This window comes from Adiantum capillus-veneris, chromosome 2 (assembly GCF_014529385.1).
Source record: "Adiantum capillus-veneris isolate H3 chromosome 2, ASM1452938v2, whole genome shotgun sequence".
Lineage (NCBI taxonomy): Eukaryota > Viridiplantae > Streptophyta > Polypodiopsida > Polypodiales > Pteridaceae > Adiantum > Adiantum capillus-veneris.
Window position 1 is genome coordinate 63,124,836 of NC_140932.1, and position 144,179 is coordinate 63,269,014.

General features: G+C 43.7%; 5 protein-coding genes and 2 pseudogenes across 6 annotated transcripts; 3 read left to right on the forward strand and 4 right to left on the reverse strand.

Moving 5' to 3' along the window:
• Positions 1–18,897: 18,897 nt before the first annotated feature.
• On the reverse strand, positions 18,898–19,518 carry LOC147462875 (uncharacterized). Its single transcript, XM_086527669.1, has 3 exons — positions 19,461–19,518; positions 19,295–19,367; positions 18,898–19,216 (listed from the first exon to the last, which is right to left on the reverse strand). Exons 1-3 carry the CDS (start codon positions 19,516–19,518, stop codon positions 18,898–18,900), a joined length of 450 nt encoding a protein of 149 aa, XP_086383795.1.
• Positions 19,519–19,614: 96 nt separating this feature from the next.
• LOC147462876 (uncharacterized) lies at positions 19,615–21,599 on the reverse strand. Its single transcript, XM_086494988.1, has 3 exons — positions 21,398–21,599; positions 20,960–21,331; positions 19,615–20,900 (listed from the first exon to the last, which is right to left on the reverse strand). Exons 1-3 carry the CDS (start codon positions 21,597–21,599, stop codon positions 19,615–19,617), a joined length of 1,860 nt encoding a protein of 619 aa, XP_086351114.1.
• Positions 21,600–21,689: 90 nt separating this feature from the next.
• On the reverse strand, positions 21,690–22,372 carry LOC147462877 (uncharacterized). The gene is made up of 2 exons (XM_086494995.1): positions 21,827–22,372; positions 21,690–21,746 (listed from the first exon to the last, which is right to left on the reverse strand). Exons 1-2 carry the CDS (start codon positions 22,370–22,372, stop codon positions 21,690–21,692), a joined length of 603 nt encoding a protein of 200 aa, XP_086351121.1.
• Positions 22,373–22,440: 68 nt separating this feature from the next.
• LOC147462878 (uncharacterized) lies at positions 22,441–22,851 on the reverse strand. Its single transcript, XM_086494999.1, has one exon. It carries the CDS (start codon positions 22,849–22,851, stop codon positions 22,441–22,443), a length of 411 nt encoding a protein of 136 aa, XP_086351125.1.
• A 3,871-nt stretch (positions 22,852–26,722) lies between these two features.
• Positions 26,723–84,454, forward strand: MED31 (SOH1 family protein). Of its 2 annotated transcripts, XM_086485862.1 has the most exons (5): positions 26,723–26,899; positions 27,041–27,138; positions 70,653–70,749; positions 70,873–70,951; positions 84,016–84,454. In XM_086485862.1, exons 1-5 carry the CDS (start codon positions 26,865–26,867, stop codon positions 84,244–84,246), a joined length of 540 nt encoding a protein of 179 aa, XP_086341988.1. In that variant the 5' UTR covers positions 26,723–26,864; the 3' UTR covers positions 84,247–84,454. The 2 variants fall into 2 exon arrangements, with proteins under 2 accessions (XP_086341988.1, XP_086341983.1); XM_086485857.1 differs by lacking the exons at positions 26,723–26,899; positions 27,041–27,138 and adding an exon at positions 68,208–68,403.
• Positions 84,455–106,871: 22,417 nt separating this feature from the next.
• Positions 106,872–108,843, forward strand: LOC147462880 (uncharacterized; annotated as a pseudogene).
• Positions 108,844–140,920: 32,077 nt separating this feature from the next.
• LOC147462881 (2-C-methyl-D-erythritol 2,4-cyclodiphosphate synthase, chloroplastic pseudogene) lies at positions 140,921–142,581 on the forward strand (annotated as a pseudogene).
• Positions 142,582–144,179: the final 1,598 nt, after the last annotated feature.

A 144,179-nucleotide genomic window follows, 5' to 3' on the forward strand; every position in this document is an offset into this window, starting at 1 on the left:
CAAACTTTCTCCAAGTTAAGACACAAACACCATATATGCTCCTACTTCTTGAGTCGGGATCTCTTCCAATTGAGGTTATGGGCATGGAAAGGGTTGTGGAGTACATGATAAAGATGCGTCAAAACCCCTCACATCGACTTCCTACAATTGCATGGGAAGCAAGCAAAAAAGTTCAAAAGACGCATAAAAGCAAGATCTTGAGCACGGGATGGATGCAAGACATAAAGAAGTGGTTTGGGAGATGGGATGCATTACACTTGCTACATGATGCTTCAATTGACTCTCAAGTGAATGAAGCTTTTCTACAACGCCAATGTATTATGGCTTGGGAGAAATCCGGTGGGTCACGCTTCATACATTACACCACCTATATTGCCCCCAACTACAAAACCATGTTCTTCGCTGAGAGAGGAAACCGTACTCACACTTACATGCTTGAGCCTATTCCCTTGTCCGCGATACGCACTATCGCAGCAATTCGGCTTAGCTCCCATTTCCTTCGATGCGAGATAGGGCGTTGGGGCAATGGAGAAGAGTCAAATCGATTGTGCACATTATGCTCACTGCAAGTTCGAGAGTCTGAGTACCACACACTACTAGAGTGCTCAGCTTTTGATCACATCCGAACTTGCTTCTCTCACATTTTCAGCCATAACTTAGACCTACACACTTTCCTCTCCCAGCCAAAGTGTGGGCTCTCCATTGCGACTCTCATCACTACAATTTTGGAGCATCGAGAGTCACTCATCAGCCATACACATACTACATCACATGTAACTTTGGTCCCATAGGTCATATTTGACCTCCGAGGACGATAATAAAATCTATCTATCTATCTATCTATCTCTCTCGTTCGTGCACCTTAGCTTGTTGCCACTGATTTGTTGGCCTACCCTGGTTCACCACGCCATAGCTGGCGCCCCCACAACCTACTACCACGCTGCAACGATTGACCCCACGAGCCCGAGCCTGAGGCCGTGCCATTGTCATGACCCGTACATCTCTCTCTCTCTCTCTCTCTCTCTCTCTCTCTCTCTCTCTCTCTCTCTCTCTCTCTCTCTCTCTCTCTCTCTCTCTCTCTCTCTCTCTCTCTGGGTGAATTCGAGAATTTTTTTTTCCCAAACGTACAAATTTCTTTGCTCGAATTTGCCAAGAGGAGATTTCAAAAAGTTTAGTTTTCTTTATTTTGGGACGGAATTTTTTCTTTTCCCCTTGTCCTCGATCCGCATTTTTGAAATTGAAAATGGCAAGATATTAAGTTGAGACACATTTTTCCCGAACACGATGCGGCAATGTTTTTTTTTCTTCTTCTTCTTCTTCTTCTTCTTCTGTGTGTGTGTGTGTGTGTGTGTGTGTGTGTGTGTGTGTGTGTGTGTGTGTGTCTCAGTTCGGGAAAAATCATTTTCCGAAACATACAAAATTCCTTTGCTTGAATTTGCAAAGAGGAGATTTCAAAAAGTTGGGTTACTTTCTTTATTTTGGGACGGAATTTTTCCTTTTCCCGACGCCATATTTGAAATTGAAAACGACGTGATATTAAGCTGAGACACATTTTTTCCGAGCACAGCCAATGTGTGTTCTTCTTCTCTCTCTCTCTCTCTCTCTCTCTCTCTCTCTCTCTCTCTCTCTCTCTCTCTCTCTCTCTCTCTCTGGTTTGTGCACCTTGTCTCGTTTCCGTAGATTCGTTGGCCTACCCTGGTTCACCACGCCATAACTGGCGCCCCCACAACCTACTACGATGCTGCGACGATTGATCCCAAGAGCCCGGGCGTGAGGCCGTGAGATTGCCCCGGCCCATACATCTCTCTCTCTGTGCGTCAATTCGAGAAAAATCATTTTCCCAATCTTACAAAAATCCTTTGCTTGAATTTGCGAAGAGGATATTCAAAAAGTTTACTTTTCTTTATTTTGGGATGGAATTTTTTCTTTTACCCTTATCCTCAAACGGTATTTTTGAATTTAAAAACGTTTTAGACACGATATTAAGCTCAAACACATTTTTTTCGAACACGGCGTAGCAATGTGTGTTCTTCTCTCTCTCTCTCTCTCTCTCTCTCTCTCTCTCTCTCTCTCTCTCTCTCTCTCTCTCTCTCTCTCTCTCTCTCTCTCTCGTGCACCTTGGCTTGTTGCCACTGATTCGTTGGCCTACCCTGGTTCACCACACCATAGATGGCGCCCCAACAACCTGATACGACGCTGCAACGATTGACCCCAGGAGCTCGAGCCTGAGGCCGTGCCATTGTCCCGACCCGTACATCTCTCTCTCTCTCTCTCTCTCTCTCTCTCTCTCTCTCTCTCTCTCTCTCTCTCTCTCTCTCTCTCTCTCTCTCTCTCTCTTTGTGGGTGAATTCGGGAATTTTTTTCTCCAAACGTACAAAATTAGGACGGGATTTTTTCTTTTCCCCTTGTCCTCGTCGATTGCAGGCCCTGAGCCTCTCTCTCTCTCTCTCTCTCTCTCTCTCTCTCTCTCTCTCTCTCTCTCTCTCTCTCTTTGCGAAATGCCCCCTACACCATCGATCGTTCATGCCTCCATTCCTATGAAACCCCCAGCTTGAAAGCTAATGAACCCAAAGTATCGATGATCCTTCTGGCAACTGAAACGGGCACGGTATATATTAGGCTGAGACACATTTTTCACGAAACCCAAGGAGTCAAGGACTCCAACAGTGTTAGAAAAAAACCGGGGTCTAGTGTATTTTAACCGGTTGAAATCCTAAAATCCCGATTAGATTTTGAGCTTGCCTTGAAGAAAACCGAGCAATTTTCAGAAGTTTTAGTGTAATTACCGGCAAAAGCATTAAATTTCGACAGAAAAACCGGGAGTATTTCAAGTTGGCCCTTATTTTCTTCGGGTAGGAAAACGGGCACGGTATTAGGCTAAGACGCATTTTTCACGAAACCCAAGGAGTCAAGGACTCGTCACTCCAGGAAATTGAAAACGGCACCGTATTAAGCTGCTGCCCCTACTACACGTATGCAACGCGCATCTGTGACGCGACAGAGAGGGAGGCTCTCTCTCTCTCTCCTACTGCACGTGCGCGCAGGCCAGTGCTCGAAAAAAGTTTTTTCTAAAACTTGGCAACCCTACATATTTGAAACAACAGAGGTAAATTGACAAAATTTGAAGGTTTTTACACCAAATTACACTAATTTTTTCATTATTTTGTAGGTTTTGTCACCTTCAAATATAAAATTTAGAGGTAAATTTTAAAATTTGTAGGTGGGATTACACTGAACCTAGGTTTTTTTCGAGCACTGGCACAGGCGCTCTCTCTCTCTCTCAGACTCTCTCTTTTTCTCTCTCTCTCTCAGACTCTCTCTCTTTCTCTCTCTATCACGCAGTCGACGGCCAGTGCAGGCTCTCTCTCTCTCTTAGACTCTCTCTCTTTCTCTCTCTATCATGCAGCCGGTGGTCGGGGGCAGACTCACTCTCTCTCTCTCTCTCTCTCTCTCTCTCTCAGCCGTTTTTTGACCTAGTAGGCAGCAGTTCACTCTTTTGACCATAACTTGCTCATCCGAACTCCGATTTAGGTGATCTATAGCCTCAATCGAAGAGCACGAAGCCCTCTACGCATTGATGTAAAAACAGAATTTTTCTGTGTAATGGAAGGCTTTGCTGTAACAGCATCTCAGAACTGAAAAAACTGTCAAAACTTTGCGTTTTTGTTGCCGACTTGAAGGCAATGTCAGACAAAACTCGCAAGGGTGGAAAAGCCACACTCGCCATGGAGAATGATGCAAAATCTCCAAGGAATTTGGATGCTAATCCAACCACATCGTCTACAACAACGGAAGCAATGATCATGGCTTACTTGATCTCGTTACAAGAAACCGTCAACAAGCAAGGTGAAGAGTTGCGCGCACTTGCAATGGAGAATGGTACTTTAAGAGTTCTCGTTGTGGAGAATGAGCACCTCAAGAAGGTTCTTGAAATGCAAACAACACGCTTGATGCATCTTGAGAATGAAGTTCAAGAATGTAAACGCTCTCTTGTGGACATGAATGTAGTGAAAGAGCGCTTGAGCAAAGTTGAGAGTGATCATGTATTGAAAGAGGAAACGATAGATACAATACGACATGATGTATGTGAGATGAGAAATGCATCCAAATCATGGGTTGATATATGTAAGGATAATGTGGTTTCTACATCTCCTATCACGCAAGCCGTTGTCCAAGCAAAGAATGTAGAGAATGTGGACACTCAAGAATTGCAAGAACGACAAAAACGCTCAAAGAACATCGTCATTCGTGGAATCAAGGAGGAAAGCATGGAAACACCCCAATCTCTTGCGGTTGCTATTGAAGAGTTTTTTGCTACACACTTTGGCATGTCAGGAATCATGGCTTATGGTGCACATCGAGTTGGAAAACAAGGAGTCCCTCGCTCGGGAGAAAGACCTATTGTATGTACCATGGCTGATGAGGTAAAGAGAAAGATCATCCTTGACAATGGTTGGATCTACCTCAAAGGAACGGGTTGTAATGTATATGAGGATCGCACTCTTATGCAACAAAATGTACGTCGCAAAGCATACGAGGAAAGAAGCAAGAAGGTTAAGGTATCATCTCAAGAAGAAAAGTCACTTGAGGAGGATGCAAGTCCACCCAACAAATAGGGACACATGATCTATGAGACCAACTCACGCTTGCGAATAAGCTTTTGGAATTGTAACGGGTATCCATGGAATGCGGGAATTGGCATTGATGAGCTTACCAATGACTCCGATGTGATACTTCTTGTCGAAACATGGGAGCATGATGCGCAACGAATTCTTGGATTTGACAAATACGATGTACATTCTTTGGTGTGGGCCAAAAATGCAAAGCAACGAAGAGGCCAAGGAGGCGTAGCATGTATGACCAAAAAGGGTTTGAAAGATGTTTCCATTGTCAAAGAAGATAAGTATAAACGCTACTTATGGCTGAAAATCAACCCACCAAATGGTCAAGTCATGTTTGTGGCCGGCTGCTACATTCCTCACTATGACTCCAACTTTTATGCTGGCTTGAATATGGATAGAGATCAGCCCTTTGTTGAACTAGAGGAAGACATTGCTCATTACAAGGATCAAGGTGAAGTCATTGTTTTTGGAGACATGAATGCTCGCACAAATATGTTACAACACGACACACAACAAGTCGACATGCCGCATGTATCAAGAAGAGTGGATGACTCATACATGTATAATCGAAGTTCTAATGATGCAAAAGAAGTGGATCACTATGGAAAGTCACTTCTACATATGTGCAATAGTACCGGAATGCTCATTGCAAATGGTGTATCTCTATGGCAAGGCACCAATGACTTTACATGTAGAAAGCACAATGGTGCTACCGTGATTGACTATATGTTGTTCTCAGAAGCCACTCTAGAATGCATACAAAGCTTTACACTTGGTGAATGGAATCCGGAATCGGATCATAGGATGTTATGTATTGACCTCAAGTGTGGTAAACGGCCCGAGCATGTAGCCTCCAATCATGATGTAAATCATTTGTACCTACGTCTAGACTTCAAACGAGCACTTATATATGCTGATATGGTGGACCAAATGTTAAGCATGATAGAGCATCAAGGGAGCCCAACATTAGAATGCAAGTGGAAAGTTTTCAAAGAAGTAATTTTCTCTTGTGCGAAGGAATGCTTTTCGGTGAAACACATGTCTTGCAAAAGGTCTAAGAAGGGTAGCACCAAGAAGAAATGGTTTGACATGGAATGTAGTCAAGCCCGAAAACACTTGCTAAGATTGGATGCAATCAAAGACAAGGAAGTTTACTTGGAATGTTCACACACATACAAAGCACTTGTTCAAAAGAAGAGGAGAAGGTGGGAAGTCGAAAAACAACTTCTTTTAGCACAAGAGAAAGCACATGCATGTGGCAAGTTTTGGCAAAATCTAAAAGGCAAGCGCGTTGAGAGCTTTGGTGACTTGACTCTTGAGGATATGTATATGCATTGTAAGAACCTCTATGAGCAACCCAATGTTGATAAGATGGAGGGTTGTAGCTCCCTTCCATTTATGTCTCCCTTCTTTACCATTGAAGATGTATGCCGCGCGCTTGAGAAACTTGCTACTCGCAAGGCAGGTGACCTTCAAGGTGTTAAGGCTGAAATGATTAAATGGACAAGCAAGAAAACACGATATTGGATATGCGATATGTTTAACCTTGCACTTCAGTATGGCATGCCTCATGATTGGAGTGCAAATTGGATCAAACCTTTGCACAAAGGAGGAGATGTAAACAATGTGAACAACTATCGCACTATAATGGTTGGTTCTTTGATGGCAAAGTTATTTGGATGTATCATGGAGATGAAGATAAGTGAATGGGCTGAAAAGAATGGCAAACGTGCGCTTGGCCAAGCAGGTTTTCGAAAGCATCATAGCACTATTGATCACCTTGTCACTCTTCGAGTTCTTATGGAAGCGTCTCGATTGAAAGGAAAAAAGTTGTATTGTTGCTTTGTGGATTTCAAGAAAGCTTTTGACATGGTACCGCGAGGAAATCTTTGGAGACGTATGCAAAGCCTTCAAGTGCCGAGAGAATTTATGCATGCAGTCTTTCGCATCTACCAAAAAGTGATATGTCGATTACGTATGGGAGATGGAATTTCAGAATTTTTTGCAAGCACTATTGGTGTCAAACAAGGATGCCCACTTTCCCCAACCCTCTTTGGGCTACTCATTGATGAATTGGAATACATGGTTCTTGATTTTATGCAGCAAGAAGGCATAGAAGAGGTTAAGATTGGAAATGTGGTGATCATGCTTTTGCTTTATGCCGATGATGTAGTGCTCTTGGCACATACCTTAGAAGATGCACAAAAGCTTATGAGTGTCTTGGAACGCTTTTGCCTACATAGCGGGCTGATCGTGAATGGATCCAAAACCAAGGTTATGCTTGTAAAGACCCTCAATGACGAAAATCCATGCATTGTATACAACAATGAGAAACTTGAAGTGGTAGATCACTTCAAGTACCTTGGCCTTGAGGTTCCATCCAATCATAAATGGAAGGATTGTGCAATGCGTCGCTTGGAAGCCGGAAAGAGGGCTTATTATGCATTTGAGAACATGTGCAATGCAGGAGAGATCAAGTGTTGGGCTCTCAAAAAGTACCTCTTTGACACATTGGTGACACCGGTGCTTCTTTATGGAGTGGAGGTGTGGGGTGGAAGCATCGGGAAGTCTACTTGGAAAGAGTTTGAGAATGTCCAAAAGCGCTTTCTCACCAACTTTCTCCAAGTCAAGACACAAACACCCTACATGCTCTTACTTCTTGAGTCCGGATCGCTTCCCATTGAGGTCTTGGGCATGGAAAGGGTTGTGGAGTACATGCGTAAGACACAACGTAGCCCTTTGCATCGACTTCCTAGAATCGCATATGAAGCAAGTCAAAAGGTTCAAAAGACATGCAAGAGCAAAATACTAAGTTCGGGGTGGATGCTTGATATCAAGAAATGGTTTGGAAGATGGGATGCATGTCACTTGGTCAAGGATGCGTCGATCGACTCCCAAGTTAATGAGGCCTTCTTACAACGCCAATGTATCATGGCTTGGGAGAAATCCGGAGGTTCTCGCTTCAGCCATTACACCACACACGTTGCCCCAAACTACAAATCTCTCTTCTTCTCGGAACGAGGTAACCGAACCCATTCCTACATCCTTGAGCCCATCCCGTTGAGTGCGATCCGCACCATTGCCTCCATTCGTCTTAGCTCCCATTCTCTACGCTGCGAGACAGGACGTTGGGGCACTGGCGAGGAGTGTCATCGACTTTGCACCTTATGCCCTCGTCAAGTGCGAGAGAGTGAGTACCACACACTACTTGAGTGCTCAGCTTTTGACCACATTAGGTCCTCTTTTCCCCATATATTCAGCCATGAGCTCTCCCTACATACCTTCCTCTCCCAACCACGATGTGGACTCTCTATTGCGACGCTCATTTCAGCCATTTTTGAGCATCGAGAGTCACTTATGAACTCCACTCACACCACGTGACATGTTCATTTGGTCCCATAGGTCATATTTGACCTCCCAGGACGATAATAGAACTATCTATCTATCTCTCTCTCTCTCTCTCTCTCTCTCTCTCTCTCTCTCTCTCTCTCTCTCTCTCTCTCTCTCTCTCTCTCTCTCTCTCTCTCTCTCTCTCTCTCTCTGTGTGACTCACTCTGACTCACGCGCGAGGGGCAGCGTCTGTGTGTGTGTGTGTGTGTGTGTGTGTGTGTGTGTGTGTGCGTGTGTGTGTGTGTGTGTGACTCACGCAGGGCACACGCCACAGAGCTCCATCTCTCTCTCTCTCTCTCTCTCTCTCTCTCTCTCTCTCTCTCTCTCTCTCTCTCTCTCTCTCTCTCTCTCTCTCTCTCTCTCTCTCTCTCTCTCTCTCTCTCTCTCTCTCTCTCTCTCTCTCTGTGTGTGACTCACTCTGACTCACGCGCGAGGGGCAGCGTCTGTGTGTGTGTGTGTGTGACTCACGCAAGGCACACGCCACAGAGCTCCGTCTCTCTCTCTCTCTCTCTCTCTCTCTCTCTCTCTCTCTCTCTCTCTCTCTCTCTCTCTCTCTCTCTCTCTCTCTCTCTCTTTCTCTCTCTTCGTGCAGTGTCTGTCCGCTGGCGCGCACCAGGGAACACCCGCCGAATCATCCTGCTTCTGCCACGTGTCAGGGGGGGAGCCGGAATCCCCTCCCCTATTATCTGAGTAAAACGGTGGCCCCTATTACCCTCAAACCCCTTGCCTTCACTGCCTATTCAGAGAGGGTTTGGGATCACTGGCCAAAGTTATGAGATACCAAGATCAGAGATGCCTTGGGCTATTTTTTATTGTATCTGCACAGACATAGGGAGAGCCTCTTGAGGAGACCAGACAATAGGAGACGCTCACAGAGGGAGATCAGTGATTTCTTTAGACTTCCCCTCTTATTTGTGGAAATTCCCAAAATACCCTTTGTATCTATTTTTGTTGGATTGTTCAAGATTTTCTAATCTTCTCCTTTTTGACAATTGAGATCCTTTTTTGAGTGCTTAGCATGTGATTTGTCACAAAATACCTAGCAAAAGAAGGCAATTTAAGCATTTTGGGAATTTATGATTGAATATTGGGGGTATTTTGAGCAAACTTCGATGCTCTGCACATGCCTTGACTTGACAGAGACGGCACTATCCTAAAATCTTGATAGTCTCCTACTCGAGCTCTGAGCCTCTGACTGTACTGCTTGATAGCCTCTCTCAAGTTTTGCCTTTATTTTCTTCGGTTAGGGAAAATCTATTTTTCTAGCCCTGCCCGTGCTCGACGGCTTAATATCGTGTCGTTTTCAATTTCAAAAATGCCGGTTGAGGTCAAGCGGAAAGGAGAAATTCCGCCCCAAAATAAGCAAAAATTAGTGTAAAAACCTTTTTAAAAAAACCCAATCATGTTTTCAAATTTCCTCTTGACAAAATTAAGGAAAGAAATTTTAACGATTTTTCCCAAACACTCTGGCCAGTCAGTAGGGAAACTCTCTCTCTCTCTCTCTCTTCCCCTCAATAGTTGGGACCACTGGCCAAAGTTATGAGATACCAAGATCAGAGATGCCTTGGGCTATTCTCATTAAAGCTGCACAGACATAGGGAGAGCCCCTTGAGGAGACCAGACAGTAGGAGACACTCACAAAGGGAGGTCACTGATTTCTTTAGACTACCCCTCTAATTTGTGGAAATTCCCAAAATACCCCTCAAATTTCAAAACTTCCCAAAATACCCTTGCATCTATTTTTGTTGGATTGTTCAAGATTTTCTAATATTCTCCTTTTTGACAATTGAGATCCTTTTTTGAGTGCTTAGCATGTGATTTGTCACTTGTGACAAAATACCCCGCAAAAGTAGGCAATTTACGCATTTTGGAAATTTATGACTAAATATTGGGGATATTTTTAGCAAACTTCGATGCTCTGCACATGCCTTGCCTTGACAAAGATGGCACCTATCCCAAAAGCTCAACAGTCTCCTACTCGAGCTCTAAGCCTCTGACTACTACTGCTGGATGGTCTCTCTCAAGCTTGCCTTTTATTTTCTTCGGCTAGGGAAAATCTATTTCTCTATCCCTCAATGGCTGTCTCTCTCTAGTGTTCGGTAAAAGCTTAAAAAAATCACCCAAGTTTTTGAAATTTCCCCTTGACAAAATTAAGGAAAGGAAGCTTTTATGCTTGAAAAAATGATCTTTCCCGAACACGCTTCTAGCCGGTGAGTAGGGAATCTCTCTCTCTCTCTCTCTCTCTCTCTCTCTCTCTCTCTCTCTCTCTCTCTCTCTCTCTCTCTCTCTCTCTCTCTCTCTCTCTCTCTCTCTCTCTCTCTCTCCCCCCCAATAGCGGGTTGCGTGCGTCGAGATGCCCCCTGTGCTGTCGGCGCTGCAATGACCACCACATTTTGGGCAAAATCTCGCAAGAAATTTCTATGGTTTCAAGAGAAGGCCACAAATTGCCACAGCCACATCAAGATAAGCAACTCATAAAAGAGCTCAGAGCTGCGAGCATCCCCTTCGGCATACGTGTTGACTGAAGCACCCCTGGGCCCAGACCAGTGTTCGGGAAAAATGTGTCTCAGCTTAATATCGTGCCGTTTTCAATTTCAAAAAGAGACAAAAATAGTGTAAAAACTTAAAAAAATCACCCAATTTTTAAAAATTTCCCCTTGACAAAATTAAGGAAAGGATTTTTGTATGTTTGAAAAAATGATTTTTCTCGAACACTCTTCTAGCGGGTGAGTAGGGAATCTCTCTCTCTCTCTCTCTCTCTCTCTCTCTCTCTCTCTCTCTCTCTCTCTCCAATACCGGGTTGCGTGCGTCGTGGGCTATCCCCTTGTGCTGCCATTTTCAATTTCAAAAATGCCGGTTGAGTACAAGGGGAAAGGAGAAATTCCGCCCCAAAATAGACACAAATAGTGTAAAAGCTTTAAAAAATCACCCAATTTTTTGAAATTTCCCCTTGACAAAATTAAGGAAAGGAATTTTTTATGTTTGAAAAAATGATTTTTCCTGAACACTCTTCTAGCCGGTGAGTAGGGAATCTCTCTCTCTCTCTCTCTCTCTCTCTCTCTCTCTCTCTCTCTCTCTCTCTCTCTCTCTCTCTCTCTCTCTCTCTCTCTCTCTCTCTCTCTCTTCCCTCCCCCCCCCCCACTAGCGGGTTGCGTGCGTCGAGATGCCCCTTGTGCTGCCGGCGCTGTAGTGACCACCACATTTCGGGCAAAAGCTCCCAAGAACTTTCTATGGTTTCAAGAGAAGGGCACAAATTGCCACAGCCACATCAAGATAAGCAACTCATAAAAGAGCTGAGAGCTGCGAGCATCCCCTTTGGCATACGTGTTGACTAAAGCACCCCTGGGCCCAGACCAGTGTTCGGGAAAAATGTGTCTCAACGTAATATCGTGTCGTTTTCAATTTCAAAAAGAGACAAAAATAGTGTAAAAATTAAAAAAAACCACCCAATTTTTTAAAATTTCCCCTTGACAAAATTAAGGAAATGATTTTTCTCGAACACTCTTCTAGCCGGTGAGTAGGGAATCTCTCTCTCTCTCTCTCCAATACCGGGTTGCGTGCGTCGTGGGCTATCCCCTTGTGTTGCCGTTTTCAATTTCAAAAATGCCGGTTGAGGGCAAGGGGAAAGGATAAATTCTGCCCCAAAATAGACAAAAATAGTGTAAAAGCTTTAAAAGATCACCCAATTTTTTGAAATTTCCCCTTGACAAAATTAAGGAAAGGAAGCTTTTATGTTTGAAAAAATGATTTTTCCCGAACTCTCTCTCTCTCTCTCTCTCTCTCTCTCTCTCTCTCTCTCTCTTCCCCCCCCCCCCCCCAAATAGCGGGTTGTGTGCGTCGAGATGCCCCCTGTGCTGCCGACGCTGTAGTGACCACCACATTTCGGGCAAAAGCTCGCAAGAACTTTCTATGGTTTCAAGAGAAGGCCACAAATTGCCATAGCCACATCAAGATAAGCAACTCATAAAAGAGCTGAGAGCTGCAAGCATCCCCTTCGGCATACGTGTTGACTAAAGCACCCCTGGGCCCACACTAGTGTTTGAGAAAAATGTGTCTCAGCTTAATATCGTGCCGTTTTCAATTTCGAAAATGCCCGTTCAAGGCAAGGGGAAAAGGAGAAATTCCGCCCCAAAATAAAGAAAAATAGTGTTAAAAACCCTAGAAAAACGCAATGCCAAAAGGAAAAGTTGGCAATAGTGAAAGGGCTAGGTAGCTATGGGGAGGAGCTCTAAGATTGGATAGAAGCCATTTATCATTGTCATCATCATACATACACATGTAGGTATGCAATGCATAGGCGCAAATCCATCCAGAGAAAAGGATGGCAGTTGAGAAAGGGAGCTGACCTCACACGAATAGCAAAGGAACTCTGGATCGCCTTCTGCTGCCTTTGCTCTCCTCCTGAAAAAATCAAGGAAAGGAGTTTTGAAGTTTGGAAAAATGATTTTTCCCGAACGCTGGCCCAAACTGAGCCGCCGCCGTCCGAGGTCACGTGCGCTGGAGCAGCAAAGGGTCGCCGCGTGCAGTCTCTCTCTCTCTCTCTCTCTCTCTCTCTCTCTCTCTTGTTGTCCGCCTGTGCGCGCCTGTGACTGCAGAGGGCACTCCCGGAGTAAGGTGCTTTTGACGTGTGGCAGGGGGGGGGGGGGGGGGGGGGGGGGGGAGCCGGAATTCCCTCCCCCATTATCTATTAGTATAGATATATGTCAAACTCATTTAGAAACTAGAAACTTGTCAATTTTTTGATGACCTGCTATTGCTTGGCGTGAACCAAGAGGGTGGGAGACAAAATAGACGAGCAAAGCCAATCCTCCAAGGGTCCACTGCAGGTGAAAGCTATGACTTAAAGTGCTTTGGGTAAGGCAGAAGAAGAAGAAAATTGTTTTAACGTCGTAGCAAACTATCCCAAGAGAAAAATTTGCATCTTTAAAAAGGGCTTTCTCACAATGCAAAATGCACGCTTACCTTAGTGTCAACTATACCACTTTAGCAAAATGCAACCCTTGGGAGCCAACTCCACCATTTTTGGTCGAGTTGAATGAAGCTTCGTTAAGTACAATATCACGAAGTGGAGGAAGCAAAAACAATTGTTTGCCCATGCCCTTGACGTATGCAAAACTCAGTGATCTTAAAGTTCACCGCAATAAGCTAGGCTTGCCTGCTATATGAGTCGTGAATTCCAAAGTAAGAGCCCCATCCTCCCTGGTGCTTGTGGGGCCTGATTGTCATGTGCTCTAGGCGTTTGAAGTAGTCCCACTAACTTCTGCATTTTCTTTCCTCGGATAACTTTATTAGTTACGTGGCTACATGCTACTAGTGTACAGTTTTGAAATTTCCATTTTTGATAGTGCTACATACGATGCTCAAAAAGAATTTCGGTATTGAACTAGAATGATCTTTGTAGGGCTCTGTAAAATTTTTGTTTTGAACCAATCTTTGCAGGGGTTATAAGGGAAGCATTGACTCCTGTAGGCATTGAAAAACATCAGCAGGACCACACAATGGTGAGCTTAGAGAGCATCAAGTCCCTGCATCATGTGCTAGATGGAATAGGGCTTTCACACTAGTTTGGTAACCCAATAGGACACAAAAGCGTCCTTTCAGGGCTTTGGAAAAAAATCAAATACTCCCATCACATGTGTTTGCAGAAGTTCTTACTTCATCTCCAAGCAAACATCACACTTCATGTGGAAAAAATAAGAAACACTCACAACTCTTGACTGTCATGAAGAGCTCTGAAAACCAAAGGAGTGCTCAACTTAACCCAAAACATCATATTTGCTATGTGAAGCTAACTTTACACAAGGTACAAAAATATCGAGACAACAAGCCTATTTGTCCCTGTTACCATATATATCTGGTTGTGATGTGTGTGAACACACTTAGGACCGTTGTGGCATTTTTTTCTCACTAGGAGGTTTTCCCCCCCGTGCATTGCATATACATCCATCACTCTAGGGCTAACTTATCTTTCCATTGCACACTAAGTTATACTACTCTCTATTGTGTGCCTTGAACTTCTTCATCTTCTCCAAGATGTGTGTGCTTTCTTGCAATCCTACCTGAGAATGAGCAGGCTAGAGGTATGCCTTGCGTGACAATAAATTGGATGCACCTTTGTCTAGTCGTACCCGTTAGGTTCTTGCCATGCATCTTATGCATCAGATTATCATGCTTTGGCTATTTTTGGTTTATGTGATGTAGAGAAACCTCTGTCTTTTGATGAAGCACAAAATTCAAAAAATTGGACGGCTACCATGTAATTAGGATATGATGCACTTATAGAAAATGACACATGGACTTTATGTGATTTGCCTCATGACAAAAAGGCCATTGGTACGAAGTGGGTTTACAAGTTGAAACGCAAGCGGATGGTGAGATTGATCTCTATAAGGCTTGACTTGTTGCAAAAGGTTATGCACAACAGAAAGGAATAGATTATGAAGAGACTTTTGCTCCCACTTGTCATATGACTATTGTGCATTTTCTATGTGCATTGGCAACTCATTTTGGATGGGATGTACATCGAACAAATATTGTTACTGCTTTCTTGAATGGTGATATATTTGAGGAAGTTTATGTAACATAGCCTCGCGGTTTTGTCATTAAAGGGTAGGAAGATAAAGTATGCAAATGTAAGAAAGCTTTGTATGGGTTAAAGCAATCTTCTCGTGCTTTTGGTATGAGAAATCTGACACTCATTTGGTTAAACGAGGCTTTCATAACAGTTCAACAAAAAGCGCTTTGTATGTAAAGCGTGAGGTGATGTATTTCTCATCGTCGTTCTTTATGTTGAGATGATTTGTTGATCAATAGATCCAATGAGACACATATTGCTGAATTTAAGGCTTACCATTTCAGGATGAAATATTTGGAAGTGTTGCATCAACACTTGGACATACAGTTTAAGTAGTGTCATAATGGTATTGCTTTGTGTCAAACAAGTTATATTAAGACATTGCTATGTAAGTTTAGACTTGAGGACTGCAAACATATTGCTACTCCCATGGAAACAGGTTTGAAATTGAGTCTTCATAATGCTGGTGATCTTACCGATGTCACTCTTTACCAAAATGCTGTTGGATTCCTTATTTATGTATGCAACATGATGCCTAATTTTTAGTTTGCAGTCTCACAACTCATCAGATTTATGCATAGCTTAAGGTCTAAGCATTGGTAGATTGTCAAAAGGATTTTTCGCTACTTGAGTGGTACTTTGCATCTTGGCTTGTTGTATCCCAAGTGGGGATCATTGCTGCCATATTTACTTGCCTTTTCGGACTCAAATTGGGCTAGTTGTTATGACAAGAGAGTGTCCACAAGTTGTTTCTGTTTTATACTCGATAGTTTATGTATATCATGGTTGAGCAAGAAGCAACCTATTGTGGCCACTTCTAGTTGTGAGGATAAGTACATGGCAGTCTTCACAACTACGGTTGAGTGTGTATGACTTAGACACCTTATGGGTGACTTGGGTGTTGGACATGACAGTGCCAACATTATCTACACTAACAAGTCAGAGTGCATTGGCAGTTGTGAGGTTTTTCATGTTCGCACAAAGCACATTGAGGTGCATTACCACTATGTCAGAGAGAGACTCTTAGTAGGAGAGATCAACTTGGCTTATGTGCAGACACAAGACAACCTTGCATATATTTTTACAAAGGGATTGTCTTGTGAGAAGTTCAAAGCTTTTTGCAAAGCTTTGGGCTTACTCCCCTTTGTGGACCGATCATGTCCTCAAGGAATGTCACTTCCCTACACTCTATGTGGCAAGCTCTTGTCACCGCATCACTCTCAGGGGAGATTTGTTGACATACATATGTGGTAGTGATGTGTGTGAACACACTTAGGACCACCGTGGTATTTTTTCCCTCACTAGGAGGTTTCCCCCCTTGTGCATTGTATATATGCTCATCACTCTAGGGCTAACTTATCTTTCCATTGCACACTAAGGTATACTACTCTTTGTTGTATGCCTTGAGCTTCTTCATCTTCTCCGAGTTGTGTGTGTTTTCTTGCAACCCTATTTCCAATAGTCCCATAAATGTCAATGAGTTTTGAATGCCAAAGGAGTGCTCAATTTAACCCAAAACATTAAATATTTGCTATGTGAACTGACCAAAGTCTATGGTTTCTATAGGCCCAAATATTTTCGTTTGAATATAGCATTAAGTACAAAAAAGTGTATTTTTACAATATGTTGAGTTTCTATGTATACACTTATCATCACCTTTATGGCCTTTATACATGCTTCCACTTTCCACCCTTCCATCCTTTACTTTCACGTTCAAGCACAATTGGTGTCAAAAGCATCAAAATATGTCTTCCTAAGGTAATTTGGAATATACCTATGAATTACAAGAACTAGGCGGATGAAAAAACTAACTTCAACAATGTGGCATTCTGTATGACATATAAACCTATCAAGTTGGCACCGAATTGAAATTGTATGCTTACATTTGGACCTTAGCTTGAAATGTACCATATTTGGTGTGTGAGATTTAGCAATTTGAAGACAACATAGTAATAAGTCAAAATGAGTGTCATTCTGGTAAAATGACAAATCACTCCCGTCCTTGTGTTGTTTGCTATCTAGGGCATTAGGTGTCCCAAAACTCAAGGAAGAAAAATCACGTAGTGACAACTCCATAAATACACTCAAAATTACATTTTGATTACACAACACTTCCAAAATATTCATCAAAATGTGAATTTTACCACCAAATCAGCACATAGAAATTTTGGCCTAAGAAGGCCACATAGAGGAGTTGGTAGAGAAAACATGCAAATCTCTCACCATCAGAAGTTTCACTATCACATTAAATGTATGTACCTTTGTTTGCACTTTAGTGTTTTCATCACCATTTTATTACATACAATATTATTTTTTCTTCATTTTAGTGTTTTTAAAAGGTGTCTCTATATTGGTGTTGATGTGAAGCATTAAAAATGTATAAAGAAGCTCTCTCTAATTGGTGAAAATAAGGGTAAACTTGAAATTCTTTTGATTTTTAGGTCAAAATTTGAAGCTTTTGCCGGTAAAAACACAAACTTGTGTAAATTTCTTGATTTTTATAAAAGCAAGCTTAAAATATAACTGAGATTTTACAATTTTAGCCGATTAAAATACATTGGACCCCGATTTTTTCCAATACTACCTCCCTCCCTCTCTCTCTCTCACTCACTCACTCTCTCTCTCTCTCTCTCTCTCTCTCTCACATGCACGCATGCACACACACCAATGTTCGATTTTTTAATATAAAAATAGAGTAAAATTACAAAAAATACCGATTATTTTGTAAAATTTCTTCTTTGAATCTACCCAAAGGAAATTTTGTATGTTTTTCAAAATGATTTTTCTCGAAGTCACATGTTTGCACTTTAGTCTGTTCATCACCATTTGATTACATACAGTATGATTTTTTCTTCATTTTAGTGTTTTTAAAAGGTGTCTATATTGGTGTTGATGTGAGGCATTAAAAATGTATAAAGAAGATCCTCTCCCTCTCTCTAACTAATGAAAATAAGGGTAAACTTGAAATTCTTATGATTTTTAGGTCAAAATTTGAAGCTTTTGCCGGTAATAACATTAAAACTTGTGTAAATTTCTTGATTTTTTAAAAAGCAAGTTCAAAATATAACTGAGATTTTACAATTTTAGTCGATTAAAATACATTGGACCCCGATTTTTTTCCAATACTACCTCCCTCCCTCTCTCTCTCTCTCACACACACTCTCTCTCTCTCTCTCTCTCTCTCTCTCATACTCACACACACACACACATGCACACACACCAATGTTCGAATTTTTTATAAAAATAGAGTAAATTACAAAAAATACCGATTTTTTTTTTTTGAATCTACCCAAAGGAAATTTTGTATGTTTTACAAAGTGATTTTTCTCGAACTTTGATATCACATGTTTGCACTTTAGTCTTTTCATCACCATGTGATTACATACCGTATGATTTTTTCTTCATTTTAGTGTTTTTAAAAGGTGTCTATATTGGTGTTGATGTGAGGTATTAAAAATGTATAAAGAAGATCCGCTCCCTCTCTCTAACTGATGAAAATAAGGGTAAACTTGAAATTCTTATGATTTTTAGGTCAAAATTTGAAGCTTTTGCCAATAATAACACTAAAACTTGTGTAAATTTCTCGATTTTTTATAAACAAGCTCAAAATATAACTGAGATTTTACAATTATAGCCGATTAAAATGCATTGGACCCCGATTTTTTTCCAATACTACCTCCCTCCCTCTCTCTCTCGCTCTCACACACACACACACACACACACGTACGCATGCACACACACCAATGTTCAAAATTTTTAAATAAAAATAGAGTAAAATTACAAAAAATACCGATTATTTTATAAAATTTCTTCTTTGAATCTACCCAAAGAAAATTTTGTATGTTTTTCAAAATGATTTTTCTTGAACTTTGATGTCACACACACACACACACAATTTATTGAAACTAAAATATTGCCTTCTTGAGCCACCGTCAAAACTCTACCTTGTTTTTAAATGAATGGGCCTTAGCTTATACATAGGCTTTCCATCTTTGAGAAGCACTAGCTAGCGCGACCCGCCTACCGGTGGGTCTTGCTCACTCTTATCATGACACACATGGTATTCATAAGGTGTTAAAAAAAAAAATTTAAGTTGTGCTTGTATGATCATAATAAATTGCTTTCATGGTACACACACACACACACACACACACACACACGCACGTGCGCGCACACAGACAGACATGGTTTTCATTCCAAATAGGAGCCAACATTTCCGTTACAAAAAATTAAAGGCTTCTTGATAAAAGAGTAATCATCAAAAACATGATGGATAAAACATAAGGGATGGATATCCATTGTAGAAAGGCATCATTTAGGTTTAAAGTGAAGCTTGCGATAGACACGGGTTCGCACCCGTAACACCCAAGGCCCAATGTATCGCACACTTCGTCCAAGCCGCCTAGGAGTATCATCGACAACATACATTCTCACTTTCCAATTCTCTGCTTCAAATCCAAAGGAAGGTAGTGCATTTATGGGCCGTTGATACCCTATCTCTCTAAGAGAGACATGACCCCGTCCTGCTGCCTCGTCCAACTCTAATGCAACATGATAGTATCCTATGAGTCCTAAATAGCACGTGGACTCATATAGACCCACCAAGAGATGGGTTGGATAATAGTTTTTTCTACAAAGAAGAAAGAGTATGTTAAGAAAAATCCAAACCTATTGCAAGACATTACAAATATTGATTCAAAAGCCATACCTTATGACATCAAAGTCTTCTAAGATATGGACAACATCATTTGCAGTTATAGGTCCCCTCCAAAAAAGTGGATCTATGCTTTATACAACATGGTTAGTATGCTTTACTCATTCAAACATTGAAAATATGTGAAACTCAATTTTTTTGTAAAGTTTCAACAAATTACCTCGAATATATTCTGATACCCTATCCATTGTGTATTTGACTGTAGATCGGCTGGCCATCTATAAACAATAACAAAAAGTAGGATTAATATAAATCTTCACTTAACAAAAAGTTAATACAAAGAGGAATGCATGGATGAAAGATAATATGATACCTTAAACATTTCTGACCTCTAGCACTTCTTTGTAGACAATGTTTGGGCTGCAAGCCATTGGATTTGCATTTGAATTTGCTATCGATGTTTGACTACTATCTATTAAAATCTTTATGGCAGTAGAAGAACGCACGCGGGACATTGCTACATAGAGCTGACCATGAGTAAAAACAGGTGTAGCAAGGTATAAACCCACGAATCCAAGTGTTTGTCCTTGTGCCTTGTTGATGGTCATTCCGAATGCAAGTCTCACAGGAAATTGTATGCGCTTCATTTCAAAAGGTAATCCTTGAGAACCTCCTATGATAAAGTCGATCCTTGGTATGAACACATTGTCTCCAACATGAGAACCTGTGATTACTTCCGCCTCAATGACCCTGTGATAAAAATGCTTGCATATCAATCTTGTCCCATTGCATAAACCACGCTTTGGATCCAGGTTGCGAAGGAGTATGATTGGAGCATTCTCTTTCAGGTGCAAGCAGTGTGGTGGGAAGCCACCACCAAGATCCAATGAGTTTAAAAACTCTATCGGATATAATCCACCATCACAATCTGATGTACAAAGAGAATCTGCACTCAAGTATTTTTTGTCAAGTCCTCTCATTTTACACATAGCCAAGTCATTGATTATAGCAACATCCTTATTGCGTGGTGCAAGAATACCTCTGTTCCTAAAGAAGCTTGCATGTCTTTGGACATTTTGTAAGTCACCATATATACTATGAATTAGGCCTTGAACGTTGTTATCTTCGAGTATCATACTACTTGGAAATGCTACAGTATTAAGTAAATCCCCATGACATACATTCCCATTGCCAATGTCTAGTACCCATTTTGCAAAGTCTCTCTCAACCAAGTCATTGGAACAATGAAGTACACACATATTCTCTATTAGCTTCAGAGTCTTCACACGTTTCCATACATAAGATCGGCACAGGGAGGCATCCACAATATCTGCTCGACTTCCTTTAGGCACAACTGGTAAAATTTGTCTAAAATCACCCCCAAGGAGAAACACCTTTCCCCCAAACAATGCATCACTTTGCATAACATCTCTCAATGTCCTGTCCAAGGCCTCAAAAGCATAACGATGGACCATGGGGGCCTCATCCCAGATGATCAATGATGCTAATCTCAAAATCTCTGCAAGTTGACTATTTACTTTGATGTTGCATGCTGATTCGGAATGCACTTCTATTGGTATCTTAAATCTCGAATGTGTTGTACGTCCATTGCTAAGAAGTAAAGCTGCAATTCCTAAGATGCACATGCCAAAGACACATTCTGTTGACCACGTACACGACAAAGTAGTGCATTATAGAGATAAGTCTTCCCAGCCCCACCGGGTCCATCCAAGAAAAAAACTGTCCCATTTGATGAGTCAACTGCTTGCATGATTTCATTATAAGCAGCTCTTTGTCCACAATTCAAAGATGCTTCCATACGAATGGCTAAATTCATTTGCTCATTTGCATTGAACATCCTCTCTTCTGCTATCAAACCACTCACACATCCAGATAATACAGAACGGTCTACTTCGGGCATCCCAGAGTAGTCAAAAATTCGTTTTCCATATGATTGAAGCAAAGACTCCAAGTTACATAATGCTTGATTCTTAGCTATCTCATGACATACACCCTCATCACTTGTACATTCATGCATAGCATAAACATAATCCTCAGAAAGCTCCATGGAGAATCGGTGCCACAATGTACCTGGACATAATGGCTCACAAAATACCAAGATCACAACAAATAGTTGTCGTAATTGCAAGTCAGTACTTGTACATGATGCCTCTTGCAAACAGATAAACCATTCATCATCATTTTGTAGCAAACCCCTGGCACTGCAAGCTTCCTTGAAAGTGGCATAGGTTTGTCCATTGAAAGTCCGAAGCTCCTCAAATGATTTACAACCCTTGCATATGGTAAGCAGCATACGCAAATAATAAACATCGCCAGCACTGGGAACAACATTGTACATTCTCCCGATAGTATCACCTCTTTGCCTATGTGACCACACTTTATTAGTGGGGTTCCAAACCCATTCAGAGGGAAATCTATATATAATAAATCATTTGCTTCTGAATATTGTTGATTCACCACAAACCACTTGGTAAGTGTTGTCTTCCTATTATCATCATTATTCACCAGATTAGATATGTTAGTAGAGTCTCCAAAAGAAACCATATTCTGTTGCGGGAGATGCACTTGCAAATGCAATATATCAGGCTTTTCCTCATGCAATGAGAATCCAAATATTCTCCAAATTGCCTCCGATGCGGATACATAACGTGTATCTAAATAACTCTTGATTTCATCAAGAACACCTTCTCCATCTTGGAGCACAATTGTTGCCCTATCATGTCCTTTGTACACATATTTATAGAGATACTTCACTATCGATATGGTCGAGCATATCTCTACATTGATGTGAGCTTTATACCTTAGAGACAAAAATGGATTATAGGGAACAATCCATCTATTATCAAGTCTCTCTTGCTTTTGAACCACATATTGGCCATCATCTCGCCGCATATACCTTGGATATCCATCACCATCAACAGAAGTAGATTCACAAAACTCGCGTGGGTATTTGAATCTACATCTTCGATCTACCATGCATGGAGCATTTGGATCCAATGCACCACACGGACCATGAACATTGCAACGACTCACAACATCATACAAATCAGGAAATAAATTTTTATCTGGAAGCTCAGCACAAACCATTCTATCATAATGCCACATCTCCATCGGCTTATATTCGAATGCAAGAATCAATAAGATATGAGCATGGGGAAGACCTCTCTTCTGAAATTCTATCACACAAACATGTCCAACAACCTTTCAAAGATAGCCCTTTTAAGAAGCAAGTCCATCAAATCTTTGAATTTATGATAAAAAACACGTGTAGTCAAGTCAGGACGATCAGAAGCAGTCTGTCCTGACAATAACGCATCTTCTATTTTCCACCTTGGGTTGCATGTGAAAGTTATGAATAGATCAGGCTTTCCTCTCTTACGTACAATTGCCATGGAATCTTGATAGAGTTGATGCATGTATCGAGGTCCCCCCACAAAAGATGAAGGCAATACAATTCTTCTTCCAACATTAACACCCATGACCCCTTGCGCACTATCATTGGAAGCAACCATGTCTGCAAGGCCTTGATACACTTCTGCACGAATTGATCTCTGATTGTTTCTAAACCATAATAACCTTGACTCCTCCATAGTATTGTAGGCATCACCACAATGTACTGCTGCAACAATCGTCCTCCATGTAAAAGGCAGTCTGTGGTGTCACTCCTAATCTGTAACCTAAAAGTGTAGTATTGTTTTTGTGTAACAAATTGCTGCTCATTGTGAGTTTGCGGTATATATGGATGCCACCCATCGTCTCCATTAGGAAACAATAGAACATATAGTAAAGGCATATATGATCGATGTAGGTTGGAGATCCTTTTAAGCCCCCCATCACGATACTGCAATACAATATCACGATGGCCAATGTTGCTCTCGTCTCCTTGCCCTGGCATAATTGCTGCAATCTCAGATCCACGGGGGCTAAATATTGCCAACCGTTTGTACGCTTTTCAGTAATGACCATCTTCATGTTTGGGATTCCTTCATTCCCCACTGTTGTAGCAGCAGACCGAAAGGCATTTCCATATGGGTTAACACGATGCATCATACTTTGCAAACTTTGCAAGGCATCTCTATCTAAATCTTGGACATGATGCAATCTATTGTTACGTTCATTCTCTGTATCAAAAAAGTACAATTGTGCAAAGCGAGGGATCTGATCCACTCTTTCGTTAGGTGTCATGGGCCCAATATTATGGTAGATGGCACCATGAACTTTAAATGTGTATACACCTCTTCCTCGCGTAAGTTGCTCATCAACATGAGCACCCAAAGAAGCAAAAGCCAATACATTATTATATGATCTGATGTGTTTAAGAATTTTTTTGCTCTTGGTAGTAGCACCTTGCATCAATTCTTTGAGCTCCATTGGCGGATCACTCAAAGGAAGCAATTTGACTTTTCCTGATAAGCAACAATACTTACCTATAAATGTGCGTATAGACTTACCTTCAACCTTCCAAGCACATGCACCACAAAAGGAGCACATAAAATTTAAGCCACCCAAGTTGTGGACCAAGAATTTTCCATGATAGAGGGCAAGTGTAGAGTCATGCTTCAAGATTGTTGCATTTGGATAAATGCAACGAATAGATAGACAATAATGCTCAATTTTAGAGAATCCTCCTTCGTCAAAAACAATGCAAGAATGTTGTTGACCCTCCCAATTGTTGACACTTCCAATAATGGAAGGTACTTCTAAAGGTCTAGTACTTTGAGCATTTGTAGTACAATTTTCAATATGCATAGCCATTGCATCCATTTGTTGACCGTCATGGCTTAAATGCATGATATTCACACAATCTCCTAATATACCCAATGGGGTCCATTGCAAAGATCGTTGAGTCCTAGCCCATGCTGTTTCTCGCCTAGCTTTTCGAGTGACATTGCACAGTCTAGCTCGATGTGCGTGTCCTGGGGAAAAAACCTGTGGTCCGGACACCATCTGTGTGGAATACAAAATGTTAAAGACTAATCACTTAGGGAGGCTGATTTAACAACATCCAAAAGGTTGTCAATACGAAGATCACTTGCATCTATCTCCCTTTCCTCCCTCCTCTCGCTACCTCTCTCTTTGTCTTTCTATGACGTATATCTCTTACCCCTATTACCTTCTTCCTCACATCCTCTCTCTCTCTTTCTCTCTCTCTCTCTCTCTCTCTCTCTCTCTCTCTCATATTGTGCTTTTCATGCATGTGTTCATGGGGGGGGGGGGAGAGAGAGAGAGAGAGAGAGAGAGAGAGAGAGAGAGAGAGAGAGAGAAGGAATTGCTACAATGACAAATTGAAGTTTTGCTACATCTCATTAGTCCAACAAACATTACATTTTAGGATAAGATGCCGTAACATCCCCCTGTGCATTAGGCATGACAATACGACTAAGTCTCTTATCGATGGCATTCAAGCGATTAATTGTAATTTTTAAGGTCTTCATCTCAAACCCTAAATCTATTACATGTGCTTTTAGAGCTTCAACTTGCTCCTTGAGTTCTTTAACACTGGGTTGGTAATGGGACACTTTCATGTCCTGGGACACTTTTATGTCCTGTTAAGTGACCATTTTCCTTGAATTATGTCAAGAGTTTCAAAATGGATTTTGAGGTGCTATCTATCTAGAAAGTTGTCTCGTGAGCTGAAAAAAACTCGACATTTTTTTGGAATACCAATTCCATCTTTAACCTTGTCCTTGCACAACATTTCACAACCTAAACTCTGTGAAAAAACGGGTCCTGTTTTTGGCTTTTTTCAACTTTTTGCAACTATACCACTCTAGAATTCATTTTTATGAGGTCTATAATGCTAGAGAACTATCTTTAGTAGTCCTCAACATGTCCTGATGTTTCTAGGGAGAAATAAATAATAAAGTTGTAAGTTATGACCAAATTACAAAAATTGTCAAATCCTATTTTTTAGCCAATTTTAACTCTTCTATGATTTTTTTGGTGGATTTCATGATATCCAAATGCATTTTTTATATTCTATGTCGCATATTGTAACATAAATCTAATATTCCTTGAGTTTTGGGGCACCTAATACCCTATTTTGCATAGTACACAACGATGCTTGATGTTTTCAATTATAGAAGAAAACGAAACATTCTAGTATATCAAGTATAGCTTTTTCAATATTGTTAGCTTCTTGTGAGAACTACATGAATTTTGTAGGTAGTAACCATATCTAATCATAAGGATCAAATTTGGCTAGATATTGAATAGTTTCTATGGGATTCTACAACTCATAATGTTGAACCCAGTTTTTTCATGTTTGCTGTTTTTAGCACTCCATCTTTGTCTCCAAGATTCCCCTTGGTAAGAGATGTATTATTCTTTTGACATGGTCCATGGCTCTTTATGAACATAAAAGACAATAGGGAACTAAGAAAACATGCGTATATTATTTGTATTGAGCGTGGCTATAGAAAATTTGATGATAGGTTTGCAGAATGGTAAAAATTCAACTTTTTTGTACCTAATTATTTTGGCAAAACAAAAAATAGTGAGTGAGAAGCAATCATATGTTCTGATTACCAACCCATTGAAGTTAACTAGGGAATTTATCTCAAGTCCTACAAAAATCCCTAATCTTATTTTTATGCAACAAAACGTAAGAAATGATTGTTTTGATGAAAATGCACTGGTCCATCAACTTTGGAGGCTTGGTGTGACCAAAAGATGAGAAATTTTACAAGTTTCTTATTTTTTCCATGTGTAGTAGGCCTTGAACTATAACCTCATGAAAGGATTTTACAAAATGAGTGGATCTACTATGGTTTTGGAGTTTTTTTTCAAAACCCTGAAAGGACACTTTTATGTCCTGTTAGGTTACCAACCTAGTGTTAAAGGTTCTGATCTCAAACCCCAAACCTACTACATGTGCTTTCAAGGCTTCAACTTGGTCCTTGTGCTCTTTGAAGCACAAAGACAATTGTTGCACAACCTCATTCTAGAAATTTTCCATGAATGTATAGAGCTCATGTTGGTTGATTTCCAAATGTGCAGTTTCATCCTTGATACCCTGCAATACTAAAATCACCTCCTCTCGAAAGGTGATGTGGTCTTCTTCACCTTGAACTTGTCTACAAACCTTTTGTAAGAAGTTTCTGCTCTCTTGTTGGATAGCTTCGTTGCGTTCACAAAATCCTTGAATGATTTGTAAACGCTTTGAAGGTCCCTCGCAATTCAATTGCCCCCCTGATCTGGCCAATTGTTTTGCAGCTCGCACGCTATTGCGCTCTTGAGGTGTAGGCATGATGACTTCTTTTACGTCATGATTGGTTGCTGTGAGACGTCATGACTCGGCACAAGCATGACTAGAACTTGTAATTTTTTGGTTATGCTAATATAATTCACTCACAATTGTGAGTTTTGTAAAAACAAAACAGAAGATTTTTGCATTTTCAATTTACACTCTACTCCGCGGCACAACAAGAATTTTCTACTTGTCTAGTGGGAGAGATTCGAACGCTGGCACGGCACAGAGAGAGAGAGAGAGAGAGAGAGAGAGAGAGAGGAGATTTTGGGCACGGGTGTCTACGTACTGGACTAGCAGATCATGAAGTCTAAGGTCAAGCGGATGGCATTGGGTTAAGCACCTGCTTCAGCCATGGCGGCCGCGGAAGGATCATCAAGTTACACACCGTAAGAAGCGTTCCTTTTTTTGCAGTTAGGATTCTTGTGTAAGAGCTTCTTGGAGAGTCCTTGAAAGAGCGTTTTTGCCATATGAACTTAAGCGTAGGCATTTCATAGGATTTAAGGAAAACATGTTTTTTCCTTTCACAGCTTGAAAGATCGCTTCAAGGAGACCGATGGTGGTCGACAACGGTTTTTGTTGGAGCTAGAGTTTGTCCATTGTCTTGCAAATCCTGCCTATATTAACTGTAAGCTTCTTTTTATTTGGCATTTGAGCCATGATGGTTATTGATCTTTTGATTATTACAAAGCCGAGTCACTTTACCACTAGCTAGTTTGCAAAATGTCTTTGACAGTAAGAGTGCAGTGGAAGACGAGTCAAATCCAACAAATAACTGCAAACTTCTTTTAAACCTGAACACAAATAGAAGGGTATGGCATTTTGAGCTAGAGTGCTCACCAAAAGAATGTAGCCTTGAGCGGCCATTGTTAGAGAGAGGTGGTAACATAAGCGGCCAATGATGGTGTACAACTTTGAGTGCAACAAATAAGCCTTTGAAACATGTGGCTCTGTTTGTTGGCAGAAGTGGAGTGGTTGGGAGGATTGCTTGGCTGGGTTTTACCCTTAGCAAAAGAGTGTATATTGTGGTCAGGGTTGTTCTCGTCCGTCGTACGGCTCGTCCCGTCCTGTCCTGTCCGGTGTCGTCTCGTCCGTTTCGTCCGGCCTTTAAAAAAAAAGTCCGTTTGACCGGCTTAAAAAACATTGATCTCGGACGGACTTTTCATGGTGGTCTCGTAAACAGGGTGGAAGAGGATCGTGAAAGCTATTGCGGCTGTCGGTCCATGAGGGGTGGGCGGGTCCATCCTATGCGGTCATGCGCACCAAGAAGCTCGACAAAGAGCGGACTTGCAAGTTGCCTTCTTGTCCAATGTGATAATCAATTCTCTAATTGTCCCAAGTGTAAAATCTAGGGTTAAGAATTGCATGTTTTTATTTTTGAACGTACGTAACCATGTCGTACGACATAAAATTTTCTAGTTCGATGAGTACCGTACGTCTTCGTACGTGACAAAACGCACGTGACCGTACGAGACCACCCTGATTGTGGTTGCCGCCTTGGACAACCTCATGTTATGTCCCTAGTCTTGAGGATGGGTGCTTGAACAGTGTTCGACTCTGGCTTGTGTGAACCGGCTGTGTGTGTGAACAAACCCTTAATTGAAGGGAGGTAAAGCAGGGTGGTTAAGGAATCTTGTGAATAGGACCCTCGGCTCTTTTGAGAGCTATTTGGTGTGATTTGCACACTTGCACTGCAGGCCCTCGGTAGTGCTTGGTGAGACACCCAAGCTAGAGTATGGGCTGGTGGTATGGGAGGCCAGTCCTTGAGGTGGTGCACTAGGCTTGAGTAGGTGTTGAAGGTTGGGACTACGCACACGGAGAGCGAGGGTGAGAGGAGTACACGGTGTGAGTGGGGTGGACCTCTTGCACCAAGGGCATAATGTGCAACTCCTTATTCATTCATAGTATATATAAGAGTAAGTGAGGTAGTAAAGGGTTAGTGGGCGGTTGGCCACAGTGGCCAATGTGTCTTTAAGCAAGCTATGGATATATGTACAAGGTAGGTAGACTCTAAATCTGTACCAACACGACAATGTGCAAACTTCTTAGCGTGTAGACCTTTGGTTGATAGATCAATAGGGTTATCATCTGTGTGAATCTTGACAAGCTCTATGTCCTTGTCCTCAAGCACCTTACGAACGAAGTGATACCTCACATCAATATGCTTTGTTTTTGCATGGAATGGTGTAGCTTGTTTGCTGGCATTTGACGTGGCAATATGCCAACATTTGACATGGCAACATATTGTGCTTTCGTGGTGGATTGAGACGTAAAAACTTGCAGACAAGATCGCCATGAAATTGCACCATCGATAAATGTGTAAAGACATAACTTGTAGTAGACCTTGTGTTGTCCACATTCCCTGCCTAATCTGCATTTGTATAACCAACTACACATGCGTCTTTGCCTCCAAAGCAAATGCACAACTTTTTTGTACCATTCAAGTATCTCATCATACCCTTCATTGCCTCCCACTATTTCTTCCTAGGATTCGCCATAAATCTGCTCACTACTCCCATTGCAAATGCAATGTGTGGACGAGTCCCAATCATGGCACATATCAAAGAACCAACGGCAGATGCATAAGGATAGCCATCTTAGCCTTTTCCTTAGAGGTTTGGGACAATCCTCTTGGCTCAATTTCATATATGGAAGCAATGGAGTAGATAACGGCTTCCCTCTCTCCATATTGGAAAGCTTTAGTACATGGCAAAGTGTACTCTTGCTCTGACAACTAGAGGATTCTTTTTAACTTGCTCACTTAATGCGCATGCCAAGAATATGGTTTGCTTCATCCAAATCTTTCATCACGTCAAAGTCCTCATGCAATGTCGACTCTAATGCATCTATGTCAGAACTATTCTTCCTTGCAATGAGCATATCATCCACATAAAATATCAAAATTAGAAGGCCGCCATCTGTAGCTTTCTTCGTGTAGAGGCAACGATCAATTTCGCTCCACCTTTATCCTTGAAACTTCATTAAAGCATCAAAATCATGACACCATTCCCGTTTTGCTTGCTTCAAACCATAATGGCTTCTCCTTAAGCTTCTCTTAAGCTTACACACCACCTTATCTTTCCCATTCTCAACAAAATCCTGTGGCTGTTGCATGTAAATGTCCTCATGAAGATCACCTGCCTTTGCGTAATTGGAGATCCCTCCCCTTTTCTGCCTTCTCATGCCCCAAGCAACTCTCCAATAGTGCATACCTTGCAGATGTAGGAGATCACCGCGATCTCGGAGGTTACACACTAGGAGGTTGCTGTTGTCCGCCATGAGGGGTCTTGCACCTATTGCCGCTGTTTTCAGCCACATCTGTCCATCTTCCGGTGCCTCTCCCCACATGTATTGTCCGCCATGAGGGGTCTTGCACCTATTGCCACTGTTTTAAGCCACATCTGTCCATCTTCCGGTGCCACTCCCCACATGGTATCAGGGCTCCGGTGTTGAGATCCGACCTTGAAGCATTTTTGCGTTCCGGTGCTTTTTTGGAGTTTTCAAAGAGGAGCTAGCTTGCTGTTTTTTCAGATTCAAATCTGGTATTATCACATCTGGTGAGAGTTTTCGAGGATTTGGTATGAGTTTTACAAGTACAAAGAGGTTGCCTATTGGCTGCAGTAGATTTCAGATTTGGAGCAGTCATTTTGATGGAGTGTAGACCTGCATTTGGAGGTAAAGAAGTGGTATGAAGGAGATACAGTTGTCTGGCCGTCCATTTTGTCAAAGGTGTAGCGGAAAAGAGTGAATTTGGTGATGGACTTGTCTGCACCCGCGAGCAAACCTCCTCTCCGGAGTGGGTGATAGATCTCTTCGTACTCAAGCTCCAACTTTAACCGCCCACCGTACGGGCACAGGAACAATCTGCAAGCAGTAGTGACACACCGAGGAGGGTGTGTACACGGCGAGGGAAGGGAGCGCTAGCAAGGGGGAGAGGGATTGCAAGGGAAAAATGCTGCAGAGAGAGATTGATGGTGAGAGAAAACGCTACAAAGAGGGTGTATGTCACAAAGTGATGACGTGGCGGACAACAGAAACCCTAATTTTCGGAAATCGCGGAGGCTGATTTTTTTTTTTTTGGAAAAATGATGAGGGACGCAAATTTTGAGAGAGAACTGATGCTTTTTATTTTAAAAGCTTTTGGGGCTCTGCTTTTGGGCATCCCTTGTATCTTTAAATAAGTGGTGAGGGCTTCACTTCTCAGAGCATCTGGACGCAGAGTCTGAGAGTGAAACCCTAACTGCTCTCTTGTACTTTGATGATTGATTAATACAAAAAGAAATACCGAAAGGGGCGTTAGTCTTTGGGGCCAATATCTCTAGGCACGGAACTCCGCCGGGCAAGTGCAAATCTATTGTGATCTGTGAATTGTTTTCAAGTGGTTATTTGGTGCTGTCGCGGTTGATTCTTGACTTGGAGTGTCCAAGGCTGTTACAGTGGTATCAGAGCACGGACGATTTCTCTTCTACGGGAAATCCGATCCCTGAATTTTTTTTCCGCGGCACCTATGGCTTCAGGCAATGATCAGTCGACTCCCTCTGCATCTGGAGATGCGGGCAGGGATCACAACGAAGATTCCGGCACGGAGTATGGCCCGCCTAGGCCTACTCTAGCGGAGCAGTAAGAGATGGAGCGTCGAAAATTGATTGATGATGCAACAAAGATGATGCTCAATTTTGCCAAGGACTCTAAGATGGAAAAATTATATGAACCAGACCTCTTTGGAAGAGGTACAGACGGAGTGGCAGAGAACCACAACAACACTCCCGAAACCCGCTCTCAAGAAACCTTCTGCCTCCAAGAAATATACGGAGAAGGAACTGGAGAACGTGGTTGATGCACGGATTGCTCAGCTTTTCGACGTGCAAAAGAAAGACAAAAAGCACGGCAAAAAGCAGAAGAAAGGCACTGACTTCCCGGGATATTTGGGTCGTCGGTCAACATTCGACAAGGCAAAGAAACTGAAGAAGCGCGTCAAGTTTGAAGGCCTACCCAGTTCTTCTTCTTCTTCTTCTTCTGACAGTTCTTCTAGCTCTTCACACTCGAGCAAAGAAGACAGGAAAAGCAAAAAGCGAAGCAAGAAACAACGCTTCGGAAAGGGCAAGAAAAAGGCAAGGAAGTCTAAGTCTCGCCCAGTGAGTGACACTTCTACAGAGGACTCGTCTACGGACAGTTCAGACTTTGACAACGGAAACTTTTATGCGAACAAGAAGAATTTTTACAAAGCTAACCAGTATGACTTTCTCAAAGATAAAAGCAAGAAAGTCCGAGAGTTTAAGGAAGGTGGCCACTCGATCAAGTTTGATACTTTTTTAGGATACTCAGATGCTTCGAAGGCTTTGTCTTTTATACAACAGTTTGACATCGCTTTCGCGGGAGGACGCCATTCAGAGCACTCCAAGATTCGGAGAGCTGCCTCTTACTTTAAGAGGAATGCTCGTACTTGGTGGTCCACGCTTCTTTTAAACAAGACTGCGCCAGTTAAATGACTGAAATTTAAGAAGCTTTTTATTTCTTCTTAGTTGACGCAAGAATATGAACGAGATATACGAGCTGCTTGGAACCATCTTCGGATGACCAAGAAAGATACAATCAATGTTTATTGTGAAAGATTCTGGAGCTCTTTTCTACCCGCCTCTTCATTCAAGAAGATCTCGTTCAAAGAACAGATTAAGCGGTTTACCTTGGGTCTACCTACAGAGATCCGAGATCGCTGCTTGGAACAGAAGTCAGCTTCTATTCAAGAGTTGATGAGTCATGCGAAGCGGAGCTTTGCCATTCACTCTGGCAGTCTGACCTACCCCACAGATGAGGCCATGACACAACGAGCTGAACAGACTTCTGGGAATGAAAGTAGAAAGAAAAAGAGCAACCCAGAGAAAAAGGATGCACGACCCAAGCTTACTTCTGAGGAGAGAGCTCGCTTCATCAGAGAGGGGAAGTGCTTTGGATGCGGGGAACAGGGACATATCTCCGCGAAGTGCCCTAAAAAGGCACAGATTGAACAGAATGATAAAGACGACGACAGGCCTGAGAGTTCGAGAGCAGCTAAGGAACGTGGCAGAAAAGGTAGATAGAAAAGCAGAACTGGTACCACATGGCGTGGGACCTGTACCGAATCTAATGAATGAAAGTACAAACTTTGCCGCTTTTGGGGCAAAGTGAAGGATCGGGAAGCTCTTTTGAAGGAGCCAAGGCCAACTTCTTTTCACTTGGAATTGGCAGCTCGATTTGGAATTACGCTCGATATATTGGCGCCACAGGCGGAGGTAGTTCGACTGGCACCCGGATGGGATGTTGCCATTACACCGAGCATTGGCAAACTTCGTTTGCAATGACAGGGGTGTTCAGGGCACGCAAGTGACGTTCTACTCAGGATCCCTTGGTACCACAAGAACTACGCCGTGGTTGACTACCGGGCCGAGAAAGCGACTTTGATAAATGAAGGGCTTAGAGATTGTACTTGATGAACTTCAGTTTCTTACTCATTCTTTTGGGAGAGAACTGAATGATGGATAAAGGTTAAATATGTTTTGACCTGATCAAAAGAACGCCAAGATTTTTCTCCACACTCATGTCGATTGCTTTTTAGAGGGCCTGAAGATCATACCATTGATCTGATACCTGGAAGCACGTCACCGAATCGGCCACCTTACCATGTGAGCCGAGTACAGAATGAAAAGATTATGAACCCAGTGAAAGACCTCTTGGAAAAGGGTCTTGTCCAGCCTAGTACTTCACCGTATTGCTCTCCAGTGTTGTTGGTTTTGAAGAAAGACGGATCTTGGAGAATGTGCATCGATTATAGCACTCTCAACGAAATCACCATCAAGAACAGATTTCAGATTCCTAGGATCGATGATATACTCGACAGGTTACAGGGATCCTCGTGCTTTAGCAGGATTGACTTGAAGAGTGGATATCATCAGATTAGGATAGCGCCAGGAGATGTCTACAAGACAGCTTTTCGGACGACTTTTGGGTTATTTGAGTTTTTGGTGATGCCTTTTGGCTTAACCAATGCTCCTGCGATATTTAACCGGATGATGGACAGGATTTTTTGAGAGTACAGGCTATTTGTTGGCACTTTTCTTTGACGACATCATTGTTTTCCCCAAGAATGAGGCAGAACACAGAGATCATCTGCTTCAAGTCTTTCAGGCATTACGAGATCACACGTTAGTGATTAATGCAAAGAAAAGTGAATTTTTCCTACCAGAAATACACTTTTTGGGACACATTGTGTCAGCAAGCAGCAGGAGTGCAAATGGAACCGGCCAAGATAGAGACTATCTATGATTGGCCCGATTTGAGGAATGTCCATGAAGTTAGAAGCTTCTTGGGACTGTGTTCGTACTACAGGCGGTTCATACGAAAGTTTGCAGAGGTTGCTTCCCCTTTGCATATCTTGACACAGAAAGCATACCTTTCTCGTGGGGACCCACAGAGGTGACTGCCTTTCAAACATTGAAAGAGAAATTGACTACAGGACCAGATTTGACTTTGCCGGACTTGCAGAAGTCATTTGAAGTATTTTGTGATGCTTGTGGTCGTAGTCTGGGTGCGGTCTTGATGCAAGAAGGCCATGTCATTGCTTACGAGAGCCGATTGTTCTCTAGGCCGAAGATGACAGCACAGATATATGAGAAAGAGCTTTTGGCAGTGATCCATGCTCTTACTCAGTGGCGGCACAACCTACTCGGAGCGGATTTTACCATCAGAGTTTGCGCTAATTCTTGTCACAGAAGCAGCTTTCGGAAAAGCAGATGCGGTGGGCAAACATCTTGTCACAGTTTCACTTCCAGATTGTCCATGATCAGGGACAGAAGAATGTGGTGGCAGATGCTTTGTCTCGGAAGCCGTTGGATCTGGCTATTTCCGCGATACATCATAGGAGCTTCGAGGATATGGTCGATCAATATGCCACAAATACAGATTTTGGAGATATTTTCACACGGATACAGGATGGGGAGACAGTAGCTGGATACTCCCTTCGGGAAGGCTACTTGATGAAAAAGACTATGTTGTGCGTTACACAACCGTTGAGGGAAAAGGTTATGACTGAATGCCACTGTCCACCTTTTATGAGTCACCGCGGCATTGCTACCACCATGAAGGGGGTAGAGATATACTTCTTTGGGCCGAGACTCAAAAAGGATGTGGAAGAGTTTGTGCGCAGTTGCTTAGTATGCCAGAAGGTCAATTTTGACAGGCACAAGGCACAGGGATTGTTAAAGCCTTTACCCATACCCACCCGCCCCTCGAAAAGTATTGAAATGGATTTCATTTTTGATCTCCCAAGAACACAGAATGATCACGATGATTTTCCGATTACATGGCGCGTGTGAGACGATTGTCTCCGACAGAGACCCCAGATTTATGAGTTTGTTTTGGAAGGCAATTTGGGAGAACCTTGGCACGGAGTTGCAGTTCTCGTCATCGTTCCACTTGCAGACTGACGGGCAATTTGAGATTGCCAATTCAGTGATTTTAGATTTATTGAAGTCTTGTATCTCGGATCAGAAGACTCAATGGAAAAAGAACTTACCTTTGGTGGAATTTGCCTACAATAACACGATACACTCTTCGACGGGGAAGACGCCATGTGAGATTGTTGAAAGTGCTGCAAAGGTTCCATCCTTCCTGAGCACGAAGATTAGATATTTGAAGCGGATGAATATTCGCGAGATTTGGGATTTGGATACTGCTTTTGCCAAGGTTCGCAAGACTTTGCAGAAGTCTCAAGAACGACAGAAAAAGGCAGCGGATCGCCATCGTCGCGACTTGAAATTGAAGGAGGATGATTGGGTGCTCTTACGTTTTGAGAAGGCACGCCTACGAAAGAAAAAGGGAAAGGAGAGGCTTTTTCCAAAGCTTAGTATGCGATACTACGGACCTTTCCAGATCACTGACAAGATAAATGATGTCTCCTTCCGATTGAAACTGCCAGATACTTGGAGGATTCACAATGCATTGCATGTGAGTCTCTTGAAACTTGTTAAGAGTGATGTGCCTGATGATGGGGAGTCTGATGAGCAACTCGAAGAGGAAGAAAACGAGGAGATCCTTGTTCCTGAACAGATTTTGGCACATAAGGATACGAAGAAAGGTAAAGTCCGAAGGCGGTTCTTGGTTAAGTTCAAGAACTTTCCTGCATTTGATGCGAAGTGGATGGAGGAGAAGGACCTAGCAGATACTCCTCGGATTGTGAAACTTTACCTCGATGTTTTGGTTTAGCATAGTCTACTCCAAACGGAACCCAGAATTCAGCTTGGTCGGAGATCTGGTGCAGTGGGATGCACAAGAGGGGAGTCACTCCGCTCCCTTGTCAACAGATGCCTCGATTTTGATACTAAAGTCACTGATGTCTCTTTGAGCTTCAGGGATACTGATAGCTGACAGTATTCTGTTGGATGACTTTATGAAATGGAATTCCTTATAATGATACTGATTTGTTCTTGACTTCTTGTGAGTGCAGGAACTGATAGACGAAATGATTGTAGCATTTTGGTCTGATTGATCTCGAATAGACATGGTTGCAATAGGGGTTAGTCAATCGGACATCGTTGAGGTCCCGATTGGACCTAGATGTGATTGCTAGCTACATTGCCGATAAATCATGGTCTAAGATCCGAATGAATGTTGAATGTCATGTGATGTCCTGTGATGTTGTGTGATGTGACTGTCGATTTTGTACATGTGCTAGATGTGTGTTCCTAGTACGTAGGTACTAGTAGTCAGTGTCTGCTAAGACGGTTTATGGCTTTTGTCGGTTTTGCAGGCGTAATCGCGGTCGATTACAATGCTTTCAAGAGGGGGGTATGTCACAAAGTGATGACATGGCGGACATCAGAAACCCTAATTTTTGCCAGAAACCCTAAAATTCCTGCAAACCCTAATTTCAGAAAATCGCGGAGGAAGATTTTTTTTTTTTTGTAAAAATGATGAGGGACGCAAATTTTGAGAGAGAACTGATGCTTTTTATTTTACAAGCTTTTGGGGCTTTGCTTTTGGGCATCCCTTGTATCTTTAAATAAGTGGTGAGGGCTTCACTTCTCAGAGCATTTGGACGCAGAGTCTGAGAGTGAAACCCTAACCGCTCTCTTGTACTTTGATGATTGATTAATACAAAAAGAAATACCGAAAGGGGCGCCAGTCTTTGGGGCCAATATCTCTAGGCACGGAACTCCACCGGGCCAGTGCAAATCTATTGTGATCTGTGAATTGTTTTCAAGTGGTTATTTGGTGCTATCGCGGTTGATTCTTGACTAGTCTATTACAGTGTAGCCGCACACAACAAAAAACGCTAGCAAGAGGAAAGGCTAGAGAGAGAGTGTGCCCAAGTGTTGGAACTATGCAATGATCACGACATGCCAAAAGTACAAGGGGGGAGGGCTTCCTACATAGGGCAATTTATCAATTGCCCACCTTCTGGCAAAAAACCCCACGACCCTAATAATGGGAAACATGCTAATAAATAAGTAAACTCACTAAAAGTGACCTGACACATATATTTAGTAGCAGAATTGTAGAATTGGAGACTTAGACCTGAGGAAAACCTAGGAACGGGGGTCCTGCCTCATGCAAGCCTACCGGGTGGGCAACACTCTGAGAGTGCGTCGTTGAGAAAAGGTAGGTCTACCTCAAATACGGTCGATCACGGCCACAAAACAACCCTTACTCCCTAATTTGCTCTTGGGAGATACTGGAGCCACCATCGGTGGAAGGAATCTGAACTCGAACTCTCCTTCTCAGCTCCTGGACGGGAAAGAAGTCCAAGGGAGTTAGCATCACATCAACGTTTTCAGTTTTCAGCCAGCACCTACTCAAGCGTTTTCAGTTTTCAGCCTATCGCCGCCACCAGTGATAGCAGATCCGCCCATAGCGTTGCCGCATTCTCAGATCCCTAGCAGTATCCCTAGTGTTTTCAGATTTCAGCCCTTTAGCCTCGCAGTACCTTAGACTCCCAAGCACGTTGTCATCATCGTCGTCGTCGTCGTCATCAAGCATCGTAGCATTTAGAACCATTGTACCAGACTTTGTGCAAATTAAAGCAAATACCTCTCTAGCAATAGAGAGGGGGGCCCTTGGAGGGGGGTTTGGGACCCCATCTGTTGTCTGTCTCTCTTATTCTCTCTCTCTCTCTCACCCAATACTTTCAACTCCTCGTCGGCTAGATCTTCAAGGTCTCTTGGAATAGTTTCCTACGACGTTCAAACTCTCTTCTTCTTCTTCTCTCTCTCTCTCTCATAGTACTTTCACTCACAATTTTCACTCTTTTGTTTTGGTCATTGCACAATCTCTCATAAAGTAAAGGGGGGCTCTCTCTCCCCTTCAATAAAAGGAACCTTGGGCACAAACTGAGCACCCATCCTGACCATACACCATCATTCAATTTCGCTGCACATTACACATGAGGGACAGGGGTAGGAGAAGAGGGTTCATCAAGGGGCAAAATAGAATCTGGGTCTCCAAGTATCGGCAAATCGGGGGTCGTCGTGGAAGAGTCGGGAGCGGAAGCCTCCTCTGAAGGTAAAAATTCGTCGAAGACAACATCACGACTGAGTACAACATCCTTCTTCTCTTGATCATAAAGTCGATATCCCTTTGAAAGACAGTTGTAACCGACAAAAAACATTCTCTTGGACTTGGGGGCAAACTTCCCTTCGTTACATGGACATAAGCATCGCTCCCAAAGATCCGAAAATGGGAGAGATCTGGCTTCTTACCAAAATAAGCTTCTTACAGGGTCTGTCTAGGAACTGAAGAGGTTGAAGATCAGTTTATGGTATGAACTGCAGTGGCAATTGCCTCTTCCCATAAAGACTTTGGCAAGTCTCAATGCTCATGCATGGTTCGTGCCATTTCTGCCACTGTCCTATTCTTCCGCTCCACAATTCCATTCTCTGAAGGCGATCCGGTATTTGCAAGCTCTCGTTCGATGCCATGGTCCACACAAAACTGCTTTGGAGGTGAACTCCCCACCTTTGTCTGATCGAATAGTCTTCAACATTTAATTGCTTTTCTTCTCCACGAGAGAACGCCAATTCTTGAAGAGGCCAAATGCCTCATACTTGTGTTGTAGAAAGTATACCCAAGTAAAGCGGTTGAAATCGTTCACCAACAACATGAAATAGAGAGCCTTGCTGAGGAAAGAGGTTTGCATAGGTCCACAAAGGTCGGTGTGAACCAACTCCAAAACTGTGAGAGTGAGCAGCAGAAAGAGTGTGAGCCACGCGCGCCTAAAACTGGAGAGAGAGAGAGAGAGAGAGAGAGAGAGAGAGAGAGAGAGAGAGAGAGAGAGAGAGAGAGAGAGAGAGAACACAAGTGCTCTGCAAATGATGCTCTCAATACACAATGTGTATGACTACAAGACCCTAAGCATTCTATTTATAGAATCTTAGGTTGAGGTAGGGCAAAAATATGTAACTGTTGCAAAAAACATAAAAGCCCAAAAATGGCTAAAAATGTGTGCACCCAGCTAGGCTCAGAAAATGACCGGCCGAACATGTGCTAAAAGTGTCCGCCCATGCAATCTACATGATGTGCGATGGGTGGCCAACCCGGGACAATCACTAGCCGTACAAAATGGCGAAGCAACGGTGGTGTAACTCTAACACCCCCTCTCAGCACCGGATGTTGAGACAACACAGAGGAGTCGAAGGTGAGAAGCCAAAGTTTGCTGAGGTACAGCCTTCGTGAAGATGTCTGTTGCATTGTCCGCTGTAGGAACATACTCCAAATGAAGATCTCCAGCCAAAACCCGCTCCCGAATAGTGGTACTGCACCTTAATGTGCTTAGTCCGAGCGTGAAAGATAGGGGTTCTTGGCAATAGCAATGCAACTCTGATTGTCGCACAAAAGGCGAGTCGTAGCGGTCTGGGGAAAACACAACTCTCCCAGTAATCTCCGTAGCCATATGGCCTCATAAATAGCATAGCAAGCTGCTCTGTACTCCACCTGTGTAGAAGATAGCGCAACGGTGGGTTGTCGCTTACTGCTCCATGAAATGGGTCGCGAGCCGAGTGTGAAAACTACTCCTATAGTAGAGCGCCGAGTATCTGGATCTTCTGCCCAATCTGAATGGCACCAACCAAGTAAGGTGCAACCCTTGGAGCGACCATAGAAAACACCATGGTCCAAGGTGCCGTTGATGTAACGCAAAGTACGTTGGACACACTGCCAATGTCGCTGACGAGGTCGGGTGTTGAAGGAACCGAGGACAGAAACTGTGTAATAGATGTCTGGTCGGGAATAAGTCAGCCATACAAGGCAGCCAACAACATTCCTGTACTGCTCCAAGTCAATCCGTGGGGAAGGATCGTGAAGCGATACGTTCTCTCCGTGCTCAAGAGGAGTGTCAATCGGTCTGCAGCCTGTCATCTTAAATCTCTCCAGGATAGCATTCGCATACTTCCGTTGAGAAAAGAAGATGCCGTCTGGTGTCTGAAAAATCTGGAATCCAAGAAAATAGTGAAGAAGCCCAAGATCAGTCATCTCGAAACGCGTCTCCATAGCTTTTATGATCAACTTGATCCTGCTGGTCCAAGAGCCTGTGAAAATGAGATCGTCCACATAGACAATCACGATCGCAACCAAAGAGCCATCAGAGACAACATAACAGTTGGAATTTGATGAGGTACGTCGTAACCCCAGCTTCACGAGAAACTGGTCAAGTGTGAGGTACCACAGTAGTCCAGCATGCTTCAGTCCATACTATGCTTTCCACAACTGATAGACCCAATCCTCCTTGAATGGTATACGAAACCCAGGAGGTTGCTCCACATAAACTTCTTTATCCAAACCTCCATTCAGAAATGTACTTTTGACATCCATCTGGAAGATAGACCAACCAAAGTTGGCTGCGAGAGCAAACACTGTGCGTACGGTAGCCATTCGAGCGATGGGAGCAAAGGTCTCATCAAAGTCCAAGCTTGGTCGTTGTGTGAAACCTCGAGCAACAAGTCTCGCCTTGTGTTTGTCGAGGGAACCATTGTCCTTGTACTTTGTCTTGAAAATCCATTTCGTAGAAACCACCTTCCGCTGGTTAGGCCTGGGAACCAAAGTCTACGTTTTATTCCACTCGATAGCGTCCATCTCTGATTGCATGGCACGCTTCCAGCAATCATGCTGGAGTGCTTCCTCCACTAAGGAAGGCTCAACTGGTGAAGCCTGAATCTGAGAAATGAGTGCAAAGTTCACGAACTCTACGCCATCACAAACTTGCTTGTCCTTGAGGCGTGCAGAACGTCGAGGTTGTCCAGGGTCTTGCGAGTCTGGTAACTTCGTGACTCTAGAGGAAGAAACCGTAGAGTAGAGCCAACCAGGAACTAACTTCTCCTTGCGAGGTGGGACCGCCTCCACCGAAGGAGAACCGTCATCCACATCAGAATCGGAATCTGACATGGCATGATCGGGTGAAGTAACCGGCTGCGGTGTAGAGGGAACAAGAACAGGATCAGGTGTAGGAGGTGGACGAGGAGGAGGTAGGGAAGGGATAGGCTTGGATGCTGCCCCTCTGGAGGTGTGCTGAAGAGCTCCATGAAAGTCGCATCACGGCTAACTGTGGTGGTCTTGGTGTCAGGATCATAAAGCCGGTATCCGTCAGACTCTCGTGAATAGCACAGGAAGATGAGCTTCTTCGCCTTGAAGTCTAACTTTTGTCGCTTCTCCTTTGGCACATGGACAAAGTCCGGACACCCAAAAACTCGAAAGTGTGAGACCGAGGGCTTGTGCCCGTAGTAAGCCTGTTAAGTAGTCATGTCTTGCAAAGCATGGGTAGGAGAACGGTTCTGAATGTAAACCGCCGTGCTGTACGCCTTTGCCTAGTAAACCTGGGGCAAAGAAGCATGCGCAAGCATTGCACGAGCCATCTCCATGATAGTCCGATTCTTCCGCTCAACAACTCCGTTCTGGGAAGGAGTGTAAGGAGTAGTCAGCTAGCGCTGGATGCCCTCTGACTTGCACCACTATGCAAAGTCCTTCGAGGTGAACCCACCACCTCTGTCTGAGCGAATACATTTGACGTGCAAGTCCTTCTCCTTTTCAACCATCGTCTTCCAATTTCGAACGAAATTGAAAGCCTCCGACTTGAGCTTTAGGAACCAAGCCCAAGTGTATGAAATCATCGCAAGCACAAGCAAAAACTGTGAGCTAGAAAATGGAGGAGTTCTCATCGGGCCACAAAGATCAATGTGAACGAGTGCAAGTGGTGCTGAAGCTGTGTTGGATGCGTGCTTCGGAAAGGCAACCCTGTGTTGCTTGCCCTTCTGGCAAGCCTCGCATACGCTTGATGAGGAGCGTATCACTGGTAAACCCTCCACCATAGAGGTCCACGTGCAAGGATAGTACATGTTGTAGAATCAGAAATGGTGACTGTGCCACTCCGTGTATGTCAGCTCCCTGAGAGTCTAAACTCGACACAGAGAGGAGGGTGAAGGCCATGTCCGGAACGTAAAGTGCCTCCACTAAACTGAACTTCGGGTCTGAGGTAGAACAAAAGAGGGTAATTTGGCGTGTGCCAGACACTCGAATCTCATGGTTGTCACCCATAGTGACAGTCTGCCCGCGAGTCTCCCTGAGAGAGCTAAACCACTGTTAAGGAGTCATGTGAGTGGTGGCTCCATTGTCAACAACCCAAGTACCTGACTGCGATGTAGCAAGAGCGTGGTCCGTCGTCGCGACAAGAGTCGTCCCCGCCATCTCGTGAGAGGCTGCTATTGCAGTCGAGGTTGTTTGTTTCTCCCTGTTTGCCTCGTCTCGCTTCTTCTTTCTGCATTCTGATTCTCTGTGCCCTTTCTTGGCAATGGTGATGTCACGTGCCGCATCCAACCCTATGTGTCCGTGGACAAGCTACAGCACGACAAGGGTTCAGTCAATCCAGTCAGTCTAGATTTAGAAGTGATTTGGCACTTTTGTGAGTCTATTCGTAGACCGTGCATGCCCAATCACTTAGTGTAGATGCATATCCTCTGGTTGCACACAACATGATCATGAGCATTCCCATCAAAATCCTTCAGGGGAATTTTCCAGTGCATTTAGCCTATTTTACCTATTTTTGACATTTTTCACTTATTATTTAAGTGACTTTTGTTGGCAAGTGGTAGGGCAAATTGAGTAAGTTTGTATATAAGCAAACCTAGACTAGCACTAAATGGCAGAAGAGGCAACAGGAGCCAAGCTCAGCAGGCAACTTCTCAACAAGACCTTGGCGGTTTCCCCCACCAAGCAAGAAGAACTTCAGCCCCTAGCGTTTTCCTTCCACAGGCCAAGCCTAGCGTTTTTCCATCGGCAGATCCTCATTGCCAAGCAAGTCCCAAGCATAGTGTTTTTGCATCAGATCCTCCCGCAAGCATATCACAGCACCTAGCGTTTTGGAAATTCAACAACCCTAGCGTCTTCTCCAACAGCTAGCGTTTTTGGACAAGCTTTCCCTAGCGTTTCTGGATCCCAGCATATGTAGAATTGCAGCGTTTTTTAGCCACAGCAATGCAACGATTTTCAGCATTAGAAGACCATCAAGATCAGCCCTAAAGAGTAGCAGATTCACAGCCCGGAAAGAACCTCAGTTTTCAGCCCTTAAGAACCTCTGTTTTCAGCCCTAAACCTGCAGATTTTCAGCGTCAAAGACCCACAGAAACAGCCCCCAAAATCAGCGTTTTACGACTAGTCGCAGATTTCAGCCCGTAGCGTTTTTGGACAGCAGTAGAAAGATTGCAGATTTCAGCCCTAGTGTCGGCCCCGTCGTCCCCATCGTCATCGTCGACATAGCCTAGACATGCATCAGTCCCATGCATCACCATTGTACCAGATGGTGCAATCAATAGTAGACCACTCTCGCCAACGAGAGTGGGGCCTTCGGAGGAGGGTTTTACGTCTTTGGTGTCGTATCTCTCTTCTCTCTCTATCTCTTAGTCTCATACACTTGCACGCACAGTGTCCATTCACTTTGTTTGTGATCATAGCATTCTCTCATTAAGAACGGAAGGCTCTACCTTCCATAAGAACAAAAGGAACCTTGAGCACAGTTCGGAGCACTCATCTTGAGCAAAGTGCAAACATTCATTCCGTTGCACCTAACATTGGTATCAGAGCTTTGGCAGTGTTCTGTGTCGCTCAAGGAAAGAACCACAAGAATCACAAGAATTATTTTTTGCTTGTTGCGGTTGCACGAACCCAAGTTCGCTTGGGCCTGTCGATTCCTAATCGTGTTTTTGAAGAGTGACAGGAATCCCAAGAAAGAAGGGCTTGTCTAACCTCCCCTTGTGCCTCGTTTCACTCATTGAGAGCGGACCGTGCACTTAGCGGCCGGCCAATCGACGTGAGGTAGGAAAAAGCAACCTTGGTGTGAGCGCAAGGCCGCCAAGGGGTGCGCCCGCAGAAAGGAGTAGAACTCGGGTGAAGAGAAGATCCTTCTCAAACACAGATTGCAAGCGAAAGAAAACCTCAAGACCCTCAAGAACCCAAGAACCCAAGACCCACAAGAACCCAAGTTCCTCGTGAACTTAAGAACCCAAGACCACAAGAATCCACAAGAACCCACGACTTCAGAATGGTCATCACTCGAAGCGAAATGGATACTTCGCTTGGAGGTAATGAGCATCAGAGAGGCGAAGAAGAATTTTCCCCACCAGGAGGTTTTTCCGACCCTCTCCCTTTTCCATCTACATCAAGGATTGCACTAACTCCTATGGAGGCTTTGGATCAGATGTTTATGGAAAGGAAGTTAGAACACGAAGCAAGAAATGCAGAAAGAATGACAGAATTTGATCGTGAATGACCCACAGAGGTGACTGCCTTTCAGACATTGAAAGAGAAATTGACTACGGGACCTATTTTGACTTTGCCGGACTTGCAGAAGTCATTCGAAGTATATTGTGATGCTTGTGGTCGTAGTCTGGGTGCGGTCTTGATGCAAGAAGGCCATGTCATAGCTTACGAGAGCCGTTTGTTCTCTAGGCCGGAGATGACAGCACAGATCTATGAGAAAGAGCTTTTGGCGGTTATCCATGCTCTTACTCAGTGGCGGCATTACCTACTCGGCACGGATTTTACTGTCTTTACAGACCATCAGAGTTTGCGCTACTTCTTGTCACAGAAGCAGCTTTCGGAAAAACAGATGCGGTGGGCGAACATCTTGTCACAGTTCCACTTCCAGATTGTCCATGTGCAGGGACAGAAGAATGTGGTGGCAGATGCTTTGTCTCGGAAACCGTTGGTTCTGGCTATTTCCGCGATACATCATAGGAGCTTCGAGGATATGGTCGATCAGTATGCCACAGATACAGATTTTGCAGATATTTTCACACGGATACGGGAGGGGGAGATAGTAGCTGGATACTCCCTTCGGGAAGGCTACTTGATGAAAAAGACTATGTTGTGCGTTACACAGCCGTTGAGGGAAAAGGTTATGACTGAATGCCATTGTCCACCTTTTACGGGTCACCGCGGCATTGCTACCACCATGAAAGGGGTAGAGAGATATTTCTTTTGGCCGAGACTCAAGAAAGATGTGGAAGAGTTTGTGCGCAGTTGCTTGGTATGCCAGAAGGTTAAGTTTAATAGGCATAAAGCACAGGGATTGTTACAGCCTTTACCCATACCCACCCGCCCCTGGGAAAGTATAGCGATGGATTTCATTTTTGTTCTCCCGAGAACACAGAGTGGTCACGATGGTATCTGGACTGTTATTGACAGATTTAGCAAACAGGCTCATTTCATTCCAGTGAAGAAAACAGTCAAGCCGGATCACTTAGCGAGACTGTTTGTGGCCCAGATTTTCAGATTACATGGCATGCCTGAGACAATTGTCTCCGACAGAGACCCCAGATTTACGAGTTTGTTTTGGAAGGCAATTTGGGAGAACATTGGCACGCGGTTACAGTTCTCGTCATCGTTCCACCCGCAGACTGATGGGCAATCCGAGATTGCCAATTCAGTGGTTCTAGATTTATTGAAGTCTTATATCTCAGATCAGAAGACTCAATGGGAAAGATATTTACCTCTGGTGGAATTTGCCTACAATAACACGATACACTCGTCGACGGGTAAGGCGCCATTTGAGATTGTTGAAGGTGCTGCGAAGGTTCCACCCTTCCTGAGCACGAAAGATAAGATCTTTGAAGCGGATAAATATACGCGAGATCTGGATACGGCTTTTGCCAAGGTTCGCGAGACTTTGCAGAAGTCTCAAGAACGACAGAAAAAGGCAGCGGATCGCCGTCGTCGCGACATGAAATTGAAGGAGGATGATTGGGTGCTCTTGTTTTGAGAAGGCACGCCTACGAAAGAACAAGGGAAAGGAGAGGCTTTTTCCAAAGCTTAGTATGCGATACTACGGCCCTTTCCAGATTACTGAAAAGATAAATGAAGCCTCCTTCCGATTGAAACTGCCAGATACTTGGAGGATTCACAATGCATTTCATGTGAATCTCTTGAAACCTTTTAAAGGTGATGTGCCTGATGATGGGAAGCCTGATGAGCAACCCGAAGTGGAAGAAAACGAGGAGATCCTTGTTCCTGAACAGATTTTGGCACATAAGGATACGAAGAATAAGGGTAAAGTTCGAAGGCGGTTCTTGGTTAAGTTCAAGAATTATCCTGCACTTGATGCGAAGTGGATGGAGGAGGAGGACCTAGCAGATACTCCTCAGATTGTGAAACTTTACCTCGATGCTTTTGGTTTAGCATAGTCTACTCCAAATGGAACCCTGAATTCAGCTTGGCCGAAGATCTGGTGCAGTGGGATGCACAAGAGGGGAGTTACTCCACTCCTTTGTCAACAGATGCCTCGATTTTGATACTAAAGTCACTGATGTCTCTTTGAGCTTCAGGGATACTGAGAGCTGACAGTATTCTGCTGGATGACTTTATGAAATGGAATTCCTGATTATGATACTGATTTGTTCTTGACTTCTTGTGAGTACAGGAACTGATAGACGAAATGACTGCAGCATTTTGGTCTGATTGATCTCGAATAGACATGGTTGCAATAGGGGTTAGTCAATCGGACATCGATGAGGTCCCGATTGGACCTAGATGTGATTGCTAGCTACATTGCCGATAAATCATGGTCTAAGATCCGAATGAATGTTGAATGTCATGTGATGTCCTGTGATGTCTGGTGATGTCCTGTGATGTCATGTGATGTGACTGTCGATTTTGTACATGTGCTAGATGTGTGTTCCTAGTACGTAGGTACTAACAGTCAGTGTCTGCTAAGACGGTTTATGGCTTTTGTCGGTTTTGCAGGCGTAATCGCGGTCGATTACAATGCTTTCAAGAGGGGGGTATGTCACAAAGTGATGACGTGGCGGACAGCAAAAACCCTAATTTCTGCCAGAAACCCTAAAATTCCTGCAAACCCTAATTTTTGCCAAAAACCCTAAATTCCGGAAATCGCGGAGGCGGATTATTTAAATTTTTTTTTTTTTTTTTTTTTTTTTTGGAAAATGATGAGCGACGCGAATTTTGCTTTTGCTTTTTTTTTTATTAAAAAAAAAAGAGAAAAGACTCTCTAAGAGAGAGAGAGAACTGATGCTTTTGATTTTAAAAGCTTTTGGGGCTCTGCTTTTGGGCATCCCTTGTAACCTTTAAATTAGTGGTGAGGGCCTCACTTCTCAGGGCATCTGGACGCAGAGTCTGAGAGTGAAACCCTAACCGCTCTACTTTGATGATTGATTAATACAAAAAGAAATACCGAAAGGGGCGCCAGTCTTTGGGGCCAATATCTCTAGGCACGGAACTCCGCCGGGCCAGTGCAAATCTATTGTGATCTGTGAATTGTTTTGAAGTGGTTATTTGGTGCTGTCGCGGTTGATTCTTAACTTGGAGTGTCCAAGTTTGTTACACATCGCCAAGCAAGTCCCAAGCATAGTGTTTTTGCATCAGATCCTCCCGCAAGCATATCACAGCACCTAGCGTTTTGGAAGTTCAACAACCCTAGCGTCTTCTCCAATAGCTAGCGTTTTTGGACAAGCTTTCCCTAGCGTTTCTGGATCCCAGCATATGTAGAATTGCAGCGTTTTTCAGCCACAGAAATGCAGCGATTTTCAGCATTAGAAGACCATCAAGATCAGCCCTAAAGAGTAGCAGATTCAGCCTGGAAAGAACCTCAGTTTTCAGCCCTTAAGAACCTCTGTTTTCAACACTAAACCTGTAGATTTTCAGCGTCAAAGACCCACAGAAACAGCCCCCAAAATCAGCGTTTTACGACTAGTCGCAGATTTCAGCCCATAGCGTTTTTGGACAGCAGTAGAAAGATTGCAGATTTCAGCCCTAGTGTCGGCCTCGTCGTCCCCGTCGTCATCATCGACATAGCCTAGACTTGCATTAGTCCCATGCATCACCATTGTACCAGATTGTGCAATCAATAGTAGACCACTCTCGCCGACGAGAGTGGGGCCTTTGGAGGAGGGTTTTACGTCTTTGCTGTCGTATCTCTCTTCTCTCTTTATCTCTGTTTCATACACTTGCACGCACAATGTCCATTCACTTTGTTTGTGATCATAGCATTCTCTCATTAAGAACGGAAGGATCTACCTTCCATAAGAACAAAAGGAACCTTGAGCACAATTCGGAGCACTCATCTTGACCAAAGCGCAAACATTCATTCCGCTGCACCTAACAGGTAACATTCGATGTCCTTGTTCATCTTCTTCTTCTTACCTTTACCTTTCTCTAGCCATACAAAATGGCGAAGCAACGGCGGTGTAACTCTAACAAAAACAGCAATAGCAAGCCTCTGAATAGATTCTCGATGTTGCTTCCCAATGCAAGTAATGCAGTTGCCATGCTTACTTCCAACATGTGGTAAGCGCGTAAGCATATGCTCATGAAAAGCAAGCCGAAGTGCATCATTATTCAAATGACCAAATCTGTAATGCTAGAGATCACTTGTAGGTATCCGTGTTGCTGAAGAAAGAGCATGGAGCCATTCTCCATTGAGCTCCCTCTGACCTCCTTCGATGTTGCTTCCCAATGCAAGTAATGCATTTGCCATGCTTACTTCCAACATGTGGCAAGCCTGTAACCATATGCTCACGAAAAGCAAGCCGAAGTGCATCATTATTCAAATGACCAATTCTGTAATGCCAGAGATCACCTGTAGGTATCCGTGTTGCTGAAGAAAGAGCATGGAGCCATTCTCCATTGAGCTCCCTCTGACCTCCTTGCCGGATTCACGATCCCGAATGGATACTGCCCGTTGTAAAAATCACCTCCATGCCAAGCTTGCACACCTTGTGTATAGACATAAGATGAAATCCCACCTTCGGTGCATAAAGTACCTTGGAGGTATGCATACCCCCTCTGCCGTCGGGAATCAACTCCATAGATTCCTCATTGTGTATAGGAATCACAGATTTGTCGCCAATAAAGATGATACCAGAGTGTCTCCGCATGTTGGATAAAAGATCCTTCGAAGGTGTCAAGTGCCACGAGGCACCACTATCCAGAATCCATTCACGATCATCTCGAACCGCAAGAGTTGACACAACCTCCGATGTCCCTTGAGAGTCATGTGAGGGGAGAATCTCCAAGTGAACGAAGCCTGGTGACTGCACCACTGCCCCCGAAGAAGTCGAAGCATCTCCGACTCGTTTTGGACACTTCCTCCAATGATGGCCCTTCTCACCACAATTGTTGCAATACCATTCCGCCTTCAAGGCTTCCCATTCGACATCACTTCTCTTGTCTTTGATATTGTTGCTTTTCTTCTTACCCTTCTGTTTCCTGTTGTTGTTGGAACAACTGACCAAGGCTTCGGAGCCTGACTTCTTCCCCGTATTGAACCGCTCCTCTTGGTCCAATAGCATTGGAACAATCTCGTCCCAAGAGATAGTATTTAGCCGGCCACTCGTGTCAGTATACTAAGGAGGCAATTGGGCCAAAAGCTGGATGGCCATATCCTCTGAACTGATAAGCTTTCCCATATGAAGTATCTCTTATTGAAGCTCCTACATCTTGTTGATGTGATCCCGCATGGAAGAGTTCTTCGCATCCAAGGTCCTCAACTGCACCTCGAGGGCTATCCGCTCCATTGGAGAAACTCGATCATAAATTGAAGAAAGCCGATCTCAAATCAACTTCGTGTCTTTCATTAGAGGATAATGAAAGACCAGATTCGAGCATTGACATGCTCCCATAACTTCGCTCCTGCAAGGTACTTTGGCTTTTGAAAGTTGCTTAAACAAAGCCTCCAAGCCATAGTTAAGCGGAACGGAAATTGGAACGGGGAACAGCAACATGCATGAAATGCCATTCCCTGTTTCGGATACTCTCTTTGAATTTTTGAAGCACGGAACGGGAAATTGGGATGGGAACGGGGACATGGAAATGGCCATTCCATGTTAGTATACTCCAAGCTCATAAAAGTCGAAGACCGCCAACATGGTTGCTTTCCAAATGGCATAGTTCTCTCCATTCAATTACCGATTAGAGGGAAAGGTAGGGAGGGTAAGTATCTGGATTGGTCGATCACCTACTTCGGAGTAGAACTGGGACCAACTTCCCCACTCCTCGTTAAGGGTGGTTCACCACCATTGCCAGTCTCATCCCCATGATGTACTTCGTCATCACGGGCTGGATTTGTGTTAGAATCATCACTCCTCTCCATGGTGTTGGAGAACTTGGGCATGTGACGAGGTTAGGTTGAGGCAGAAGAGAGAAAATCTGCAAATTTGCCCACTACAGCCGAAACCAGTCCCAAATGAGTGAAAAACGCAGAAAAACAGCAAACTCTCTCTTTTTGTTGTGGAAATTTTAGCATCAAAAACTCGCACAATCACCGATCCGATTCGAGAGCACGTCGTGGCTTTGATACCATGTCAATTGAACAACAAAAAAGGGTGAATCGGGTGATGAACTTGTCTGCAACTGCGAGCAAATCTCCTCTCCGGACAGGGCAGCCAATAGATCTTGGATCTATTGCGATAGTTCTCCTTGTACTCAAGTTTAAGGTGCAGCGGATGTGAATGTTGAACTTTGCTCAAGATGAGTGCTCTGAACTGTGCTCAAGGTTCCTTTTACTTACGAAAGGGAGAGCCTTCAGTTCCTTTAGTGAGAGAGTGCAAGTGATCACAAACTAAGTGGATAAAGATAACACTGTGAATGAAGGTGCTAAGACTGAGAGATAGAGAGAGAAGAATACGACACCAGAATGTTGTCAAACTCTCCTCCGAAGGCCCCACTCTCTATGGTGAGAGCAGTCTACTATTGATTGCACAAATCTCTACAATGTTTTGGACTAGCCGACGACGACGACGACGATGACGAGACGGGCTGAAATCTGCAAATGCTAATGGCTGAAATCTGCAAATCTTTATCTGCTGAATTCTGACTCTATGTCAGTGACGATGTCAATGGCGACAATGCGATGACGACGCACTGAAAACACAGATGTTGAAATCTGCGTTTTCTGGGCTGAAACTGCAAACTGCGCTGGATCTGACCGTGCGGCGAGGATCTGCTCTGGGAAGGTAAGATCTGCGAGGTTCGGGGGTTCGAGTGCGGAGTTTGACTGCTGAAAACTGAAAACGCTGATGCTTCTTGAGGTTCCGTCGCGGTGAATCTGCAAAACGCTGAAGTGTTATGCTGATGCAAAAACGCTAGGGCTGAAAACTGTCTCCTTGCAAAAACGCTAGGGCTTTTGTTGGTTCGGCTGTCGCCGGTTGTCTTGTAAATGCAAAACGCTGGGCTGATCTGTTGTTCTATTGTCACCGGGAATGTGCAAGTGCAAAAATCCAACCCCACCACAAGAGGTGTTCAAAGTTGAAAATCCTACTTAAACAAATTCTAGAATAGGGAGAAAATCATCTATTCCGAAATGCGTTGTGCTAACCTATGCTCTTAGCAGATCCTTTAGCACAAGATTACTCTTTGTAATCTGCCTATCCCCTTGGATAACTGATAGTATTGAGGTGTGTTTTCCTCACGGTTTACAGACAGTCGTCCCAGATGACTAGTAAACGGGGAATCACAGCAGTGTTTGACATTGGTGAAGAATCAACAATGTTCGAAATAACCATCGTGGTTAACTCGAAAAAATCCTCAAACGCCCAAGCTGAGCCATGACCTCTATTAGTAATTAGTGGATCCAAAAGTAATCTCATAGAGATAGTGCACATAGAGTGCAAAATGCTTCATAAGCAACAACCTGAGGAATATTCATGCCATTCCAAATTAGCCTTTGCTAAACACCAGGGCCCATAACACCTAGTGTGCATGCATTTAGCAAAAAACTAACCCGAACCTATATATCCATAATGAGCCTTGCCAATACTTATGACAAAATGTGGTGCGCGTAGCACACATTAGAAAAGAATGTAAATAGTTTTGAAAAGAAACTAAATACTTTCAGTTGCAATCTTTTGCAAGCCTTGTTGAAATGTCTGAATGGCAATAGAAGGTAAAACATTGATCACTTCTAGGTACAGACAATGGAACTTTTTCATTTACAACTTATAGCCTTGCTATATGTATAAACAACCATCTGTAATGTTGTTTAGCAGTACTTGTACCTTAACAAGTGCAAAACACTAGGGTCCTGGTGGGGGTTCTACTGAGAAGGTGCCTGTTGAACAAAGGAGCTCCTGTTGCCTCTACTAGAAAGTGCTAGCACTAGGTTTCTATGTATACTTGCTTAGTGAAATTGCCCTGCCCAGTTTCCAACAAAAGTCACTTAAAAATAATAAGTGAAAAATGTCAAAAATAGGGAAAATAGGTTCTGTGCACTGGAAAATGCTCCTGATGGATTCTGATGGTAATGCTGATGATCATGTTGTGTGCGACCAGAGTGCATCTAATCTAAGTGTCTGTACATGCACGGTCTGCGAACAGACTCACAAAAGTGCCAGATCACTTCCTAAGCTAACTGAACTGAAATGAACCCATGTAGCTTGCTTGTCCACGTACACATAGGGTTAGATGTGCACGTGACATCAAGCTCCTAGCGCGAACCACCCACCGTACGGGCACGGGAACAATTTGCAAGCAGTGACACACCAAAGAGGGCGTGTACGCGGCGAGGGAAGGGAGCGCTAGCAAGAGGGAGAGGGATCACAAGGGAAAAACGCTGCACACACACAGAGCTTTTGATGTAGTGTGGCTAGCAGTTTGCTTTTTACTTAGCAGAGCTGGTGTTCAGCATGGATTTCTCACTTGGGGATCTGTCTCCTGGTTGATGCCGATGCCCGGACCGCATCTTTTCTACGAGGGCTCAGACACAGATCCAACTCTTATGCTTAACCCGACTGGTTATCAGCGAGGGACTTTGGCTATGTTACCACAGATTGCTTGGCAGGGGAATCCTCAGACACGTGATGAAATCTTCTCAGTCATCACTAGCATTGCACAATGGAATGTTTGGAGAGCTCGTTGTCTTCACATTCTCAGTGCGGCTCCACAGCTCCTACCGGATACCCTCACTGCCATTTGGCTGGACATCATTCACACCCTCATTTGGCAGTGGGATTCTTCCTCAGGTACATCTAGAGCAGCCGAGGCTCGTTGATTTGACTTTCTTCGGCGTTGGGCCCGATCTCCACTCTTCTTCACACTTACAGGTGGACAGATTACATGGCATTATGCACCTCCTCAGTGGTTTCTCCTCCACTCATCATACAGACCACCATGACATTGTTCTAGTCGAGTTGTCACTATAGTGGCTCTCAACCTTACATTCAGCTTGTACACCCCACGTGATAGGCTATTTTGGCATCTGCTGGGGATTATATTGTACTCAGTAATATACAGCCCTGATTTTCCCAAAAAAAGAGAGAGAGAGAGAGAGAGAGAGAGAGAGAGAGAGAGAGAGAGAGAGAGAGAGAGAGAGAGTGTCCAAATGTTGGAACTTTGCGATGATCACAACATGCCAAAAGTACGAGAGGGGGGGGGGGGCATATAGGGCAATTGATAAATTGCCCTACCTGCTGGCAAAAAAACCCATGACTCTAATAATTGGTAAAACGCTAATAAATATGTAAACTCACTAAAAGTGACCTGACACATATTTAGTAGAACTGTAGAGAACCAGAGACTCTGCCCCCGAGAAACCCTAGGAACAGGGGTCCCGCTTCATGCCAGCCTACCGGGTGAGCAACACCGTGGAGTGCATCGCCGAGAAAAGGTATGTCTACCTCAGATACGATCGGGCACAGCCACAAACAACCCTCACTTCCTAATCTCTTCCGGGGAGATACTGGAGCGACCACCGAACAGGAATTTGAACTCTGACCGCAACGTGCGGGGATATAGCTTTCTTGTTGCAGAGTGCAATGCATACCTGGAAGGGGTTAGCACATGCACTGGACCGGCAGTGGTAGATTTGGCTGCAAGGTTTATGAGTCATCAAGCTACTGTTGGTTCGGGTAAGAAGCTCATAGACGTGGCTCATTCGTCATTGCAGGGGATGCGCATGCCAAGTCCTGAAACGAATAGAGAATCATTGAGGGAAAAGATTGTTCGAAGATCTAGACCTATATTGGTGAACCTCGATGAAATATTGGATGATGACAGTCATAGACCAGAGTATGTAATAGTCACAATGACGTCTTGGGTGTCGGGGAGTAGCCAGCAAAAGGATTCCACTACTCCCCTTATGTGTTTGGAGCAGAAAGTTTCTCGGACTATGGGGGCGATTAGGCGTACCGAGCCTATGAGAAAAATGACAGGCTTCGGTGTTCTTGTAGATCATACTACAAGGTGTGGGAGGTTTATTAATCGTGAGAGTGAGCAGCAGAGAGGGTGAGAGCCACGCGTGCCGAAAACGTTGGAGGGAGAGAGAGAGAGAGAGAGAGAGAGAGAGAGAGAGAGAGAGAGAGAGAGAGAGAGAGAGAGAGAGAGAAAATGCTAGATGCACAAATGCTCTCAATAGCACAATGAATGACTACAAGACCCCAAGCATTGCTTTTGTAGAATGTTGGGTTGAGGTAGGGCAAAACTGTGTAATTGGTGCAAAAAAAATAAAAGCCAAAAAATGACTCAAAATGTGTGTGCACCTAGCCAGGCTAAAAAATGACCGGTCAGACACGTGCTAAAGTGTCTGCCTGTGCAACCTACGTGGTGTGCAATGGGTGGCCAGCCTGGGACAATCCTTAGCCGTATAAAATGGCGAAGCAATGGTGGTGTAACTCTTAACATTAATGAGATGACACCTTCCATGAAACATGGGGTTCTTGCACCAAGTTTCCAGGGAAGGAGAAAGTACCCTACAAGAGGATCCAATCCCGGAGGCATTGTGGAGGGGTTTGTATGGTTCTGCAACAGTAGTAACACACATACCTGGAAAGTGGATGACATGATTGTCGGTCCTCCAGGACGTGTGGTAGAACATGTGGTATCGAACTGAGTTCATTTCGTCGAAAATTTGGAGATGGTAAGCTTGTGAGATGGAGATCAAAACTTACAAGAGATTTTCAAGATAGGATTGCACAGGGAAGAACTATGGCAGTCAGATTGTTAAGGGAGGTAACCTGGTTCTCAACGCATCACATGTGTTTCATGTTAGTACAACTTGGTCAGTAGAGAAAGGTGTTCATGTGCACATACAACCCTATGTGTACGTGGACAAGCCGTTCCTACTTCTAGGGTTTAGGAAACCTAGGAAGTGTTCTGGCACCTTTGTGAGCCTGTGCGTAGGCCGTGCATGTCCAGGCACTTAGAGTAGCTACATACCCTTTGATTGCACAACCCAGGATCATTAGCATCATGACCCAGTACCTAACATGAGCATTTTCCACGGCAGGAACTCATTTTCCCAAACTGCATATGAACCACCTCTTATAGCCACTATAATAATAAAGTGACTTTACACATTCCAAATCGTGGAAGCTGGAAGAGAACTGCTAGATCCACTTCTTGGCTAGTATATAAGGAAGGCCCAGGCGCTAGAGAAGAGCAGATGACAAAAGGAGAGCACAGGCATCCGATGCACAAGCCCTCCCAACGTTTTCTCAAGAGTTCAGCCCAATGTCTTCAACATCAGCAATTCAGCGTTTTCAGCCACAGCCACTAGCGTTTTCCATTTTCAGCCCTTAGCTTCTCCGGACTGCAACTCCCCGTTGTAGTTCCAACTTCCTCCCTCGCCGCATCAACCAACCAGCAAGGAAGGGTCCATACTCCAACATAACCTCCTCGTATTGTTGTCATTGTTGGCTAAGGGTCTGGCACCACATGCTCCACCTCTAAACCTCATCCAAGGAAGTCAGATGATCAAACAAGAAGTGGTTTTGGAGGTAGAAGTATCCCCTCTGCCTGTCAAAGCCAACTCCAATACATGCATTGGAACATGTACCTGAACTGTTGCATACCGGATAAACAAGAGTCTATTGAAGCCGGGACTGGAACTTCCATCCATAGATGGAAAATGAAACATCATGGAACATCCCCTACTTTAGGTCGGGAAGAAACCCCCCTCTGTCATCCATAATCCACAATCTGGAACAAAAGTGCAATTGAATCATCAAACTGCTACCCAAAGGATAGGAAGCTCCGTCGACAATTACAAGAAAGAAGTGCATTTGCAAAAGTCAAAGCAAATCTGCCAATCCATCTTCTCGAAGAAAACACAGCCATAGAAAGCTCCTCCAAAAGGGATGAAGAAGATCTTACTGTTGTCCAAACACTTCTCTCTGAAGAAGAAGCCGGAAATGAGTAGCTCCCCCTCTGGATCCAACAACCGCATGCTTGCTCTCCTTGCGAGAAAGCACGGTAACATGACTCCATCTGGGATAATTAAGGCAATCCAGCACTGCTACACATCTTGGAGTCTCCCATCGGGTTCCCCTCTGTGACGAGAGGTCGGGGTGATCAAGGGTAAAGGCGGGGAAGTCGTAGACGAAGATCCAAGACCTCCACATACCCAAAGCTGCCCTTGTCACGTGCACATCTAACCCTAAAAGTTGTCAAACCCTCCTCCAGGAACCCCTCTCTTGATGGCGAGAGAAGTCTATGCTATTGATTGCACAAATCTAATACAAGGTGTTGATGCAAGTTCTGGATGCTATGATGCAAAGAGGATCTAAGTTGGTGACGACGGCGACGATGGCTGGCTGAAAACGCTGCTGAAAAACGCTGTCCAGCAGGTCTGAAAAACGCTGTTGATGCTGGTCTGAAAACGCTGATCCAGCAGGTATGCAAACCATAGTAACAGGGAATGGCCATTTTCAGGTCTCTGTTCCCCGTTCCCATTCCAAGTTCCCGTTCCGAATCCCCGTTCCGTGTTTCAAACGTGAGTACCCGTAACAGGGAATGGCATTTTGTTCTGTGTTCCCGTTCCGCGTTCCCGTTCCGGTTTCCCGTTCCTGGTAACTATGATGCAAACGCTGATGGAGCAAGGCTGAAAACGCTGGTGCTGAACACCGATGGTACTTGCTGAAAACGCCAGGCCTTGTTGAGGGTTCTTGCTTGAGGAGAAACTATAGAGGGCCTGCTCCTGCAGGTTCTGCATGTACTCTCTTGGTCTCTTCTGCTCTACTGAGTGACTGCCAGCTTTCTTTTATATTAACTTAGCAAATTTGCCCTACCCAATTTCCCAACAAAGTCACTTATTAATAATGGATAGACCCGAGGACACACACAACTGAGACTGCTACTGACACTGCCAACCACTCCTGCACACGAGACCACTAACACGGCCATAGCATGGGTTGGGTTCTCCACTACTGATCCATCTCTTGGCAAAGGGAAGAACTCAGATGCCCACGGGATGGGCTGCCGTGAGATGATCACAAGGAGAAGAGGATGTCACAAGACAGGCACCACGTGCCAATAGAAAAGAACAGACTGAACAGACTTTTAGCACTTCAATAACAACTGAACTGAGAGAGACGACACGCGACACGGAGTGGCAGAATTCCACCCCAGAGACTATTGGCCCCAAACCTTGGCGCCCTTTCGGTATTTCTTTATATCGCATCAACACAGTACAAGCCGGTACTCGAAACTCTGCACCTTCTCCAGGAAGCATGCCAGAGGATGAGCCCTAACCTCATACTTAAAGGCCCTAGGCCCCAAAAGCAGTTTACAATAAAAAGCCTTCAAACTCAAAAGCATCTCGTGCAAAAGCAAAGCCAAAAAGCTGCCAGCGTAAATCACGGAAATCCGTACAGCTTGCCACGTCGTTAGCCAGCGCAAAACGCGGAAATCCGTACAGCTTGCCACGTCATCATACCAACGCAATTTTCGGAAACCTGCCGTACAACTTTTCCTCTGTGTGTGTGTGTGTGTGTGCGTGCGTCTGTTGTGGGGGGGTGGGGTCTTGCTTTATTTCCTTTATGTCACTTGGGGCCCCATCGGACGGGGTCCCCATAAGTTGGTAGGATTTCTTCTTCTGTTACTAGTTCTTCTTAGGGTTTAGGCCCCTCGGCAGGTAGCTCCGTTCTTCAGTAGGTCGATATGTCAGCAGTTTGTTACAAAGGATCTGCTGCCCATGTCTGTCCTAGCAAGGGATTGCCACCAAAAGGCTACTTCCATCATCTGTAAACATCTCCTGGGTTGCCACCAAAAACGCTGAGGGCTGCCAAGGAAAACGTTGGTGTAAGCTGATGAAAACGCTGGGTTGCCTGATGGTGAAAACGCTAGGCTGCCTCCTCTGCAGGCTGTGAGCTGCACCAAAAACGCAGATTTGGGGGCTGCCCAAAAACGCTGGCTGCCTCCCCTCTGCCCATTGAATGCCTGGCCTCATAAGGGCTGCCCTGTGGGGTGCCCAAGGGAGGGCACCCGTGATTGGGGCTGATCTGTATTGCCAAGAAGTGATCCCCCCCTGGCTGCCTATATAGGGCTGACCTCAGCCTACCCGAACCACTCCTCCAGCCCCACGACCTTGGTAAATGGGGGAAAATAGGGATTAGATTGGAAAGTGCACTGGATGCACATAGGCTCACGGGGAAAAATATGTCAGGGCTGGGGAATGCTATTCACAGCTTGCAAGACAACTGGTTGTGACGATTGTGACTATGTTAACAGTATTACATCTACTCCTAGTTGTAGATACGCGAAGTGCCATGCCAAGGAGGATCCTTACGCTTGGATGGTCACACCCCTTTGCCCAAAAGACGTGTCTCTTCGCCAAAAGCCACACTCCTTCGACGACTGGTCACACCCCTTCGCTCTACGGGTGCGACTCTTCGCCCAATGGTTGCAGCTCTTCGTCGAAAGGATGTGTCTTTACATCTGAAGTACTGTCTCTTCACCAGGAGACGTATCTTTTCATTTGTGTCTCTTCCTCTCCTATATAAGGAGCCTATTGTACTCAGTTTCAGGCAGTCATTGGATTAATCAAACACAGAGTCGTGTTTCTGAGTTCAGTTCAAGTTTCTTAAGTCTTAATCATGAATTTAAGTACTTAATTAAGGTTAGTACCTAGAATCCTTACAGTGGTATCAAAGAAAATTTTTTCTCGGGACCCAAAGGTTGTGAGCCTCACCCTCGCCGCTAACCTCTCCCCCCTTCCCGGAGTTGCATGGAAACAGAAGAAAGGTGGTACGCATGTGCATACGAGCATATGAGGTAACTTAAATTTATTCTGTTCCAATTATAAACATAAAGGACAGAGATGCAGATGTGGGTGTGCGGGAGTGCCACGTACTCGGCCTCTTCATTGGGTGGTGTCCCTTCAGGATTGCGCTTGCACCTCTTCATGTGAAAGGAGGATACCTCTTCACCTTGCTGGCACCCTTTCGCATACGGGTGTGTCGCTTCGCTTGTGTGCCCATTCACTCGGCAAGGGGCCGAATTCCCTTTGTTGGCTGCTGCATATCCAAAGAGCACCTCTTCGCGAGAAGGCACCAAGGAAGCCACCTTCCCAAAGATCGCACCCCTTCCCTAAGAGTTACGCACATTGGAGGCCAAATTTCTGAAAACGCCGGGCTGCCCATGTTGAAACGCTGGCTGATTTGGACGCGCTGGCTGGCTGAATTTTATGTGCTGGCTGGATTAATCGTTGGCTGAGATTGGCTGAATTGTTACGTTGGCTAGTTTCTTACGCTCGCTCCACCTTATCATTACCCCTTCAAATATATTAAGTGAAGTGACCTGCCCGCCCGCCCCAAACTTGGGTGACCGGCCAAAAAAAAAAAACCCAAAAATTTTAAAAGCCAATGTGAACACACCTTATAATTTTACAAAAACTCCCATGAGCCTATGTTAAAAAAAGTAAAAAAACAAAACTTACGCTGCCTTCCCTTGCTCTGCTCTGTGTGCACCTTCTCTGTGCAAGGCATTTCGCACACATGGCCGATGCGAACCAGTATACGGGATTCCTTGATGAAATTTTGTGGGTGAATTTTTCCTACACACGAAGTGTTCATGATTCCAGATTCTCCCGCTCAGAGTCGGAAGTCATAATTATTTTGGATACTCCAAAACCTGAAGTTATTGAGATTCCCGATTTGCCAGAGCCGGAACCCGCTTCCGAAGCCGTTCTTGCTTTTGCCTACCCGTGGCAAAAGCTGCTCCTTCACATGTTCGAGTTCCCTTTGAGGCGTAACCATGCTGAATTCTCAGGACGGATGAAACCAGCTTGTTCAATCCAAAAAGGGCGGTAGATTTTAAACTTAAACCTTATTTGCTTTCACCCATTTAATTTGTCGTCCACTTTACCTGTACTTTCAAGACACAACAAAGGGGAGAGGGATACAGGCTGCTAGATTGCACCTGTATGAGTAGACCGACACCAGATTGGCCCCTAACTTAGGTGCCCCTTTCGGTATTTCTTTATTGTTCAAAAGAGGGAATAAACGCTGTGGTTCCCTACAAGCTGCCCCGCACAAACTTGGCTGAATTTCAACTGTTCCGGCCTGATTTCGGCAGCATAACGGTACTAGGACCCTTCACAGTCAGTATTCCCACGCATTGACTGACTTTCCCGATGCATACGGGCACTTTACAGAACCTGGTGAGAATCTGCAGCATGCTGAATTCTCTGTTTTCTGCCCCGAAAATGCGCCAGATCACCTGTATAGCTGTCCCCTCGCGTCCCCAAACCTCCTGGGGGTATTAGGGACCGTTTTAGGGCCAAAACCCTAAACCTGCAAAAATACACAGCAGGCTGTAATTTACTGTTTCGGGCTCCGTTTTGTGTGCCGGTCGCATTCGTAGCAAGTCCTCGAGCTCCTGCACCTGTAGGGCTACTTGCCCTTTGAATCGGACGAGATTTTTGGCGTGAAACCTCTCCGAATTCACCTGTACCTGCGGGGGATTAGCCGCTAGCTAATCCAGTACTTGTGCAAGAGGCTCTTGCCTCGGCAATCGCGCATGAACCCACACAACTGTACATTGGTCAAATGAAAAGCCCACTAGAGGGGCATAACATACTGCCATAGGGGAGAGAGAGGGCAGTGCGTAGCGTGCAGGGCATCACTCCTGGCACCGCACTGTACATAGGAGGGAAAGCAAGCACTCCATAGCTCTTAACCTGTGACAGACTGAAAATGAGCCCTTCTCCTCTCTAAAATCAGCGCCCCCTTCTCTTGCATGAGGAAAGTGCATCAGAAGGTGCCACTTGGCACATTTATAAGCATTTTCCCGTTTCGGGGCTACCGCCTAAAAATCTCCCAACCGGTTGCCCAATTGACTTTACGGCAGAGTAAGAAAATGTTCCCCTTGTCATTCCGGAGGTAATGACGCAAACACATTTTCAAGTCCCAAAATAGCAGTTCCCTAAATTTTAGGAGATGCTGCCATTGTATCTTTCTAGGTCATCTGACCCTCTTTGTACACTGCAGCCACACCCAGAACTGAAATATAGGCTCTGTAGCAAAGGATTCCACTTTGGCTAGTCAATGACCCCACTTTGGCTAACCATAGTCTTTGTCCAATCCTAGTGCTCTCTTGCCCTCAGGCCTAGACTCCCTCTGGACAGTTCCACACTAGCTATGCAATGCAGGGCAGTTAGATTTCCCGAGGGGTGTTTCCAAAAAGTGAAAGTAAATAGATAATAAGAAAGAAATCAACAAAAAGGATAGATAGTAGTCACACGCTGGTGACAACGGAGGTGGTCAATTAGAAGATGCCCTTGCTCTTATTAAGTAGCAGATGGCCACACTTTCAACAAGCCTCGTATTGATTCACACTCGCTTGGATCAAATGCAGATGCAACCTTCTTTTCGGAGTAACCCAACTGCTTCCCGGACTACACATACAATTTCTTTGCCATCTTCCAACGTTTCAGTGGTCGACCAGGAAGAACCACTCAAACATTAGCCCTCGGAACTCAAATTTTCTCACCCAAAGCATGGTTTCTCAGAGACAACTAGACACAAAGTACCTTTTTGCGAGCAGTAAAAGTCTCAGCATGAATATTCTTGGAAATGCCACAGTTCTAAGCAACCAACTTCTTATCGGAATCATCAACAACAAAAGCAGCAATATGAAGCTTCCAAAGGATCACCAACAATATCAAGATGGGCTTACTTAGTGGCACAGATATCCGACCCTAGTCGAGTACTCGGTCGTGAACTCCGCGACGCTGGACAAGTTTCCCCTTGCAAGCCATGCCCTACATTTAAGTCTTTCTTATCTGATGGTGGTCAAGTCGAAGATTTATTGATCCTTTCCTTGTGCAAGAGGATCCTTCAGAGGTCTAAGAGGCAACAGCTTCCTCAACCTCCCCCTTGTCAATTTGGAAGTCTTAATACCCACCAAGAAAGCCACAAAACAGCCCTCACTCCTAATCTGCTCTTGGGAGATACCGGAGCTACCACCGGACGGGAATATGAACTCTAACAGAAGGAGTTGATCCTACATGTATTCTCCTCGAAGTCCGAGCCACTCAAGGAGGTGGGCTATTCATTAGGTAGCACAGGTAGAGACACAGATTCCAACAATCCTTTCACTGAGAAGTTGACGTTTAGTAAGTATGACGGTAAGATGGATGCTTTTTTGATTCATTCTTGGTTGCATCAATTTAATGCTTACTTTGCGACTGTGAAGAAAACAAGTAACAATAAAGTTTTGACTGCTGCCATGTACCTAGTAGGAGATGCCATTAATTGGTAACAAGCTTCGCAAGAGTCAGAGACGGCTGAGCATCTTGAGCGTGCCGAGGAAGGCGTACCCCTCTCTTTCAGTTGGGTCGACTTCCAAAAGGCTTGCTTCATGCCACCACAGTACTTTGATCGATTAAAAGAAGATTGGCGTGGTCTTAAGCAAAATGGATCCCCTGTTATGTCCTTTTCTAACCGTATTTTACAGATTGGCGCACAGGTGCATAAGTTGGATGAGGGTCGCAAGGAGGCTTTCCTCTTTGGGTTGGACGAGTACATCAAGTTCGATGTGCAAGTTTTGAGCCCTACGGACTATAATGACGCCATCAGAATTGCCTTAGCACAAGAAGTGAAGCACAACAAAGGCAAGCCGAAGGAGAACAAGTCGAGTACTTCACTAGACCAACCGAATGGTAAGATTGGAAAGACTATTGGTAAGAATGACGGTAATTCTTCTTCTCAATCTTCTTCTATACCTAGAGCACAGAAGTCTCACACGATGATAAAGGAAAGGCTAAAACTTAGGACACCCCTAAGTTGACGCCCGATGAAAATGCTGCTCAAGGAATTTTAGGAGGTTGGTTAACTCTTGAAGAATGAGCCGAATATGCACGAGACAAAAGATGTTTTGAGTGTCACACTAAAGGTCACATGAAACGAGATTGTCCTAAGAAAGATGTCACAAAGTGATGACGTGGCGGACAACAAAAACCCTAAGTTCTGCCAGAAACCGTAAAATTCCTGCAAACCCTAATTTTTGCCAGAAACCCTAAATTCCGGAAATCGCGGAGGCGGATTATTATTATTATTATTATTATTATTTTTTTGGAAAATGATGAGCGACGCGAATTTTGCTTTTGCTTTAAAAAAAAAAAAAGAGAAAAGACTCTCTAAGAGAGAGAGAACTGATGCTTTTGATTTTAAAAGCTTTTGGGGCTCTGCTCTTGGGCATCCCTTGTAACCTTTAAATTAGTGGTGAGGGCCTCACTTCTCAGAGCATCTGGACGCAGAGTCTGAGAGTGAAACCCTAACCGCTCTCTTGTACTTTGATGATTGATTAATATAAAAAGAAATACCGAAAGGGGCGCCAGTCTTTGGGGCCAATATCTCTAGGCACGGAACTGCGCCGGGCCAGTGCAAATCTATTGTGATCTGTGAATTGTTTTGAAGTGGTTATTTGGTGCTGTCGCGGTTGATTCTTGACTTGGAGTGTCCAAGTCTGTTACAAAAGAAGACCTTTAAGAACCCGCAAAAGAACTCACAACATCCATATTGTCTGCGCATGCACTAAGTGAGCACATTAATGTGTTTGAAGTTTCTCTGATCATGTAGACGAGTCTCTCATGTTGTGTTATAGTCATGTGAATAGTACACGCATTGTGATCTTGTTTGATTCGGGTAGTATGCATGATGTGATTAGTGACTCTCTCGTGAAGAGCGCATGTTTAGAAGCTCTCCCGATAGATCCCATTGTGATCTCTGGATTTGCTCTTGACATGCACTCTTCGTTTACGCATGAACGTCTTGATGTGACAGTGTTAGTTCAAAATGTCGATTTTCATCGTCGTTTTGTGGTTTCTTCTCTCAAAGGATGTGATTTGATTTTTGGCATTAAGTGGTTTAAAGGCATTGATTGGAAAGAAAACACACTCTCTCACAGTTGATGAAGCACCTCCCGTGGTCCTTCGTTGTGACACGAACATTCCATCTTTGCCATTAGTTTCTCACCCTCATGATTCGAAGGAGGTTTAAACACGTAGTATCATTGTTTCTCTTAGTACATAGTCCCATAGTCTAGAAAAGCATGAGTCATTGCATGAACATAACTCTTTTGCTGCCATATCTTCTCCGAAGCACGACACGCATTTGTTGCATGATAGGGATGTGATTGTTCGTCAGGAGCAATGTGATGGTTTGGATGATGATGTTTCTAGAAAAGCTAACCTCACTGCAGATACGATCCGTCCCGCAAGGCCGATCTTGACTCTCGAGTCGAGGTCCAAAGAACCCATTTAGGAAGTATTTTGTCTTCGCATGATTAGTTAGCACACATTGTTCGAGTTTCTCATTCGTAATGGTCTCTTGTATTTTCGTCACCGTCTTTATGTGTTCCCTTTTCACAGGCATGCTGTATTGCACGATGCACATGATTCACTCATGGATGACCATGGATGTATGCGGATCACTCAAAAAGAAAGAAGATTTGTTTTCAAGGAATTCACATTGTTTCCCGATTGTCCATTTTGTCAGTCGATTCCCCATGGTTATTCCCTGGCATGACAGAGTCCCAGAATGAGCACGAGCACGAGCACGAGCACGAGCACGATTGTCCATAAGCATTAGCATTTCCGTTGTGATTTGCCACAGTTGGTAGGTTTAGGTTGCATGCATGCACATCATTTAGAGAGAAGAGTATTTTCGAGTCACTCTACATGGAATGAGTATATTTATGGTTTTGTGTTGAAAGTGGTTTCATAAATGTTTCTCATTGGAGATTCTTGAAGAAGGTGGACCCACGACCACAAACGAAGTTGGAGCATTGGAGCTGCAACACTTCATTCTATGTCGCTTTCAGCGCAGCCCAAAGAAGCAAGCATTGCACACTTTCATGAAGTTCAAGTACCGCTCGACCCACACAGCAGAGTGGGCCGGCGAGGAGCACTTCGCGGGACCCTAGGAGTTGTTGGCGAACTCTACGGACGCCATATTGCTCGATACTAGTATCTCACTTTGAAAAGAGGGGGATGTCACGTGCACATGTGTACGTGGACAAGCTGTTCCTACTTCTAGGGTTTAGGAAGCCTAGGAAGTGTTCTTGCACCTTTGTGAGCCTGTGCGCAGGCCGTGCATGTCCAGACACTTAGAGTAGCTGCATACCCTCTGACTGCACAACCCAAGATCAATAGCATCATGACCGAGTACCCAACATGAGCATTTTCCACTGCAGGAACTCATTTTCCCAAACTGCATATGAACCACCTCTTATAGCCACTTTATCAATAAAGTGACTTTACACATTCCAAATCGTGGAAGCTAGAAGAGAACTGCTCGACCCACTTCTTGGCTAGTATATAAGGAAGGCCCAAGCGCTAGAGAAGAGTAGATGACAAAAGGAGAGCACATGCATCAGATGCACAGACCCTCCCAGCATTTTCTCAGTAGTTCAGCCCAATGTTTTCAGCATCAGAAATTCTGCGTTTTCAGCCACAGCCACCAGCGTTTTCCATTTTCAGCCCTTAGTTTCGCCGACCGCAACTCCCCGTTGCAGTTCCTCGCCGCATCGACCAACCAGCAGTAGATCAGCCTGGCGTTTTCAGTTTCCAGATAAGACAGCCAGCGTTTTGCAATTCCAGCCCAGATCAGCCAGCGTTTTGCATTCTCAGCCCTTGCACGACTCGGCAGTTGTAGATCAGCCCCGCAGTACCGCCGCAGTGTTTTCAGTTTTCAGCCCTGACACCGCCGTCGTCGACACCATCGTCGTTGTCGACATCGTCATCGTCATCGTCATCGCAGATCCCGGACCTTAATGACGACACCATCGTCGTCATCGTCATAGTCACCATCGTCGTTGTCGACTTCGGCATCGTCAAGTACCACAACATCTAGAAGAATTGTACCAAACCTTTGTGCAATCTAAAGCAAACACTCCTCTAGCAATTGGGGGGGGGGGGGGGTTGGGACCCCATTTGGTGTCGTCTCTTCTCTCTCTCTCTCTCTAGCACTCTCTTGCACACTCATTCACAGTTTGCATTCCACTCTCATGTTTTGGTCATTGCACATTCTCTCATTAAGTCAAGGAACGCTCTCCCTCTTCCTTCCTGTCAGTAAAAGGAACCTTGAGCACTCACTGATCACTCATCCTGAGCCATACACCATCATTCACTTCTGTTGCACATTGCAGGGGTTACGTATGCTGTCACACTTACTGACTTCTCTTGGTGCTCATGTAAGGATTTTCAAAGGCGCGATAGCAAACGTGTTACATACGTGCCTTGCAAGCACATCTACTATGTGTTTTTTAGAGTCTTGGATTTGGACTCTGCTGCCTATGGAATTGCGTTATGTCTCTAATATGAAGAGAGTACCCGTGTCTTGAGTATCCAATTTTCATAATGATTCAAAAATCTATTTTTTAAAATTGATTTACTTATATATAGTAACATGAATGGCATGAATATTTTCTTTCACCATTGTTTCTCTTTTATCAATTTGCCCCCAGATTTGCTCGGAATTTGTTTTCGCTTGGTGATTAGAACCCCCTATACGTACACATATATATACCCCAACAATTATCAATCATAATCTCCTCTTATAGTTTGTGAGTTCAGACTATTTTGAACTTATGAAGGTATATTTTTCAGTCATCTAGGGCACATGCAAATCTATTTGATTTTCGTCCGACTGGTGACTAACTGTTGAGCTTCATGGAGATATATTGAGAGGGTGTGCATACCCCAACATCTATCGATCGTAATCCCCTCTTATAACTCGTGAGTTAAGACTATTCTGAACTTATGAAGGTATATTTTTCAGTCATCTAGCAAACATGCAAATCTTTTTGATTTTCATCCGAGTGGTGACCAATTGTTGAGCTTCATGTAGATAGATTGGGAGGCTATGCATACCCTAATAGCTACCGATCTTAATTCCCTCTCATGATTCGTGAGTTCCGACTATTCTGAACTTATGAAGGTATATTTTTCAATCATTTGGCGGACATGCAAATTTTTTTTGATTTTCGTCCAAGTGATGAGCTTCATGGAGATATATTGGGAGGGTGTGCATACCGATTGTAATCCCCTCTTATAATTCGTGAGTTAAGACTATCTTGAACTTATGAAGGTATATTTTTAAGTCATCTAGCATACATGAAAATCTTTTTGATTCTTGTCCGAGTGGTGACCAACTATTGAGCTTCATGGAGATATATTGGGAGGGTGTGCATACCCCAACAACTACCGATCTTAATCCCCTCTTATAATTTGTGAGTTCAGACTATTCTGAACTTACAAAGGTATATTTTTCAGTCATCTAGCGGGCAGGCAAATCTTTTGAATTTCCTCCGAGTGGTGACCAACTGTTGAGCTTCGTGGAGATATATTGGGAGGGTGTGCATACCCCAAAAACTATCGACCTTAATCCCCTCTTATAATTCGTGAGTTCAGACTATTTTGAACTTATGAAGGTATATTTTTCAGTCATCTAGCAGTGTTAAGTGCAGCGGAATTGAATGATGGTGTAAGCTCAGGATAAGTGATCAATGAGTGCTCAAGGTTCCTTTTACTTAGAGGAAGGGAGAGCCTTTCTTACTTAAGAGAGAGAATGTGCAATGATCAAAACAAGAGTGGAAAACTACAAGTGAATAGTGCATGAGAGAGAGAGAGAGAGAGAGAGAGAGAGAGAGAGAGAGAGAGCAGATGGGGTTCGGACCCTCCCCTCTGTTGCTAGAGAGGTATTTGCTTTAGATTGCACAAAGTTTGGTACAATGGTTTTAAATGCTGGTACTTGATGACGACGACGATGTTGATGAGGAGGTCGAGGCTAAGGGCTGAAACTGCTGAAATCTGAAAACGCTAGGGATGCTGATGAGGTCGGAGTCGTGCGGCAAAGCTAATGGGCTAATCTGTTGCCGATGATGCCAAGGATGGCTGAAAACTGAAAAACGCTGACTGATCTGTGGGCTGAAATCTGTTCCCGTCGTCTTGGCCACGATGGAATGACCGATTGCGACGAGGAAAAGTTGGATCGGATGGGGTTTTGTGGCGGTACGCCGATGGAGTGCTGCTGGCTGAAAACGCTGCTGTCCAAAATGCTGATGGCGGGGCTGTTGCGGCAGCTTGGTAATTATGTTGGGCTGATACTTGATGATGTGGTGATTGGGGGCAAGCGGAAAATGCTTGGGGGAACTGAGGGTATGTGGGAAAAGCTATAAAGGGCTGATGTAGTGGGAGGCAGTGCAGGGGATAGATGACGCGAGAGGCTGGTTCCACAGCCGCACCAAGGCTGAGGAGAATGCCTGGGACAGGGATGCCACCTGCAAATAGGGCAGTGTGCGCGAAGGAGGAGATTTGAAGATGGGCGTATGGCAGCAACGAGCTTGAGGCAGACTAATGTGTTTGGCTTTTTACTCTTCAAAAGTACTTAATTACTTTTGTGTTGTTACAAGCGTTGTCCTGGACGCTGGATGTTCCCTTGGCCAAGTCGGAAAGTGACAATCTGTGTCACAGACTGGAGTGCATAACAATATCAAATATACTTGAATAAATAGAATTTATCACTTACTTTTGAAGCTAATTGATATAGAGAGAAAGAAGACCGACACAGTGTTCGGGACCATAAGATGGGCTGGTCCCCCTCGCCGTAAAGAGTATCTTTACCAATGGGGAGAAGTCTTTATACAAGCACTTGAACCAAGTGTATTACCATGTCCGTTCTAGATCTGACTTGATGGTACTCAGAAGCCTCGACTTCCTATTCTCAGGGCAAAATCCTATTCCTAGGAACCTTTGTACGTTCGTCGTTACTCGGAATCCTCTTGCCTTTGGAACTCACCTTCTTGATTCAGGGCATGGCATTTGATAAACTCGATTCCTAGAGTCCTCATCCGCCGAGATCTTAGCATCAACTCTGCTATCTTGGACACAAAGTCCCTCCTTAAGAATCTTAGTCCCTGATCAAGTCTTATCACTCTCGGATGTGTTGATCTACTCCCAAACCTACAACGCGAAATCCTTGGGCTGATTTGGCTGTGTTCCCACATAGCACTTTTCTCCCGCAGAGGCTCATGCCTTCCTGTGCTCCTACTTCCTCGTGCAGAGGAAGTGCACCTGCAAACGAACACTCTATAGATCCAAACATGAAAAAAACATCACCTATTAAGACTTGAAACTCGGAAAGCAACTCTCTAGAAGAGATCTCTATGGAGAGAAGCCTCTCTTCCAATCCTACACACAGAAGAGGTGTATTCTTGGGTTCCTTCACGTAAATCAACCCCGCCTACGACGTTTATGGGCTGGAAAACAGAGAAAAACGGCAGCTTGTCGTGATGGAAACAATCTCTGAGGGCAATTCTTCGCGATAGAACTCGCGTACATGGTCTTGGCGGCATTTGGTGCACTTGGGGCAGCCATGGGAGTCGGCGGTGGTATCATCTCAGCGGCTGAAATCTGCAGCAGCATGTGAATTCCTCCAGCGCTTTGTTTTCTTTCTCCTTCCGCCAACCCCTGAACTCGGGCGCTAGTAGATGCTTTTATAAATGTAGGTACTTGGCAGGAATAGAGAGAGAGAACTTGCCAGGAATAGAGAGGGAGAGGGTGCCTAGAGAGAGAATGGCCCTTGGCTTGCTGACCAAGCCAGAAAGGAGGGAGAGAGAGATCGCCTATTGCCAAATAATGCAAGGAAGAGGGGGTGCCAGCTTTTTGGGCTCTATATCTGCAATTGGCTACCGATTTATCAAGTGGGCGGCTGTGCAATTTAAAAAATGGTATGAAGTTTCCCAAAACTCAGTAAAACCGTGCTTGTCTCATCTCTTGTGCTCAACTCTAACTCAGTTCGGTATTCTTCCCAACCATGGAATATTCCCTTTCCGATGCTCCCGTCAGCCACCATGTGACGCACCAAGAATACCCATCACTTAGTCCTTTCTCACTGAACCTCTTTCGCGTTGCTCTATGTTACCCATCCCATGACGCATAAGAGATGTCCGTTCCGTATGGTCGAATACTGCTCAATGCTCTCTGTCACCATCCAATGTGACATCAGAAGTACCCGTTCATGGTGGTCCTACAGATATTCCCGTTCACAATGCTCCTGTCACTTGGATGTCTCAAGCGTGAAAACCCTCTCACTTATAAATTCAATAATTCATTTAGATTTATATTTCGTTCAGAAAAAGCTAATTTAGATAAAGCGAGAAAACCCTCACTTATAAATTCAATAATTCATTTAGAATTATATTTCGTTCAGATAAAAGCTAATTTAGATAAAGCAAGAAAACCCTCTCATTTATACCGTGTCATTATTTTTAATGGGCAATACTTTTGTTTTTTCATTTCGGTTCAAGTAAGAAAAGGAACTAATTTGTTCTGTTTTTTGATGTTTTGGAAATCGCATCCTTGTTTTTTTGCTGCATGGGAATGCTGATAGAAATGAATTCACTCAGATTTGGCACAGAACCGGTATTTTGAGGATGATTCTTTCGTTGGCTATCTAAAGTACCTGGAGTATTGGCAACGACCTGAATACGCCAAGTTCATAGTGTAAGTTTTAAACCAATCGCATTTGTAATTGTCTTTGTGTTGTCTTCAACTTAATGTTTGGTGCATTAGATCTTTATGCTTTTGTGCTCAAGCACTTATCGAATCTTCATGATGTCTTTCTAGTTATCCTCATGCATTGTTCTTTCTAGAGCTGCTTCAAAATCCTCACTTTCGGAGTGCGATGGCACATCCTGCCAACAAGGTAAGAGAACCTCGTTAAATCAAATGTCTTGATATTATTTTATTTATATAATATATTTAAAAATGTGTGTGGAGCAGTGATGATGGTGATAACATTTTCTAGCAAGTCTTCATGTCGCGTCTTGATGCCCAAAAGTTTTTTCTAGAGTTTCACTATCTTGTTATTGTTTGGAGTTAATTTGTCGAGATTTTGGCAGGGTGGTGAGATTGAGAGTTGAGGTGGTGAAAGTTGCGCATCTTATGTGAAAGCCCACTTATTGGACATAGACGTATCAATTTCTAAATTTACTTGTCTTTTATTTTTTAAGTTGGGTGGGGCTAACTCACTATATATATATCTAAGTGCCCTATGAATGTCATTTTTGTATCCATCAAGTTAGAGTTATTGGTGCAATCTTACGCTGTGCTGGCCATCTCAAGCATCAGGGAGTGGGAGAGACCATATAAGACAGACTAGGCTTACAGAACTTTCCACCCTACAACATCTCATCAGGGTGCTACAACACATCAGGGAGTCATACTAGCTAGATTAGAGGAGATCATAGCATGTCAACAACGGAGAGCCCTTGGTTATGGACCACCACATCGACACAGGCAGCTGATCCTGGGCATAAGAGCTAGAGACATGAGATACATCTCCAAGAGAGATGGCAATGGTAAACTGCTCCTCCTGACTGCCGTCATGGTCGCTTTCCAAATGGCATAGTTGTCACCATTCAATTGCTGATCTGAGGGAAAGGTAGGAAGGGTAGGCTTCTTGATTGGTTGATTACCTACGCCGGAGTAGAATTGGGACCAATCTCCCTACTTGTTACTCCATCGTGAACCTTCTTATCGAGTCAGAATCGTCACCCCTTGACATCATCGATGCATACGTGGGCATGGAAAAAAGCTAGGACGGGATGGGATGAAGGACCTTCAAATGAATCCACAATAGCTCGGAAGTAGACTTCATAGCAAGGTTGCATCTGAACATACGTACTGATCGGTACAATTCTGTATTGTACGGTACATTTGTACAGTACGGTAGATCGGTACGGCATGGAATTGTACATACCGATTTGTACAGTACCATTAATTTTGGGCGTGTTTTGTTTTGTGGTGGTTTGCTGGGTGGGTACCTCAGTCAAGCCAAGCACAGCCACAATACAATCCTCACTTGCTATCACTTGTCCCTAGGAGACACCGAGACTGAATGGACAAATGCAGAGACATGCCCAAACTCTAACAAGTGTTCTCCACACGTGCTGTGACGTACCTTAATATTTAATCAATACAAAGGTATGTACCTTACATATTGTATCCGTACCGTACCTTACGTACCTGTCCACCTTGCTCAAGTGGGTGAAAACAGCAAAAACCAGCAATATGCCTCCTTTCGTCGCACCATTAAACTCACATAGATCACCAATCCGACTCAAGGTACGCCTTGGCTGTGATACCATGTCAAGGTGTAGGGGAAAAGGTGAATCGGACGAAGATCAAGTTTGATACAGTGAGCAAACCTCCTCTCGGGACCGGGCAGCCTTTGGATCTCGAATCTACTGCGATGTAACGTCCACCATGTGTTGGTCGTCCACCTAATGGACCTTGGGTGCAACACCCGTAGGCTTTGGGGTGGCAGAGAGTGGAGCGATAACAGAGATCGCAAGTGAAAACGTAAGTAGAGAGCGATTGCAAGTGCTAACAGTAGAGAGAGGAGAGAAAAAATGCTACAAAGCAAAACGATGGCTATAATACGCAAATGATAACATGCTTGAAAGTACAAAGGGGTGGGGTCCCATTATAGGGGGTTCCCAGTTTGCCCTACCTACTTTCCTACAAAATCCCACGACCCAATAACGGGGGGCGCCTTGAGATAACACCACCTCATCTCAACAAAGAGAATAAACTAGCCTAGGGGGACCAAATCTGGTCCTGGATGTGCATAAAGGGAAAATTGTAGATGAATAGAGACTCCAATGGCAAGAAACCCTAGGAATGGGGTTCCCACTTCATGCTAGTCTATCGGGTGGGCACAACACGTGTCTGTTGTCACCGTCGAGAAGGTATGTCTACCTCAGGCACGAGCAGGCACAACCACAAAACAACCCTCACTCCCTAATCTGCTAGTGGAAGATACGAGAGCCACCACGGTGTCACAAAAGTGATGACATGGCAACTCCAGTGAAGGGGGCGCGCAAGTGATGATGTGGCAGGTTGTATGGCTATCTGCATTGCAAATACTTAGGCTGACGTGGCAGCTTGCTCATACAATTGATGCTAAGTTTGGTTGCAGATTTAGACTATCAAAAGCAAACAGCTTTTCGTTATTACAAGCGAGGGCCTCGGGCTTATAAAAGAATGCCTAGGAAGAGTTATTACAACACACTCAGTTGAGATGGGCTCTCTCCGGTAGTTGTACCTTCTGAAGATCAATATAAAGAAATATCGAAATGGTCTGCGAGTGAAACTCTGGCACTCTGTGTCTACTGTGTAGATTTTCTCTCTCTCAATTTCAAGTTGTGTTGAAATGCTTAAGTTTGTTCCAGTTTTGTTCTTTTTAGTTTGCATGTGGTGCCAATACGTTATAGTGGTATCATAGCATCAGGCATTTGCTGTTCTGACAAGCAAACTAGTCCTACATGAACCTACAATGGGAAGCTATGGAGTTGTCAGATGAACCTACAAGCAAACTAGTCCTACATGAACCTACAATGGGAAGCTATGGAGTTGTCAGATGAAGAAATGACAACAAAAAAAGTAGATGAAGAAACATGAGTTCATTTATGCTTTAAGAACATGCTTTTTGACCCTTTTCTATGTTTCAGAGACCTCTAAAAATCTCCTCAACGGATGAGAATTTGGATGTACATTAGAAGTCAAAGTTGATCCTCTCGACAAGCCCTACACGTTGTTGCGAACCAATTTTGATTTCGACAATTCCAAAAAATTAGGGTTTTCAACATCAAATTAGGGTGTTCACAACATGTGTCAAATTTTTGCTTTGGATGCTCTTTTGCATACAACAGACAGTGGGATAGATTTACAAGCATTTGAGAGCATGGGACATGAAGATTCACTCTTATGCAATGAGAATAGTCACTTGTTTGAGATTTTGTTTGAGATTTGAATACCATTCGAGAATAATATTTGGGAGTCGTTTGAACCATAGTTACCGGGGAATGCGTTCCCTAGGTCCTAGAATGCTGGAACGCCGTTCCCTTCCCCCCTGCAAGGCCGGAACATCCCATAACGTTTTGCTGTTCCGGGTGACCACTTGATACTGGAACGACCGGCCGAAACGGCTCGGAACGGCCTCGGAAGGGCCAACTCTCAAAATGGGGAGAAATGGTCAGTTTTTTGCAAATTTGTAGTGAACATCAGGTGTTTTTTAAAGTGTGCAAGGACTCAAAATGCACCCCCTCACACCCATTCCCTTCTCAAGCAAATCCACATGCCCTCAAGGTCTAAGGCTTAAGCCTTAATCTCTCTCTCTCTCTCTCTCTCTCTCTCTCTCAAGCTCTCTCCCTCTCGCTCCCTCTCGAGTCTCTCCCTCTCTCTCTCGCATCATCCATGGCCTAGGGGTCTTCAAATCGAGTTTTTTGTGAGTTTGAGTCAAAGGACTCTAATACTACTTGTATTCAAATTTCAAACATGTAGAGCTAAAAATTGCATTATTTGGGTGTTTTTTATGCCTCCCGTTCCACGCCGTTCTTGTTCCGGATCCTTGGCCGTTCCCTCGTTCCACGGGGGTCCACGTCGCTGTTCCTGTTCCGCGTTCCGGGTAACTATGGTTTGAACTAGAATAAATCTTGTTTGATCTTGTTTTGATGCCGATTGAAAGTTGTCTGATATTGGTCAGTGGTTAGAATACTGGTTTCAATGCTGCTTGATGAACCTCTAAGCGGCATAGACTACGGTTTGGGGATCATTTAGTTATAAATGGAAGTCTCTCAACGGCATAGGTTGAGGCCTAGGGATTGTTTAGTTGTACTTGGAACTTGTGAACAATACAAACTATGGTTTGGGGAGCGTGTGGTTGTAAATGGAACCCTCTGAATGATGTAGATTACGGTTTGGGGAGCGTTTGGTTATAATGGAACCCTTTGAAAGATGAAGGTTGCGGTTTGGGGAGTGTTTGGTTGTATTTGGATGTCTTATGTTTGGCGACTGCATATGTCCATGTATGTCAATTGTGTAGCATATCTGGTGCATCAATAGTTTTAATTTGGATTAGATAGATTGGGTATGTGGTCTTAGTGCAGCGAGACGCCCTTGAGAGATCAACGTGATTTGGGTGTGATGACTAGTATACTGTATTGCTATCCCCGAATATCAAGAGTTCTGATGAGAATGAGATGATTGGGTAGAAATCTTATTGTGGAACTGTATGGTGTAATGCGTACTAGAGAATGCACTGTCTGGTGATGATAGTCATTGGCATGTATGCATGAAAGATTCTCGGCACCAAGTTTGACATCAGATTTTAGATTATGTAAGCAGAGAGATTATAAAAGCAAGGGCCTAGGGCTTATAGAAGAATGCCTAGGGAGAGTTATTACAACACACTCAATTAAGGTGGGATCTTTCTAGTAGCTGTACCTTTTGAAGATCAATATAAAGAAATACCAAAAGGGACGCTAGGGTTTCGGGCCATTGCATCTAGGAGTGAAACTCCACCATTTCATGTCTACTGTGTGGATTCTCTCTCTCTCTCTGAGTTTCAAGTTGTGTTGAAGTGCTAAAAGTCTGTTCTAATTCTATTCTTTTGAATTGGCACGTGATGCCGTCCGTTACAGTGGTATCAGAGTGTTAGCAGTTGTTTGTTGTTTAGACAAGCAAACCGGTCCTACATGAACCTACAATTGGAGGCTATGGAGTTGGAAGGAAAAGAAACGACAATAGAGGAGAAGAGGAAACAAGAGTTCGTTTTTGCCCTAAAAAGCTCTAAAATTATGATTTTTCTCACTTGCAGAGACCTCTTAAAACCTCTTCAATGGATGAGGATTTGGATGCGGTAGAAGTCAAAGTTGATCCTCTCCATGAGCCCTACGCATTGACGTGACCGGATTTTGATTCCAACAATTTCAAAAAGTTAGGGTATTTAGTAGCAAATTAGGGTTTTTGCAACATGTGTCAAATTTATGTTTTGGATGCTCTTTTGCAAACAACAGCTAGGAGGATGGATTTACAGGCATTTGGGAGCATGGGAGATGAAGATCCACTCTTATGGAACGAGAAGAATCACTTGTTTGATGTGAGTGCGCGCGTGTGCAGAAGAGAGAGAGAGAGAGAGAGAGAGAGAGAGAGAGAGAGAGAGAGAGAGAGAGAGAGAGAGAGAGAGAGAGAGAGAGAGAGAGAGAGAGACGCCGGTGTGTGGAAGAGGGGGCGATCAGCCCCCCAACATATATTTTTCCTTGCTCCCAACATATATTTTTTCCTTGTTGTTGCGTGGGGTTTTCTCTGCATTGCCCTACCTCCCCTTGGGCACCTATATATGGGGCCAGGGGGGTACCCACTTCCACGGATGACAGATCTCATCTAGCACATTGTATCAGGTTCTCTTGTTCTGGTGGGGCACCCGAACAAAAGACAAGCGGTCGCCCTAGAAGTGGGCGGCTGGACAATGTAGTGGGTGGCCGGGCCCAGAGACATACTAGCCGTACATGTATGCCCTAGACCCGAGTGAAGCAATAGAATAATGTAAATCTAACACCCTCTACAGCAGTCTGGGGTGTCCCAACCGCCTAGAAATCTCCATGGTAAATGTCGTCACGAGCAGTGTAGCAAAGTGTTGTACTTCGCCGATACAGGGTGAAGATACTGCGTGCCGAACTGAGTGTGAAAACTACTTGTTGTAAACGAAGTGCCAATAGACCTGCAAATGTCCTGCCCAATAGGATCTGTGATGTCTGTAGTCAAACCGTCAGAAAATGAGGAAGCCCAAGAACCATCATGAGAATGATCGGAAGCCTGTCAATGCATGAACCTATAACCCAGTGTGGCCAGGTGGCTAAGCTGTGAAAAACTTCAGGAAGGCCAGATGTAGCAATCTGCACCGTAAATGTCCTCCGAAACAAGGAAAGCCAGACTAAAGAGTCTGCATTGTAGAAGCTACCGTAAGCTGCAGCAGTGACCGGGAGATCACACGGACCACCACCGGATGGTGTCGTGTTAGTGGGTAGGGTAATCCAAGGTGAGGGGAAAGCCAGACTCAACAGTCTGCTTGTGAAGAGCCTCTGAGAATAGGTGGTCAGACCAAGCTGTCTGCACCGTAATCATCCTCCATGAAGAAGACAAGCCAGATTGAGCAGTCTGCGTTGTGAATATCTCTGAGAAGAGGAAAGGCTAGACCAATTTGTCTGTGCTGTCTTGCCTTTATCTCCTGCCTCCAATCCTCCGGTGTCAACCAAAACAGAATCTGTCCAACAACGCCACCAAACCGCGATTCAGTGTGGCTCTCAATGTGAATGAGCTGGGAGTGGCCTGCTGCCCAGGTCGGGGGATAAGTCTGTTGTAAGGTTACCAAGGGTGAGTGTAAGCAACTCTGAAGGAGTGTAGAAGAGCAACTGCACTACCATCCAAGCCAAGCTCCGGGTGACTCCAAATTTAGTCGCGGAATGCCTGATCTCCAGCATCTCGCGTGTAAACTCTCCAAGAGAGTCCAAAGCATTGAAGTCCCACTCCAGTTTGTAGATCCAAGCAATGAACCTGTCCAAGAAGAGATCCCAGATCCTCTCCCCGAGTCCATCTAGATGCTCCTGTGTAAGCAAGTGATCTGATGTGTTGAGGTCAAGTGGTAAGTGTCTGTCCACCCAAGATGGTGGTGTCCTCTCTGGGAATGTCGGAATCCCATCTGCCATGAGCAAGACCATATCTCGTGTGAACTCCTCTGATGAGTGCATAGGTGTGTCCATAGAAAACCACAAGTCACCACCCCCTCTTGAGTGTGCAACTGCCGAATGATGGTTGGAATGAATGGATCTCCCAAAGATCGTACGCCTTTAGATGATCAAGCCGATGTTGAAGGTACCGTGTAGTGCAGCAGTTACTGAGAGACTGCAAGGACCACCATCGAATGGTGTCCTGGTAGGAGGTAACTTCATCTTCTGTGAAAAACTCAAACCATGTGGTTGCTGTCCACCCAAACACACAACTGCGAGGTGATGAAAACGCTGTTGCCCAGCGATTTTCATCGTGCTCGTACGCTCCCGGCATGGTCCGGAGCGGTGCAAAGGGTCTGGGGAGGGTGGGGAATCAATGTCATAACCCCAGGTGGGCTGAAAACAGAGAAAACAGCAGGCGTTTATGGCTGAAAACTGTAGCAGATGAAGAGGAATTGCGCCGGCAAGGCACCGAATGCCAAGCCTGGTAGGAAGGCAAGATCTGTAGATGGCCAAGGCTAGCGCTGCCCCCCTCTGCTGAAAACACTGCCCTGCTGTCCTGAAAACGCAGGTGGAGTAGAGGATTTTCTGGCGACGAAATGTTTCAGAAGTGTAGTGCGGGCAGCTAGGAAGTGATCGCCAGGTGTAGGAGCAAAAACCGCAGATGGAGAAGGTCCTTGGCGATGAAAACTCACCAAGTTCCATCGCTTGCCTGGCTTTTGCAAAACGTTGGCAGATTGTAGAAAATACTGCTGACCTGATCCCTTGGGAGGAGAACCTCATGCTGATGGTGAAGCGTTGGTCCCATGGAGATGATGCGCTTATCCCAAAGGCACTTTTTTCCCACTGGGTTTTTTCCCTTTGGTCATCCAGGTATTAGACCCTAATTTAAAACCTCATCATTCTACTTCCCTTGTACATACTTTTCATAAATAAACAATAGCCTTATCATTATGCTATTACAACGGACAAATGCAACATCATCTCTCACATCAGACATATTCGAACCAATGAAGATGTTGCAGTAGATTGAACCTCATCAAAAAATTCAACGACCAATGAAGATAATCAGCCCATCAACCACCAATCAAATACCTTTCACAGCCTCCACAGACACTTTTCAACAGTGCCTGAGGACGGGCACTATAATAGGAAGGGGGGAATGTTAACTGAGTCAACGTCAGTTAACAGAAGCTGCTAAAGACCGAAGACGTACGGATGCACATCGAGGATGAATACGAAGAAGCAGTAAAGATTGGAGTTACACATTTTTCACGTTTTTCCAAAATGGTCACGTATTGTAAATTCCCGATTTATTTCAAGCCATTGTAATATTTTAATGTGTTACGGGTAGGGCAATGCAGAGAAAACCCCACAACCCAGCAAGGAAAAAATATATGTAGGGCGCTCGGACAAAAGACATGCGGCCGGCCCAGAAGTGGGCGGCTGGACAATGCAGTGGGTGGCCAGCAGCCTGGAGACATACTAGCCGTACATGTATGCCCTAGACCTGAGTGAAGCAGCAGAGTGGTGTAAATCTAACATTTGAGATTTGAATACTGTTTGAGAATAGTGTTTTGGAATTGTTCGATCTAGATTAAATCTTGTTTAAACTTGTTTGATCTTGTTTTGGTACCGGTTGGAAATTGTTTGATATTGGTTGGAGTGCCAGTTCCAATGTTGTTTGATACACCTTTAAGCCGTATAGACTACGGTCTGGAGATCGTTTAATTGTAAATGGAAGCATCTCAACGGTGCATACTGCGGTCTGGGGATTGTTTAGTTGTACTTGAAAACCTATGAATGATACCGATGAGGGTTTGGGCAGAGTTTGGTTGTAAACGGAACCCTCTGAACAATGCAAACGATGATTTGAGGAGCATTTGGTTATAAATGGAACCCTCTGAACAATGCAATTTGCGGTCTGGGGAGCGTTTGGTTGTATCTCGATGTCTTTATGTTTGGTGACTGCATACGTGCTTGTGTGTCAGTTGCATAGCATTTTCTGAAGCATAGAATCTCGTGCATCAATAGTTCCAATTTGGATGAGATAGAATGGGTATAGTCTTAGTAAATTGAGACACCCCTTAGAGATTAGCGTGATCTGGGTGTGATGGCTAATATTGCTACACCTGAATATCAAGAGTTTTGATGAGGATGAGAAGATTGGGCAGAAATCTAATTGTGGAACTTAATGGTGTAATGGATGCTAATGAATGCGTTGTCTGGTGATGATGGTCATTGGCACGTTTGCAGGAAGGTAGTGTTTGCTATTGAATTTTGTAAGTGTAATCGCGGGCGATTGCTTTTTCTTTAAAAGGAGGGTATGTCACAAAAGTATGATTGGCAACTCCACTAAAGAGGGACAAGTGATGATGTGGCGGGCCATATGGCCATTCGTAAAACACCTTGCGAATTACGCAGAGGCTGACGTGGCAGCTTGCTTTTGGCGCCAATGCTGGTGTTGCCGGATGCCCACTGAAGTGTAACAACAATTGCAAAACACATGTACAAACCATTTATGCAAAGAGGGTCTTAATTGACAAAAAAGGTAATCCAATGGACTTGGGCATGCTTGTTTCGCGAACAGGCTCACAAAGTTGCTGGTACTAAATCCCCTAAGCTTGACATTGTTGCCTCTAGCAATTGGTTTAGCATGTCCACATGGCACACAGAGCCAGTGTGCGTGTGACAAGCTCTTAAGGATGTGGGTTTTGATAACTTTTTATGGGGATAGGTCATTATCTATAGACTTTTGGAGCTATAGTTTCCTCTTTTTTCTTGTTTGTATGCCATTTATGGCATCTCTCTCTCTCTCTCTCTCTCTCTCTCTCTCTCTCTCTCTCTCTCTCTCTCTCTCTCTAGCATTGTTAGACTTTAGAGATCGAGAAAGCTTTAGCCATCCCTTGATAGCTTTAAGCTCCATCATTTGAGTTTGTTTTTTTGTTCAGCTTGTAATTATCATTTTTATGTTTACGGCCTAGATGCCTCGAGGATGTCGATATTTTCATCATGGATTTGTCTCATAGGCAGACTTCAGCCTCTACTAGCCTCTATTGTTGCTTTGTGGATTTCCACAAAGCCTTCAATCCAGTGCCCAAGGCTAGATTGATGCACAGACTGTAGGAGATGGGGGTATCCACAGAGTTGGTTTGGAGGACCATGGCTCTTTACAGGTCAGTGGTGGGGCATGTACGCACTCTAGAGGGGATTTCTGATTTGGTTCACTCCACTATTGGGGTGCAACAGGGCTGCCCGCTATCTCCTGCACTATTCGATATGTATGTGGATGAGGTTTCCGACTACATTGAGGAGCACAGTTGGCAGGGACATGGATCCCACTATTGTTATATGGTGTTGATTTTTGACTCCCCGAAGGGAATACAGCGTCACTTAGATGCGTTGTACACATTTGCTCATGATAGTGGATTGTCTGTTAACCTAGGGAAAACCAAGGTTATGGTGTTAAAACACCACACCAAAGTGGACCAGGAGGTCAACACCCACATTTTACGTATGGTTGATGCATACACCTGTCTTTGGTAGTCTTCAGTGGACCGGTGTTTTCTTTGAGGAGAGCAGCAGAGACTAGACCGACGAGAGCTTATTTCAGCCTTGGGAGGATTGGAGAGTATGTGTTTGCAGGTTCAGTTTCAGGAACCTTGAACAAAGCTCAGGCTTTTTGACACTGTAGTGGCTTCAGCTTTACTTTACGGAGTTGAGATTTGGGGACCCTCAGTGAACCATCATGGCAGATATGGTAGCACTAATGGATGGAGAGGCCTTTAGTCTCTATGATCTCTCGGATGATTCGGGCTAAGGCCTCAGTGCCACATGAGATTATTCGAGCCGAGCTAGCTGCTCCCCCTCTCTTGGTCGAGTCACTTACTAGATCAGTATCCTTCATGCACAATTTATGGGACCTCCCTAGAGACATATATGCTCGGCTAGCCCTCGAGTCATCTTGACAGCTAGCGCTACAGGGGGATGCAACATGCTGGTATAGGCAGATGACATCATGGTTTCAGTCACATGGTTTCGCCATGAATAGACTGCCTCCGTTCCAGTACTCCTTGGATGCACCATCCCTATCTGTCACACGGACAGAGATCACTAGACACAACGTCAGGATCTGATTCAGCTAGATACCAGGAGCAGATGGATACAGCCCACACAGGAGTTGGGCACGAAGATGGCTTTCTATAGAGAGCATCTTCTCCAACCAAGAGAAGATGGATATGTGATCAGACCGGCCTATATGGACACTCATTTATCCCATGGGATATGATGTGCTATTGGTCAGATGCGCACATCATCGCATCCGTTAGAGATTGAGACTGGCAGATTTAGGAGAGTACCAGCAGAGGCCAGGATTTGCCAGTTGTGTCACATAGAGCCAGAGACAAAGTTACATCACATTTATCGTTGTCCGGTATACTATGAGATACGAGGCCGCTTTCATTGTCTATTCAGAGAGGGCTTTGGACTGTTGGCTAGAGTCGTGAGATATCAAGATCAGAGATGCCTCTAGTTGTTTTTGCTAGAGGTGTGCAGACACAAGAAGAGTCTCTTGAGGAGATCAGGCAGTGGGAGACATTCACAGAGGGAGATCACTGCCTTCTTTAGAGCAGGGACTCGGCAGTCAGATGAGCAAGCTTCACAGCAGACTTCAAAGCCCATTTTATATTAGTTGACACAGCCATTGAGCTTGGGAGAGCTAGATGCCCATGTCTGGGCGACCACGACATTGACGGAGGCTCCATCAAAGAATCAGGCCTATTCTAGCACGAAATGGGAGACGTCCAGTACGACTTTTTACAGTGGCGGACATTGACGATGCTCTTCAGCGACCGATGCAATACTTTATCGGACAGCGCCCGATGCCGGGCATCCTCGGGCATTGATAATGATGATGATGATGATTTTAGTTTCTCAGTTTATTTCATTTTATTTTGTACGTAGACACTCTATTAGGTCCATCAAGATTGTATCAGTTTGGTCTCATAGGTCATTTTGACCTTTTGAGGATGTTCATATAGCATTTCATTTCATCTCTCTCTCTCTCTCTCTCTCTCACTCAGAGTGATGATGTGGCATGCTGGCACCGGACCAGAAGAGTAGAACTGGGCGAAGACTTGACCAGTTTGCTCAGGAATGCGGTAATATTTGCGCCGTGAAATGCGGCGAGATTCTTGCTGACGCAGAAGTCTGTACCGCATGGATGCTGCACTTGGGATGCTGGAGAGCTTTTGGGCGCTACTTGTGGAAAGTGTCGACTTTTGGTGCTATTGAGCATCAGCTTTTGATAGTAGTTGACTTTGGTGCTTTTTAGCACTTGTCAAAATAACTGAGAGTTTTAGAGTCGCTTTTGGGGGTTGCTTTTGGACCCGTGCCTATAAAAGAGAGGCCAGGGGTTCCATTAGAGGAGATCTGTCAAGTGGACTGCAACTTTGTGGATGACTCAGAGGGAGAGCGTGGCTCTCCGAGTTGTAAACTTCGACTTTGGTCTCATGGAATAAAAAAATACTGCTAGGGTGCGTAGTTGAGGGGCCAATGCTTGTGGGAGTGAAACTCCACTGTGTCCCTCTTGCCTGCTGTGCTCTCTCTCTTTGCAACTTCAAGTTTTAGCTGTTTTGGTTCAGTTCGGTGTATTGTTTACCCCTTTGTCAAGGTGACTTGCTGGTCTCTCTCTCTCTCTCTCTCTCTCTCTCTCTCTCGCATTGCTGAGGATGGAATTATTGTATGGCTGAGATACATTGAGAAAAACCTTAGCACAGGCTTCGATGTGTCAGGACAGCTTCGAACCTCCTCCCGTCAGTTGCAGAGTGAGCACTTTGGAACTTCTGGGTTGTCCAAGAAAGGATGTGTCAAGTGGAGCTTGCCTTCGTTTGGTTGGGGAGTGCTTGCCAAATAGCCTTAGAAGCTGTTTTGAGTGGTGTTTTCCTGTGTTTTGTTGGGAACTATGAATTTAGGCATAGCAATAGAGGTAGTGGTATGTCGTATGTAGTTGGTGTCTTCATTTAAAAGATTATGGAGCCAATAATTTTCAAATCCTATGGTTGTCAACCAGGAGTTTCTAATGTGTGCTCTCTTATCACGTGTCCTTTATTCAGTAATTCATAACTGCTGTACAGGAAGGCATAATTTGCATGCCATTGTGGAATCGAGGTTTTTGATCCATTGTTTGCAACTCTAATAGGAATTGGCACACCGGCAGCAGTTTTATTACTGGAAACATCATAGAAGTAACCGGTTGAAGAACATACTACCTCGGCCAATGCCAGTCGAGGAGGCTCCACCGCCCCCTCAACCACCACAAGTGTCTGCTCAAGCTCCAACGCTGTCTCTCACCTCAGTACCTGCCAAAAGTGAAAGTAGTGCTAGACCCCCTGGCGGTGAAAGAAGGAAAAGGAAATTCCAGACCTCCTGATCAAAGAGGCGGGTTGTGAACCTTTTCTCTGCTTTTGAGGGAAGTGTTGTGAAAGAAGTTTCCATGGGAAATAATTTTGGATGGGTGCATCAGAAAATAGCTAATCTTGTCAAGATTTCTCAGAAGGTCATTGTTGTCTTGTCATTGTATACAAAGCTCAAGTTTGGAGTTCATCCTGCTAAAATTTGTGTATTTTATTCCATGTTTATTGCGCTTCTTCCACCCTAATATCTTACCACGGGTGATTACTCATTCTTTTTAACCACAGTGCCAGATCTTTTGTTGTGAGACGACAGTTTGATTTTTTCTCATAGGTGCGTGCATTGATGACACTCGTTTGTCTGAAAGACTCGTGCTCTTGATTCAGAGATTAAAAGCAAAGTGGCTTGCTCAGTGGCAATCTTGTTGAAAACTTTTTAGGATATTAGAGCCTAGTAGTGGCTGAAAGAAAGTAGAAGCACTGTGGCAAAAAACGTTCTCTTGCTTATTACTTCAAAGAAAGGAATTTCATAAATTGATAAAACAATATCAATCTTCAAGCACGCGGGCATAGAGGAGGCAGCAAGGATGCTGAACGCTGAATGCGGAATGCTTCCATGTGCAGACATGCAGTGGCTAATGAGCTCCCAAGTTAAATAATAAGGGCTGCCATCTCCTCTCCTTGCTCCGCCAGGACATAACAAGAGGAGTAGCCTCTTTGCAACACAGGCCCTGCCACGGTCGCCTCTTGCAGGCATTTGCCAATGTCAGTACGATACCTGCCTCCGAATATAATCCTTTCTTTAGAGGATTTTGTGTATATTGATTAACGTGCTCCCTAAATAGGCATTCTTCTCAGATAAGATGATAACCTACTATCGCATTGTCAGGATGTGCATGATTGCATTACAAGGGATGCCATTGCTTTGCATCTAATTAAAAGACCAAGAGCTTCTTTATCCTCCTCTCTCTACTCCCCCCCCCCCCCCCCCCCCCCCACAACGCTCGTGTGGCATGTCATATTGTATTAAAACGTGCACCTCTCCCCCCTCTTCCTTCTCTCACAAGTGGCACGGCATGCACAAAAGGAGTACAACATAAACCCAACTAAAATGCAGGAGGATATGCAACATATGACATCAAAACAATTGGAAAATGGTGCACAGGGAAGAAGCAACATATCCTATAGAAAGATGTAAGCCTTTGAGGCCGTGGCACATGCCTGCTATAGAATCTTATCCAGTTTCACAGCTTCTTAACATTGGCCTTTTAGAAGGTACTTGGTCAAACACACGGGCAATCCCCCCCCTCCCCCCTTCTCGATTGTATTGCATATCATCAGCACCATCACCAGATTGCACAACAACCTATTTCTCTCTCAAATTTGTTATAATCTGCAAATCCTGCAGCCCAATGAAGATGCTGTAGCTCTAGCTTTACTGCACCCAAAAGTTCTTGGTGTAGGAAGTCCATGAGGCTGAGGGGTTGCGGCATTCTTTGCACCTGTGTTACTTGGGTTGCTTGAGAGCATGCACTCATGGAACCTTACCAGCTATCTGCTTGGGAGGTGAAATATGAGAGAAATTTTAATGTCGTAGGAAAATTCTCAAGAGACCTCAAAAAATCTATCCGACGAGGCTTCAGCTGAAGACTCCACACACACACACACACACACACACACACACACACACACAGGTTGAAGTCAGCCTAAGAGATAGAAACATGTACATTTGTGTCCTTTTATCTAGGAGAGAGAGAGAGAGAGAGAGAGAGAGAGAGAGAGAGAGAGAGAGAGAGGAAGAAGAAGAAGAAGAAGAAGAAGAAGAGAATTTTAACATCGTAGGAAACCTTAAAGATGTTTAGAGACCTTAAAGATCTATTTGACGAGGGGAGTTGAACTCAAGACTTGTTATTCAAGAGGGGAATGGCATAACCAATCTAGGTGAGAGAGAGAGAGAGAGAGAGAGAGAGAGAGAGAGAGAGAGAGTGTCAAATGCCCACCCAAAACCCACGGGGTCTTTCATGAACCCCAAGCCATGTGATCAACGACGCGCAAGCTGGGCTCGAAAATAAAACACAACGTGCACCATCAGATTTTGCCCGAGTTTACTTTTGCAGCCTCTCAACAAGCAGGTGGCTTGGCTGTAAACTGTTGATCCCATCTCTCCAGCTTCATTGAATACCCCGTGGGGACTTAGTGAGGTGGCATGCCCACCCCTAGTTCTTCCTATTTTAAAAGTTATGAGCATTAATGGAGATAAATGCAAACTTTTTTAACATAGAGCTCAATGATTCAACATACATGCTCAAAATGAGTGTTGCAATGCCTTAGCAAGCAAGCATTGGCGCACATATTTTGTTGCAATTACTTTAACCAATTTAGCTCATTTTTGCCTCCATGTTTGACTTAATAGCGAGCATTGGTACACATATTTTATGTCTCATGAGGTGTTTTGGAAAGGCTAATTGGTGGTGAAGACAAAATCATCACACATAAAACGTTGCGATACAACTTATTCAATGTATGGTCAATTTTTTTTTTGATATATTTGAGGATTCAAATTCATGTAGAGTATACAAAGCAATATCAATTTTGAGTAGCATGCTACAAAATATGTGTTTGCTATAATGTTGCAAATATTCTAAATGAGAGCAACATAATCACCTATAGACCTTTATTTTCGCAATATGAAATTTGAAGTGATCATTTCATAGCATGGTGATGTTGATGTAAAGTAGAGGCAAGAGTTAAGTATGCATTACACCTATGAGCATACAATTTCTATTCACAGCTTTTATTGCATATTTACTACAGTAAACCATGTTGTTGTATAGTTCCCATCTTAGATGATGTGTACACGTGCACACCATTAGGTGCACGTGCATGTGTATGCGCACACACATGCTCGTTTGTTCATTTGTCCTCACATCCAGTGCTCTCGAAAAAGCCAATCAAAATACTTGCTTCTTAAGAGAGGTTTGCAAGCAAGAATAAATATTGATATAAACATCTTCAAACAACTAGAAAATTGAGCTTCTTTATAATATGCACAGTTTGGCCAACTCATGGCCTAATGGTGTGACATTTATATGGATGCATAAAGTCCTAGATGCATTAAGAAAATATTGTGTACAATGTGTTTTCCAAACCATAAAGGTATATACTAATGACAGATAGCATATACTAATCACATCTTGAATAAAAGGCATAGGTTGATCAAAGCCAATTTTTTGAAGGGTTTTTGTAGTGCTTGAGTAGTACGGTGACGTTGGGTTCAGAGGAGGGGATACATATTGCAGAGTCCCTCCCAAGAGAGTTTAGGGGTTTAACACTAGGGATACTCTTCGAGCTCTAGTAAGAACTTCACTAGGCTCTTGGGGCCATTGTTGTGCCTGATATTATCTTGTTTTACTCTTTGTTCAAATATAGGACTTCATGTAATCACCTTATCTAGAGTCTCATTGTCATTGTTATCTACCATACCCTACCCCTCGGCTTAAGGGGATGATTCTTAGCATAAGCATTAGGATTTTATTCTAGTATGGTCATTTACCCCAAAATTTGCATGGTCAATCTTAGCGCCTATCTTCATGGGACGGTCCCACTTCATTGCCAAGATTGTAGATCATCACATCCATGAGTCATGGAAAATTACCTACTCACTAGTCAATCCTTCCACCAAGGCAAATATCCTATAAAACTATGCATCGAATTTTATTTCCAACAATGTCTACTCATTCATGTTATTTTTGTTTATGTCCCATCACAAAGGTATTGCTTTTAAATATTTTTCATTTTATTTTCCTAAAAGAACAAGAATGATTAGTCTTTGTTGTTTTTTATAAAAGTGATGCATCTATTCTCTTAAATGTTAATACTTTCTCTTGATAAATTCACATGATACAATTATTACCATGCACCCTTAATATTTTTCTCTTCCATGGGTAGCTTGTAGACATCAAAGATACATATTTTGCATGTACTCCATAAAGTTGTCAATGTTAGGGAGAAGTGAGCAATATCACGGATATTGAATAGCAATTATAGAGAAAATTGCACACAATGATGCTTTTTTATCTCGAATATTTATAGTTCTAGCCTTTGTAAGACATTAAGAAGCTTGAGACTTGTTAGGATTTGGCTAGAATATAAGCACTGGGTCCTTGGAGACTTGTTAGAGTTTGGCTAGAGTTGAAGCATGGGGTTCCAAATGAAGCACCTAATTTTTATATATTGGATACTTTATCTTCACAAAAGGGAAAATATTATATCACTTGTAGGCTTGTAGAATCCTATATAACTAAGAGCACCTAGTTAAGAGATGATTCTTGATCCTAGCACCTATTCCTAATAAGCATGAGAAACATTTAATCATTTAAGATAGCCGATGTAATTTTGGTCCTTGGATGGTCAACACGAGCATGACAAGACCTTGTAATTTTTTGGGTTGATCAATATAATTCACTCACAATTGTGAGTTTTGGAAAAAAAAAGAATGTATCCTCCATGCCAATTAGAGGGAGCTCAAAATATTTGAGTATCCCTCAATGAAATATGTGAGAATAGTTTGTCAAAGTAAACCTTTGAAGATCTTCTAATCAAATTGTAGTGAGCAAGTTTCTATGCTTCAAAGGTAACTATTAAATTTCAAAGGTAGCTATGAAGGAACATCTTCTCTTAAGAGTCATCATCACTTTTACTTGATATGACTTGGTTAAAGTTGGTCTAGTATTTGATGATGAATTTTACTTCTTGGGGGCACCAATCTAATCCAAGGTAGCTCACACATCACCTAAAGTCATGATAATCTTATCTCTGAAGCTAAAAAAACCAAAAAGAATGCTAAGGCCTTTGCCACACTGCAGGACAAAAAGAAAGAGAGGTGAAATATTCACTGAAAAAGTAGACAGAAGTAGTTCATGCAAGCATGCCACCACATCTTGCTAAATTCCAAGAGGTGAAAGGATGCGTACATGCCAATCATCTTAAACGTACAAAGTGATTATCTGTGAAATCTTGATGGGAATACAATTTGTAAAAATATGATTTGGTGGTACAAAAAAAGGGTCCTTTACAGTAGCTTAAACAAATTTTTGTGATACACTTTATCCAGGTCACATGAGAAACTACCGATTGTATTAGATATCATTTGGTACTAATGGATAGAACTATGAAAGAAACCTAGAAGAATGTATGACAAGTTTTAACTCAAACTACAACTTTTTTACAGGTCCTCACTTTCTCATTGGTAGAGAAAAAATTGGTTTGTTTTTTGTACCACCAAACGATAATTTGAGATAATTTTTCACTTTCCAAAGAGCATGCTAACAAAACAAAAATAAAAACAAAAAAATTAACAAGTAAAGAGAAGGTAGATGAGGTGTCACAAAGCATGAGAAAACAAGGTGAAGGGTCACATTCAGAATACCATGGGTTCTCTTGGTTTTCTAGTTTTTTTGGCTTGGACAGTTGCTTTCTTTTAGCTTTAAACACCAACTAAAAATTTGAGCTTTTAGAATTGTTGTCATTGGTCACAAAGTCTGTGTGTGTGTGTGTGTGTGTGTCTGTGTGTGTGTGTGTGTGGGGTGGGGGGGGGGCTAAAGTAGGATCCTACTTTCTGCTTGATAGAGATAATGTATCTCTCCTATCTAGTCTATGGGAAGAAAATTGCTTTAGTGACACATAGCCATGTATGTAATAGCCTCATTGAAAGTTGAAGTGAAAAGCTAGATTGATTTGGCGTGGTCACGCGAGGCTCAATTATCAATAACTTGTAATTGAGCCTCACCAAATGTAACTGCGCCAATATAGGCATGGTAGCAAATTTGCAAGCATAGCCGGCACAATTACATGCACGTGACCATAGCACAGGCTCAGTTATCTGTTTAAATAATTGATAACTGAGCCTCGCGTGATCATTGCCTAAATCATTCAGCCTCCTTCAATTGAAGCTAAACCATTGTCAGTTTTGGAAAGTAAAAGCAAGGAAGAGCACATAGGCATGATGGAGCCCATGCGTCTCAAAGTGCGTATTACCTTACAATTTTGGTCTTTGAAAGCTACGTAGTGAATACTTACAAAGAGCATGATCAAAAGTACCCAATTTTGTACCTAGAGTATGAAGAAGCCTTAAAAAGAGGTGTGCGTGAAGGGAGTCAATAAAGTAAGTGGTACCTTGGAAGGTAGCTTTTAAAGTGAAGACCATAAACTTGCAAAAATGAGTTGTTGGCCACTCCACTTGAGGGACATGTGCAGTGTTCGGGAAAAATCATTTTTCCAAATATACAAAATTCCTTTCCTTGAATTTGCCAAGAGGAAATTTTAAAAAATTAGGTTGTTTTTTCAAGTTTTACCACTATTTTTCTCTATTTTGGGACGGGATTTCTTCTTTTTCCCTTGCCTTCAGCCAACATTTTGGAAATTGAAAACGGCACGATATTAAGCCGAGACACATTTTTCCCGAACACTGGACATATGTCATGTCACTAGGAACCTTCTTGAGGTTTTTTTGTAGCTTGCATAAGGCTTGCTTGAGCAAGCCAAAATTGTTGTGATAAGGTTGGAAGGGGCGCTTTTACAAGAATCCAAATAGAAATAGTTACTCTAAAGCAAGACTTCACTTTGTTGCATGCTCGCTTTTTCTCAACTTTTAAACTCGAACAAAAGGTTGAGTTTTTGAGATTATGCCCACTAGAGAGAACCCCCCCCCCCCCCCCCTTTCTCTCTCTCTCTCTCTCTCTCTCTCTCTCCAATAAATAAATATACATATATATGATTGCATTTTATTGAATTGTGTATTCATTAAGACAACAAAAGTCCAAAATGTTAAGTGGCTAATATATTGTTTAAATATAGGTGAAAACACTTAAAAAGACATGTTTTTTTCAGCTCCCTTGAGTGGCCATTCAAGACAAAATTTTAAAAATAAAACCAATTTTATGTAGAGATGTAGATTTAGATTCTTGGTTTGAAGAGCTTTCTTACTTGGGATTTACAATTACTAGGTCACAATAAACAGACATCCTTAAATAGTTGTTACCATTTACCATAGAAAATATTTAGCAAACACTAGTAAAACGGCGCCGCCTTCGGCGGCGGCATGGTCCCTCTTACCCTCAAACCCCTTGCTTCGACCGCCTATTCAGAGAGGGTTTTGGACCACTAAACAAAGTTATGAGATACCACGATCAGAGATGTCTTAGCCTATTTTTATTGGAGCTGCATAGATGTAGGGAGAGCCTCTCGAGGAGACCAGACAGTAGGAGACACTTACAGAGGGAGATCACTGATTTCTTTAGACTACATATGTGGCATTCATATGAGCAAGCATCACAGCAGACCCTCAGAGTCCACCTGTACCAGAGGTACACTGATTGATAGGGCCGCTGATCTTGGGAGATCTAGACGCCCATGACTATGATGAGGGTCATCGAGACATCGGTAGAAGCTGCATCAAAGGGTCTCGACTGTTCTAGCACAACATGGGAGACGCCTAGTCAGAGTACTCACAGAGGAGGACATTGATGAGCTGAACCAAAGACCGATGGTGGATATCATAGGTTAGGATCTTGATTCCAGCATCTCAGCATTTCATTTCATCCCATTTCACTTTAGATCAGTTTAGTTTCAGGTTCTTACTCTTTTACACAGATACTATATCAGATTCACCATTTGCAAGGATTCATGTATCAGATATTGCTTCTCTCTTGGTGCTGCTTTGCTAATTGCATCTAGAGAGAGACCCTTGTTCGACGTCCGTCCAAAAGAGCCAATAACTTTTGGCCATGTTTGGCGTATCCCACAATCAGTGCATTCCAAGAGACGACATCCTAGACAGGAAGCTCCTCAAGCACTTTTTGTGCTTTATGAGGTGCAGCCCGTTTGTCATACATGTCGATCAAGGCAATGCGCTCTTCCCCTCAATGTTTTCTTGTGGAGCAGATATTGCGCTTTCTTGGCACTACCCTGCTGATTGCATCTCTAGAGAGAGATACTCTTGATTAGCATCGTTAGTGGAAAACAACCCAGAATTTCCTGGCCAAGTTGGGGTATCGCACAATGAGTGCATTCCAAGAGACGACATCCCGGACAGGAAGCTCCTCAAGCACTTTTTGTGCTTTATGAAGTGCATCGGATTTTGCATACATGTTGACCAAGGGAGTGCACTCTTCCATCTATGTTTTCTTCTGTACCGGATATTGCTTCTTTCTTGGTGCCGCTTTGCTAATTGCATCTAGAGAGAGACCCTCGCTCGACATCCGCCCTCTAGAGCCAAGAACTTTTGGCCAAGTTGGGCATATCCCACAATCAGTGCATTCCAAGAGAGGAAATCCTGGAGAGGAAGCTAAAATGTTTTCTTGTGGAGCAGATATTGCGCTTTCTTGGCACTGCCTTGCTCATTGCATCTTTAGAGAGAGATACCCTCGCTTGGCATCATCAGTTGAAAACAATCCAGAATTTCATGGCCAAGTTGGGGTCTCGTACAATGAGTGCATTCCAAGAGACGACATCTCGGACAGGAAGCTCCTCAAGCACTCTTTGCGCATTATGAAGTGCACTACATTTGGTATACACGCTCTTCCCGTCCATGTTTGCTTCTGTAGGGGGTATTTCTTATTTCTTGGCGCTTCTATGCTGATTGCATCTAGAGGGACACCCTCTCTTGGCATCCGCCAAAAACAGCCCAAATCATCTTGGCCAAGTTAAGCGTATGCCACAATCAGTGCATTCCAAGAGACGACATCCCGGACAGGAAGCTCCTCAAGCACTTGTTGTGCTTTATCGACCAAGGCAGTGCGGTCTTCCCCTACATGTTTTCTTGTGTATCGGATATTGCTTCTTCTTGGCACTGCTCTGCTGATTGCATCTAGAGGGACACCCTCTCTTGCCAACCGTCGAAAATAGCCCAAATCATCTTGGCTTAGTTAAGGGTGTCCCACAATTAGTGCATTCCAAGAGACAACATCCCAGAGAGGAAGCTCCTCAAGTACTTTTTGTGCTTTATGAAGTGCACCACATTTAGCATACATATCGACCAAGGCGGATTCTCTCTCTCTCTCTCTCTCTCTCTCTCTCTCTCTCTCTCTCTCTCTCTCTCCCTCCAGGTCACAGGAGCGCCCCCTCCTCCATGATAAAAAAGGCTAGTAACTTGTAGGAGCTCCCTCCAAGGTGCTAAGAGAAGAGAGAGTACATAGGTATGCGGTGCAAAGTCGTGCTCATTTTGCATAGAGATTCATCTACAAAAGAGGTGCTATGGTACTCTTCGTGGGTAGAATGACCAAAAAACTCCTCCCTTCAACATAGCCTTTTGAAAAGGCCTCCACGACTATTGCAACCATAGCTTATATAAGCCTCTGACAACACATTCTCCGGCTCACTGAGAGGGACTGCCATGATGTCAACATCCCAGAGAGGAAGCTCCTCAAGCACTTTTTGTGCTTTATGAAGTGCACCACATTTAGCATACATATCGACCAAGGCGGATTCTCTCTCTCTCTCTCTCTCTCTCTCTCTCTCTCTCTCTCTCTCTCTCTCTCTCTCTCTCTCTCTCTCTCTCTCTCCAGCTCGCAGGAGCGCCCCCTCCTCCATGATAAAAAAGGCTAGTAACTTGTAGGAGCTCCCTCCAAGGTGCTAAGAGAAGAGAGAGTACATAGGTATGCGGTGCAAAGTCGTGCCCATTTTGCATAGAGATTCAGCTACAAAAGAGGTGCTATGGTACTCTTCGTGGGTAGAATGACCAAAAAAAGTCCTCCCTTCAACATAGCCTTTTGAAAAGGCCTCCACGACTATTGCAACCATAGCTTATATAAGCCTCCGACAACACATCCTCCGGCTCACTGAGAGGGACTGCCATGATGTCATTTGAGAGGGGGAGAGATTCTGCCACCATGGTCGGATCCTTTCAACTTCCCCGCCTTTTGTTGGATCAGAGAGCCGTTTACTTTTTAACTTTTCACCACAGCAATACTACGTACATGCACAAAGTCAATTACAACCTACCATACCAACTTGGGTCTTGCACACAACTGCTCGAGTTTGCTGCACGATTGCGAGCTCCCACACCTCAAGCTTAAGACCTGCTGTCATGGAAACTCACCATCCCTAGTGTCTTTTCGGGGATTCCACTCTTAAAGCTACAACCATGGACACTCTCAACCTATTTTGCCACTTGGGCAGTCCTTGGATGTCGCTACTGCCCTCATTGAGTCTTACCACGCACCGAGCGAGTTTTTCCGAGCAAAGACAAACCCGAGCAAGTGTTTGTACGCTATATACTAAATTTTATCATCAACAAAATATTTATTGTTTGTTATATATTGATGCACTGCAACAAAAAGAGTTTTCAATGGATAGACTACCTCCTAAATTCCAAAAGATCAAATTTTACTTTTAAAAAAAGTAACACAATATTTGAAAATATTATCTTCTGGCTCAATCTCTATTTATCAAATTATAATCTCCTCTACTTCTACTATTCTTTGGCTTGGATTTTTCTCGCTTGGGCTTCACATGTTTGAGCATGAAGTAAGCTAGATAGACTAATAAGAGCTCTAGGCCTTTACTTAATGCTTAAGTCATCCTATGTTTCTTTCTCTAAGGTAAGTGCTCCCTTGTCTAGTACTTTGGTTCTTGATTGTCATTTATACTTGAGAGCATGTGCATCCTTCTTCCTCTTGACCACATCAATTTCATAGCAATTTATTGCACCTCATTAGTTCATTTATACACCAATCATCCCTTCCATGTCTTCTTGCCCTGTCCATACTACAAGGTTGTGATCTTCATACAAGGGCATTCTTTTTACATGACACATATTCGACAAACACCATTAATTATGAAAGACTTCTTTTGTTACAATAAAATCATATTTTTCTTTAATTAACCAATATATACCCTATTTTATCAATTTACAAAAACAACAATCAAAATTAATAGAGTTCTATGCCTAAAATTTTCTAGAAAGACATCATCATAATTGAAAAAAAGTTAGTTGGAAACAAAAAAAAATATTGAGGATCTTTTTACCATACAATGTGACAACTTCAAAGCTTCAATTGAACAACTTCTTTCAAAAAGATTGAAGATGCTAGTTCTTTCCATTTTGAATCATTGTTTGAAAAAATATGACAGATGTCAAGAAGGCACATAACATCCACCACACAATGGGCACATCATCATCGGAATATGCTTTACATCTTTGGTCATGTGGAATATTCATGCTGCCACCAATTATAAGAGGCAAATTCGACTTCAATCTATGAAGATCAAAGCCATGCCATACCCTAAAACACTACAAGAGGTTGTGTGCTCTTGTGACGCTGTTAGCGACGGAAATACACTGGGTTTTTATAACCCCCGGCGTCGCTAAAACCGTCGCTACGAGCGTCGCTACGAGAGCGTCGCTATATGCGTCGCTATATAGCGACGCACATAGCGACGCTCATAGCGACGATTATAGCGACATTTACACAGAAGACTATAGCGACGCTCATAACGACGCTACAGAGCCATAAATAGCGACGCTTATAGCGACGCCCGAGAGAATTTTTTTTTGGTGGCAGGGCATTGAATGCCCTGCCACCCATCAACCATATTGTACTTGATTCACTTTTAAAAAAAAGTGCAAGGGTAGATAATAGACCCAAAATAGTCACCCACAAGACGCATTGTTTGCAAAATTGACAATTGTACACATCATAGGCAAAATGAATTGATTGGCAAATGTAATAATGACAATTGTACAACATCATAGGCATAAAGAATTGATTGGCAAAAGGAACTGCGGTGACAAATGTAATAATATACATGGTTCAAAAAGACGTATAAAATCCGTCTCATGATACATAAGCTATGAGAAACCCTAAACTAATGCTATCTAGCTACGGCTAAACTGACGTCGTCTAGTCAGACGTCTCATCGCGTCCAAGCGGCGTATCTGTCGGATTCTGCAAAAAAAGACAATAAGACAGCTTTCAGTAAGTATAAACATATAACGACATTTATAAAACAATACAAAAAATAAAAAAGAGTAAACCCTAATACTAACCATGCCGCCGCGAGAACTGAGAATGTCCATCAGGGCGTTTAAGCCCTTCCTGCCTGCGTACTCGCGCTCGTACGGTGTGGGATCACGTCCTGTCATCGACCACTGTCAAAACATACAAAGATTTCATTATGTTAGAATTAAAAAACTCATAAACCCTAAACTATCGAACATAAAGAGCAATGTGAAAACACTTACAAAATCGGCCTCAAATGATGCCCATCCACCGCTCCCCAAGTGGTGCGAGCTCCCTGCCTCTACTCGCGCTTGGCTGCATCCTTTTGTTGCTTCCACTTGTCGGGATTCTCGCGCGCTGCTTTCTTCGCATTCTTCCAATCTTCTTTGGCCAGCCAATCTGGCCTGTTCCACCCATTCTTGATTGCTTTTTGCACTTCGGAACGCTTGTGTTTGCAGTATTCGCGCATTCGAATCTTCATCAGGTCTTCATTGAAGCGCTGATCCCGTGTTGGAACGGGAAACTCATCATGAAGTATGCTGATGACTCTGTTTTTTAAATCACTTGGTACTTCACTCCATTTGTTTAGTATGTAGTGTCTAAACAGCTGAGAGCAAAGACCACGCATGCGCGAGATCACCTTCTTGCCGTCATCATCCATGATGATGCCGCCGCTGATGTCGACGGAGTAAGGCAAGCCCTCTGGCCGGTGACGCGTGAACCTGGGTGTCCCGGCAGGGGTCTCTAGCGGCGTGTCGATGGGGGTACGGACGTCAGGTGTCTCCACCGGCGTCTGGGCCCCGAAGCGAGGAGTGTCGAGTGGGGTGGCTCCTGGCGGAGTAGGTAGAGGTGTGTAGCTTCTAGGAACAGTCAGCCGTGCAAAACCTGGCGTAGATGGCGATGCTGTGGCTGGTGTGGGGGCGGGCAAAGAAGGGGAGGGTAAAGAGCCTCGTCGAACACGAGGCGGTGTGGAGGCATCGGTGGCGGAATCCCCACAACAACCGCCACCGCCACCACTAGAGCGCCGGTGTCTAGACGAGTGTGAAGCTCGTCTCGTCGACGCCGAAGCTTCGGAGCGCGCCGAATGCTCCGAAAGAGAGGGAGATGCGGATGGAGTAGGAACGCGCGATGATGCGCCAGAGCGATGACGCTCCACGTACCACTGTCTCTGCTGCGGTGACAAAGAAGAAAGAAACTCCTCATCATCCATACCTGCATTAAACACACGAATATTTAAACTTAATATTGAATGAATAGAGTAGACAATGACGCAAAGACCATTAAATACAATGACGTAATGACGCATATAAATACAATGACGCAATGAATTGAGTGATAGAAGAGGCAAGTCGAAAACTCAGAATTTTCAATCAAAAGATGTGAGCGCGAGTAGAAAAGAGCGTTATACACCATGGAAGGTACTTAGAGAGCCAGAGCTTTTACAACACGGAGCAAAATTGTTCAAATACAATATTTGTGGCTTTAAGAGATCTCTCTCTCATCCTCGCATAACTCAGCATAACTTCCTATATCTATATAGAGCTCTCCGTTTAAACACATATCCTCTGTTTCATTTTGTAGCTCCTCTGCATGCACCCCATATAGAGTAGTAGCATCTTGATGCTCGTCTGGCACCACCGCAGCGGCTTCTGATTGAGCATCTTCTCTGATCTCCTCCATTGATGTCGTTGTGATTGGCACATGGTAGCCTTCATACGTCCTTGCACTACGAGGGGCTACCTCTATGACGTACCACCAGTTTGATGTAGACTTTGTAGGATGAAATATTACCTGCCAGAGCCACATAACTTACATGAGAGCTTTCAAGCACATAACTTGTAAAAGGGGGATGTTAACTATTTACATACTTACTTGTTCACAATGCTCGGGTAGTACGAAAGTGTCTCTTAGGTCAGTCCATTTCTTAGTAGAATCCACCTCAAGAAAACCAGACTCTCCTCTACGCACAGTAGCGTTGCGACCCTCCATGATTATCTTGAACCATTGCACGTCGAACAAGTCGACAAAAAATCCTCTGTAATCGATCCTCAAAATCTCTTGCAGCGTGCCGAAGTAAGTGAGTTCCGCCACCACAGGATCTGCATCAGAGGAACGTCGTCGACTAGACTGTTCAAATTTTGCCATGATTCCACAATCTTGAGTAAAACGCTTTTTGTCGATTCGTTCCACCCTAAAATGTCGACCTTTACACCATGCTGCTGTGTATGACTTATACTACAACGAACAAAGATTATGAGTGGCCGTTCAAACGTTTATAAATAAAGTCACTTGCTAGTCGTACATTGCAAACTTACCTTGGTCGCGCAACCCCGAGAGTACTCCCACTCTTCTTCAGTCACTTCGTCACCGCATTGTTGTGCGCTTTTCAATTGGTTGTGCAACCATCTTAAGCTCATGAAGGTTGGTAGGCTCTCCAGAACCGCTGGATAGTGCATCGGTGGTCGTCTTCCCCGTCTCCACTCGATTCGTGCCCTTTGTCGCTCTTGCTTTGCATCCTCATATTGTGAAATCCACTTTTGCATCACTGGATTGTGAAGCATGCAAAATCGGTTGATTTTAGCCTCTAGATCTTCCGTCATCTTCTTCTCAACACCGAGATTGCACATGACAATCCCAGATATGCGCTCATCATCTATGGTTCGCCATAGCGTGTCCCGGGATTTATCAAATCCGTCTAGCCACTCTCCAATGTACACTAGGGACTCTGATACCAACCAACCTTCTGCCATGCTACCCTCCGGACGTGCCTTTTGACGCACATATCCCTTAAGCGTTTTCATGAAACGCTCTAAGAAGAACATCCATCTGGAATGAACTGTGCCAGCTATTTCCACCTCATCAACTATGTGAACAAGAAGATGCACCTGAATGGTTAGCATTGTAGTAGGAAAATGTTTCTCAAACATGCACACAAGCTCCGCAGCATTTAGTTTGGCGAATGGTATGGAGTCTACGTTGATCTCCTTTTGTGAGATCCATTGCACCAGCTTTGCAAGTTTGTAGATTGTGTTACGGATGTCGAGAGACAAACATCCCTCAATGGCAACCGGTAAAATAAACTGTAAAGTATGTGCAGCAATGATATTAAAGTCCACATTTTATGCAATGATATTAAAGTCCACTATGAACGTACCTGACACATTTTATGCCAATCGTGTGACTTCAAACCGGTAAGCTTTCCTTCTTTAGTAAAACACGTTCGGAGCGAGTGCATTACGCCAGTGGGGGTCCGCAAAGATCGAATGGTCTCTTTTACTTTGCGTTCTTGGGCTCCTGTGAAAATCCATGGTGCTTTAGGGAGTTTTATCGATCCATCAGACGCTGTTTGCGGCCAATATTGCTCCATACGATCCACATTTCTAAGGTCAACTCTGGCTCCCAAAGTATCTTTCTTGCCGGTCAGATGGTCCCATAGTAGATTACCCACATTCTTGAATATGTGCATTGGATCGAGCAAGTGATTGATCATGAGTCGGGGCCAGTATGGTAACTCGTACCATAGAGATAGTCTCTTCATCCCTGGAGGCAATCCGTCATCGCACATCTCCTTCTGCTCTAACCATGCTTGTGCAGACATCCTTGGTGGCTCTCTTCCCAAAAAGCCGTCGCGTAACACATGATTCTCTGGAAGATACGCTTGATGACCTTCGTAGATTTGCTTCTTCAGTGAGGGTGCCCTACGTGCATTCAGTCTAGGTCCACATGTGACACATGCTCTGTATCCGCTTGTTTGAAGCCCTGCATGTATACACATGATAATAGATCAACTATGGGAAAAAACAAGATTTACAGTGTCTGAGTGAGGAGTGTCAATAGATCACCTGAGCATTCTGTTAGCCCGGGATAGTCATGCATGGTCCACATTAGAATGCCTCTGATCAAAGCATTCCGTCGTCCTGTGTGTCGGCTCATATCCACCACCTCTATGCCAATCCACAATTGTTGTAGCTCTTCCAATAGTGGACGAAGATACACATCCATATTCCCCACTTTATATCGCCCTGGCACAATCAAGCTTAGCCATAGGTGCCCCTTCTTCGTAGTCAACCACGGGGAATGTTGTAGTTGACGATGACAACGGGCCATACACTGTAAGATGTTGATCTTTGACCAAATGGATTTACGCCATCCATAGCCAGGCCTAAGCGCAAATTTCGAGCTTCCCTGGCAAAATCCGACCATGTTCCATCTATATGTTTCCACGCTACGCAATCTGCAGGAATTCGTAGCACACCATCCGAAGATTTATTCTCCTCATGCCATGATGCTAGGGCGGCCATGGACTTACATTCGAAGAAATGCTTGATGCGAGGAAGCAGAGGAAATGTCGCAAAACCTTTTGTGGAATTTTTGTCCCGTGGAGATCTACTCGATATCTTTCGGAATCACATTTCGGACACTTCTCCATGTCTATGTATTCCCCTCTGAAAAGAATGCAGTCATTAGGACAAGCGTGGATAGAATTGTAATCCATCCCCAAGTTTCGCAAAATCTTTCTTGCTTCATCTCGGGAATCTGGCATCACATTGTCAGCTGGTAGTATGTGCTCTTTCAGCAATCTACACAACATAAAAATATGATACAGTCGTGTAAAAATCTATCAGATCATTATACATTTAGAGTTTTATTAAAGTAAACTAATTGTAATAGATCACCTGAAAAGCGCTGTGACGCTAGTGTCACTCCATCCAAACTTTGCCTGCATGTTGAGAAGAACCAGGAGTGCTTTCAATCTAGACATACGTGCTCCATTATACAATGGCGTATCGGCTTCACTTTTCATATCATCATAGATAAGCCTTTCTGAATCCATGATCGTCTCGATCATTTCATCAATCTCGGGCTCAAACATTGCCTCGTTGGGAATGTGCTCTGCATGATCATCCCCCGAGCTGTCAGAGGCTACATCTTGTGGCCTCACATATGCTGCTTGACCAAAGCGCCTGCGAACACGTCTATTGGGTTGCAAGATTGCTGCTTGTTGGCCAGCGTCAGAGTCCGACGAGTTATAATTGGCAACAACTCGATCTATAATAGATGGATCGAACTCGCCAAATTCGCGAACGTGCTGCAAAGAAACACGTCTTGTCCGTCGCACAGCATGCTTGCATTGATTACAAGGACATAAGACCCTCGTTGAGAGATAGGTGTTTCGGTTGGACGGTCCCACATCCTCGTCGCTACTCATAATGAGGATAAAAAACTTATAACCTGGACAACAAATTTAATATTCTATTGGCATTCTTCGTCTTATCTCTCTCTCTCTCTCTCTCTCTCTCTCTCTCTCTCTCTCTCTCTCTCTTTACCTCACATTCTCTAGTCATGTCCAATCCCCGCACACCTCGGTCTAGAGGTGCACGGAGATCAGAACCACCGGGTTATAATCTCGTCTTTATTGGTCAATACCTATATTTGTGGGTACAAGAAATCTACACACCCACGTCTACATGATACTGCATGTAGTGGACAAAACCCCTTTGCCTCTTCTCTAGCTGTAGCACTTCACAGCATCTTAACATCTTTTCACAGTAGATCTTTTCACTGTTCGTCTAACTCTAAACCCTAAACCGTAAGTAATTCTTGCGTGGACTCGATCTAACGTAAATAAGCGTAAATCTAAATAAACGTAAATCTAACTAAAAATAAACCTAAATCTAATTTAACGTAAGTCTACATCTAACCTAATCTTTAACGTCTTTTGGGATAGTTTCCTACGACGTTAAAACTCTCTTCTTCTTTTGTGTGTGTGTGTGTGTGTGTGTGGTAAACCTAAATAAACCTAAGTCTAATCTAATATAACATAAATCTAAATCTAACGTAAATTATGTTATATTAAAAACAAAGAACTAAACTAACAGGGATTATAAGAACCTTAAAACTGATTTAACACATAATTTTTCACATAACTCGGCAAGAGTTGGCATTCTCATCACTAAAGATGTGAGAGTTAACTTCCGGCGGTGACGCTGCCTCATCTCCATCCACATCTGACGACAGCAATTGGCCCTTTAGACCGTTCTTGCTCTTGTTACTAACTTTGAAGTTGCTGTTGAATGACTAGAGGTTGTCTAGATGGTCATTGTGTCGGGGATGTAGTGACTCTTGCCGCCCTGAAGATCCACCTTCTTCCCTATCTTCTGAAGACATTTCACCAGTACTTTTGGATCGACGGAGCCCACCATGAGTGAAGGCAGCAATACCCTATATTCCATTGAGGGCTTTCTTCACCCGCTTCATGCAGGCATCGCAGTCTATGGAGACCTAAATCTAATCTAATATAACGTAAATCTAAATCTAGCGTAAATAAACGTAAATCTAGTTAAAAATAAACCTAAATCTAATTTAATGTAAGTCTACATATAACCTAATCTTTAACGTCTTTTAAGATAGTTTTCTACGACGTTATAACTCTCTTCTTCTTGTGTGTGTGCGCGTGTGTGGATGTGTGTGCCAATAAAAAGAGATAAATGGTATAACCTTTCTATCACCCATGCCAAGTATGATAGATTGATTATGCCATTTCCCTCTTGAATAATAGGTCTTGAGTTCAACTCCTCGTCGGCTAGATCTTTAGTTCTTTTAATTTTAATTAGTTTCCTATGACGTTAAATTAGTTTCTCTCTCTTTCTCTCTCAATGTGTGTGCGTTTTTTTGGATCGTATGCATGTTTTCTCTCTCTTTTCCTCTCTCAATGTGTGCGTTTTTTGTTTATGCATGTTCTCTCTCTCTTTTCCTCTCTCAATGCGTGCGTTTTTTGTTTATGCATGCTCTCTCTCTCTTTTTCTCTCTCAATGTGTGTGTGCATTCTTTGTTTATGTATGTGTGTGTGCGTTTTTGTTTTTGTTTGTACTCTCTCTCTCTCTCTCTCTCTCTCTCTCTCTCTCTCTCTCTCTCAAAAACACTATGTGTGTGTGTGTGAGAGAGAGAGAGAGAGGGAGAGAGAAAGAGGGGAAGGGAACATGAGAATGAGGAGAGGGAAGGAGCATACCTGGCTCTCCTTCCTCTCCTCGTGTGTGTGTGTGTGTGTGTGTGTGTGGAGAAGAAAAAGAGAGAGAGAGAGAGAGGGAGAGAGAAAGAGGGGAAGGGAACATGAGAATGAGGAGAGGGAAGGAGCATACCTGGCTCTCCTTCCTCTCCTCGTGTTGTGTGTTGTTGTGTGTGTGTGGAGAAAAAAGAGAGAGAGAGAGAGAGAGAGAGAGAGAGAGAGTGAGGGAGAGCGTTACCTGCTCCTTGCTTGAGGGCGCCGAAAAACTCAGATATGAGATCTGAGTTTTTGGGCGCGCTCGGTTATTTTTTTAGTCCAGCCGACGTCGCTATGAGCGTCGCAAATTTCTTTGTAAATTTGCGACGCTCATAGCGACGCCGGGAATTTTTTTTTTGAGCGTCGCTGTGTGAGCGTCGCTAATATGAATAGCCTCTTGTAGTGAAAGGTGGTACTAGAGCCTTCTTCAAATCTGGAACGATAGTTTCAACAAGAGGGAAGGTCGCTGCAATGACTTAACATACTAATTTGTTTGCAGCAAATTCAGTCTCTTTTAAGCTCGAGATAAGGTCGTATCCATCAGAAAGAACAATGCTAAGTGAGAGAAGATGCTTAGATCTCTCTCTCTCTCTCTCTCTCTCTCTCTCTCTCTCTCTCTCTCTCTTTGTCTGTCTAAAATGAGAAACAATATCACTATCATTGGCAAAACTTCATTAAAAACCAGGACTTAAGTGTATTTTTAAGGGCTATAATAAAAAATTCCAAGCTAGTTTTGAGGTTGGCATTGAAGGAAACTGGCTAAATTTGGAGGATTTTGGTGTAAAACTCAATAAAATCCTATTTTTTTGGTTAAGATATTCAATGTTCTTTTTCCCATTGGTTCATACAAAAGGTTTTGGTGAACACTTCCTCGCAGGATCTCTCTCTCTCTCTCTCTCTCTCTCTCTCTCTCTCTCTCTCTCTCTCTCGGATAGAAGATCCTTCGAATACCATTACTTTTCAGGTCATAACCAAAACTCCTATTAACTGTTTCAGTATTTAGATCTCCACTCACAATTTTAATTGGTCTTGATCTCCTAATCATTTAAATTGTCTTACTAGAAAGTGGATAGTTATAGCATGACTCCATCAATGCTGATAACTAGCTTGTCGTACGTATATGGCACATAAAAGAGAAGCTAAACTATAAACCATCATATAATTGCTCAGCCTAAAACACCAATCAGCAGGCAACATGGGCATTCCCCCCCCCCCCCCCCCCCCCCCCCCCCCCCCCCCCACGCAGCTGTTTAAGTCTTTTGGTGAAAATTGGCTTCGACAAAGCAGACATCCCCATCAAAAGAGAGTTTTAGCATGGTTAATAATCGATCCACTTGCAAGACAGTGAGGCAAGACCTAAAATTCTCCATTGCATATACATCATTCCTCACAATTGCTTTGGTATGATGAACAAATTTTCGGAGGCACAATTGCTTCATAGAGCCTGGTACGTCTATGACAGTGAGTTTTCCCTACTGCATAACATCTTTAACAAGCCAATCCAAGGCATCAGATGAGATAGAATAGAGAAAAGGAGAAGGTGGGCACCTCTGTCTTATGGATTTATGCAATGGAAAAACATCTGTAAGAGTACCATTAATTGAAATTCTAGCTGATGCATTCCCAAAAAGAATGTGAAAACGAATCTGTCCAAACCCATATCATATAGACTTTGAAGTATGAACTCCCGTTCAATTCTATCATAGGCCTTATCATACGCTTTGTGGCCGATTGATTGTGGGAAGATCTTTTAGAAGAGAGTTTTTTGCAATTTTGCAGTGTAGTGATTAGCATCATATCTAATAAGCAATGTATTATTATGCTCTTAAAATGTTGCACGTTGGTGCTAGTACTACTACTTGTAGTCAGTTGAGATATTGGCGGCTGCAGGAATCATATCATAGTAGTGGAAGTTGCTACTCATGCCTCCTGCTTCTTCCAATATCGGATGGCCAATTAGCTCTCGCTTCCTAATTGCACCTGCATGACTTACAGCTACTTGACTTTCGCTGCAATGCTGTTGCATCTCCTTGGAGCTACGTCACGTTAACCAACTCTTGCAGACACCGTACTTTGCATTGCATCGGTCATGAGAGATGTTTTGTTTGTCTGCAAATCGTTCTGAAATGCTTGCCTCATCAAATTTTCAAATAGGTTATCAACAGAGTTGGGACGAGGAGTGTGACTGAAGGCTCATCAGACCATGACTTGCACTAGTGGCAATATTCCCCAATGCCTTTCCCTCTACATTGAGCTGTTTGCCAGTAATCCCTCACACACACTGCTAAAAGTGCAAGCAGCTATAAGCTGCACTGAAGCCGCAGGCTTAATTACTTGAGGATTATAACTATCATAAGCTTTTCTACCCTCATGTCCACTTTGACGTTTATTTCTTTGTCCTCTGCTTTTCTACCCTCATGTCGACTTTGACGTTTATTTCTTTGCCCTCTGCCATCTGCATCACCAACAGCCTGATAGCATGATGGTGATTTCTCAGTACCACTCTGGACCTCTTTTTTTTTTTTTGGCTTAAGACATTATCATTATCATTACCAAATTCCAAGATTACAAAGGTGAGTATGATTACAAAGGTGAGCACACCGTGTACAAGCGATCCATAGATGGTAACTACGCGATTGGCTATTAACTAAAGATAAATACATTATTCTTGGTGCTATTAAGGCAACCCCTTGCACTAGGCTACCTTAAGCTTAGTTGAGAAAGAAACAAGAAGTAGGAGAGCCATGATACCCAAAGATGTTCTCGACTTTGAAAACTAGAGCCCTTTCATATCTGGGGCAGACGAAGGCAGTGGCACTGAGAACGAGAGCTGCCCCTTTTTCGACAGCACAAGGCTGTCAGTTCTGCTACACCCCTTGCAGCCGCTGCCACATTGACAGTTTGCGCCACACCCACAGTTATCATTGCAGCAGCACATCTTCTCTCTCTCTCTCTCTCTCTCTCTCTCTCTCTCTCTGTCTCTGTGTCTGTCTGTCTGTCAAAACTCTCTCTCTTAGTGAAAAAGAAACTCTCTCAAAGAGCACGCGCCGGCGCGCGCTCTTTCAGAGAGTTTCTGTTTTACTAAGAGAGAGAGCCACGTCGCATCGCCGTCATCATTACCTTGCAGATTGGCCCTGCACATGCTTTCAAAGGACCAGGATTGCGCATCCGGCTGGTGCTGGAGCCCTACTACTGATCAACATGTATGGAGCGATTGGAACTTCCACAATGGCAACTTCATCGCCAGGACCTCTTAATGCAGCTGCAGGCCTTCATCCCAGGTCCTCTATCGCTATTACAAGTCTACAACTCTTCAACGAGGCAATGGAAGCTTGCGCAGGGATTTTGGCATAAGATAGCTGGCGCTGCAACCTTGGAGCATGATAACGTCATCCTTCAGTTGCTTGCCACGGGAGAGTTTTTCTTCTTAAGCATGTTTACAAAGCGAGGGAAGATGAGTGGGTGACGGCGTGGATGGGTGCACCACCTGCAGCACTTTTAGCAGGACACTCATCTTTCAAGGTAGTGCCGCTTCGATCGATACAAAAGATACTGGTGGGTGGTGGAGATATATTGGCGTAAGGGCGTATAAGTGCCCATAATTGCAATGTATGAGCTGAAAGAGATGAAGTCTGGCGGCGGCGATGGAGGAGTAGCGCTAGACTGGTCGTGGGCTCCAATAGCACCCCAACTGGATGCTGGTCAGGTGGCGTTGGAATGGAGCGAGTTGTGCAGAGAGGAGATCTCTATGGATGCGGAAGTGAGGAGGCAATCGACAGGCAAGCCTAGAAGGAAATGGTATGTGAGTTTGTTTCATGAGAGGGAGGAGAAGAAGAAGAAGAAGACCGTACCCTTCGTCACATTAGGGTTTCGTGAGAGTGGGCATTGGAGGCGGGTGATGAGAAGCATCATCAGGATAGCCCACAATGTTGTTAGAGAAAGGGAGCTGGCTAACGGCGTAGGTGAAACTACAGGCTTGATCACTTCTTTCTCCTGGTTGCTTGCTGTCGACCTGGCTGAGCAGCACTGCCAGTATAGCCCGTAACATTGTTAGAGAAAGGGAGCTGCTGAGGGCGTAGGTGGAACTGCAGGCTTGATCTCTCTCTCTCACTCACACACACACACACACACACACACACACACACACACACACATTTTAGTGCGCGCACAGGCTCAGGGCCCGCTTAGCAATCAGTAGACTTGGCAAGCGGCCATGGATAACTTGACGCACTTGCAGTCGACTGCCACTAGCTTCCATGGCACTGAGCTGAGCGGCTCAGATAGTGGCCATGGTGGCAATCTAATTATTGACCCACTTTTTGTAGTGTTGTTGGACGTCTTGGGCATCGTGGCAGGATTCAATGGCCGCGTCTAAGAAAAAGGCACCATGGAGAAAGGTGTGTTAGCTGCATTCCTTATAACTTGAGAGGCTTAAGCGTTTGCGAACCTTGGGTTGGAGCATAATCGATTGAAGAGATCCTGAATAGAGGAAAGGGAGTTGGAGGAATTTGAAGCATCTGAGCTCTTTATCCGCGGGGGTTCGCTCCTGACTACCATGTGCACGCCAGCAATTTACGAAATATTACCTCAAGAAAGCTTGTTGCTGTTGCACGCCAATGCCCATGTGGCAAGCCATTCGTGAGTGTTGAGGTAGTGGTCTTCTTGCCCGCGGTCTGACACGATTGCTACCCTAGCACTGCTCACTGGATTCCACGTCGGTTGCTCACTCGATTCCACCTCTATGGCTTTCGGGAGTTGGCTTAGCCCTTGCAAAGATTTGCTGCCACATGGCAGCATACCCTCTCATTTTAATATAGATATATAAGATGTGCCTTTTCTATTTATTTTGTGTAGCTTTTCTATTTATTAGCCTTGAGTCCCACGTGTATTGGGAGGCCATTTTAGACCTTCACTATCGGCCTTGTTATCAAATTGCACTTAGCTTGTTGGTGACATAAGCAAGAGCTGTGAGGGAGCACTCTGCTCGGAGGACTACTCCATGCAAGGTGCAAGGAGAAAGGAGGCCCAGGTTGGTTGGATGCTCACATGGAGTTGCTAAGAATGTTTCTTGGTGGTTTGTCATGCGGAGGTGGGTATCAATGTCTGGCTCGATCCCAATGAGGTCAACAAAATCTCTCATATGGCCAATTTAGGGCAAAATATCAAAAAGTTGGTCAAGGATGGCTTTGTGATTTGGAAACTGACCAGCAAAGCGTGCTTTGGAGGCTAAAACGAAAGGCCATCATTTAAGATATGGTAAGAGGCGGGGTACTAGGGAGGCCATGCTACCTTCTAAAGTTCTCTGGTTGAGGTGGATGCGAGTGCTTCACTGGTTGCTAAGAAAGTACTGGGAGGCTAAGAAGATTGACAAGCATATGTACCATGGTATGTATATGAAGTTCAAGGGTAACGTGTTCAAAAATAAGCACGTGCTCATGGAGAGTATTCACAAGTTTAAAGCTGAGAAGGCTCATGACAAGACACTGTCTAATCAGTTCGAATCCGTAGAGTTAAGGGAAAAGCAATCAGGGAGTGAAAAATTACCAGGAGGGAAGAGCGCTTGGCACAGGGATTGAGTATTGAAGCATCCCTGCAGCTGCCCCTAAGGCCATCAAGAAGTCTAAGAAGTGAGCGGCATAGCAAGATTTAGCTAAGAGCTGTGACTCGATAGTACTTAAATAGAAACCTTGGACCTTTTAGCTTGTGTAATGAGATACACTTTTTGCTTTACTCTTGAAAGCATGACTATTGCAAGCCTAAAAGGGTTTGCATTTTGCAATTTTCCCCCATCTCTTTCTTTGACTATTGGTTATTGTTGCTAAGACTGTTACTATGTCTTTTATGTTGTTTTTAATGGGAAAAAGAAAAAGAAGAAGAGATGTCTAACGTCGGAAGAAACTATCCCAAGAGATCTTAAAGATCTAGCCGCCGACAAGGAGAGAGAGGTGCGATTTAGCAGTTGTGCGCCTCTCCGAAGGTCTCCTTTTGCTGCCTCTACTCGTCCACACTAGCGCGAGCTCTTTCAGAGACTTTTTTTTAAAGAGATTGAGAGAGAGGGGGAGGGGTTGAAAAAGAAAACCTAGGTTTAGTGTAATCACATCTACAAATTTTGAAATTTACCTCTAAATTTTAAATTTGAAAGTGAGAAAACCTACAAAATTTAGAGAAATTTAGCGTCATTTGGTGTAAAAACCTTCAAATTTAGTCTCATAGGTACGTTTGTCAAGTTTTTAGAACAAAGTATTTTCGAACACTAGTCCCTACCCGTACATGAAAGAGTTCGCGTCTCTTTCAAAGAGATTTTTAAAAAGGCTTTTGTTTATATCTTCTTGCCTCATCTATTGTGAGTTTCCTATTCCTTCAAAACCAAATTTTTCAATGATTAGGGACCCTGAGATTTACCTTTCCTAGCCAACCCAGTTGTCTAGGAAATGTGGCACAATGTTCTTTGTTGTACCTTTCCTAGCCAAGACAGTTGTCTCAGTGTGGCACAATGTTGTTTGTTGTAGCACAACCAACCTCCCAGTTACCCCTTGGAGGGGGTTACCTTATGGGGTGCTAGGGATCGATGCTTGGGCCACATCATCTTGCAAGAGGACAGATGCATGTGCAATGCTAGACTACCATCCATTTGAATTGCTATGAGGCATTGATGGACATACAATTCCCAAACAGTAGATAGAGTACCACTACAAGAGGCTATTCATATTAGCGACGCTCACACAGCGACGCTAAAAAAAATAAATCCCGGCGTTGCTATGAGTGTGGCAAATTTACGAGTAAATTTGCGACGCTCATAGCGACGCCGGCTGGGCTAAAAAAATAACAGAGAGCGCCCAAAAACTCAGATCTCAGATCTGAGTTTTTCGGCGCCCTCAAGCAAAGAGCAGGTAACGCTCTCCCTCTCTCTCTCTCTCTCTCTCTCTCTCTCTCTCTCTCTCTCTCTCTTTCTTCTCCACACACACACACACACACACACGAGGAGAGGAAGGAGAGCTAGGTATGCTCCTTCCCTCTCCTCACTCTCATGTTCCCTTCCCCTCTTTCTCTCTCCCTCTCTCTCTCTCTCTCTCTCACACACACACACACACACACACACACACATAGTGTTTTTGAGAGAGAGAGAGAGAGAGAGAGAAAGAGAAAGAGTACAAACATAAACAAAAACGCACACACACATACATAAACAAAGAATGCACACACACATTGAGAGAGGAAAAGAGAGAGAGAGAGAGAGCATGCATAAACAAAAAACGCACACATTGAGAGAGGAAAAGAGAGAGAGAACATGCATAAAAAAAAACACACACACATTGAGAGAGGAAAAGAGAGAGAAAACATGCATAAACAAAAAAACGCACACACATTGAGAGAGAAAAAGAGAGAAACTAATTTAACGTCGTAGGAAACTAATTAAAATTAAAAGACCTAAAGATCTAGCCGACGAGGAGTTGAACTCAAGACCTATTATTCAAGAGAGAAATGGCATAACCAATCTATCATACTTGGCATGGGTGATAGAAAGGTTATACCATTTATCTCTTTTTATTGGCACACACATCCACACACGCGCACACACACAAGAAGAAGAGAGTTATAACGTCGTAGGAAACTATCCTAAAAGACGTTAAAGATTAGGTTAGATGTAGACTTACGTTAAATTAGATTTAGGTTTATTTAAGTTAAATTAGATTAGATTTAGGTTTATTTTTAATTAGATTTACGTTTATTTACGCTAGATTTAGATTTACGTTATATTTACGCTAGATTAGATTAGATTTACGTTTATTTACTCTAGATTTAGATTTACGTTATATTAGATTAGATTTAGGTCTCCATACACTGCGATGCCTGCATGAAGTGGGTGAAGAAAGCCCTCAATGGAATATAGGGTATTGCTGCCTTCACTCATGGTGGGCTCTGTCGATCCAAAAGTACTGGTGAAATGTCTTCAGAAGATAGGGAAGAAGGTGGATCTTCAGGGTGGCAAGAGTCACTACATCCCCGACAATGACCATCTAGACAACCTCTAGTCATTCAACAGCAACTTCAAAGTTAGTAACAAGAGCAAGAACGGTCCAAAGGGCCAATTGCTGTCGTCAGATGTGGATGGAGATGAGGCAGCGTCACCGCCGGAAGTTAACTCTCACATCTTTAGTGGTGAGAATGCCAACTCTTGCCGAGTTATGTGAAAAATTATGTGTTAAATCAGTTTTAAGGTTTTCATAATCCTTGTTAGTTTAGTTCTTTGTTTTTAATATAACATAATTTACGTTAGATTTAGATTTATGTTATATTAGATTAGACTTAGGTTTATTTAGGTTTACCCCCCCCCCCCCCCCCCCCCACACACACACACACACACAAGAAGAAGAGAGTTTGAACGTCATAGGAAACTATCCCAAAAGACGTTAAAGATTAGGTTAGATATAGACTTACGTTAAATTAGATTTAAGTTTATTTTTAGTTAAATTTAGGTTTATTTAGATTTACGCTTATTTACGTTAGATCGAGTCCACGCAAGAATTACTTACGGTTTAGGGTTTAGAGTTAGACGAACAGTGAAAAGATCTACTGTGAAAAGATGTTAAGATGCTGTGAAGTGCTACAGCTAGAGAAGAGACAAAGGGGTTTTGTCCACTACATGCAGTATCATGTAGACGTGGGTCTGTAGATTTCTTGTACCCACAAATATAGGTATTGACCAATAAAGACGAGATTATAACCCGGTGGTTCTGATCTCCGTGCACCTCTAGACCGAGGTGTGCGGGGATTGGACATGACTAGAGGATGTGAGGTAGAGAGAGAGAGAGAGAGAGAGAGAGAGAGAGAGAGAGAGAGAAGACGAAGAATGCCAATAGAATATTAAATTTGTTGTCTAGGTTATAAGATTTTTATCCTTATTATGAGTAGTGACGAGGATGTGGGACCCTCCAACCGAAACACCTATCTCTCAACGAGGGTCTTATGTCCTTGTAATCAATGCAAGCATGTTGTGCGACGGACAAGACGTGTTTCTTTGCAGTACGTTCGCGAATTTGGCAAGTTCGATCCATCTATTATAGATCGAGTTGTTGCCAATTATAACTCGTCGGACTCTGACGCTGGCCAACAAGCAGCAATCTTGCAACCCAATAGACGTGTTCGCAGGCGCTTTGGTCAAGCAGCATATGTGAGGCCACAAGATGTAGCCTCTGACAGCTCGGGGGATGATCATGCAGAGCACATTCCCAACGAGGCAATGTTTGAGCCCGAGATTGATGAAATGATCGAGACGATCATGGATTCAGAAAGGCTTATCTATGATGATATGAAAAGTGAAGCCGATACGCCATTGTATAATGGAGCACGTATGTCTAGATTGAAAGCACTCCTGGTTCTTCTCAACATACAGGCAAAGTTTGGATGGAGTGACACTAGCGTCACAGCGCTTTTCAGGTGATCTATTACAATTAGTTTACTTTAATAAAACTCTAAATGTATAATGATCTGATAGATTTTTACACGACTGTATCGTATTTTTATGTTGTGTAGATTGCTTAAAGAGCACATACTACCAGCTGACAATGTGATGCCAGATTCCCGAGATGAAGCAAGAAAGATTTTGCGAAACTTGGGGATGGATTACAATTCTATCCACGCTTGTCCTAATGACTGCATTCTTTTCAGAGGGGAATACATAGACATGGAGAAGTGTCCGAAATGTGATTCCGAAAGATATCGAGTAGATCTCCACGGGACAAAAATTCCACAAAAGGTTTTGCGACATTTCCCTCTGCTTCCTCGCATCAAGCATTTCTTCGAATGTAAGTCCATGGCCGCCCTAGCATCATGGCATGAGGAGAATAAATCTTCGGATGGTGTGCTACGAATTCCTGCAGATTGCGCAGCCTGGAAACATATAGATGGAACATGGTCGGATTTTGCTAGGGAAGCTCGAAATTTGCGCTTAGGCCTAGCTATGGATGGTGTAAATCCATTTGGTCAAAGATCAACATCTTACAGTGTATGGCCCGTTGTCATTGTCAACTACAACATTCCCCCGTGGTTGACTACGAAGAAGGGGCACCTATGGCTAAGCTTGATTGTGCCAGGGCGATATAAAGTGGAGAATATGGATGTGTATCTTCGTCCACTATTGGAAGAGCTACAACAATTGTGGATTGGCATAGAGGTGGTGGATATGAGCCGACACACAGGACAACGGAATGCTTTGATCAGAGGCATTCTAATGTGGACCATGCATGACTATCCCGGGCTAACAGAATGCTCAGGTGATCTATTGACACTCCTCACTCAGACACTGTAAATCTTGTTTTTTCCCATAGTTGATCTATTATCATGTGTATACATGCAGGGCTTCAAACAAGCGGATACAGAGCATGTGTCACATGTGGACCTAGACTGAATGCACATAGGGCACCCTCACTGAAGAAGCAAATCTACGAAGGTCATCAAGCGTATCTTCCAGAGAATCATGTGTTACACTACGGCTTTTTGGGAAGAGAGCCACCAAGGATGTCTGCACAAGCATGGTTAGAGCAGAAAGAGATGTGCGATGACGGATCGCCTCCAGGGATGAAGAGACTATCTCTATGGTACGAGTTACCATACTGGCCCCGACTCATGATCAATCACTTGCTCGATCCAATGCACATATTCAAGAATGTGGGTAATCTACTATGGGACCATCTGACCGGCAAGAAAGATACTTTGGGAGCCAGAGTTGACCTTAGAAATGTGGATCGTATGGAGCAATATTGGCCGCAAACAGCGTATGATGGATCAATAAAACTCCCTAAAGCACCATGGATTTTCACAGGAGCCCAAGAACGCAAAGTAAAAGAGACCATTCGATCTTTGCGGACCCCCACTGGCGTAATGCACTCACTCCGAACGTGTTTTACTAAAGAAGGAAAGCTTACCGGTTTGAAGTCACACGATTGGCATAAAATGTGTCAGGTACGTTCATAGTGGACTTTAATATCATTGCATAAAATGTGGACTTTAATATCATTGTTGCACATACTTTACAGTTTATTTTACCGGTTGCCATTGAGGGATGTTTGTCTCTCGACATCCGTAACACAATCTACAAACTTGCAAAGCTGGTGCAATGGATCTCACAAAAGGAGATCAACGTAGACTCCATACCATTCGCCAAACTAAATGCTGCGGAGCTTGTGTGCATGTTTGAGAAACATTTTCCTACTACAATGCTAACCATTCAGGTGTATCTTCTTGTTCACATAGTTGATGAGGTGGAAATAGCTGGCACAGTTCATTCCAGATGGATGTTCTTCTTAGAGCGTTTCATGAAAACGCTTAAGGGATATGTGCGTCAAAAGGCACGTCCGGAGGGTAGCATGGCAGAAGGTTGGTTGGTATCAGAGTCCCTAGTGTACATTGGAGAGTGGCTAGACGGATTTGATAAATCCCGGGACACGCTATGGCGAACCATAGATGATGAGCGCATATCTAGGATTGTCATGTGCAATCTCGGTGTTGAGAAGAAGATTACGGAAGATCTAGAGGCTAAAATCAACCGATTTTGCATGCTTCACAATCCAGTGATGCAAAAGTGGATTTCACAATATGAGGATGCAAAGCAAGAGCGACAAAGGGCACGAATCAAGTGGAGACGGGGAAGACGACCACCGATGCACTATCTAACGGTTCTGGAGAGCCTACCAACATTCATGAGCGTAAGATGGTTGCACAACCAATTGAAAAGCGCACAACAATGCGGTGACGAAGTGACTGAGGAAGAGTGGGAGTACTCTCGGGGTTGCGCGACCAAGGTAAGTTTGCAATGTACGACTAGCTAGTGACTTTATTTCTAAACGTTTGAACGACCACTCATAATCTTTGTTCGTTGTAGTATAAGTCATACACAGCAGCATGGTGTAAAGGTCGACATTTTAGGGTGGAACGGATCGACAAAAAGCGTTTTACTCAAGATTGTGGAATCATGGCAAAATTTGAACAGTCTAGTCGACAACGTTCCTCTGATGCAGATCCTGTGGTGGCGGAACTCACTTACTTCGTCACGCTACAAGAGATTTTGAGGATCGATTACAGAGAATTTTTTGTCGACTTGTTCGACGTGCAATGGTTCAAGATAATCATGGAGAGTCGCAACGCTACTGTGCGTAGAGGAAAGTCTGGTTTTCTTGAGGTGGATTCTACTAAGAAATGGACTGACATAAGAGAAACTTTCGTACTACCCGAGCATTGTGAACAAGTAAGTATGTAAATAGTTAACATCCCCCTTTTACAAGTTATGTGCTTTAAAGCTCTCATGTAAGTTATTTGGCTCTGGCAGGTAATATTTCATCCTACAAACTGGTGGTACGTCATAGAGGTAGCCCCTCATAGTGCAAGGACGTATGAAGGCTACCATGTGCCAATCACAACGGCATCAATGGAGGAGATCAGAGAAGATGCTCAATCAGAAGCCGCTGCGGTGGTGCCAGACGAGCATCAAGATGCTACTACTCTATATGGGGTGCATGCAGAGGAGCTACAAAATGAAACAGAGGATATGTGTTTAAACGGAGAGCTCTATATAGATATAGGAAGTTATGCTGAGTTATGCGAGGATGAGAGAGAGATCTCTTAAAGCCACAAATATTGTATTTGAACAATTTTGCTCCGTGTTGTAAAAGCTCTGGCTCTCTAAGTACCTTCCATGGTGTATAACGCTCTTTTCTACTCGCGCTCACATCTTTTGATTGAAAATTCTGAGTTTTCGACTTGCCTCTTCTATCACTCAAGTCATTTCGTCATTGTATTTATATGCGTCATTACGTCATTGTATTTAATGGTCTTTGCGTCATTGTCTACTCTATTCATTCAATATTAAGTTTAAATATTCGTGTGTTTAATGCAGGTATGGATGATGAGGAGTTTCTTTCTTCTTTGTCACCGCAGCAGAGACAGTGGTACGTGGAGCGTCATCGCTCTGGCGCATCATCGCGCGTTCCTACTCCATCCGCATCTCCCTCTCTTTCGGAGCATTTGGCGCGCTCCGAAGCTTCGGCGTCGACGAGACGAGCTTCACACTCGTCTAGACACCGGCGCTCTAGTGGTGGCGGTGGCGGTTGTTGTGGGAATTCCGCCGTCGATGCCTCCACACCGCCTCGTGTTCGACGAGGATCTTTACCCTCCCCTTCTTTGCCCGCCCCCACACCAGCCACAGCATCGCCATCTACGCCAGGTTTTGCGCGGTTGACTGTTCCTAGCAGCTACACACCTCTACCTACTCCGCCAGGAGCCACCCCACTCGACACTCCTCGCTTCGGGGCCCAGACGCCGCTGGAGACACCTGACGTCCGTACCCCCATCGACACGCCGCTAGAGACCCCTGTCGGGACACCGAGGTTCACGCGTCACCGGCCAGAGGGCTTGCCTTACTCCGTCGACTTCAGCGGCGGCATCATCATGGATGATGACGGCAAGAAGGTGATCTCGCGCATGTGTGGTCTTTGCTCTCAGCTGTTTAGACACTACATACTAAACAAATGGAGTGAAGTACCAAGTGATTTAAAAAACAGAGTCATCAGCATACTTCATGATGAGTTTCCCGTTCCAACACGGGATCAACGCTTCAATGAAGACCTGATGAAGATTCGAATGCGCGAATACTGCAAACACAAGCGTTCCGAAGTGCAAAAAGCAATCAAGCATGGATGGAACATGCCAGATTGGCTGGCCAAAGAAGATTGGAAGAATGCGAAGAAAGCAGCGCGCGAGAATCCCGACAAGTGGAAGCAACAAAAGGATGCAGCCAGAGCGCGAGTAGAGGCAGGGAGCTCGCACCACTTGGGGAGCGGTGGATGGGCATCATTTGAGGCCGATTTTGTAAGTGTTTTCGCATTGCTCTTTATGTTCGATAGTTTAGGGTTTATGAGTTTTCTAATTCTAACATAATGAAATCTTTGTATGTTTTGACAGTGGTCGATGACAGGACGTGATCCCACACCGTACGAGCGCGAGTACGCAGGCAGGAAGGGCTTAAACGCCCTGATGGACATTCTCAGTTCTCGCGGAGGCATGGTTAGTATTAGGGTTTACTCTTTTCTATTTTTTGTATTGTTTTATAAATGTCGTTATATGTTTATACTTACTGAAAGCTGTCTTATTGTCTTTTTTTGCAGAATCCGACAGATACGCCGCTTGGACGCGATGAGACGTCTGACTAGACGACGTCAGTTTAGCCGTAGCTAGATAGCATTAGTTTAGGGTTTCTCATAGCTTATGTATCATGAGACGGATTTTATACGTCTTTTTGAACCATGTATATTATTACATTTGTCACCGGAGTTCATTTTGCCAATCAATTCTTTATGCCTATGATGTTGTACAATTGTCATTATTACATTTGCCAATCAATTCATTTTGCCTATGATGTGTACAATTGTCAATTTTACGCTTGTCAATTTTGCAAACAATGCGTCTTGTGGGTGACTATTTTGGGTCTATTATCTACCCTTGCACTTTTTTTAAAAAGTGAATCAAGTACAATATGCTTGATGGGTGGTAGGGCATTCAATGCCCTGTCACCCAAAAAAAATTCTCTCGGGCGTCGCTATAACCGTCGCTATAACCGTCGCTATTTATGGCTCTGTAGCGTCGCTATAGACTTCTGTGTAAACGTCGCTATGACCGTCGCTATGAGCGTCTCTATATAGCGACACTTATAGCGACGCCTATAGCGACGCATATAGCGACGCTCTCATAGCGACTCTATTAGCGACGGTTTTAGCGACGCCGGGGGTTATAAAAACCCAGTGTATTTCCGTCGCTAACAGCATCACAAGAGCACACAACCTCTTGTAGTGTACAAATAAAAATGGAGGGCTAAGCCGCATTAGGAAAATAATTTCAAAGGAATACAATGACAATCATACACCATGTCTCTAAGAAGTGTATTCAACATAGGGGCATCACACGTTGGCTAAGTAATCTCGGACGAGGCATGACAAACAACTCAGTAGACTAGGAACTTTGAGTTGTGCTCATATAAACATGGAAAATTTAAGAGAATGTTTTTACACTAAATTTCTATAAAGTTTGTAGGTTTATTCACCTTCTACTTTGAATTTTGAAGATAAATCTCAAAATTTGTAGGTGGAATTACACTAAACCTAGGTTTCAATTGATTTGAGTAGGTGAAAGAGAACTAGCATGTGGACAAAGTTGCCATAAGATAATTGTTCATAGCTTTATCAACCTTGCGTACTCTTCTATCAAAGCACTCTTTATAGTCCTCCACCATTACCACCTCCCTTCACACGTTTGTCGCCACCATCTTTGGCAACACCACTAACGTCTCCCACTCCCCCCCCCCCGGCCGAGAAGGCTACCTATGATGGTGTGATCCAAACTTTAATATATACCATGATGTGGATTTTCTCAAAAGAATAGCCTCATTGCAATAATAAAAATATTTTCAAGTTTCCACCATTTTCTCTAGAGTAACTTTAAATGCATAGTATGTTATTGTACATCAACCCACAATAACTTGAGGTAGAGCAAGAGAGAGGAGGAGAAGAAGAAGAAAATGTGAAGAGAAGCTCAAGCTCCCAGACTCTTCTTATTCATGAGTTTTATTCGAGTGGAAACAACCTTACTCTTTTAGTGCAAGTCTGGAATAGGAGATTTATATCCATTGGAATCATATTTCCAACAAGGATCAATGGTGGTAGAAATGAGCTTCTAATATCCGAGGGCAACTAGTTCCAAGAAGAGGAATATCAACATTCCATTGTATGGGTTCCAATTGTTCTAGCCCATCAGAGGAAACATTCTACTAAACCCTTGTTCAAGGGTTTTGTCTGTCAAAAATTTGTGGTCGTTTTACCATTAAAATTAGGTGTAATCTTGTTTAGTTCTTTTTTTGTGTGCTTTTAAGTCACCTAAAAAATCTTGTTTGGTTTTTGTTTTTTATAGTGTGCCTTGGTCACTCTTGCTCGTTTTAGGGATTGCTCGAAAAATCTTGCTCGAGATTTGAGATTCCTCCCCTCAATTCACCTAAGCCACCACCCTACAGGCCATGTTATGTTTTTGCAATTCTTTTCTCTCTTTTGCTTGCTCTGCTTGCCCTCCTTTTCATGCTACTCCACCTTCCCACTCTATAGCGGCCACCCCACCACATCAACTACAGTTGGTGTTCTATGCTCCCTTCCAGTGCCGTTTTTTATTTAAAAGTGTTGGTTGAGGGCAACCGCAAAAGGAGAAATTCCCCCCAAAGAATAGCCTAATTTCTAAAAATTTCCTCTTGGAAAAGGAATTTTGTATGTTTGGGAAAATGGTTTTTCCCAAATACTACTTCCAGGCTACTAAAAAAAGGCTCCTCTGCACTGGCGATTCTTTTTCCCAGCTCTGTAGCTCATCACTTTTAGTAAGCTGCCCCCCACCTTTTCTCCTGTTGAACTGGTGAAAGGCTACCTTCCATCGTTCAAATCGGTGGCAAGCTACGTTTGCAAAATTTGCGACCTTGTTGGGAGAGAGAGAGAGAGAGAGAGAGAGAGAGAGAGAGAGAGAGAGAGAGAGAGAGAGAGAGAGAGTTCTTAACAGGTTGCAAAGCGTCAGCCCCCCCCCCCTTCTGTCTGTGTGTGTGTGTGTGTGTGTGTGTGTGTGCGTTGGTGTCCGCTCAGAGAACAATGCCCGAAGGGCGCCAGTTGGCGAGGATGTTGTCTATGCAAGCCCCCGACAAAGAAAGGGATAGGCGGGGAGGAAAGACGAGCTAGCTAGGGTGGCGATCTATCACGCTGTCAGTGATGGTGTAGGTGGAGATGAGTGAGAGACATGAAAGAGGCTGTATGACAGGCAGAAGAGGACTGAGGCAAAGTCAGGGGAGGAGGGCATTTCCTGCAGCTGCACGTGTTCAACTTCTTGGCGGCTTGGCCAGCGTCGACGATAGGGAAGCCGCTGTTGGGGCATAAAGCCCAATGTGGTCGCCCATGTAAGTGGGCGGGCCGCCAGGTATGTACACATATTCTTTTGTAAAAACCTAATAAGAACTCACTATGCTCTACACATTACAGTAGAGCGAGTTCACCATATCTTCGTGCTCTTCTTCTCGCACTCTCTCTCGCGTCGCACTTCCGCTCGTACTCCTTCAACTGGTATCAGAGCTCAGATCGAGGCTCGGAGCAGCACTGCAGGAGGCTAGAGTCACCAGCTCAGATTGGAGTGAACTTCGACAGGCAAAGACACGGCCCCAAATCTTGTGGGCGGACGCGTAGGGCTCGGTGTGCTCATAATTTCATTCTGAGGTCATCTCGGTCACCGTTCGGCTTCGACAAAGGTCTGCGCAGGCCATTTTCGACTACGTGGTCTCGACGGGTGCATATCCGACTCTGCAAATTTGGGATTTTCGGCCTACGACTGCATGTGCTGAGGATATCGACACTCCAAGAGTGTTGATTTGTGGCTGTATACACATCGAAGGACGTCTCACAGTTCTTGGAGGCGTGTCACATACGACACGGGCGCATCTACACACAGACTGTAGGCGACATCCACTAGTTCATCAGGTAGCTTGTGTTTGCTGCTTGATATTCCAGATTTCATCCTGACATTGCAGGTACTTCCACATGGGATGTATTGTCAGAGATGATGTATGTTTGTTGAGGGTTTGCTGGCTGTGAGTCACGCAGCAAACAACCGCCGCAGCGGTTACAACATTTAGTGGGAAATTTGTGGATGTATGACTTTGTGGGAAGTCTATGTACTGTCAGATTTACTGCAGCCTTTGTTGAGGGTCGAGTGAGGTTTTATTGAGCTGGGGGATTCTCGAATGTTGAGATCCTTTCGGTGATATAGGTCTTGGAGCGATCCCTCGAGCACCCTTAGATAGGCAGCTAGGATGTATTGACTGTAAGTTAGACAGTTGGGATTGCATCTTTGCTTTACTGCCGTTGAGACATTGTCGCAGTCTATGCTTACAGGACAGTGACAGGACAGTAAGTGACAGTACAGGTGCAGGACAAGTTTACCCGCAGCTTACAGTGTCAGAGAGACAGTGTTTTTTGAGCTGTTTTTTGGTCTGTTTTTAGTACACCAGAGCCATTTTACAAAGGAGACTCTGCCGAAACTTATGAAGAATCTGAAGCTTTCTTGGTTCATTTGACAGGTTGATATTGGTTCAGAGGTCAGTTTACAGGGGAAACTCTGCCGAATTTTTCCCAGGAAGTAAACCACTGTGAAGCGTAGCTATGGCTGGATCACAGGACATTGCTCTTTACAATATCAAGAAGCTAGATCGAACCAATTTCCCACTGTGGAAGAAGCAGATTTGGCACGTGTTGGTACAAAAGAAGCAGATAAAACCTATAAAGCTCAAGGGGATAAAACCAGAAGATATGGACGAAGATGAATGGAGCGAAATGGATGAATTGGCACTTTCTACCATTATGCTGACTTTGGCAGAAAGCGTTTACTTCAATGTAGCAGACGAGATGTCGGCTTATCAAGCATGGTTAAAGCTGAGTGATCTTTATGAGAAGCAGAGTGCAGCTTCACAGGTATACTGGCTTAAGAAGCTTCTTGACTTGAAGATGAAAGAAGGGACACCTATGTCCAATCATCTGAATGAATTCAACACAATCTATAGTCAATTGTCAGGTCAAGGTGTCAAGTTTGATGAACCTGTTAGAGCTATGTTCCTGTTGATCACATTGCCAGAAAGTTGGGACACTTTTCGCACAGCTTTGAGTAATTCTGCACCTCCAGATGGTTTGAACATAGCAGGTGTAGAAGGAAGTCTGCTTACTGAAGAAACCAATAGAAAGACAATGGACAAAGGCAAAGGAACAGCCTTAGTTGTCAGGGGAAGGACCAAAGAAAAGTACAAAGGTGGAAAGAGGAATCAGTCTCGTAGCAAGTCCCGCAGTGCTAAAGGCAAGAGTGACATAAAATGCTACCATTGTGGCAAGAAGGGTCACATGAAAAGCGACTGTAGAGAATGGAAAGCAGAAAAAGGCAAAGAGAAAGCTGAAGACCATGGTGAGAAGAACAAGTCCTCAGTGAAGATTCAAGAAATAAATGTGACAAACACTATTGTAGAGGATGACAGTCTAGTGTCAGGAGACATCTACTTCTTGAAGAATACAATGGACTCAGCTCTTCTTACAGCATCTGATGGAAATTCACTGAGTGACTGGATTATAGACTCAGGGGCATCACTTCATGTGTCTCCAAACAAGGAGTGGTTTACCTCTTATGTGACCACTAAAGATCATGTTCGGCTAGGCAATGGGCAGACATGTGAGATCTTAGGTGTTGGAGATGTACAATTGAAGTTTCAGAATGGCTCTTTCACGCTGAAGAATGTGAGACATGTTCCCGCAATTACAAAGAGCTTGATCAACATAGGTTTACTTGATGATACTGGCTACGTCACCATTTTTGGACAGAACATGTGGAAGATATCCAAGGGTTCTATGACAGTAGCACATGGAGTAAAGTCTGGAGGACTTTACATGATTTATGTATCAAATGTCTCTAAAAATGTAATCAATGTAACCGAGCAGCCGAACGTTTCTTTGTGGCATAGCCGGTTAGGACATATGTCCAAGAAGGGAATGGAAATCTTGTCTCGTTCTGGTTATTTTCTTGGCTTTTCATTTAATGATTTTTAATTCTGTGAACATTGTCTGTATGGTAAGCAAACACAACAGCCACATAAGCATAGAAGCAGTAGAAGAGATACACAGTTGGTACTTGTTCATAGTGATTTGTGTGGACCTATGCCTAACCTATCTCTAGGGGGAGCTTCTTACTTTATGACATTTATAGATGATTACTCGAGGAAAGTATGGGTTTACTTTCTCAAGCACAAGGATGAAGCGTTTAGTGTTTTCAAAACGTTTGTGACACTTGTGGAGAATCAGAGTGGCAAGAAGCTTAAATGCTTACGCACTGACAATGGTGGAGAGTATGTTTCAAAGGCCTTTCAGGACTTTTGTGAGTCAAAAGGTATAAAACGTGAACTTAATGCTCCTTACAATCCTCCTCAAAATGGTGTTGCTGAGAGGATGAATAGGACCATACAAGAGAAGGTCAGAAGTATGTTGTCTAATGCACAGCTGCCAAATGGGTTTTGGGCTGAAGCTGTATCAACAGCTTTTCATCTTGTAAATAGATCTCCTAGCAAGGTTTTGCAGAAGGATTCAGTCCCAGAGATGGTATGGTCAGGCAAAATGCCCTCATACAAGCATCTCAGAGTCTTTGGCTGTGAGGCATATACTCACGTTCCAAAGGAATTTAGGAACAAACTTGAGCCAAAGAGTAGAAAGTGCAGCTTTCTAGGCTATGGTAATTCTGGTGAGATGGGGTATAGACTTTGGGATCCCGAATCGAGAAAGGTTGTTCGCAACAATGATGTTCACTTTAATGAATCCAAATATCATTCTAAACCAGAGAGGGTTGAGGAGATTAGAAGAGTTGTCTTCCAAGAAGATGGACCTGCACGTGCAAGACAAAATGCCAGGGCTCAAGAGGAGCAAGGACAGGATAGAGTGGAACCACAGGTTATGGCTGAGCCTGAGCCACCTATTGTGCGTAGATCTGGACGTGTCACACGACCTCCTGATAGGTTTGTTCCATCTATGAACTATGTCATGTTGACTGATTTCAATGAGCCTTCATGTTACAAGGAAGCAGTGCAAATGAAGGACTCCGGGAATTGGCAATTGGCCATGCAGTCAGAGATGACAGCTCTGCATAAAAGCAAGACATGGAAGCTAGTTAAATTACCACGGGGCCAAAAGGCTCTACCCTGTAAATGGGTTTACAGGTATAAGATCACCGCTCATGATAGTCAGCCAAAGTACAAAGCAAGGCTTGTTGCCAAGGGCTTTAAGCAAGAACAGGGCATTGACTTTGATGAAGTCTTCTCTCCGGTGGTCAAGATGACTACATTGAGATGCTTTCTTGCATTGGTTGCCATATTAGATTTGGTTTTGCACCAAATGGATGTCAAGACAGCGTTCTTGCATGGTGATTTAGATGTGGAAATTTACATGCAGCAACCAGAAGGGTTTGTTGAGAAAGGCAAGGAAGATTGGGTATGCCAGTTGTTAAAGAGTCTTTATGGCTTAAAACAATCACCGAGGGCATGGTACCATAAATTCCACAAGTTTATGCTTTCTCAAGGCTACAAACGTAGTGAGTTCGATCACTGTCTATATACAAAGAAGGCTAAGGATGGTAGTTGGCTGATCCTTATTTTGTATGTGGATGACATGTTGATTGCTGGCAAGCACTTGGAAGAAATTTCAGCTTTGAAGTCAAAGATGGCAAAATCGTTTGACATGAAAGACATGGGTGAGGCAAGTCATATACTTGGTATGCGCATTGAGAGAGACATATCAAAGAAGCTGATTTGGTTATCTCAAACAGAGTATATTGACAAGGTTTTGCAACGTTTCAATATGGAGAAGGGAAAGGCACTGAGTGTTCCATTGCCACCATATGTGAAACTTAGCAAACAAGATTGTCCTGTGTCTGAGGAAGAACAAGCTGAAATGGATAAGATTCCATATGCGTCTGCAGTGGGTAGTTTGATGTATGCAATGATTGCTACTCGCCCAGACATTGCATTTGCAGTGGGAGTAGTAAGTCGATACATGTCAAACCCAGGCAAGAAACATTGGGAGGCAGTGAAAGGAATATTGAGATACCTGAAAGCTACAAAGAGTATGCGTATATGCTATGGGAGTCAGGAGCTAAGTGTAAAGGGTTTTACAGACTCAGATTATGCAGGTGACTTAGACAACCGAAGGTCTACGTCAGGGTATGTCTTTACATTGGCTGGTGGAGCAGTATCATGGCGTTCTAGATTACAAGATTGTGTTACTCAGTCTACTACAGAGGCTGAATATGTTGCAGCATCAGAGGCATGCAAAGAATCAATTTGGCTTAATCGACTAGTAACAGATTTGGGAATCAAAGAAGAGATGCCTGTGTTATATTGTGATAGTCAAAGTGCTATACAATTGGCTCGCAATCTAGTTTATCACTCAAAGACAAAGCATGTGGATGTGAAGTATCATTTCATCAGGGAAATGCTCGAGGATAAGCAACTTCAGCTTGTCAAAGTTCACACCACAGAAAATCCTGCTGATCTACTTACAAAAGGAATTCCCTCAGAGAGCTTTGTGCATTTTCGCAAGCAGTTAGGTGTAGGGTAGTACATCACTTCTCTACATCTCTTGTATATTAGGTTGTATAGTAGCTTCTCTCACACTTAAAGTACCACATTGGACTTTAAGTGGGAGGTTGTTGGGGTATAAAGCCCAATGTGGTCGCCCAGGTAAGTGGGCGGGCCGCCAGGTATGTACACATATTCTTTTGTAAAAACCTAATAAGAACTCACTATGCTCTACACATTACAGTAGAGCGAGTTCACCATATCGTCGTGCTCTTCTTCTCGCACTCTCTCTCGCGTCGCACTTCCGCTCGTACTCCTTCAGCCGCTGCCCTCACTGTCGCAAGCCTTCACGTGGTTAGGCAAGCCTGCGAGACTGCCATCGCACTGCATTGCGCGAGCTTTCTCATGAAGCTGATGCTGCAAGGTTCCCTGAGAATAGCTTGGAGCAGCAAGCCTGAAGTCTGCTACAAATCGTAACGGCTAGCTATATTGGGAACTCGGGCGCATTAGGGGGCGGGGGCAACGGGCCAGCGACGCGACAATGAGCAATGAACACACACACACACACACACACACACACACACACACACACACACACACACACACACACACACACACACACACACACACACAGTCGACTGGGCTGCAGACCACACCCGCCGGTTGAAGGAAACCTTGCCACGTGTCGAGGGGGGGGGGCGGAATTCCCTCCCCCATTATCTCTCTCTCTCTCTCTCTCTCTCTCTCTCGCGTACGCTCGTGGGTCACTCGCTTGTCTCGAAGTTGCTAAGTTGGCCTTGGCTAGATTGGAGCTAGTCTACAACGGGGGCAATGCTCTTTGCTCAATGCATGTGCACTGTCGCAATGAGGGTGCCACCGTCCAATGTCCACACCTCTCAACGGCCCAATCGTGCCTCCTCACACTCACGATCCCACAATGGACCACACAGACGCACTCACAACACAGTTGCCGCTCGCTTATGGTCTCACACAATCCGGACCAATCATTTTTTCAAGCATACAAAATTCTTTCCCTTGAATTTTTCAATAGGAAAAGTTATTAAATTACGATATTTTTTCCGGGTTTTTGCACTGTTTTTCTCTATTTCGGGATGGAATTTCTCCTTTTCTCCTTGCTCTGAATTTTTCATCAATAGAAAAATTTATAAAATTACGATATTTTTTCCGGGTTTTTGCACTATTTTTCTCTATTTCGGATGGAATTTCTCCTTTTCTCCTTGCTCTGAAGCGGTGAAAACGATACGATATTAAACTAAGGCATTGTTCCCGAATGCTGTCCGACTTCAGGTCCTGAGCCCCTCTCTCTCTCTCTCTCTCTCTCTCTCTCTCTCTCTCTCTCTCTCTCTCTCTCTCTCTCTCTCTCTCTCTCTCTCTCTCTCTCTCGATTGAAACCGCCACGGTATTAAGCTAAGACGCATTTTTCAAGAACCAAAGGACTCCAGGAAATTGAAACCGGCACGGTATTAAGCTGAGACGCATTTTAAGGACTCCCAACAGGACGTGAGAGACTGTGTGACGAGAGAGAGAGAGAGAGAGAGAGAGAGAGAGAGAGAGAGAGAGAGAGAGAGAGAGAGAGAGGCTCGGACTCATCCCGTGGATAGTAGTCCTGACAGTGTTCGAGAAAAATGTGTCTCAACTTAATATCGTGCCGTTTTCAATTTCCAAAATGCCGGTTGAGCGCAAGGGGAAAGGGAGAAATTCCGCCCCAAATTCTGCCCCCCAAACGTGAAAAAGTATCTTAATTTTTTTAAATTTCCTCTTGGAAAATTCAATGAAAGGAATTTTGTATGTTTGCACACGCCGAGGCGGCATGCCTATTCTACTCTCTTCCGCCTGCACTGTGCATTGTGCACGCACGTGCCAACACTCTCTCTCTCTCTCTCTCTCTCTCTCTCTCTCTCCTACTGCAGATGCGCATTGCGCATTGTTTTCGTTCACCGTTTTGCTCAGCGCACACCAACCGGAGCCTGCCTGAGTGTTCAGGAGACGACATGTGGGGGGGGGGGGGGGAGCCGGAATCCCCTCCCCCATTATCTATTAGTATAGATGCTCAAAACAGCTTTGTTGGTATTACTTTAGTCATTTTATTTCATTTTGCCTCCATCTTTGACTTAGCAAGCATTAGACACAGAAATTTTAAGTTCTTGTTCTTTGCAAATGTCTCATTGTGAGTTATGGGAATGCCAATTGAAGAAAAATCATCAGACATATAACATTGTGATACAACTTTTCAATGCATGGTCAATTTTTTTGGATAGATTTGATGATTAAAATTCACTCAGAGTATACAAAGCATTATCACTTATGAGTAGCATGCTACAAAAAATGTGTGTGCGTTATTGTGCAAATACTCTAAATCAGGCATATATCTTTCTCGCCAATCATGTTGTAGAGGCAACAGGCAGGCAATGCATTACACCAATAACCATACAATTTCCATCTACAATATATTGATTACAAATGATCATGCTGTTGTAGAGCTCCCATTTTAAGTCCATTGCTATTACTAATGGCACGGATGCATGCTCTCTCTCTCCCTCTCTCTCTCTCTCTCTCTCTCTCTCTCTCACACACACACACACACACACACAATTGTTCAATTGTTGACTTCTCCTTGCATCCAATGCTAAAAAAAATCCACTCAGAATAACCACTTCTTTAAAAGATGCCCTGTTTCAGCCTTTCTCAACCGGTTTGCAAAGAAGAAAGAGGATGGAAAAATGTTTTTTATCTTGAAACAACTAAAAAATTGAGCTTCTTTATAAGATACACAATTTGGCCCACTCTTAGTCTAATGATGTGATATTTATGTGGGTGCATAAAGACCTAGACGCATATATATAGGTGAACAACAAAGGACTCCATTGGTTGACCCAATTGTGGGACTTCATCAGACTGAATTGGAAAGAGGCAGACCTTGTGGTTGCCCATTTTCACCTTGATGGCACAGAGAGTGTGTTGATCAATAGAGATTTGGAAAGGCTGGGCAATCTCTTAAAGCCTCTAAGCGTACCCATTTTTTGAATGAGAAGCCTAGCGATGGCCACAGAGTAGCCACTTCTTCAAACCACACATGAAGGGCATATACCTAGCTCTTATGCACAAGGAAGATTTGTTTTCCCCCCTTCAACAAACAGTGGGGTAAGCAATGGCCAGAGGCTCGATGACAGTGTGTCTACAAAGAACACATGGAATCCTCCGTTACCCTTGTCAATGAAGATCTTTCTATGGAAAGTGCCATGGGGGGCCTTGCCAGCAAGCGAGAAGATCTTAGCCTGAGGTATCGCCTACCCCACTAATTCATGGAATACCTAGGGATCAAAGGCTTGGAAGGTAGGGTGTGCAATGGATCCAAAGGACGTGGAAGATAGGGTTCTCCATGAATGATTTGCTCCTTGGAGGGAAAGGGATGAAAAGCCAAGTGCTTTTGATATGTACTCAAGTTGTTAGATTTCTCTTTTTCTGTGTTTGACCAAGATCTCTCGGTAGCAAGCTACTTAGAGATTATCAAAGAAAGTAGGGAAACTATTATTGGGATTGGGAAAAGCAAGATCTCACATGAGTGGAATAGGATAACTTTCACAGTCAGTTCTATGACGATTTGATGTATGCAAGGTTGGGGCTCCTGGTGAAAAGCCTGATCATCGGTCTTTTATGGAATGTAATGTGACCATGGCTCTTGAGCATGGCGCTGATGTAACGGTTTTCTCTTATTAATATAACCTCTCACTTATTGTGAGATTTGCAAAAAAAAATAATTCATGCTCTCCATTCCCTAAAGGTACATAGAATGACACATATAAGTACTAACCGTATCTCTAAAAAATACTTTGATCAAGGAGGGCTTTTTTATAAGGTTTCTATAGCTTTTGAGTATTTTGAGAAATGTTAGGTTCAGACGAGGGCACACAATCAACCTCAAGGAAAGGTTCAATTGTACCCATGTAGCATGGAAGTCCTTTTGTGGTAACAAGCGGCTCCTCATCAGTAGTATATGTTGGGAGTTGAGCAAGGTTGGATTGGGTGCAAAGGGATCCCTGTTGAATGTTGGCATTTACTTCATCTTCAAGCTTGATAGTCCTCATTAGACATCTTAAGGTGGAAATCCACATAGCATCCTGTCCCCAATCATGCACGACTTTTGTATGTCTTGGCCAAGACCAGCCAATTAGAAGATGAAAACCATGAACAATACCCAGGAGACAAACCAAAATAAAATTTTATTTGAAAGAAGTCCTCTACATGCAAGGGAGCTTGTTCTCCAATTCCTAAGAAGGAAAATACTAACCGTTGATCTCCAAGGGTATTTGAGAAAGGAGTGATAGGAATGGGATCGTGCTAGCTAGGGTGGATGAAAGAGAAACATGGCGCACACAAGTGAGTGTGTGTGGCTAGATTATCACTCAAGCAAATTAGGCTCCAAGACGAATTAACTTGGACTCATAAACACAATCTTGAGTTGTTGCTAGACCATCACAAGCTCACCATAAACAATAGAGATGTAATGCAAAATGAGATTGATGTATTCATTCATGAAATGAGCTTTAAGTAGCTCTACAGCCTTGCACCACTCCATGTGGGATAAATCCACCTTTCCTCTCCTTGAATCATACTTTAGTACTCTAGGACAAAGCTCACACCTTACAATACTCCCCTTGAGGTTTGGACTAGGAAGAAACTGAAGAAATTGACATCTTTGGCACACTCCAATCCAGGAGCAAAAGAACATCTCCAATCCAAGAGACCATCCCCAATCCAGGAGACAAACTATCTCTAATCCAAGAGACACTCAACACCTCCCCTCAAACAGATGTATAATATTGAGACCAAGCTAGTCCAAGCTATCTCCAAACAAATACAATTGAAGGGGAAAGGCAAAACAAAAAACTAGAGAATGTCCTCGTAGACTAGAAGGCTACTGTCGCCTTCAGGCTTCATCTTCATCTTTGTCTTCTTTTGCCAAATAGACTTTGGGCCTCAAATTTTTGTTGGGTTTGCCTCTATCCTTTTTGAAACACTTGGAAGGAAGGTGGCCCTTCTTTTCATAAATGATGCAACTCTTCGATGCTAGACAGTCCTTTGCTATGTGCCCTTCTTTGCCACACTTCAAACAAGTTTTGTTACTAGAGCAAACTGCAAAAGCTCCTACCCTTGAAGTAGCATTCCTCCCTTACTTATTCTCCTTGGACATTAAAGAGTTGATTACATCTTAAAAATTTGGTGTTGAATCCTTTTTCTCAATGATGGTCATTATCTCGTCAAAGCTAGGTGGTAAGGCTGCTAGAAGAATTGTAATCTTGTCCTCCTTTGGTATTACTCTCTTTACATAATCTAGTTGTGTGGTCATGCTTTTGGGGCAATTGAACAAGCTTGAAACATCTTCATTATGTTCCATTTTTTATTTGTATAGATCCTTCTTTAAGCTCACTTTGCTCTTCTTTTTCCTAGCTCCAAAGTTTTTTTCTAGTGCTTCCCATGCAGCTCATGAGGTTTCACAATCATCGGTAAAGTGTACATAATTTTCATGTAGTGCAATGATTATGATCCCTAATGCCTGCTCATCCTTGGCTTGGTTTTGTGCACTCATAGCTCGTCAATATGTGTGCAACATTAGTAGATGTCGGATCAATGATTGTTGGCTTGACTACTCCCCACAATTGCTTTCTCATTAAGTAGCCCTTCAACTTGGTTTTCCAAATGTGAAAGCCCTCCCCATTAAATTTCCTAAGCCCTTTCTCTTCCATTGTGCTAATAGAGGGGTCTTAGATTAAAAGACTCTCCTAGCTAGTGTCTACTTCTTTACACGAGCACAAATGTCACTTAGGAGATGAAAGAAATTTATTTACAAATTATTCTGCTTGCTTGTAAGATTTTTAATGTGCGTGCGTGCGCGCGCGCGCGCGTGTGTGTGTGTGTGTGTGTGTGTGTGTGAGTGAGAGAGAGAGAGAGAGAGAGAGAGAGAGAGAGAGAGAGAATTCCTTTTGTGAAGCTCCTCTTTACCAGAGGTGAAGCCCCTCTTCACAAAATTGAAATCCTTTTGCAATGCTTGAAATTCTTCTTTGATGCCCGGAAGAAGTTTCCTTGAATTCTGAAACTTTGTATCCTTCATGCTTAGGTGCTCAAAGGATGGATGCCTTTGTGAGAATAGGCTCTTATCACTCTACTCGAGACTGTGGGAATGCCTTCCTGCTTAGAGGGTGAGAACAACTTTAAGGTAGGAGGCCCTTGGGGGCATGTGGGAAGTCACCCTTGGTAAGCCTGGCAGCACGAGCAAGGAAAGTTGGTGAAGCGGGTGAGGGAAGAGCTCAGGCAAGCGTGGGCAACAAGCAATGGCCACGGGCAAGTGGGGGTAGTGGGCTTTAAAAAATAAAATTATTCGCATGCTCAACCACTTACGAACCCACCACGATGCAGTTAACTGTAATTTGGCACGATGTACAAGTCCGCCCACATTCTTTATGCCTAAAATGGGCTTGAACACACTATGCTACATGAGGAGGGGCCCAACACTTTTGAACTATGCACTAAGCCAAGTGGCCAATCCACGCCTTTTGTATAGGGAGCCACAAAATAACTCTTTTGGCTTTTTCTCGACAGTTTCCCCCCCTCCCCCCCCCCCCCCCCCCAAAAAAAAACAAAAAAACACACACACACACACACACAAAGCCAACTAACAAGTAAATGCTCACACACCAAATGATTAAAGGCTAATCTTGCACAGCGAATAACAAAAATTAGCTCACAAAATTGCCAATTTAATTAACTCGATGAATCTTGGGGTGAATTAAACATGCACAAGCATGTTGGAAAGCTCACAAAGAGTACTACACACACACACACACACATAAATCAAATGTGCCAATTGGGGAATTTCAAACTCCGAGAAAACCTTTCCGAGCAATCATAAAAGCGAGCAAAACCCAACAAGATACATATAGAACTTAAATCATAAAAGGAAACATTTAGTATCAAATTACATATTATCTATCTATCATTGTTCCTCCTCTAGCATTCCTCATGGAAACTTCAATCATCCACCCTTATATTAACTCCTTGATTATCCAAGGTTATGCTCCCTTCCTCGAAGCATGGCTGATGGTCATAGGTAGTCAAGCCCTGGTAGTTTCTTGAGAGAGAGAGAGAGAGAGAGAGAGAGAGAGAGAGAGAGAGAGAGAGAGAGAGTGCATGCATGTGTACGCTTTGTTGTGGAGGGGGGTTTCTCAATACATAATATTATGGCAAGTGCTTGATAGGAGAGAGGGTTGTTTCAAAAATAAAATGTTGTCAAGAAATGCCTAATTTAGGGAAGCTATAGAAGAGGTAGAGTTGGTAGAGCTTATTTGTGTTGGCACATAAGCCAAGCTGATCTCTCCTGCTGAGAGCCTCTCCCTGACATAGTGGTAATGCACCTCAATGTGCTTTGTGCGAGCATGAAAAACTGGGTTCCTCGCAACTGCCAATGCGCTCTGACTGTCAGTGTAGATAGTGTTGGCAGTGTCCTGTCCAACACCCAAGTCAGCCATAAGGCGTCTGAGCCATACACACTCAACCGTAGCTGTGAAGACTGCCCTGTACTCAGCCTCACAACTCGAAGTGGCCACAGTAGGTTGCTTCTTGCTCAACCATGATATACATGAACTGCCAAGCATGAAACAAAAACCACTTGTGGACACTCGCATGTCAAAACAACCAGCCCAATCTGAGTCCGAAAAAGCATGTAAGTCTGGCGGCAATGATCCCCCCTTGGGATAAAACAAGCCAAGATGTAAAGTGCCACTAAGGTAGCGGAAAATCCTCTTGACAGCCTGCCAATGCTTAGACCCTGGGCTATGCATAAATCTGCTGACCTGCGAGACTGCAAACTGAATATCTGGCCTCGTGTTGCATACATAAATGAGGCAGCCAACAACAGTTTGGTAAAGAGTGACATCAGCAGGATCGCCAGCATCATGTAGACTCAACTTCAAACCTGTTTCCATGGGAGTGGCAATAGGTTTGCAATCCTCAAGTCCAAACTTACATAGCAATGTCTCTATGTAACTTTTCTGACACAAGGCAATACCACCATCACACTGCTTAAACTGTATACCCAAGTAATGATGCAACAGCCCCAAATCTTTCATCTTGAAAGTAGCATTCAAATCAGCCTTAAATTCAACAATATGTCTCTCATTTGGTCCAGTGATCAGCAAATCATCAACATAAAGAACCACAATGAGAAATACATCATCCTCACGCTTTACATACAATGTGCTTTCTGTTGGACTGTTACGAAAGCCTCGTTTAACCAAATGAGTGTCAGCTTTTTCATACCAAGCACGAGGAGATTGCTTCAACCCATACAAAGCCTTCTTACACTTGCACACTTTGTCCTCTTGTCCTTTTATGACAAAACCGCGAGGCTGCGTTACATAAACTTCCTCAAATATGTCACCATTCAAGAAAGCAGTAACAATGTCTGATTGATGTACATCCCAACCAAAATGAGCTGCCAATGCACATAGAAAATGCACAGTAGTCATACGACAAGTGGGAGCAAAAGTCTCTTCATAATCTATGCCTTTTTGTTGTGCATAACCCTTTGCAACAAGTCGAGCCTTATGGCGATCGATCTCACCATCCGGCTTGCGTTTCAACTTGTAAACCCACTTCGTACCAATGGCCTTTTTGCCAGGAGGCAAATCACATAAAGTCCATGTGTCATTCTCTATAAGTGCATCATATTCTGATTTCATGGCAGCAATCCAATTTTCTGAATTCTGTGCTTCATCAAAAGACAGAGGCTCCTCAACATCATGTAAACTAGACACAGCCAAAGCATAACAATCTGATGCATAAGATGCATGGCGAGAGCCTGAACGAGTGCGACTAGATAAAGGTGCATCCAATTTACTGTCACGCAAAGTGTGCACCAGCCATTTTGGCATACCTCTAGCCTGCTCATTTTGAGCCCTTTCCTCATCAAGTACATCATGTACATCTGCATCAGTAATAGGCTGTTCTAAAACATTTTCAGAAACCCCCATAGGCTGTACATTTGCCTCATTGGAACTTACATTCGTATTTCCACCACTGAAAAGAGGCAACAAAGTGTCATAAATGTCCTGTGAGCTTACATTACTGTCTCTAGTACATGACAGCAAGGGCTGAACAGAATCTTCCACAAACACTACATCCCGTGAAACCAGAATACGTTTTGTTTGCGGATGATACAACCTGTAACCTTTGCTTTCAGCACTATAACCAACAAAAATACATTTGACAGCCTTATCATCCAATTTTCTGCGCTGCACTTGTGGCACCAAAGCATATGCCAAACAGCCAAAAACACGCATGTGCTCAATAGAAGGCTTTCTATCATGCCATGCTTCATATGGAGTAATAGACTGCAAAGCTTTCGTAGGACACCTGTTAAGTACATAAGTGGCACACATGATGGCCTCAAGCCAAAAAGAATGCGCCAAAGCTTGACTTTTGACCATACATCGTGCCATTTCCGTTAGTGACCTGTTTTTCCTCTCAGCAACACCATTTTGCTGAGGTGTATAAGGCACTGTACATTGGTGTTTTATCCCACGACTAGCCAGAAATGCATTAAATTCATGAGACATATACTCCCCCCCTCGATCGGAACGGAGGGTGCCCATAGTACATTTTGAGACATTTTCAGCCATAGCCAAAAATTGTTTGAAGCACATAAAAACTTCGGACTTCGCTTTAAGCGGAAATACCCATGCATGCCTGGAGTAATCATCACTGAAAGTCACGAAGTACAGGTAATTGCCCAAGGACGGAGTTTGCATGGGCCCACAAACATCACTATGCACAAGCTGCAACCTGCATGTGGCCCTAACTGAACCATCCTTTGGAAACTTAGAACGTTGCATTTTACCCAGAATACAGCCTTCACAAACATGTTTGACAGGTGCTTCAAGAGGCGGCAAAGAAGCAACCATATCAGATTTCTACAAACGTAGCAAACTGGCAAAATTCAGATGACCAAAACGTGCATGCCAAAGTTTTGCATCTGAAATAGCCCTTGAATCTGCAACATCATTTGCAAAATTTTGTCCACACTTGTCATACAAAGTGAGCTTATACAGCCCACGGCACAAAAGCCCAGATGCAACAATTTCATCACCAAAACTGAGATCATGAACTGTACATCTATCATCCACAAATTTGACTACAAGTCCAAGTCTAGCAAGTGCGGATACAGACAAGAGATTCTTCTTGATCCCAGGTACATAAAGTGCATCAACAAGTGTGAAGGAACTGCCATTAGCAGCAGTGAGCACAATCTTTCCAACTCCCTGAACTGGATAAGAGGCGTTGTTGGCACAAGTGATTGAATTCCCATGAGGGACAGACTCGAGAGAGGTAAACAATTCACGATGTGAGGTAATGTGCTTTGTAGCACCACTGTCGAAATACCACACATGTGAATCTGCAGCAATTGACAAGCATGCATCATGGACAGCAGGATTGTAAGTGCACTCTGCGCTAAAAGCCCATTCTGCATCAACATCAACATCACAATCTCCTTTCACAGAAGACTCAACAATGGCTGCATTTGTAGTGGAACCAGCATTTGCAGTGGAACCACCCTCTTTCTTCTTAACCTCTTTGGCCTTCAACTTAGGACACGACTTGATCAAGTGATCATTGGCTTTACAATAATGGAAACGCATCTTCTTTTTGCCCTTATCACCAGAATTGCCAGACGAAGTGCTGCCACCAGAAGCATTAGGAACAGAATTTTTGCCACTCGCAGCAGAACCATAAGAAGTGGCTGCATTACTGTTACCACCCCTTCTTTGAGAAGCAATAAAAGCCTGTTCAACTGCACGCTGCCTAGTCCTGTTTTTTCTAGAAAGTGACTCTTGCAACAGCAATGTGCATAATGCATCAAACTTGACAACTTCAGGATTTCCTTGGGTCATCAGTCTCCAAGTACTAGCAAAAGTCTGGTAGGAATCTGGTAAGGCATCAAGAACAGTGTGCACAAGGGAACTGTCCGAAATGACTTCACCTGCAGAAATGAGTTGCTCATTGATATCCTTGACACTAGCAAGGAAAGTGTCCATATCATCTTCCTCATACATAATCTTCGACTCTAGCTCTTTACGCAGCAAAGCAATTTTAGCCTCATTGCGGCTTGCATAAAGACCTGCTAGAATATCCCAAGCCTGTTTTGCAAATTTTGCTGAACGGATGTGAGGAATAATGGTGCGCTTCACAGACAACGCAATCAATGCATGAGCCTGCGCATCCTTAACATCCCAGCGAGCTTGTTCTGCTGTAGGCAAAACAACTCTAACAGCTGCAATCCTTGCAACAAGACCTGCAACATCCTCAACATCACCTACATCTTCAGAACCAGGACGTACATCAATGCCCTGCACAATGTTCCAGACACCTTTTGACACAAGAACATGTTGCATCATATAAGCCCACATAGGTTAGTTGTCCCCATCCAACCTGTCCTCAGCAACAAACATCTTGAACACATCTGTGTTGTTGTTGTCAGCCATGGTAAATGCTGCACCTGATGTGAAAACTGCCCGAAAATAGGAGAAATGGAGCGGGAACAACCTGTGCTATATAGCACAAACCGTAGAAGACTATAAGGCACCTGTTATGCAGAAAACGGCACTGACAGAAAATCTGCACAAAATGACGAAATAGCCTGTGCAGTTACTGCCTGTAGTGGAAACGGAGGCTGAAATGAGCCCAAATCAAAATTCTGAGCAGACCAAGCTCTTCGAGCTTACCCAAAATATTTGTCGACCTGCGAACGCTCGCCAAAGCTCACTGAAATCGGAGAAAGTGAGCAAGCGTGTGCTGGAGCAGCTGGCGACTAAGCCCGGGAGGACGTGACCTGCTCTGATACCAATTGTTGGAATTAGGGTTGCAGAGAAACACACACAACTTGGAGAAGACGAAGGAAGCTCAAGGCACACAATAGAGAGTGTGTTACTTAGTGTGCAACGGAAAGATGGTTAGCCCTAGAGTGATGGGCGTATATACAATGCACGGGGGAAAAAACCTCCTAAAGAGGGAAAAAATGCCCCAGCGGTCCTAGTGTGTTCACACACATCACTACCACATGTATATGGTAACAATTTGCAGGTTGGAGTCAATATGAGCAATGTGTGTTTGTAGTCTCTGGCTCTAGATTGTATCTTATTGAAACTGTAGATAAATGTTTTTCATGGGTGACTCCATTTTTTCTAGCTCCCAGAAAGGATGTCTCAAATTTACAATAATGACACTTGAGACAAAAAGAGAAAAAGAAAAATTTCCTCCACATACTTGAAAAGAATGGTGTGAAAACATTAAAGAAATTATTAAATTTTCAAGACTTTTATAAATGTCATTGAAAGGAACTTTGTATTTTCAAGAAAGACTTTTTTATTGGTCACTTATTTGTAGTCAAACCCCTTTTAAACAGATGTAATAGCAGCCAAAAGGTATATACAATTTGCAGAGAATCTCACAAATCTAAGTGCACATAGGTAAAACAATTCTTTCCTATATAGCCAAAATGGAATGTACTAGTGAGTTTGCACAGTGTTGGTTACATTTTTAAGTTCTCCTTGGCTTGTTCTTACAACATTTAAACTTTTCATCTTCTCCCCTTGTATCCCTCTCTCTTTCTCTCTCTCAGGCTTTGACTAATTTAGAAAAAAACTATCCTATTGTAGGTGACTGCCTTATCATTCCATCTACAATGCACGTAGTCTTCAATGGCCCAACCTAAAGATATGAAAGAGTACCACATTTTCTATGAATGCCACATAAAGGTTTTGATATACTACAAAAGTGAACAATGAGTTGGGTGCAACAACATCCACAATAACTCGATCGATAGATTCACCCTTGTTAGCATCTCTACCTTCTCGGCCGGAGGATAATGTACCATGCCCAAATGGCTTCAACATATTTCTCTCTTCTTTTAAGACTCTTACAAGGTCGTGTCACCCAGGATATGCAACACCTTGGCTCCAGTCCTGTGGCTCCCTTTGACATGTCCGTTGTCCTCATGTTAGAGCCTCTTGACGTCCTTTGGAGTTGTCCTACCTACCCTAATATGCAATGCTCTATTTTGTAGAATGTGAACAAAGTGAAATACAAGTGTGCATCTACCTTAGCACCCCACAAGGTATCCACCTCCAAGGGGTGACTGGGTTGTTGTTTGCTACAACTAACAACATTGTGCCACTTTGGAAAAGGCAAATATCGGGGTCCCTAGATTCATTAACAGATTTGGTTTTGAAGGGGTTCGGCAAGGAAAGTCTAGAAACCATTTGGAGAAACACTAGCTGAGGCAAGAGGGTCCTCAAGTTCGACCGTCATTTCACCAGCTATAAACAAAACCCTTATAAAAAAACCAAAGAGTTCGTGCCGGCATGGACTATTTCAGACAGTTGAGTCAGATCCTCTCTCTCTCTCTCTCTCTCTCTCTCTCTCTCTCTCGTTCGCGAGATGGCTTGGTTATCATGAGGGTATTTGTTGTGTGTCATGATAACCAAGCCATCTCGCGAACGAGCGAGAGAGAGAGAGAGAGAGAGAGAGAGAGAGAGAGAGAGAGAGAATTCCCTACTAACTCATTTGGGTACCCATTTTAGACCACAAAAATGGTTATAAACTTACAAGGAGCACTAGTGGCCTATGAGCTAGCTTTCCTTAAAGTGTTTCAAATATTAATTGCAAGCTCGTGTCTTTGCAAAGCCAAGTCCTTCAAATTGTTGAAACTTTCTTGAGTGAAGCGGACTTATCAATAGCCCATGACCCTTGACATCTATGATGGGTTGGCGAAAGGAGACGACAATGAATGTTGAAGAGGCTCATGTGGCATGCTCAAGATGGTGCTAAGGTTTGGACAAAGCAGATCCGGCATGAAGGGGCTCATTAGGGCTGCATGTTGGAGCTGGCTCAACAAAAGCGACCATGGTAGGCTAGTGGCTAGTAGGACGAGAAGCTGATCCGACACTGCATGAAGTTTGATAACGATCCTAGCTACCTCAACTAAGTAACCAAGAACTAATGACAAAGCAAGTGAGAGATAGAGTAAGCATAGAATAGAGACACTTGCTCTTCACTCCGTCTTGCTGATAGATACGAGCTAGTTGCTACTCCCCTCCATGCATGAGCCGTTGAGCTAGCGAATGCAACCTTTAGTGAACTGAATGCGAGGTAGTGAGGGGATCCATGGCTGCCAAGTCCACACACAAGATTTTATGCAATCATAGCCGTCAAATTTTATGCACATCCTTCCAAGTGCATGCTACGCAGGTCTGTATTGAAAACAGATTTGATGTGCGAGTGAGCAATCCCTCCTGACTGCAGACCCCGCCTACTGGTCACCTTGGCAACCCCAATTCTTTGTAGCATACGGCCACCCTCTAGAGTATAACCTGCACAATGCGCAAAAATGCATGATTACCTGCGTGTATTAGAGAAGCAAGCGATCAGGAGAAGAAGAAGAAGAAGAGAGTTTTAACGTCGTAGGAAACTATCCCAAGAGACCTTAAAGATCTAGCCGGAGAGAGAGAGAGAGAGAGAGGGAGAGGGAGTATGAATCATGGGCAAATTACGATTGAAGATGCAGGCAATGACGCCGAGTTGTGGTATCGCAGACTAAAGATGGGGCTGCGCATACGCACAGGTGGAAGCCCTCACCAGCAAGGCCAAACGGTCCTCTCAACGTGCAAGCAGTTGGGCTCCTCCCGGAAGCAGCTCATCATTAAGGGCTCCCCTCTCCCCAGCTCTACTCTTTCCCCTATCTCTGCTAGCTTCTCCCAGCTTGAAGAGAGAATCGCTCAAATTCCCCATCTCTCTTCAAGAGGGAGAATGCCTCTCACATACCTCGGACACTAAGAACACCTTCGATCGAACAGAGGGAAGCCCATTTTGCTAGTGCGGAAACCGAATTAGTCCCCAATTGGGAAGAGGAACACAGTACTTTGCCAATTCTGCAACTCCCTCCGCCAATCCAGGGCCCGCCGCACTATAGCAGCCCCCTTGTGCGTCAGAGACACAAAGCCTTCAAGACAGAGTCTCCGAAAAAAGAGAATCCCTTTCTAAAGCTCCCTGCATTGATACCCCATTACCTATCATATGGTGCCCTCCAAACTACAACGCTCTCTTTCTTTCCTCTGTTTTGCTCCAGGCCAGTAGCAGCCTTGCACAGACTCCCGAGGCCGGCACTGTGCGCCCCCTCTTTCAAGCCGACGCCCCAACTCTTACACAAGGTCGACGCCCCAACTCTTACACAAGGTCCAGGCTCCAGCTCGTACAGTAGAACTTTCTCTATAAAAAAACTCTCTGAAAGCGCGCGCGCCGGCGCGCGCTCTTTCAGAGAGTTTTGTTTTATAGAGAAAGAGTAGGTCTCACCGATTTCGGGAAAATGGTAGGAGGCCAGAATAGATAAAGATGCCTTTATTTAAGAGGATCAAAACTAAAGCATGGTGGGCGATGAGACGGCGAGCATGGAGAGGAAGGTGGCACGCAGTAGTGCAACGATGCGCAGGAGCCAGTAGGCCAAGGCAGAGCACGGAGCCTCGTGCACTGTCACATGAAGCTGGGGAAAACACAATTTTAAAAAAAAGTTTAAGTACACTTTCAGAGGACGAGTCGCTTGCGTGCATGATTGATTTAACGCTTTGAAACGGTTTGGGAGAGTTCAAAACCTGTAAAAACTTGTAATTTTGCGTCTCCAGCAGTCCTGCAAGGCAGCAAGGCAGCAAGGAAATCTATCAGATTCCGGGCAATCAAAGTGGAATCCTGCCAATATGTATGTAAGAGACGGCAGTTCCAACGTGAGCAATTTTCGTCGCGTTGGAAAGAGAAAAAGCTAAATGCCATGAAAAGCCCATGGCCCTCTTTTTCTCGTCGGACGATGTTCTGCATACTTCTCTCTACGTACTCTGAGAGCCACTAACGTTATGCAATCTTTTCCTTTTCGGTGTCCATCATTCGCTCTATTGGCATGGGATATACGCAAGTAATGTGAAATAAAAGAGGAGGTAGTAGGACATGGGGTACTGCATGACGACGACAACAATACAAGAGAAGCGTGTCGGATAGATAGTGGGCACGAAGGGGCTTGCAACCAAGCTCCATCGATGGTGGTTGCCACTCACAAGGCGGCAATGCAATTTCAAAGGCCGGTAGGGAAGATAAATCTTTAGATTTGGTGCAGCCAAGTGAACAAGCTCGTCCTAACGGTGAGACACATAGCTCTCGGATTATTGCCTTCCCACCCACCGTGGTTCAAGACCGGCATTGAGGACGAAGGACTATAAAATCTCAGAGAGAGAGAGAGAGAGAGAGAGAGAGAGAGAGAGAGAGAGAGAGAGAGAGAGATCTAAGCATCTTCTCTCACTTAGTAGCATTCTTCCTAGTGGGTGGACATGATCGTCCAGGTAGCAAGATTTTATTACCACCTCATCTTGAGCAGACACAAGCTCAAAACAGACTAAATTTTGCTGCAAAAAAAATATTATGGAAAGTCCATCTTGTTGAAACTGTCATTCCAGATGTGGATAAGCCTCTTGTACTACCTTTAAGAGTAGGATCTGGTTTTGATCTTCACAAATTGGAGCCAAATTTGCCTCTTATAATTGGCGACACCAGGATGTGAAGCATATTTCAATAGTGATGTGCTTGTCATTGTGTGGTAGATGTTATGTCCTTCTGACATTTGCCAGATTTTTCCAAACACTGATCTCTTATAATTGGTGACACCATGATGTGAAGCATATTTCAACACTGATGTGCTTGTCTATTGTGTGGTAGATGCTATGTCCTTTTGACATCTGCCAGATTTTTCCAAACAATGATTCAAAATGGAAAGGAACCGCATCTTCAATTTTTGTGAAAGAAGTTGTTCAATATTTGATGCATGAAGCGAGATATACTATGGGCAATTTAGATGTCACCCGCTTATTACGAAGGCCAAAGTGGAGTCCCCATAAGGAGGCCATAAAGTAAGAACCTCTATGAGCTTCTTAGCATAGATCCTTTAGTAGTTGATGTTAAAGTCAAAACCCATGAAAAGGTCGATAGCTTGGGAGAGAATCGTAGCATTGTTGCCCACACTGTTATGTTATTGATGAAGAAATAAGAAAACAATATAGAGTAAAGATTTTTAGGCTTTAATTGCTATTGGTGTTTTTACCAATTAATTATTGATTAAGCAATGATTCAAAGAGAGAGAGAGAGAGAGAGAGAGAGAGAGAGAGAGAGAAGAGAGAGAGAGAGGGGTAAAAGAGGAAGAGGAAGAGACGTTTTAACTTCATAGGAACATTCCACAAGATACTTCACATTTCTATCGACAAGTCTTGAAGTGCTTCTCTAAAGGGAAGGTAAGGGAAGGGGAGATACTTCTCTAAAGGGAAGGTAAGGAAGGGGAGAGCCTGAGAGAGACGCGCCTTACGAGAAAGAACTCAGAGAGATTTAATGCATAGTCACATGATATATGTGTTAGTAAATTTGCGTCTTCTTTCACACATAGCACACTTGTGAAGATGCCTTGCACTTGCTGGTACTCATACTAACAGTAAAGTCGATCACTAGATTTGTATAATGGTGCCCTAACTTCAAAACATGGTCCATAAACTTCTAGAACTTTCCACATTAAGTATTTCTAAGTTTCCAAAAACTATGTTTTTGCTAGCAATGGTGTTGACATTTACTATTTGGTTTCAAAGAAATCTCTCTCTCTCCCCCTCTCTCTCTCTGTCAAATCATTTAATAACTTTGCTCAGTTTTGAGCTTGCTCGGATAAGTTCGCTCGATGTTTGGTAGAACTCGTGCCAATTGTGTTTATGAGAGAAGATGTTGAAGGGTGTAAATATGCAAAAAGAAAATTCAAAATGCAAACTATATCTCAAGCTATTACCTATAATCATTAGCTAGGGTAGTGCCCATGTAGACGTGCCCAAATCCAATGCCAGAGACAATTAAGAAGTAGGGTAATGATGCAAAATCCTAATAGATATTAGGAAAATCTAATCACACAAATGCATATCAGGAAACCTAGCTAGCATATCCTGGTGCTCTGATACCACTTGATAGGAATGGGATCGTGCTAGCTAGGGTGGATGAAAGAGTAACATGGTGCACACAAGTGAGTGTGTGTGGCTAGATTATCACTCAAGAAAATTAGGTTCAAGATGAATTAACTTGGAATCATAAACACGATCTTGAGTTGTTGCTAAGCCATCACAAGCTCATCATAGACAATAGAGATGTAATGCAAAATGAGATTGACTTATTCATTCATGAAATGAGCTTTAAGTAGCTCTACAGCCTTGCACCACTGCATGTGGGATAATTCCACCTTTCCTCTCCTTGAATCATACTCTAGTACTCTAGGACAAAGCTCACACCTTACAAGGAGTAGGTTGGGTAGGCTACAATACAATCATAGTATTAAGTTGATGCATGATCCCCCATCTACAAAGACATTTGTAAATTGGTTTCCCTTTGCCAGAAACTACTATGCATAGAATTCTATAACTTGCCAAGGGTGTGGCTTTGTGGCTAACCATATAACTACTAGTGAGTTGCAAGAGAAGGTGCATGAGCTATGGTGCATATAACAAAGAGGCATTCATCACTTAAGCATAATGGAGATTAGCAATAAAGTACACACTTAATCAAATCTTGCACCAAGAGAGATAATGCACACAAAGTGAACTTGATTATTGAACTAACAAA

Coding starts and splice junctions, on each gene's coding strand:
- LOC147462875 (XM_086527669.1), bottom strand. CDS start 19,518: ATGGCCAGCCGATCTACAGTCAAATACACAATGGATAGGGTATCAGAA. Junction 19,368..19,460: donor GGTATCAGAATATATTCGAG/GTAATTTGTTGA, acceptor TATAAAGCATAG/ATCCACTTTTTTGGAGGGGA. Junction 19,217..19,294: donor GAAGACTTTGATGTCATAAG/GTATGGCTTTTG, acceptor TCTTCTTTGTAG/AAAAAACTATTATCCAACCC.
- LOC147462876 (XM_086494988.1), bottom strand. CDS start 21,599: ATGTACAATGTTGTTCCCAGTGCTGGCGATGTTTATTATTTGCGTATG. Junction 21,332..21,397: donor GCAAGAGGCATCATGTACAA/GTACTGACTTGC, acceptor CATTATGTCCAG/GTACATTGTGGCACCGATTC. Junction 20,901..20,959: donor TTTTTTCTTGGATGGACCCG/GTGGGGCTGGGA, acceptor CGTGGTCAACAG/AATGTGTCTTTGGCATGTGC.
- LOC147462877 (XM_086494995.1), bottom strand. CDS start 22,372: ATGGAGATGTGGCATTATGATAGAATGGTTTGTGCTGAGCTTCCAGAT. Junction 21,747..21,826: donor CTGATATATTGCATTTGCAA/GTGCATCTCCCG, acceptor TGATGATAATAG/GAAGACAACACTTACCAAGT.
- LOC147462878 (XM_086494999.1), bottom strand. CDS start 22,851: ATGGAGGAGTCAAGGTTATTATGGTTTAGAAACAATCAGAGATCAATT.
- MED31 (XM_086485857.1), top strand. CDS start 68,208: ATGACCGATTGCGACGAGGAAAAGTTGGATCGGATGGGGTTTTGTGGC. Junction 68,404..70,652: donor AATGCTTGGGGGAACTGAGG/GTATGTGGGAAA, acceptor GAATTCACTCAG/ATTTGGCACAGAACCGGTAT. Junction 70,952..84,015: donor TGGCACATCCTGCCAACAAG/GTAAGAGAACCT, acceptor CAACTCTAATAG/GAATTGGCACACCGGCAGCA.